This window comes from Notolepis coatsorum, assembly GCF_963971535.1.
Source record: "Notolepis coatsorum genome assembly, chromosome: 2".
Lineage (NCBI taxonomy): Eukaryota > Metazoa > Chordata > Actinopteri > Aulopiformes > Paralepididae > Notolepis > Notolepis coatsorum.
In genome coordinates, this window is record NC_140166.1 from 107,371,947 (window position 1) to 107,516,125 (window position 144,179).

The 144,179-nt window shown below is 43.2% G+C and overlaps 1 protein-coding gene and 1 pseudogene across 2 annotated transcripts; one reads left to right on the forward strand and one right to left on the reverse strand.

The window, feature by feature from the left end:
- Window positions 1-1,339: 1,339 nt before the first annotated feature.
- On the forward strand, window positions 1,340-94,116 carry LOC311248942 (electron transfer flavoprotein subunit alpha, mitochondrial-like). Its single transcript, XM_084338187.1, has 12 exons — window positions 1,340-1,465; window positions 3,947-4,096; window positions 10,267-10,348; window positions 12,735-12,817; window positions 27,305-27,404; window positions 28,891-29,001; window positions 30,880-30,981; window positions 31,261-31,329; window positions 35,455-35,537; window positions 51,458-51,523; window positions 59,855-59,935; window positions 93,462-94,116. The coding sequence occupies exons 1-12, from the start codon at window positions 1,427-1,429 to the stop codon at window positions 93,495-93,497; spliced, it is 1,002 nt and encodes a 333-aa protein (XP_084194313.1). The 5' UTR covers window positions 1,340-1,426; the 3' UTR covers window positions 93,498-94,116.
- A 2,716-nt stretch (window positions 94,117-96,832) lies between these two features.
- Window positions 96,833-115,348, reverse strand: LOC311223482 (annotated as a pseudogene). Its single transcript has 7 exons — window positions 115,322-115,348; window positions 104,627-104,796; window positions 102,657-102,834; window positions 99,652-99,997; window positions 99,387-99,449; window positions 97,231-97,755; window positions 96,833-97,151 (listed from the first exon to the last, which is right to left on the reverse strand). The product of its transcript is annotated as an uncharacterized misc_RNA (transcript).
- Between the last annotated feature and the right edge of the window lie 28,831 nt (window positions 115,349-144,179).

Sequence of the window (144,179 nt, forward strand, 5' to 3'; positions counted from 1 at the left end):
TAGGCTGGACAGACCTGGATGATAGCCTGCTCCAGATACGGTTTAGTCTGCCAAGGCTGCACCTCAGCTGGGCCACAGCTTTGTTTTGGATCAAGGTCCTCTTGGTTCTGGGGCTTCTCTGGCTACTGTGTACAACTCAACTTGCCCAATGGCAGGGAAGATTCAGCCAATACAACTTAGAAAGAGAGAGAGAGAGAGAGAGAGAGAGAGAGAGTTACGCTATATTTATGCAATAGGCATTATACCCATGCTGCAACTGAGAATTTCAAAATGTTTAAATTATGAATTGAAAATAGGGGACCCTGATGTAAACAAGACAAAGTCTTTCTCTGGTCTGCATCCCCTTAACAATTGTGTGTATTGAGTTGTACTGTACCCATTCTGCAATCTGTTAATAAAAGTTTTCAATCAATCAATCAATCAATCAATCAATCAATCAATCAATCAATCAATAAAGTGTTTTTTCCCAATACGGACTATTATTTTATTACATTTATCTATGTAATAAACATCTATTATTACATCGTCATCATTTATTTATTCATACATGGAATCACCACAGTCCAACAGTACATATTAATATAATTCACCAAATTCCATGGCTGAAAGGAACAGGAAGAAGAAAACATCTTATATATACCTGCCCCTACACACATACAACACACCGATAGACTTATTGCGTAAAACCAAACAGAATATACCCATTTAGCAAAAATGGAAACATCAACACACAACTAAATTAAATCAACATAAATAAACCCATTTTGTGTATCTATCAGTCAAACTACATATAGGTTCATTCATTTATACACACACACACACACACACACACACACACACACACACACACACACACACACACACACACACACACACACACACACACACACACACACACACACACACACACACACACACACACACACACACACACACACACACACATGTATCTATACATTTATATGATGTATTATCCTATATTATACTTCTATATACTATATCATTTTTATTTTATTATAATATAACTAAATCATACTATTTGTACTACACCATATTGGTACAGTATTATACAATATTTTAATATATTATTATTCTATGTTACGCTGCTATATATTTATACTATATTACTATACTCATACTGGCCTATACTGCAATTCTATGCTATGTTATCCTGTTATGCTAAACTGCAATATTATACTAAACTGTGCTATACTGTCTATTTATATTTTCTTTGTACAACCTTTTGAAGTGAAATAGTAGAACTCTTTTCATCATTCTGCAAATGTAATACAGACTCTTATATTGAAAAACTGACCGGATGTCCTCTCGTTAATGCTGGCGGCTTGACAGGTGGTTCACAGCATAGTTCACCCGAGGTCCTGCAACTACTTCAGCAGTACTATTATTATTATTATCATCGCTAGCCATGTACACGGCACTACATAGGAGAAGTGTGGCTCAGTTGGTAAGTAAGACCGTTGTAGCTTTTATTAACGTTAAAACATGGACATGGACGTTGAGACGGAACATAACAAAGTTACTGTAACTGCCCTACTGCTTTTTATTATGGGGTCAGGTAAGGACATAGACACCGCTAGTAGCGAGCTAACGTTAGTTAGTTGGTACTTGGTAGCCAACCTGTTGTTGCTAAAACCACTAACCAGGCTAGATAACGTTATGTAATAAACTAAAGGAAGTGCGTTTAATTATCTTTACTCATGAACAATCTACTTGCCTACTAGGTATATCTACTATAATGTATGTAAAGTGCAGCGTGTGACGTCACACGCATATAGTTTGATTGATTGATTGATTGATTGATTACTTTATTAACAGATTGCAGATGGGTACAGAGTACGGCTCAATACATACAATTGTTAAGGGGATGCAGACCAGAGAAAGACTTCTCGTCTTGTTTACATCAGGGTCCCCCATTTTCAATTCATCATAGTAGGGCCTTTTAGTCACCTGATATGGATTAAACTAGTTTGCTGTGTAAACTATAATCACTCACTGTATTAGCCAGCTAGCTACTAGTAGTTATTGTTAAGTCAGTGCCCAATACTGCAGTGGTCACATATAAGAAATACAGCCTCTTAAGACAATGGTTCTCAATGTGGAGTCCGGGGACCCCCAAGGGTCCTTGAGGAGGAGGGTCCCCAGAAAAATTGGTGACTTGACTACATGCACAAGAAGAGGGAGAGTATACAAGAGTGACTACAACTATTTCCCTCTCTCTCCACTGTAATCTCCTCAATAACAGTACAGCTATAGCTCTTCTCATATTTTAGTCTCATCAAATGGGGGTTTGCATACTAATGTCTATCAATGGTATGTTGACACACGTTGACACAAAAAAGCTTGAGAACCAGTTAGGAGGACAATGGTTTTACATATTATTATGTTATATATATATTATATATGCTGCTGTATATATATAGTGTAGCTTTTATTAGCTATGAAACAAGTAAACAACTAGGCTGTGTCTATTTATATGTTTATCTTGACTCAACCAGTTGGCACTATTTTGATTGTCAAATGCCAACCTGTGGCCGTGCTGAAGGTTAGCCTACATGATGAGGTCACAGCACTGAGGCGGATGGTGATGCTATAACAACAAACTCTACATTTGGGTGTATTGCTGAGAACCCAAAGGAGTGCACTGTTGAGTGACTGTGAAGTCAATTGGATGAGTGGTTCTCCACAACGCTGCAAGTAGCCATACTGCGGGTCTCCACAACGCTGCAAGCAGCACTTGCAAGCCATCAGCCTGCTCTGAAGGGGAACGCGCTCCGAACAGCCATGCCCTGAATGGCCACTGCACTAGTATTTGTTAGGGATGGGTACCGAATTCGGTACTTTTAAAGGTACTTACCGAAACACGTCGGTACTACCGAGTATCGTTTCACGTGAGATACCGCTTGAATTTTTTTTTACACTTTCTTTTATTTTAATTTTTAAAAATTTTCTTTTCATGTCAACGTTCAATATACGCACAATATACGCTTACCTAGGATTTGACTTGATTCAACAACAAAGCAGTCGGGGCAATGGCAAGCTGAAAACGGTCGAAAGTGTGGTTATTTGAAGTTTAGATATTTTTTTCCACAACTGAGGTAGGTAGATTACGTTTTTAGAGACTAAAGTACCGAAAAAAGGTACCGTTGGGTACCGGTATCGATTCACAGGTACCGGTACCGCTATTCCTAGCACTATTTGGGCAACTTTACACAATTCCTGTGAGTCTATGGAAGACATCTGTAAGGTTTATTTAAAAAAAAAAAAAAATCATTGTTTTATATTTCTAATGGAGTACTCAAAAGCATCATTTTCCAGCCTCAATATTTTAGCCTGTTATTGGCCTGGCTCTGCCCATAAGCACTTTCAGTGACCTGCGCGCGGAGTGTTTGCACGGTGGTCTCTCTCTCTCTCTCTCTCTCTCTCTCTCTCGATTCGGGAGCAGCTGTAGCGCGCGGCACAGTGTGTATGTGTGCTCTGTCGCGAGGGTCTATCTGATTCTCTCTCTCTCTCTCTCTCGCTCGCTCGCTCTGTCAAACCCCGTTTGGTGCGCTACAATCACAGAGCCAATCGGATCACTATCCGCTCCATCCTCGCCTCATTACGTCACGATGCGAGTCAAATCAGAATGACCTAATTAAAGCAGGAAATGGTCTGAGCTGAATGAGAGCAATCCGCCAATATGGTATTTAGACACAAAAACACATTGATACTAACTCCTATTACTATAATACAATGCTAGAGACTCAAAAAAGACATTTATAATGCATGTCACCTTTAAAGCCCCAATCTGGGTTTGACTATGTGATATAGGCTATATTATGGGCTACATTCATGAAGAGTTTGATCTGTCCTGATTGCATTCCCACCAAAACCCACCCTGCTTATGACGTTACCACCTGCACCTGTTTCAAACCCTCCTTCACAGCCAGGTCTCCTGCATAGGTTTCTGAGCACCTTGGTTGTGGCAGAACATAGCAATGGCAAGCTGACCCCCATCACTTTGAATGCCATCACAGCCGCCAGCAAGGTGGGAGGAGAGATCTCCTGTCTGGTTGCTGGGACCGACTGTACTCAGGTAGGCCTGCTTTGCCGTGTCCAAAATAGGGCCTGAATTAGCAATAGGAGTGATTTACTAATTGAAGGTATTAAATGGAGTTTTTGAACACTAACTGATCAAATTTGCGCTATAGCGCACAGCAGAAGAAAATGGTTCACCCGAAAACGATATCACATGTTCTTCCAGCACACATACAGTACAAGGATGCCCCAGCACGCCACAAGCATGGGATGGTCCAGAACTCTGCTGCTCACCTGCTCACAAACACCCGGTCCCGTGACCACATAGGTCAAATGACTACTCCTCACCTTTAAAGCCCTCCATAGCCTGGCCCCCCCTACCTGACTGACCTCCTTCTCCCTTACCGCCCCACCCGATTCCTCCGGTCCTCTTCCACTGCTTCCCTGATCGTCCCGTCATCCAAATTTAAAAGTTTTGGTGATCGGGCCTTCTCACGTGCTGCACCCCGACTCTGGAACACCCTCCCTCAGATCACCAGAGACTCTCCCTCACTCTCCACCTTCAAATCCCGACTCAAAACCTAGCTGTTCTCCCTAGCATTCAACCTTCCCTACCCATAACCACCCTCCTACAACCTAACCACCCCCCTTTCCCCTCCCCTACCTTCTCTCCTCTTCTGCCCCTCCCACCCCCCCCCCCCCCCCCCCCCCCCCTCGGTTTCCCTTACTTACTTCCCGACTGTCTCCCCTACTGGCTCCTGTCTGTTACTCGTGGTTTTATGTTCTTGTGTAATCATATTGTTCCATGTTTCCCTGTGGTTCTGTTTCTTTCTCAATGAGGGCAAAGGTGTAGGGATGCTGCTAAGCCAGCACTTTATTGACTTTTTTGGTGAAAAAAACCATACCAAACTAATTGTTATTCAAATATACAAAATGTTTTAAGAGAGCAAAGGAAACAGCGAAAATGTACTTTACAAAGGTTATGTCGTAGGAAATTTATTCAGCTTGTACTATATAATATGTTTGTGTAGCTGGTTTAAGGCCTACTCTTCAATGTCGGTCGTGCATAGGAAGTGAAGACGGGCCGTGATTCCATTTTACCATTTATTTCACCTGTTAAAACAGATACAAGACTGTGTTATGTCTTGTCTTGTTTTATCTTGGCCACAAGATGGCGCCCTCAGCTCACAGGCTCTCTCCTCGACACCCAGTGGAGACTGCCATTTTGAATCAACATTGAAATAACACATGGAATAAAACAGTACAATAAACCAATACAAAATAAACAATATGGGTCACTCATTTACCTGTTAACACTTTCAGCGCCACGCCTGGTTTTCCGTTTTACCGCTTGAATGCCACCATCGGCGCCAATGTTAACGTTAATATCGCCTAATCTATGTTTTAAATTATGGCTATGTGTCTAATCTGCCCATCGCATTATCAAAGACTATTTTCCAGTCAGTGCTGTGAAGGCAGATTGTTTTTTTATCGCGTCGTTGCCGTTTCAGAGCAGTTAGAAAAGCCCCCGTTTTGATATAAAAAACAGCTCATTCTGGAGCATTCTATGAAAATCGTCTTTTAGTGGAATATTCCACAACGTTGATATTCGTCGGCCTTTTTATGAATCGTTTTCAAATAAACGCTAGATGATCAATATTATACGTGCACGCACGCACATTACGGCCGCGCACTGATAATCGCTCCGTTGATTTCCTCACGGACTTTTACAGTGAAACCGAAAGAAGACATTTCACAAAACAGCTTATAACTTCATCAAACTTACTCTGATTATCCTACCACTGATAACATAGAGTCCTTACCTGACATCAGATGGTATCCAACTGGTATATTCCAATTCCTGATCACCATTCGAAAAAATCGATACGTGTATGGATCCAACGCGATACAGTAGAACTCCATGATCCGCGGGGATCTGAGGCTCCAGAATGAACTCTAGTAACCCCGGCTGGATCAGTGAACTGGAAAATGTGGAGTACCGGATTTTTTTCCCCATTAATTTTCATTGAGTCCATTCCAAAATCACTTATGTCATCTGGGAGACGACAGGGGGCGCTTTTTTCCACAGTGATCGCCGGCGCCCCTCGGCTAAATACTCGGGTAGGCTCGGGTGATGCAATAATTTTTCAGATCGCAAAAAAAAAAAAAATAAAAAAATTCCGAGAAATCTCGTGAGTGGCATGCAACCACCTATAAAAAAACCCGAGAAATCTCGTGAGTGGCACTGAAAGTGTTAAAACAGATACAAGACTGTGTTATGTCTTGTCTTGTCTTGTTTTATCTTGGCCACAAGATGGCGCCCTCAGCTCACAGGCTCTTCAATGGGAAAATGTCACAGTCAGGTCGAGGCCTACACCACATACTTATATACAACTGGGTCATTGCCCGGCAACTTATTTACACATTTAAACCATCATAACGTTCTTTTAGACCAAAGATATGTTTAGAGATGATGAGCGACCATCTTACCTCTTCAAGCACCCAGTATAGACTGGCGTGAAGAGGGACACGCAAGGGGAAATACGTCACTTCGGCAGGAAGTGACGATTTCAAAATAAAATACTTTGAGAATAAAAATAACAATAAACAAATTAACACTATGGTCGCCGAAAACGAGTTTTCACGTCATTCCGAGCCATGCTCATTCTGCCGAAGACGCCGTAACTCGTCTTTGATGTCAATATTTCAAAAATCTGTCATCGAAATCATATTTCCTTTCTGGAGCCCTGAGACACAGTGCTGATCTCCTCTCAACTCTCTAGCGGTTCAAGAGCGCCATCTGGTGGCCGATCGGCAGATCGGCAACCGGATATTAACCTTTGAACCGGTAGTACTCATCCAAATGTGGTCCGGCCACTCGCTATAGCTCCCGCGACTCCATCTTGAAACACTGGATAATAGATCGCTCGCCCTAACTCAATAAACAACGTTATTTGGACGTATATACTATTATACAACCTGGAAATGGATCGGGCATTTCTACATCCCATAATAGAAAAAAATCTGTTCCACGCTCATCTGCCAGCGGCGCGAGGAAGCCACGGTAAGATTCAGTGTTATTTTCTAACGTATTCTATACTAACTGATCTGATGAACATATGACCCACTCTGGATGAATCATCTAACGCTGCCCACGGAATTATAAACGATCCCCCGCCCATCCGGTCAACATCAGATGATGCGTAGAAACTTCTAGAAGTACGTCCAGTTGAAACTTTTTATCTCTCACAGATTCCTACCAAACTGTATTTGATCATCAATATAATGCATTTAGGGCTATAAATCACGTTCTGAAGAAAGCTGCAGAAAACGATAAAAACATACTTATACTTTAGACCATATTTTAGTATGAATATGTGAATGAAAAAGTTTAACGTTGCTACACCCTGAACAATACATATAGGACATTGAATGGGCCATAATAATGGCAATGTAGCAATAGAATTTAAAAAGTTATAGCCCTGCAAAGAAGGGGAACTTCTCCATAGACAAATAGAGCTGGCGGAGGATGGTATATTAAGAATTTAACCCATGGCGATTAAAGTGTTAAAATAAAACGTGAGGGAGGGATTATTCGTGAAATACATAACTATATTATATATATACCTGCTACAGTTGGGCGGTATTTAATTTTTGACACCGTTAAACCTTCTGCAAATATTCCCATGATAGTACTTGTTGTAAATTGTAGTACTTGTGTGTTTGGCGCCATTAACTCATTCAGTGCCAGAGGGCGCTGTGTGGTTGAAAGGCCAATGCTTTAAAGTATAGGAATACGTGGCAGTGTTTGCAAGGCTATAATAACTATATCATATATCATAGCTATGGATACAATACTATTGCCCATTTGACGTTGAGTATCTATCGTTCAATATGTGAAAAAGAAATAATTTCTTCATCCATACATTCCCGTTTTTATACCGTGGTGAATATAAGTATGGTTTTAGGGTAATTCATGGGAGGCTGGTAATAGCCCCCAATGTGTATTATACTAAATGCATTGGCGTTCCGTCCCTACACACGCTACAATAAAAAAATCAAATGCATATGATAGGTATTATGTTCCATCATGAATGCATGAGAGGGTGGGGGGGGGGCGGTCGTTTTTTTTTATGCTTTGATCGTCACCAACGGAATACGTTATGGACTAGCGTTACACATACGCTCTGATTGCAATGAAGGCATGCTTTGATCAACGCAAGATTGATATCATATAGCCCTTACCTTGACTAGGATCTGCCCCAAAAATAATATTCCAATTATCTGATCGCGAGTCCCAGTATTGGTGTCGATCGTGTCGCCAACATTATCCACCATACATCATCCGTCTGGAGCATTTAACACTCCTCAAGCCGATCAGGACAACCGTTCCCCTTGCCCGACATTGAAAAGTCCGCCCGGACCAAAAAATCGACGCCCAGCCCAAGACACAGAGTTTCAAAGGATGTGCAATATCGGCCGCATCTTACCAGGCGGCGGTATTGGACTTTTGCAATCTCAGACTCATTATAACACCAGGCTCCCTGGATGGATAATGAATGGAAATATCGAATAAAAGAAAAAAACGGCCAAACCCCGACTATACTCTGGTCTGGCGCTGAACGTACAGCGAGTTAACCCGACTATCATCGGGTCTGGCGCGGAAACTGTTAAAGAACACGCCAACATTTTTGGAAATTTTACCTCATCGTCTTTTCCAGAGAGATACAAGAAGATGGATACCAGTTTCCTCTCTGTGTGTTCAGTAGAAAGCTATCTGGCTGCACGTTAGCCTAGCTTAACACAATGAATGGAAGCAGACATGGCCGGTTAGCCTAGGCATTGTCCAACTAACACCTCTCCCGAAGGCTAACCGGCACTGTCCGCTTCCATTCATTGTGCTAAGCTAGGCTAACTATTTGCTGGACAAACACTCTTAACACTTTGAATGCCCATCACGAGATATCTCGGGTTATCAGCCCGCCCCCTGAATGCCCATCACGAGAATTCTCGTGAATTCTTTTTTTATTAGCGATCTGAATTTATATTTCATCAACCGAGTCTACCGTTGGTAAACCAGCTCCACCAGGCGCTCAGATGTGAAAAAAGCGCCCCCTATCGTCTCCCAGATGGTAATGTACCCTTTTGGATTGGACTCAATGAAAATGGATGAGAAAAAAAAACTCCAGAATCCATATTTTACTTCTCACGCATGTAACTCACGCATGTAACCGGAGCCGATCAGATTCATTGTGGACCCTCAGCACAGCGTGTAATATGTGTTTTACAGTATACGCGTTGGATCAATAAAATTATCGATTTTTGGAATGGCGATCAGGAATTGGAATAATCCATTTGGATCCCATCTGATCTCAGGTAAGGAATCTATTTTACCAGTCTTAGGATAATCAGACCTGTTTTCACGGAGATATAAGCTTTTCCCCTATATGTGATATGGCTGTTTGACTGTGCGACCGATCAGGAACTAAGAGAATCGATTTTCAGCTTGCGGCACCAGCGTGCATACGTACACATATACTATCGATAATCTAGCGTTTATTTGAAAACGATTCATAAATAGGCCGAAAAATTACAACGTTCTAGAATATTACAGTACCTACAGGGATTATTTTTTTCTTCTTCTTGAAAACGAGGGCTTTTCAAAATGCTATAAAACGGAAATGAACCGATAAAAAAACAATCCGCTTCGACAATGTTGACTGGAAAATGAGTCATTGATAAGCGACGGGCAGATTAGACACATTTAAAACATAGATTAGGCGATATTAATGCTAACATTGAAGTGGATGGTGGGCATTCAAGCACTAAATGTGCGCCCCCTGCTGGGCACTGAAAGTGTTAATTTAGTGTTTTTATTAAAACTCAACCACACAGACAGTGGTAATAATACATCGGATTTATATAGCGCTTTTCCAAATGCTCAAAGACGCAGTTGTGCTCGACAAACACTTTTAATTTAGACGTTTATTATATATACTGTATGCACAGCAGAATGTTTTTATGATGGTAATGACGGACATGTTGCTATTTTCAAATTCCACAGGATACCTTATTACTGTATTACTGCCCAAGCCTGCTATAGTCTAACAAACAATAGAAAACTCTATTTGGGTGGAACTCTGTTGGATACTTTTAACTAGTTGATTAATTGAATGTCTTCTGTCTTTGTGTTTGTACTGATCCTTGATCTGATGTATCCTGGACTAGGTTGTAGAAGAGATCAGTAAGGTCAAAGGAGTCAAGAAGATTCTTGTGGCTCAGCATGACTCATACAAAGGACTGCTACCAGGTAACGGTAGACATTTATTTAATTTTGGTATTTAGGTTTTTTCTATTGCCATTATTGGTCCTCATTCTCGAACATGTTCGTAAGTACCTTTGTAAATATCTTGGTAAAAATGATGTACTAACAAATTTACAAAAACCCTCTTCCGGATTCCTGAAGCGGTCTCCGTAAGTGGCCAAAATCTTCGCAGCTGGGTTCCCATGAATGAAAAACGTCACTCATTCTTAAACTGCAAATCGCGTTCTCGTACACCTGAGACTTGTGCAAAACGGCAAGGGCTGTGTGCAAAACAGCGAAAGGGTCGGCATTGCATCTGCACCATGCTGACCCATTCAACAGGTAGCGATTTGCGACTGATCCCAAAATGAGATTAGATTAAAATGTATTGTCATTATACAGCACAAGTACAATACACCATCCAACCAGAGTGCAAATGTAACATACAATGAATGCACAGGTGATGAAACCCAGACATCTAATTTAGTAATGTCAATACTGAACGACTGCATGCTTGTCAAGAGCCAATCTCACAGTCGTCCAGTATTGACATTGCTAATATGTAATGTTCTACAGTAGGACTTACTACTATAATACCTAATAAAACAAGTCATTATAATAATAGAAGCCTACTTTGCTGAAACGATTCATTTCGCACGTATATACAGTACAGTACGTGTGTGCTTGTGCGCTGAGGCTGCCTCACTAAGCCGTTTCTCCACACATTTATTTAGTTCTAGCAATAGGAATAAATCAAAGCAACAATAAATTATATCATAGAGAAGAAGACCGTATATGGCATATTAATACAGTATATTCCACTATACAGTAGCTATATCAGTGGCGATCGGTTTAATTCTTATTTATTTTGTTTGCAGTGTGTGTGTGTGTAATGCTCACGATGCCTCATTGAGTCAGGACTATAAATGCAAAACGTAATTGTTAACACTTTGAGTGCCGTGCTGATTTCGGGGGCCCCATCTATTCAATGCCACGCTTTAAAAGATAGGAGTCCGTCACCTTGTTTGTAGAGCTATAACTATATTCTATATTATAGCTATGGATACAATACTATGGTCATTTGACAGTGACTTTCTTCCGGTCAAGATGCAAAAAAGATAAATTTTTTCCATGCATACATTCGCGCGTTATACCGTGGTGAATATAAGTATGTTTTTAGATCGGTCCGGGGTAATTCCTGAAATGCTGAGGAATAGCCTTATTCCTGTATTATACTATAACCATTGCCGTTTCTTGCCTGGACCCGCTATTATTCTCAAATCAAATCTATATCATAGGTATTATGTTTCATCATGAATGCATGAAAGGGGGGGGGGGGGTCGTTTTATGATGCTTTGATCGCCACCAACGGCATACATTGTGGACTAATGTTACACACACACGTTCGGATCGAGGTGAAGATATGCTTGGATCAATGCAAAATTGATATCATATAGCCCTTACCTTGACTAGGATGTACCCCAAAAAGAATATTCCAATTATCTGATCGCGATTCCAAGTATTGATGTCCATCGTGTCGCCAATATAATCCACCACGCATCATGCGTCGGGAGCATTTGATTCTTCTCAATCCGACCATTATAACCGCTCTGCTTGAGCAAAAAAAATAAATGACCCGGAAAGATTAGATCGACGCATAGGCCAAGATACAAGGTTTCAAAGGGTGCTCGATACCGCCGTCTAGCTGGATGCGGCCGGTATTGCACTTTGGCGACCTCATTCCCTATGGTAACAACAGGGTGGATAATGAATAAAAATATCGGAAAAAAGGAAAAACAACCCAGAAACAACTTAAGTAATTTTTGGCACTCAACGGTCCTACATAAATCCTACAATGAATTTACAATACGAAGCCGTTCGAGAATGCCGAATAAGTACGTAAATCGAGTTACGAAGGAATTCCTTGGTAACTTTCACTTATGTCCGTTCGAGAATCAGGACCATTGTGTCTTGGTAGAAGACCAGCTAGGACTGTATAATATAAAATTATGTATTCAATCATTAAGTAATTCAAATATTATACTATAGGGGTGACAGTGGCTCAGGAGGTAGAGTAGTCGTCGGAAGGTTCCTGGTTCGATTCCCGCTCCTCCCGGGCAGAGTGTCGAAGTGTCCTTGCTCAAAAAAGAAATTAATTTGACAAGCAGGTGGTAGTCAAATTCATTTATGTTTTTGAATTTGGAAATTTCTTCCGACAGCCCTAGTAGCCAATCACTATCGTCACCCAGTTTTTGGGGCGAAAATTCAATCCATGTATAACTGTCTTTACCAGAGTAGTCTGCCGACATCCTGTTCCTTGCTGACATGCAAGTTGGCTACAGATAGGCGACCTCTAAGTCTCACCTAATCGAACCCATGTTTCTTCCAACAGAGGAACTAACTCCGCTGATTGTGGCCACTCAGAATCAGTTTAACTACACTCACATCTGCGCTGGAGCCTCCGCCTTTGGAAAGGTGAGTCAGACCAGTAGACAACTATATTAGATGGGTACATGTTGGGCCACAGACCCCCCCCCCCCCCCCCAATTTGATAGAATTTTGTCCCAGTGAGTCCTATATGAAAAATATAGTTTATAACGATTTAGTACATAATTCAATAGCTGTCTATACTGTGGGTCGGGGTCTAATAGTGGAGAGAGTAAAACATATTAACAAAATATTAGAATAAGAGAGGAAATATCACAGTTTCACGATTATTATACTTTTTCTAATATATAAATAAAATAATAATAAATAACAAAATATATATAGATATATAGTTGTACGAGGGCGGAGCCAGGCGTTCATGGGGTGAGACGTGTTTCACGGGAGCTCCCTATTATCGTGCGGAAAACACTGTCACCCCACTAGTCTTTATTTTATTTTGATTTGTTATTGGTCTTTTTGTTGAGTGGTCGTGCATCTACTACTTTCATCAACCTTTTTTCAACTTTTCACGATGTCGAAGGGAACCAGAGCCATGAACGCTACAGCCGACAAAATGGCACCGAGCCCGTCCTCGCTTTCGCCTGAGATAAGTGAAATTCTCTCGGTCGTGACCAAACTCCATGCGGACTTTGAGGTACGCTTCGCTGATGCACAAATGAAAGCGCAGGCGGAACTTTTTGATACCTTCCATCGGGCAATGTCGGAGGAAATCAGGCTGGCGGTAGGTCCGTTGAGAGAAAAGATGGAGTCGCTACACGCTAACGAACTAGCTTCGCTAACGGTTGAGGCCTCTCGACAGGGCGAGAGGGTGGAGGGTCTGGAGTGTTCCCTGCTGGCTAGGCAGGCTGACGTCGCCAAATTACAGTCGGTAATTATGGAAATGCAGTCCAGGGAGAGACGATACAACATCAGGATTGTCGGTGTACCGGAGGGCAGTGAGGGAGGACGTCTCTCGGAGAACATGCCGGAGCTGCTGCAGAAAATACTGGGGAAAGATGTTCTTTCCGACCCGCCCTTATGTGAATCGGCCTACAGAGCGGGCAAGACCAGTCCTGATGTGAGCAAGGAGCCGAGGCCCATCATTGTCAAGCTAAACGGGCTACAGCAGAGAGAACTCATCATGCGGTTGGCCCGGGCCAGAAGGGGGGATCTGGGTCTCGACAATCAAAGTGGCCATTTTCGAGGACTTCACACCGGAGGTTCAGGCACAGAGGGTCGAATACAAACTGGTCATGGCCAAGCTATGGAAACTGGGCTTGAGGCCTACGCTATTCGCCCCCGCAAGATTGTCTGTGCTATGTAAGGGCGATGACCGTCGCTCATTTTGGTCGTTGGCCAAAGCGGAGGAATATCTCGGGGGGTTGGTCGAGACGGTGGCTTGATAGCTTTGTCGGGTGAGTGGCTTGGCGTTGTGGACCTAAATACATTGTTAGGGCGGACTACTCACAATTGCTTGTTATCAGGCCCAGACAGGCTAACTACCAGCTGCCCATCCGAGCTCTATGGAGGCTAACGAGCTAACTGAACAATGTACATGGCAGATTCTAGCGTGCTAGCCGGATTCATCACTAGCTTACGCGCTGGCCTCGGGCTGGCTAGCGGGCTGCGTCTATCGTCTGTGCTGTGACATTCGAGACCCTTTAATGTTTACGTATTTTGGTTGCTGTTGCTGTTCAAAGTGACATTGGTTTGCACAATTCAATGGTGATCGGGTCCTTAACTAACTTCTTGTATGCTTTTATTTTTATATCCAGGATGTTTTTCTTTTCCTTTTCTTCTTATTGTCGCTGTTTTTATGTCATCTGTATGCGCGATTTAAATGTGATCCGATTCTGCCTTAGACTATCTGCTGGTATGCTTTAATTTAATTTTGTTTTGAATTTTCCTTTATCCATTTATGCTATGACGTTGCGACATTGATACGCAGACTCTGAGGTAGATGGTTACAGGGTTGATGTTGAGTTATTATATAATAATGGCTATTTTTTCCATTATAGTTGTCTCATGTTAGGGCCAAGGCTCACGGTGGTTCTCGACCGAATATACATACAAAATATATGATAACAGGTTGGGTCAGGTTTAGCTTTGCTTGCACTTTAGCCATAACCCTCTTTCCTTTTCTTCTTATTGTCGCTGTTTTAATGACATCTGTATGCTCAATTTAACTGAGATCCGATCCTGCCTTAGACTATCTGCTGGTATGCTTTAATTTGATTTTGTTTTGAATTTTCCTTTATCCATTTATGCTATAACGTTGCGCCATTGATACGCAGACTCGGTAGTAGATGATCACAGGGTTGATGTTGAGTTATTATATAATAATGGCTATTTTTTCCATTATAGTTGTATCGTGTTAGAGCCAAGGCTCACGGTGGTTTTCGACCGATATCTTTATTGAGATTAATTAAAATTTGTATTTGTGTTTATTGGACTAGTGGGGGTTTAATCAGGGGTTTATCTAGAGGGGGGTCGGAGTGGAGAGCGTCTTATTGGATCCATGACTCCAGAGGGTGATGAGAGGAAGATGACCATCCTCAGTGGATGGGGCATAGGGAGGGGATTGGAGAGTGGGTATAGGAGGGTTAATAATAGGACGGGTGGGTTAGGGTTTAGAGTAGAAGGAGGGTGGGTTGTAACTGGTGTGGTATTATTCTGTGTTTTATGTACTGTTGTCTTATATGTGTGTGATTGTTCCTCCTCTGAACTCCTGAGATTGACCGTCTGGGCCCGCCTGGATCAGCGCCTCGAGCCTCAGCCTAGCTGCACTGGTATGTTCTCTACGCATTTAGACAAATTCGACCATGGCTAAATTGAATATTTTATTTTGGAACGCTGGGGGTCTTAACGCCCCTCACAAGCGTGCCAGTGTCCTTTGGTTATTGAAGAGAAGAAATATTGACATTGCTCTCCTTAGTGAGATGCATTTATTGGTTGGTGATGTGTCAAGGCTGGCAAATCGACAATATCATGTTATCTCCTCATCCTCAGCCGATGATAAGACGAAAGGAGTCGTCATAGTTACAAGACGTAACCTTGATATCAAAGTCCTGGACGTGTGGTCGGACACGGAGGGAATGATTACTATAGCAAAAGTTGAGTTCTCTCATAGGAAGATGGCAATAATAGCATTGTATGCCCCTAACACATTTGATTCAGCGTTCTATAATACAATCACGAAGAATTTGTTGGAACTTACTGGATACGCTCTCATTGTGGGTGGCGATTTTAATGCGTGCTGGGATGCGGAGATGGATAGGTCCGGGTCCTCTGAAACAAGCGACCAACAACGGTCCTCTAAGGCCCTCAGGATGTGGGCCCAGGACACTGGGCTCACAGACCTATGGCGCATATCCAATCCCACCCTCAAGGATTACTCTCACCTGTCAGCCAGACACAAAACCTTCTCTCGAATAGACTATGCATTCGCGTCCCCTAATATGTTTGATGTCTCATTGGTTCCCCTGGCTCTCTCGGACCACAAGGGGATTTTCCTTACGGCAACCTTTGGCAGGCTCTCCACGAGAGCTCCCAGATGGCGTTTTAACTCAACCTTGTTAAAGAACGATGATTTCTGTTCTGAGTTCAGGAGTAAACTAGCTGAATTCTTGCAGATCAACGTTGGCATGGTCGAAGACCCTAGGGTCCTGTGGAACGCATTGAAAGGATTTATCAGGGGTCATGTCACACTTTTCGCCTCCAATTTGCGAAAATCCCGGTCAAAAAAACTAGAAGGACTGGAAACATTATATGCGGACCTATACGCATCCTTGCAAACTAACTATAGTGAACGACTAAACACACAACGTAAGATAGTCAAGAAAGAAATAAACTCCATACTTAAACAACAGTGAGTTCTTGATACATAGGACAAGACAAAATTACTACTTTCACGGCTCCAGGCCTGGCCATCTATTGGCAATGAAAATACGCTCGAATGATAATTTCTCGGATATCCCCTCGATCAAGACGAGACAGGGTACAGTCACTACTGATTCGAAAAAGATCGACACTTTTAAAGAGTTTTACTCAGTTATATAGCTCAGAGGTTAATCTCGACGACTCTAAATTTGAATCGTTCATTGGCGGGCTTGAGATACCCCACATTTCTGAGGAAGAGGCCAAGGAACTGGGGAAACCGATCACTCTTATGGAATTGAGGGAGACGATTGCTGAAATGCAGAGGGGTAAGGCACCAGGCTGGGATGGTATTCCACCCGAGGTGTATTTAGCTTTCTGGGACCAACTGGGTCCATTGATGCTCGATATGATCAATTATGCTATCGAACAAGGGGAGTTCTCAAGAGATGTCAACATGGCGTTGATTTCCTTACTTCTCAAGAAGGACAAAGATCCCAATGATTGCGGTAGCTATAGGCCCTTGAGTCTTCTCGGGGCCGATTTAAAAGTGTTTGCCAAGGTGCTGGCCCGCCGCCTGCAGAGATTTATGACGGTATTGGTACACTGCGATCAGACTGGTTTTATCCCGGGGCGCCTCGCTGCAGATAACTTTAGGAGGCTGTTGCATGTAATCGATAACAGTAAAGACAATACAGCTCCGTCCACAGTTCTGTCTTTGGATGCCATGAAGGCGTTTGACAGACTTGAGTGGTCATACCTGTGGAAGGTACTTGAGGTTATGGGTCTTGGAAAGAGTTTTATTCATATGATTAAAGTCCTGTATGCCTCGCCGTCTGCGATGATACTGACAGGCAAAAACTGTTCCACACTCTTTCCAGTCTCCAGATCTTCTAGACAGGGTTGTCCTCTGAGCCCAGGACTGTTTGCGCTTTCCCTCTAACCATTGGCCCAATTTATTAGGCAATCGGAGGACATCGTCCCCATAATGGTCAATAATACTCCACACAAAATTGCTCTCTATGCGGATGACCTGTTGATTTTTATGGACGACCCCTCCCGGTCAGCCACAAAATTATTGGGAATAATCGACGACTTTGGTAAAATGTCAGGCTTTAAGATTAACTGGAACAAATCAGCCTGCCTACCTCTTAATGAGCTGGCCAAGGCGGTACGACTACCAGCTGATATCCCCATAGTAGAACATTTTAAATACTTGGGCATAGAGATATTCCCCACGCTGAATCAAACTACTAAGTACAACTTCACAGGTACTTATGATAAAATACGCCAGGATCTAGACAGGTGGTCGTCCCTTCCTAACTCCTTACAAGCCCGGGCTTCCATAATCAAAATGAATGTCCTGCCTAGGATACATTTTGTTAGCTCAATGCTCCCCCTGCCCCCCCCAATAGACCACTGGCGCAAGGTACAATCGGTGGTATCTAAGTTTATCTGGAATAACAAACGCCCGAGAATCAAAAGGGCTACTACTCAACGTAGAAAACAAGATGGGGGCCTCGCAATCCCTGATTTTAAGCTTTATTTCTGGTCCTTTTCACTGAGACCTCTGATGTGCTGGCTAGACCCTGTTGAGGCTGTATCTTGGCGCACCTTAGAAGCGGCGGCGGTTTCACCGCTAAGATTGCAGGATGTAGTGTACTCCACTGTCCCTATTTCGAAATGCCGACTGAGGTATGGACCGATCATAACTCACGTGATCCAAACGTGGCGTAATGTACAGAAGTCGTGTGGGGTTAAATGCCCATGGCACCTGGACTCTCCAATTTTTAATAATCAGCAACTACTTGTTGGGCATAAGCCGGTTAGTATTCCTCATTGGCAAAGGAGGGGAGTTCATACTCTCGAGGATATTTATGATAAGAACGGCCTTCGGGCGTTTCAGGACTTAAGAGAATTTTATGATCTTCCCGGCGAGTCTCTTTCTTTACCTTCAACTAAGGTCAGCGCTGAGGGAGCATGGCGTGCCGTGGGCTCAAGCTTTGCAACCACACCCCTTCCTCAGGCTCATAGTGGACAGGACGACCTCCAGAGGGCTTGTCTCATACTTTTATACACTCTTAATTCAATCCACGTATAAAGATCTATCTTTGGATACAATCTGGCGTGTGGATATCCCGGAGTTGGACCCCGAGTTTGACTGGGATGATGTTTGGGCAAATGTGGCTTTGTCTTCCTGCAACCCCAACCACCAGCAAATTAATTTTAATTATATTCATAGGACCTATCTTACACCTAGGAAGCTATTTGCTATGGGACTGGTATCCGACTCTCGGTGCACTTTGTGCTCTCAAAGGGCCGCTGGCACTTATATGCATATGTATTGGGATTGCCCACCAGTGGCCCGCTTCTGGAGGTCAATAACGGACAAACTTTCAGATTTGTGTGGCTTAACTATCCCATTCACAGCTGTTACGCTACTCCTGAACGATATAACGACACTACCCGCGTCCGTACAACTGAAAACGGTTGTCCTAGCGGGCGTCACAGCAGCGAAGAAGCTACTAGCAATGAGATGGAAGGAGCCTGAGAAGCTCACAGTGATTAACTGGTCCCTAACACTGTTGGATGTGATTTATCTTGAGATATCCACGGCGCGGGTGATTGGGGTGGGGCAGGCTGGGATTGACCTATGGTTCGCAACAGCCGAGAAGGTCAGGACCGCCGTGTGCGGCTGAGCGGGGTTGGGGTGCTTGTTCGGGGGAGTCCGCCGGTCTCGTGGGAGGGGGAGGAGGAAATATCTTGTCTGTCTTGTCTTTTGTGATGTCTTGAATTTAACTAGGGATTTTATGGGGGGGCAGCTATTTAGCTATTTCTTCACTATTTGGACACTTTTAAACGGTTCCTGTGAGTCTATGGAACACCTCTGTAGGTTTTGTTTTTCAAGAAGGCTCATTGTTTTGTTTTCTGATCGTGTGATCAAAAGCAGCGTTTTTCTTCCTCAGGACCTTAGGCCGTTTTGAGGCTGGGCTCCAACCACTGTGTGACCCGGTGGCATCTGTCACATAGGGTGATTGTTGTGAGGTGGGTTGGGAGAGTGGCCTTTTGAAAATTAGAGATATAGTTTTATTAATATAGGGCCACACGGCCGGTAAACGGTGCTGAATACTGGGAAAGGCCATTTATTTATTTATTAGATAGTACCCCTTGAAATTTAATAGGTTGAACTCTGTTTTCCCTTCTTTTTGTCTTTATAATTTGTTATTTCTGTATTATTATTGTTTCTGTTATTTTCTGTGAAGTTCTGAGTATTGTGATTGTGGTTATTGTGTTGTCTTGTTTCATGTGAATAATAATACAAAAAATTTGATAAAAAAAAAAAAAGATATATACCGGTAATTTTACCTGGTCCAGAGGATCGTTTTTGAGGACTGCATACTTTTTTTGCAAACCAAAATACTATACTTTATACTTATACCACATGCATGTGCCTGGTCTCTTTTGAAAGATGACATTCTGAAGTTTCTGATACAAAAACTCACCTATAGTGGTAATTAAATAGAGTAACATAGGTCTGAACTTGAGTTGTAGAAAAACCTTTCACTCAAGTTTTTCAGTAGTAGTTAGTAGTCCAGAAGTAGTATTTCCCCCGAAATGTGTATGGCTTAAAAAACTCCCTATGTAGTACATAAACATTTCATAAAGATCCGTTCAGAAATGAGTGATTAGGAGTGATTTTGGTCAACTGTGTACAAAAGAAAAGCTCTGTTTTCTCATAGACTTCAATTCAATTCGGTTTTTCTCTTCCTGTTTTTCGCTCGTAACTTTTCACCTAGATCCCTGATTTGTACATCCCCAGGTGGGGTATCATTGGAAAGCCACACTCATTGGCTACAACCCTGTCCAATCATTTTCGAGATCGCCAAATGATTGACGGAACTAGAGCCCCAAGAGTCAGGAGTAGTATTTGCGCAATACCGTGTACTTTGCGCAAGCCTCGAATATCAGCATGTAACTCGAGAACCGCTGAACGGATTTCGTCACCTGAAAGGGCTATCGACAGGCAACAAATGGGGCTTTAATTCGACATATATTGTATTACAAAATATGCACACCCGAGCCACTAGTGGTTGACAAAGTGCCGGTGGGCAAATCGTCCTCAAGAGGGCCCACATGTGGGCCCTTGTAAGGTAAGAGGTACTGGTCCAGAGGTCTGCTCCACTGTGAGCGGCTCCAGGGTTAGTTTAACTGTTTTAACTGGTCCAGAGGACTCAGCACTGTGAGCGGCTCCAGGGTCAGTTTAACTGATTTGGGGTTTTTACAGTGACTTGGGCCAACAGGAATGGTGAGGATGCAAAGCATGTTAAACTCTGGAACCATTGACATTGGATATCCGTCCTTCTTCAACAACCTTCTGGTCATATCCAAAATGGTCCCAGACTACTCATTTAACTCGCTTTCTTGGTGGATATAAGGCCAGTTAGTTCCTTCTGCCATTCACAGCATGTCTCCTCTGTGAACTCATGCTCGTGTGGCTGTTGGTGGCACTGGCTCACACACAAACAGAATTTTCACTGCACACAGAAAACAGCATAGCTCCCAAGAGGAGTTGACACAGGGCTGTCGAACGCAGGGCTGAATAAGTAGATGTCATAGCTTCTAAAATGGAAGGTCCGTGCTGTTCTGTGTGCATTATGAAATGCCAATTTCTTTTTTTGGGGCGCCCAAGTAGATTCTATGTATGGGAAACACTGGGGCCATATTTACATACATTCTTGAAGTTTTATGTAGATGGGAAATATCCTTTTTGGAACTTTGTTAACCCATCATAAAGCAGAATATGGGTCTATTTTACTCCCAATCTTTCTTTAAATTACCAATGTACGCAAACCTTTTACAGACACAAAATACAGCAAATATATTCTAATTTAGTTTTATTTATCTGTCTAGTGTTAGTCCTTGTATCAAAAGCCCATTCAATCAACTAGAAGACTGAAATGAAAATGGCTACCGATTGGTTTACATTTGGATCACAGATCGGGCTTTTAAGTGTTTGTGAAGTTTCTCAGAGATACCTTGCAACCACTGCCCTATATTACTGGTAGTAGCAATGAGCAACCATTGTACAGTTATATTTCATGCTGGCTTCGCATTTCGCTTCACCTATTGGACCACTCCATGGCTATGCCTATGGGTGCTTGCTAGGGCTGTGCAAAAAAAACAAAAATTCACGTAAGAATTGCGATGCTATCTCTACCGATTTAATTCACAGATTCAAAAACTCAATAAAAGTTTCAGTCTTGTACAGTAATTGATGAAAAAGTCAGACTGGAAGTTTGTTGTCATGGCTAACGGAACACAGACTGCACTTTGGATTGTATAATGTCCCGGCGAAGAAGGAGCTTGAAAACCATCAGGTGAAATGTTTTAGGAACAGATGAGCACTGATGTATGCATAACGGCATCATCATGGCTATCGTCAGACAAACCTATACCCTGTAACGTTACCACTTTTCTGGACTTCCAAGCCAACTTTGAACGGGTGAAGAAAAGTCCATAATAATAATAATAATAATAATAAACTATATTTATATAGCCCTTTTCATACACTAATTGCAGCCCAAAGTGCTTCACAGCAGTGATGTAGACACAAAATAGACATTGGCATAAAATTGTAAAAGATTATACTTTTTAATTAATAAAGTTGGCACAATTATAGACTGGCACAAAATGAGCAGATAATTCAATTTAAATAGAACATTTGTAATAGATTTATGTCATTAGAATCTATGGAAACATAACAAAAAAAATTATTAAGAAAAGATTGTAATAGATTTCTGTCAAATCTATCAAAAGGATTGTGATATATTTCTGTCATTAGAATCTATAAAAAGGATTGTGATATGTTTCTGTCATTAGAATCTATAAAAAGGATTGTGATATATTTCTGTCATTATAATCTATAAAAAGGATTGTGATATATTTCTGTCATTAGAATCTATAAAAAGGATTGTGATGTATTTCTGTCATCAGAATCTATAAAAAGGATTGTGATATATTTCTGTCATTAGAATCTATAAAAAGGATTGTGATATATTTCTGTCATTAGAATCTATCGAAAGGATTGTGATGTATTTCTGTCATCAGAATCTATAAAAAGGATTGTGATATATTTCTGTCATTAGAATCTATAAAAAGGATTGTGATATATTTCTGTCATTAGAATCTATACAAAGGATTGTGATATATTTCTGTCATTAGAATCTATAAAAAGGATTGTGATATATTTCTGTCATTAGAATCTATAAAAAGGATTGTGATATATTTCTGCCATTAGAATCTATAAAAAGGATTGTGATATATTTCTGTCATTAGAATCTATAAAAAGGATTGTGATATATTTCTGTCATTAGAATCTATAAAAAGGATTGTGATATATTTCTGTCATTAGAATCTATAAAAAGGATTGTGATATATTTCTGTCATTAAAATCTAGAAAAAGGATTGTGATATATTTCTGTCATTAGAATCTATAAAAAGGATTGTGATGTGTCTGTGTTAAAATGTCCAACCCCAAGAGGGGTTCCTGCACAGGTTCCACCCACTTCAGGGTCTCAGGCCCCACTTGTATTGGGAATCGTGCAATATAAAAGCAATGCAAGTGCAGAGAATGAGTATAAAAATAGACAGAATAAGAGCAGTGCAATAGTCATAGCCTATTTCATTTAAAAAGATCTGCACCTCTACATCGTCGTTGATAATGAATGCTTTCAATACCACATTGAGCCACATTGTCAAAGAAGCCAAATGCCACTCTATGTGCCTCTATCAATGTCCGATCCCTTCACAGTAGATATACAAAGGTGAATGTAAACTATACCTCTGGCTATACCCCTGGCTATACCCCTCGCTCTCGTTTTACTATTTAGTACCAATTTGAGAAGAGAGTCGCAGGTTCTCAGTCACTAGTGGGTGTATCTGTTATGTCCTATCCATGCTCTCTCTATCTACAGTATGTGACCTCAGATCCACTCAACAGCTGCTCATGTGCCATGGTGAGTCATCCAGAGACCAGACACCGCCTGTCTCATTGGCTGTGAGTGGGCATTACCCTCTGTTACACCTACTGTAGGCAGGAGAGACTCCTGCTCTCGGGGTCAGGGCCCGCACTCCACACATGAGTCTTTCCTCTGGTTGGGTTCTTTGGGCCAACGGCGGGTATACTGATCAGGGCTATTGTCCAATAGGTGAAGCAAGACACTGATGCTGAAAGGAAGATTGCCGACCACTCCACCTCCTTATATACAGGCAGGGGGCTGTGGCCCTGATCAGTGATAGGTCCAGTGAATGGGCCCTCCACAAACCTGCTTAACACATATCATATATTAAACATACGTTTGTTGCTGGCCTCCAGCTGTGCCCCAGAAAGATTCCCCCTTTCCCTGGGTGGGCCTGTATCGGGGGTGGGGGGGTCTAAATAGAAATACCAATTTGGAAGAAGCTGGACTTCTTGAAATGTTGGTCATATAGGTCTCTATCCCTTATATCTACACTGTACTGTTAGGTGTCGGTCTACAAAGCTGCAACTGTAGCTACTGTACCGTTTTGCTCACATACTACTAGTGCTCTTGTCATGTGGGGACCCACCAGAAACCGGCCTGTGCCTCATTTTCAGTTCTCAGCCTTTGAAGTAGTCAGTATGGGTGGAAATGTAGGAAGAAAACCGGAGATTCTTTCTTGTCACAATAACTTGATTGGGCACCAAGGCATGCACGGAGAATGGAATATTATATCGACAAAGCCATGTGCAGTTTATCTGATCTTGCAGTTTCAAAGATTGTCTTAATGCATCTGAAAGTATTGTACCCTTCCTATGTTATCAAGAGAATATCTTCAGTAAGCATAATACTACCCTCAATTATCCCCTCCTTGTAATCTGTCATTCTGCTATACCACTGTCAAGTTACACATCTAATGGTATTTAAATTGAATTAGAATGCATTAAACAATATCTTATTGGTGATCTCGATTTCCCAGAGTAGCTGAAGGCCTTTCAGATAATGCCCTTATTTGCCCAGATTTGATTGCATTTTTGCTAAATAAAAAACATCAGTAGTCTGAATACTCATACTTAATTTCTAACTTTAAATAGTTGTGTTTGAGTACCATATCTGGTTCTGTGGTTAACCATTCATTCAACTTGAAGTTCAGCTGAATCAAAGCAGGAAAAATATTCATATTCAAAAGGCAATGAACAATTATGTTTATATAGGCTGCTCACAGAAGTGGAAGTCCTGTGCTCCATTAATGTATAGGGGTGGGAATCACCATAGGTCCCACAATATGATATTATCACGATACTCGAGTCATGTGGAATGTTTACCTCACCAATAATTTATATTGCAGTAAAATGGGATTTCAAGCAAAAAAAATATTATGAATGAAGAAAAAAATAAATATGTTTTATATCGATACTTGGTGTCACTGTATCGATATAATATCTGCATACAAAATTATTTGTTTGGTTATTACCACTAAAGGTTTGGGGAAACAAGGTGCACCCCTGTTTTTCCTGTGGTACTGCAGGAACGTGCACCCAGTGATGTCACTGGATGTGGCATTGTTTGCATTTAGCCAACCGTCACCAGTGTCTGTCTAGCTTTGGCTTTTAATGATTTTTCAATGAAGGACATCCGTTTGTTGGATATGGCACAATTTGTTGAGTTTATTTTATCTCGAACAATCAACCATATAAAAAACACAATAAAAAGGATGAACTAAAGAAAAAAAATGTAATCTTACATTCTTCATTAAATGCTAAACAAATGAGTTTGAGAAGGAGCAGAAGGAAGCAAATGCTTATCTAGTCTTGCCCCTTGCTCACAATATCATACATAAAACAAAATCTCTTACAAACTTAAAATAACAAACAAAATAAACATCAATATATAAAAAGTAAAAGTTTTTAGAGCTCCTCGTTTTTGTACTCAATGAGAGTTTTCCTGTATCTATTTTTGAACTGTATAATGTTCTTGCTCATTTTTATTTCTTCATCTAAGCCATTCCACAGGATTACACCACAAAATGAAATACACAAACCTTTTAAGAGCAATCTGGATTTGTATCCTGAAAGGTTTGGACAGAAAAGTTCTGCGAGGATGCACATTTGGAACTGACCGATACGTCACCATCCGTTGTTTCTGCAAACGTGCGACTATGCTAAATAAAAACAAACCAACGGACAGCAATACCTTCCCTCTGTTTTATCTCCTTTTTGTCTCTGTGTTTGATCAATCTGGCCACTTCCTTAATGGCAAATCAGATCATTGTTAAATCAAAGGGGACGCTCCCTTTCAAACTTACTCAGCCGCCTGGGGTTTAATTTCAAAAGAGCCATTTGCAAAGCTGTGCAGATTTGCACATTGATATACATTTTTTCTCAGCAGACCCAGGGGGGCTCCATACAAATTAAGGTACTTTTCATGTCCCAAAAAAAGCAGAGACTAAACAAATACTTTGCTATAATATTTCCCCAAAAACAAGCACGCACAAATTCACAATAGATGCAACCTTTTTGCAATAGGCCAACCCCCATTTTCACACCCCCTTTTAGCCAGTTGGCATGAACACACACACACACACACACACACACACACTTGACCTCCATGCCAAATGTCAGCCCCATCAGGCGAAACCTGTGCAGGCCGCTAGAGGGTAGGGCTGCTAAATCTTGCCAAAAATCATAATCACGATTATTTTTTATTGATATTGAAATCACGATTATTAAACACGATTACTCATTATATGACAACGACTGAATTCGTTTTACCTTTCTTCGCGACCAAAGGCTGCCTTTCTGTCATCTTCTACAAGTCACCAAAGACGTTTCAGAATAACTGGAGGAACGCGCTGTGGCTTCCTCCTTCCTCTCAACACGAGCTGAAACCGTTTGGGCTTGATGGGAGGGGCGGAGGGCACGGCTGCAGATTCAGATTCAGAGTTTTATTTGCCACATGGAAGTAATATAAATCATACAGTTTTCATACAAAAACATAAATCCAGTTCTACCATGGGCAAAAGGAGCAGGAAGAGGAATACATCTTATAATTACCTGCCCCCTATTATGCATTTGAACCATCTTTGAGCATTTAGAAAAGTGCTATATAAATCCAATGTATTATTATTAAAACACAAGAGAAAATGAGAGCAACACGGCATGCGGCACAATAATCATTTTATCTTGATTATCTTGTTTTCATGATCGTAGAAAAAGCCAAAATCGTAATTGAAACTCAGATTAATCGCCCAAGGTGGGGAATTCTTTTTGGAATAACCAAACGACCAGAGTGACCTATAGAGCTGCTGGTTGCAGCTACTGTACAAATAATAAAATCCATTTGTTTGCAATTAGTGTGTAGGACTGAAATGTAGGTCCTGCGTGTTTCAATGGAAGTGGATTTATTTCAAACCATTACAGTATAAAAGTTGTACTGTTTGTGCAAATGTTTCCATGACTCAGTCTAAACAGAGAAAATCCCCAGTGTCCCCTCTCTTAAAAACACCTCCTCGTAGAGCTCATTATGACCCACTACCCTTTCATGGCTTCGCTCTCTGTTCCCTGGAGATCAGCGGCTTACATAAACCTGGGAACATTAACTGAATACATGCCCCTTACACCCCGTTTTCCTTTTGAGACAGAATCTCCTTCCCAGAGTGGCTGCCAAGCTGGATGTGGCTACTATTTCAGACATCATTGAGGTCAAGTCCCAGGACACCTTTGTCAGGACCATTTATGCCGGTGAGTGTTTTTCTTCTACTTTGGACACAATTCACCAGGAAGCAACTGCCGCCTTAGCTCAGACTGGAAAGTATACTGTCATGGATCCATGCAAAGGTATGGATTTTTGCTATACCATCATCCATGATATACTGTATATTGTAAACAATTATACATACTATACATTTTTAAGTTGATCAAAAAGATTCCTTGCAGAAGTATAAAATATGTAAAAACAAAATAGACCATTTTCAATTAAACACTGACAATTGTATTTTAAGATAATGTAAAAGTGGCATATCACATTGTAATTATACTGGAAAGCGAAATACTGTCAAATACTCTTACACCGTAAAAACTAAGACATTTTGGTCATATCGCCCAGCCCTAGTCTCTTGAAATAATGAAAATATAATTACGCTTTTCCTTCTTTAAAAAAAAAAAGGGTATTTTGAATCTTGATTTCACCAGACAAATGATCAACCTTCTTATTTACAACCACCAGTTGTGTGTGGGTGTGTGTGGGGGTGGGGGTGGGGGTGTGGGGAGGGTAGTTTCAGGGGGAGGGAAGGTTACACATACACAAGACCACACATACTGTACATACACAAGACCACTACTGCAATCAGGGGTTAAGTGCCTTGTTCCAGAGCCTTTCGACAGTAGTCACTGGGGAAGTCCTACACTTTCCCTCCAGTCAAGGATTCCATCTTGCTGGTGTTCCAGTCACACGCCAGCTCCTCTAACCTTCAGCCACTGCCACAGAAATTAAAAAAGAAAAAATATGAATCAACAATTAATACAAAAAAAATACTAAGACTTTAATTTTCAAAGTGTGTTTCAACTATCTTATGCATATTTAAAGGACCGTACGTCTTTTTGACATGGGTTCCAAGTCATTCTTGCCTCGATACAAAAATCAAGGAGCCCTTCTTTTTTATTTATATATTTGGTAGTTACTTTCTGCCGATTCACCACTGCCATTGGCTTCCAGTGCATCTGGAAATGTGTCTTAACCACATTTGACAAAAAATGCTAATATCTTATGTGTCGCCTTTTTTCCAAAAGGTTTTGCCATTGTGATGTAATAAATAAAAGATATTACCATGGCATTTTAATCAGAAGTGGTGACGTTCACAGGTTTTTGTGGTGTTTAAGACACATTTTCAGATACAATGGAAGCATACAGTATGGCAGTGGTGAAATCAACAGAAAATTACTTTATCAAATGTTTCAGTAATAGTAAAATATTATGAAAAAAGAAGAATGACTTGGAACCCACATGTCATAAAGAGCGGTACAGTCCTTTAAATTAGGACATAAATTAATAATCTATTAAAGCTTAGGTCTCGTTCCACTTTACTACAGTCACTTTCATGTTGATACCATGACTGCGCCAGTATAGTCTACTGAATACCTCCCGGTCATAAAGGTGGTGTGACGTTTCACCGTAATTAAAAACCAGAGGAAATCAGTTGTTGTGTGGTCTCTCTGCTCCCTGCTACAGGGAACGCTGTGTGCACGGTGAGGTGCAATGAGAAGGTCAAGGTTTTCACAGTGAGGGGCACGGCCTTTGAAGCTGCGCCGCTGGAGGGAGGGAGCGCCACCACAGAACAGGGTAACAACATCACAAGCCGTCTGCACCGCACTGAGCTAGACGTCTGATGTGTTGCATTTGAGCCACTTGGTGAATTAACATAGTAGCCAACGGGAGGAGGACTCGGCAGCATATCATTTACATTTATTACATTATGAACAGGTTTTGTAATTCTGGGTTTACATATAATTATTTAGCAAACATACTGTATGTATACATTTGCTATTTGCACGAGTAACAGGATGCATGTTGTTATTGTTTCGGTTTTACTCCTATACTGTATCAACATGCTCTACAAGAGTCTACATTAAAAAAAGCTACATCCTGACTCTCGTGTTGCTTATTGAGGGAGTTTGGCTCGCTGTTTACTTTCGGTTAGAAAACACCATTGGGAGGACAGTACATCATTGAGGTCAAGTTCCAGTATTTGTGGAATTTCTTTTTCCAAATAAAAGCAGCCTATAAGGAATTGGATTAAAATGTATTGTCATCATACAGTACTACGAAAAGTTTGGCATCCAACCAGAGTGCAAACGTAGCTGTAAAGTGCAATAGTAATAATAATACAGTCTACAGGTGATTGAACTGGGTATAAAATATATAAATGAGTACTACTGGGTGTAGTGCTAATCAGATGTACAGTACAGTATGTACAGAGTTGTAATATTAATATGAAAAGTGATAAAGGTATAAAGACGGTTATACTGGCCAGCAGTGTAACTAGTAAGGGATATGTACAGATATAGATATACTATCTACAGATATGTAAAATGATTATGTGCAGGTAAGTACAGACAGGTGGACTATACAAACGAATAACCAAGCAAAGGTTTTTTCCACTCCCCCCTAAATCTTGTATTCAGACCTTTTGTGATTTGTCAAATTGTTACATTTAGTTTGTGTCTAATTGTGCAGGCGTTCCAGAGAAAGTGTATCTATTAAAACCCTTTGAGTGCCACAGACGTGTTATGTCGTTATTTCATGCCCCCCGTTGAGTGCCGACGACGCTAATTGTAGTTTTTTTTTTTTATTAGCGATCTGAATTCATATTTCATCAACCGAGTCTCCCGTTGGTACAGCAGCCCCTCTAGGAGCTCCGATGGGAAAATAACGCCCCCTATCGTCTATCCCTGTGTAACTGCAGGCCATTCGATTAGACTGGTGGATGTGTGGGGGGGAGCGTACTGGCTCCACTATGCTGGAGAGCCGAGGGAAGTGATCGCGAGATGGAAAGCAGCCTGGAATATATATTTACAGCAGCCAATAATCAATCAATAAACACGATCAATATTTGGAATGGTGATCAGGAATTGGAATAATCTTTTTGGAGAACATCTGATCTAAGGTAAGGAGTCTATGTTACCAGTTTTAGGATAATCAGAGCTGTTTTCACTGAGATAACAGCGTGTCCCGTATGTGTATGTGTGTGTGTGTGTGCTGTGCAGGAAATAAGATAATCGATTTCTCAGCTCGCTTCTATAGCGTGCATAAGTACACATATACTATCGATAATCTAGCGTTTATTTGAAAACGATTCATAAATAGGCCGACAAATGACAACGTGTCTAGTGTATTCGAGAATATTCCAATAAATGCCGTTTATGAAATTTTTCCTGAAATTTTCGAGAAAACGATAGCTTTTCGAAATGCTATAAAAAGGATATGAACCGATTATATATATAAAAAAAAATTAAAAAAAAAACGTTTAGACAATGTTGACTGCAAACAAGTCATTGATAAGCGACGGGCAGATTAGACACATAGCCATAATTTAAAACATAGATTATGCGTTTTTAACGCTATCATTGAAGTGGGTGCTGGCAGTCAACGGGGTGTCCAATGTTAAATGGCCGGCACTGAAAGTGTTGTTAAGGAAGCTTGTTATTATTTCCCTCCTAGTTTCTCCACCTGCTCCTGCTGGAGTGTCCCAGTGGCTGGAGCAGTCCCTGAGCACGAGTGAACGACCTGAGCTCACCGGCGCCAAAGTGGTGGTGTCTGGAGGTACCGTACGGTCGGACGCTGTCGGAGTCGAACTGCGGTGTTCGTTGTTTCTTTCTTTTCTTCTTCTTCTTCAGATGTCATGCCAAATAGGAAATTACGCTTGCAAACCTTTCAGGTATCTTTCTAGCTTCAAACGGTGTCTCAGGGATCCGATTTTACTCTGAGGACAGTTTGTTGATTCAGTTATGGAAATATACCTTTAGAATGTTTTCGCTACATAGTCTACCTTTAAGACCAACCCCAATTATTTTCTTTCTTTCTTTTATTTGATCCAATCAGGACGAGGGCTGAAGAGTGGTGAGAACTTCAAGCTGCTGTATGACCTGGCTGAGCAAATGAATGCAGCAGGTATCCTGTTATCCCTGTGGCTATAGACTATTTATTGTGTGTGTGTGCGTGCGTGCACACGCTAGGGATGGGTCATATGATGATCTTAGATCGTCACCTGGTAATATGTTGTTATTATGCCTTCATAGGCAATTTCTTCAATTTCTGTTGATAACTTTCACCACAGCCGCTCTGACACTTCAACTACGTTAGTTTCAAGTTTCTTTAATAGTTGTCATACAGAAGTACAGAATACTTTCATACAAAATGCTTCTTACTGTTACGCTCCAGAGACTGTGCTAGACAAGATAGTATCAAATAACATAGTATAGCATGTAATTTAGAAGTAGAAAATGAGGTCACAGTGTTCAGTATAGACATATGTACAATGTTCGATGCAGAATAGACGTAACTGAGTTACCATATAATATACAATACTATGCAGTGTACTAATGTACAGTACTATATAGTGCAAAGCAGAAATGGGATGAGGTACAATTTAGGTACAATTTACAGTAAGGTGTACGAGTTGTAGTGCAATCCTTCATCAATAAATATAAAGTGTGGGGAGTGGGTGCTACAGTGTGTTTGTTTAAGGTGGGTGTGTGCTATAAAGTGTGTGGAGTGGGTGCTACAGTGTGTTTGTTTAAAGTGAGTGTGTGCGTGTGGATGTGTGTGCTATGTGCGTTTGGTGGTTGTTGTTGTGTAGTGTTCATTGTTCGTTTAGCAGCCTGATGGCCTGGGGATAGAAGCTTCTTCTGAGTCTTTCTGTGCTCGCCTTGAGACTCCGGTATCGCTTGCCTGACCGCAGCAGTTCAAAGAGGCAGTTGTTCGGGTGACTGGAGTCTTTAATGATTCTCTTAGCCTTGCCCTTGCAACGCTTGTTGTAAATGTTCTGGAGGGTGGGGAGCCCCCCTCCAATTGTGCGTTCGGCTGAACGTGTCACTCTTTGTAGTCTGCTTCGGTCTTGTGCAGTGCTATTCCCAAACCAGGAGGTGATGTTGCCAGTCAGGATGCTCTCTATTGTACATGAGTAGAAGTTCTTAAGGATCTTCTGACTGACTTGGAACTTCCTTAGGCGCCTGAGGAAGTAGAGGCGTTGTCGTGCCTTCTTCACAACACTGTCAATGTGTGTGGTCCATGTCAAGTCCTCGGATATGTAGGCTCCGAGGTACTTAAAGCTGTTGACTCTCTCAACCGGTGCCCCGTCGATGCTGAGGGGGCTGTAGTCCTTGACCCCCGACCTCCTGAAGTCCACAATCATCTCCTTTGTTTTGCTGACGTTCAGGGAGAGGCTGTTTTCCTGGCACCATCCCGCCAGGACCTTGACCTCTTCCAGGTAGGCCCTCTCGTCGTTGGCAGAGATCAGGCCCACCACCACTGTGTCGTCAGCAAATTTGACGATTGTATTGCTACTCCGCTGAGCCACACAGTCGTGTGTGTACAGGGAGTAGAGGAGGGGACTCAGAACACAGCCCTGGGGGGCCCCTATGTTGAGGGTGATGGATGAGGAGGTGCAGTTGCCTGCTCTCACCACCTGGGGTCTGCCAGTCAGGAAGTCCAAGATTATTAACATGCAGAGAGCGGGCCGGAATACCTTATGTGCATTGTGCACAGTGGATATTCTCCTAGCATAGCAACCAGTAGCTACTAGCTGCTAAGGCTAACCACATCTCTGTCTCCACACAGCGCTGTGAATAGATGTAAATGATTAAACACTTAACTAGGCCAACAGTTGTGCCAAAATAAATATTCACAGTGAGAGAAGTTTATTCCTGTGTTCTGTTTCAAATGAGTGAAGCAATAACCTTATCTCTGGTGTTGTACAGAGATGTAAACAGAAATTATCTTCATGAAATCCTGACATGGATCAAATATATCACTGGAATAGTTGTACAGGTTGCATCTAAATGTAAAATCTTCAAGAAATCCTGGCATGGATCAATTTCTGGAATTTCATGGAATAGGCCTAGTTCTATTCTATTGTATTCTATGTATCAACTGTAGGCCAATACATTTTGAATGGCCCTGAATGTCTGCATACAAGACATTATCTTTATAATAATAGTGATAATAATAATAAATAAAAAGATATGTGGTTTAAAGTAAACACATAGGCTAGTATATTAGAATAATTAATACAAATTATTATTGATTTGAGTAAGTTTTATTTATTTCTCATATTTCCTAATGATGAGAGACTGGGGAGGGAGGTGGGTGGAGGGTTTTGTTTTGAGGTAGAGTTGGGTGTCATCAGCACATCAGTGAAAGCTAAGGGCGTGACAGCAGATGATCTGACAGAGGGAATGCATAATGATACTAAATAGCAGGGGGCCAAGCACAGAGCCTTTTTTGCCACTGAAACAGAAATCTCTGTGCATTTCCAAACAACATGTCACCCACTTTGCGTATCGCTCATAGACAATATATGCAGACATGCCGTTCCATGAGCGGAGAGATCTGCCGAAGACTGAGTGGTGATTATGTAAATATTACAAATGGTTACTGACTGTTTTGACTGACAATAAGCATTAAGCATCGGGGGTATATTTCTGTGCATTATTATGTTCGCGGAGTGATACATAATACAATTGGTAGTGTGTGTGTGTGTGTGACTCTGTGCAAAATATCTCATTATCACTGCTGCCACACTCTTTAAGATGTGTTCTAAAAATGTATTTCCATAAACGATTACTCGAGCACTACTCAAGTAATTCATGCAAGTACTCAATCTGGGAAAACATTACTTGTGCCAATCCCTAGTATTTTCTAACCTATCGCTTTTTTATATACTCAATGATAGAAACAAGTGCATCCATCAAAGAACGTCCCTCAAAATAACTAGATTTTGGCAGTGTTAGGAGAGGAGTTGAATAATAATTATAATGTAATAATAATAAACTTTATTTGTATAGCACCTTTCATAGAAGAATTGCAGCTCAAAGTGCTTCACAGTATAGCGAAAAAAGACAAATGAGCATAAAATTGGCAGATCAAGAGCAATGCATAAAGTGCAGACATAAAATAAGTATAAAACAAGCATCAAAATAGAACATTCAATTACATAGTTCTTCACATTAGGATCTAACATCCCAATAGGCCCCTTTGTTTACGGTTTGATCGATTTTTAAATAGACAGTAATAAAAGAGCAAAATTTAGTAGACTGAGTAAAATAGTGCAATAAAATAGTTCATCAAATAGAATAGACCCACCTGTTTGATACCCACACAGTTTAAAACCTGTAATAAAAGAGTAAAATAGTGTGTAATAGAATAGACAGAATGATAAAAGAGTAAAATAGAATAGACAGAGTAAAATATTGCAATAGTGCAGTGCAATAAAATAGAATAACTCAACAATTATTTTTTTCTTATCCATGATATCATTCCACTTCTAACCCCAACCAGAAGTCTTGCTCTGTAATCCCTACAAGGACAATGGAGTTGGACAAAAGTGTCATGAAAATGTTGTGGTTTTAGAATATAGCTTAATGTTATCATCGGGTCTACAGTGATCATTTTTACCAGTTTCAACAGGGATGACTTTGAAGAGAAGACATTCTGTAGTTTCCTAAACGTCTGTAGTCTGACGTTCCAAGAATGGATAGACCTGCTGTATGCAGAGTGGAGGTAAGGTTATTAACTAACCTTATGTTGTTCTGCCTTGCTTTCATGTTGACTAATGCATGTCAACAACATACTCTGTCTGCAGCAGGTCTATCCAATCTCAGAATGGCAGAGAGACATAAGTGTGTCTTTATCTCTCACATTTTATTGGTACAACTAGACATATGCTTCACAGATGTCCTTGATAATGTAAGACAAACATAATGTCAAGTGTGGTGCAAATCGGTGATCTATGTGCAGGGCATAACTGAAAAGATTAAAATAAAAGCTCTCTAACACCACAAACCTTTCCCGACTGATTTGGTCCCCATCGCTGCTATGACTCAAGTTATCCTTTAAGGTTATGGTTAGGCATGTATTAAGGTTGGGGTCAGGGTGAGGGAATACAGGTAATATCAGTGCAATGACCCCAAATGTTGTCCCAAGTAAACGTGTGTATATATATAAGTAATATGTAATATATAAGTATATAAGTATAAAGTGTTTCTGAACAACATCCCTCCTGTGCTGTGAATGCAGTGGGTGCTTCCAGAGCTGCTGTGGATGCCGGCTACGTCCCCAACGACATGCAGGTTGGCCAGACCGGCAAGATCGTCGCGCCCGTAAGTCATATACACCAGACACGGAATTTCCCATTGGCCATGGAATTTCTGGAACATCGTGGAATTTCGAGAGGTGTATTCCTGGCAGGGAAGGTCAGGGGACTTTATGATTTCTCTGGGGAAGTATAATAGTAATAATAATAGTAATCTGGTAAATAAGTTTAACTCATTGACTGCAACCAGCTTTCGTCATCTTTACTAAATTGCGTCAGCGTTATTGACCATTTTAGCTATGTTTGCAGACCCATCGTGTGTTCTGTATTATAAGTGTAGCTTATGGAGACAATAGTATGGCTCATTTTACAGGCATTGTTCATAGTCCACTACTGACTAATCAGTTCATTTCGACACACTGTAGTTTGTTACACGCTACACACTAAACATCGCCCCATTTCCAAAATAATCCAGTCTTTTTTCATAGATCACGAGATATGACGTGTTTTATGCAATAAGCCCAAATCGTTCTGGTTGATCGCCTGAAACCCCAAATACTCCCAAATCAAAGGTATATACCATGTACACATGTGCCAGAAGCTACCCAAAAAGAATAATTCCAATGATCCCATCGGCGATCACTATTACTCGTTTACTCGTATACGGGAAACTATAGGTTTTGAGGCGAGGAAATCTCCTAGCGATTGCTCTGAAAGAGCTCCTCCCCCTCAGAGCGAGCCAGGAAAGAAAGGGAGCAGGACAGAGACAGTTTAGTTCAGCATTCAAAAGATAGGCGATACTGCCACCTGGTGAGATTCAATCGTCATTGCAATTCCATCGTAGGCAGATGAATCAAAGACACCTAGATGGCTCCGGCTGACCGTATAGAACGGGGATCAAAGGAAATCTCGGGTTTTGGCGTTCAACGCATGGCGAGATAACTCAACTTTTCTCTGGTTTGGCGGGCAAAGAGTTCATGGTGGAATTCTCCTTGCACGACTTAGTGCATGAATGCCACCATCGGCGCTAATGTTAACGTTAATATCGCCTAATCTATGTTTTAAATTATGGCTATGTGTCTAATCTGGCCGTCGCTTATCAAAGAATCATTTTCCAGTCAGTGCTGTCAAGGCAGATTGGTTTTTTATCGCTTCATTTCAGTTTGAGAGCATTTTGAAAAGCACCCGTTTTGAGGTAAAAAAACAGCCCATTCTGGGCCATTCTGTGATAATCGTCTTTTACTGGAATATTCCAGAACGTTGATATTTGTTGGCCTATTTATGAATCGTTTTCAAATAAACGCTAGATGATCAATATTATACGTACACGCACGCACATTCGAGGCGCGCGCTGATAATAGCTGTTTTCATTTCCTCATGGATTTTACAGTGAAACCGCTGGAGCACATATCAGAAAAAAGCTTTTATCTTCATCAAAACGAGTCTGATTATCCTAACACTGATAACATAGATTCCTTACCTGACATCAGATGGTATCCAACTGGTATATTCCAATTCCTAATCACCATTCGAAAAAATCGATAAGTGTATAGATCTAACGTGTATACAGTAGATCTCATGCTTGCCGCGGCTCAGAGTCTCCAGAATGAACTCTGGTAACCCCGACTGCATCAGTGGACTGGAAAATGTGGACTGGAATAATTTTTTTCCCCCATCTATTTTCATTGAGTCCATTCCAAAATCGCTGATGTCATCTGGGAGACGATAGGGGGCGCTTTTTTCACATCTGATCGCCGGCGGCCTTTGGGTAGGCTAGGGTAGGCTCACGTGATGCAATATGATTTCAGATCGCTAAAAAAGAAAAAAAAAATCTGAGAAATCTTGCGAGTGGCTTTCAGCGTAACTATTGTAAATCCGAGAAAAGCCGTGAGTGGCAGTCAAAGTGTTAAGGGTGGCTTGCACCAACAAGTATTACATTTTTAAACTGGATTAAATCATGCTTTATCATTTAATTCTGTTGCACCAAACTCTAAAACTTAACACAGGGTCACAGAGCGGAACAATGTTATAGTGTTGCTTATGGCTAGTTAGCTCTGTCAACTCAACTGTAACAAAGTGGCATTTCTTTGTTTGTTTTTATATTAACTTTAGGTTAGGTTAGCACAATAGGTATGTTTGGTTTAATATTGGTTTAAATCATTAAATTAATACTTACTGAAGTAGAATTACATTTTATTTGTCCAACATAGCTCCAATTAATTTTAAATCTGCAACATAATCAGGGAAATTTATAACATTTGTGGAATTTTTATATTAGGGCCATGGTGGAAACATTGAACATATACAACATCACTCCTCACCTCAACAGTCTCTTGCCGCGCAATCTATTGTATTTTAATAGATTCAAAATCAAGCAAAAAAATATATCGGTGAACATCAGCACACATTTCTCTTTACCTTTCATAAAAACGTTTCAAAACGCCTAGTTGTAAAGATATTCATGCTACAATCCAGTATTCTCAACCTGTCTATGTTTTTGTGTGTTTTCCTTACATACAATATAGTCATTAGGGTCTGAGTCCACTAAGACTTGCTCAGTTGTTTTCATGTTGTTTAGGTTATTATTAAAAAATGGTGCACGTTTCTGTGGCATCATAACAGTATTGACAGATATGTGTTGGTCTAATAACCCTAGATGGAGAGAGATAATGTTTTACATGATTCAGTTCATTCACATGGCAACAATTAAATAGACTAAATCAATTAGTGACAAAATACTTTTGACTATTAGTTGACTCAAAGACACACTGTCATTATCCACAACAATACAAACAAAACGACAGATTGTGTGACACCGTCTGTATTATACGGCAGAGACTGAATGTGACATTACTTCATTATTTCAATCTGACCGAGTTTAAATGTGTTGATTAGGCTGTTGTGGCAACAGGAATATCCAGGCTGCCACAGCTCACACATCAGCCACGTTATAAACCTGCTGAAATGGAGTAAATGGCCTCTTGAAATTCTTAAATGATTTGTCAGACGCATTAGAGAGTAGACTTTAAGTGCTTGGAGTCCTCTGTGCTCCACAAAATCGACAATTCTGCCAAAATAAGCGTAAACAATACAAACACTCTTGGCAGCGTTAGACCAATGTACCGTATTCGTTTGCCAGTATATAACATACGGTCGATATTGGCCTACTTTACTATTCTGATGCTATGGAAACAGAACATCTCACGAAGCGGGTTATTTTAGCTACCGCAGCTATTGTTTGGTGATGGATTACAACACAAGACTTGGATAATGATGTTTATCAATTGATTTTACAATCGCTACAACTGAAGAAAGTTGTTGATAATTAGCAATGGTAATCTCTAAACTCTTCAGGTTTACCCTCCTCTCACGTGGCAGCAGGAATAAGCCTTCTGTTTACATTGTAAGGTAGAGGTGAGATAGGACAGTTGGCCTTTTATTAAAATCAGATATATTGGCCCGTCAGGTCTGGTCATAGATTTCAGTGCACTTTCATTTTGCATTTGCGATATTATGTTATTTACCGGTATACATTATTTTTGTTCACTAATGTTTATTTTTTTCCCTCCCCAATATTTTTCATATAAAAGCAGTAATGCATCCTCGTAATTTGTGGGATTTTTATGGCATAAAAATGTTCTAATTAAAATATACTGAATTTCTATTGGCAGCTTCAATCTATCTGACTTTTAAAACACATATCAGTGAAACTAATCATATAAAATGCTACACTAAACTAGTGAATGTATATCCGAACGTTTTAATGAATTCAATAAAGAACGGTGCAGTGATGGTATGCCTATAATAGGTCCAGCCTGGCCCACTTCTTCATTCTGTGACGAGCCTTAAAAAAACGCCTTGGTAAAAAAAATAAAAATCACATCCTCAAGCACGCCACGCCACTGTGAGAGGGGAACCATGTTGCAGATTTATAATTCATAATTCTCTCAAGAGTTAATGCAGCATTCACATGATAATTAGTATTAATTTTTTATCGCTGCCTTGGGGCATTTCTGCATTGTTGGGCTGAAGGAACCGTGTGCCATTATTACCTTATTAGTGTAACTGTCAGTCGCCTCTTTTATTTTACAAATGCACCTCTTTGTATTTTACTCTCAGCCCGGCTCGCCTGCGCAGCGCGGTGTTCCTGTTGCTTTATTAGCGGGTGCAGCAAGACGCTGTGTCACTTTAATCAGGAGAGCGGCAGCTCCAGCTCCTCACCCAGGTCCACAGAACACCGGTGCAGCACTCTGTGACGTAATGATGAGTTTACATTAATACTAGAATAATACATATTACATTTTTTGTTACACAATACACATTGCCGTTTCTGAGTTGTACTGATTTAGATAGATTTAGCTCATTTGTTTTGTTTAGTTTTGTCATGGAGGCCTGATAGACTAGTGATTTATTTTTAATGTGGAGAACAAAATATGGAGAACCACATGAACATCTAACCTCTTATAGTGTCCACTAGGGGGGGTAATGACTTCAATACAGAATCAATACATTTGAGTGACATTTAAAACTATCCATTTTCATTCTCTTCCTTAGGTCTCTCCCTTTTTTTTTTTTTGTATTTTATTTTTTTATTATTTTTTAAACAAACACATAAACAAACATGACAACACACGATAAGATATACAAGCATTAATTGTCAGAGCACATCCAATGAAATCACATTTTAGTTAATTGTCTTATATAAGATATACCCCTAATACCTGTTATCTAAAAACCTACACACATATGCTCCAGCTCGAACCCCCCCCTCCCGGACCCCACCCTGGGAAGTACCTCCATTATCCCTCGCACCTAACCAGACACTACCATTATAAGCTAGCTTTTATTCTCTCCACCACTTCTAACCACATTGACATTTTGGATTCATTGAGACCCAGAATTCTTGCTGTAGATATTTCTTGATAAATCACATCGAGATATGTAAGAAACCAAACTTTCCGGCACATTTTTTCCGGTTGAAACCAGCGTGATGCGATCAGCTTTTTAGCTACTGTGATACCCGATAAAACCAATCTCTTTAGCTGTGGATTTACTGCAAACTCAAAAACATCATTCAATAGTAATACCGAGGGGTGTACAGGTATATTCCAAGATACGAGTTTTGATAATTGTTGGGTCACATCTTTCCAGAATGCCTTAACTGGTGGGCAGTCCCAATACATGTGCATAAATGTCCCTTCGTCCCCATTTGTACATTGGGAGCATTTGGAGTCTTGTTTAAGACCCATTCTGCACAGTCTTATAGGAGTCAAGTATGTCCTGTGAATATAGTTAAGATTGATTTGTTGATGATCCGGGTTCCTTGATGTAAGTCGGACATTTGCCCAGGCTCCTTGCCAATCAAAGTCATTTTCCAGGTCTGGTATATCCCTCCTCCAGACAGAGTCTAGTTGGAGGGTTTCATACGAGGACGTTAGTAATTGATGATAACAATCTGAAACAAAACCTCTCGATGTCTCTCTTTCATAGAAGAATTTGTGGTATCTGTGGTGTTCAATTGGTATGTCTAATGGAACACCGTGAGACTTCAAACATAGCTGTAACTGTATGTAAAAAAGCCATGTGGACTTGGTGAGATACAATTTTTTGCGTATTTCTTTATCACTACAAAAACCCTGTTTGTTAAAAACATCCCCTAATGAGTGTATGCCTTGCTCTTCCCATATAGGGAATCTTATAGGTCGTTTTTCAATTAAGAGTGCATTGTTATTGAATAAGGGAGTATGATTGTGCCATTTATGTGGGTCTCTCCCTTTTCACCTGTTTGCCTATCATATCAGTATAGGTTGGGAGGGGAGGGTACGCTATGCACACACACACACACACACCCACACACACACACTTAAAATGTGTATTTTTCTCAGCCGAACCAAGGCCCTGTAGTATGACCTCAAAATCTAAATTCGTATTGAATCTGAAATGTTGTGTATCGTAAGTTTCTCTAAAGAGAAGTCGGTTCACGATAACGAGGAGCAACAAGACTAACATGGCTTTGACTGCATTATATAGACCAGGGCCCTCCTTCATCAATGTGTGCGTAGAACATGTTCTATTTCCACACGTAAGCACGGAATGTAGAACCAGTGTACGCACAGGGAAGTCGGGATTCATCACACGTGCGTACGCAGGCTCTATGCTCCTCCGTGTTGATGAATACCACTTTGTTCTACCGTCAATGCTTGTGCATGATTATCCATATATGGTAGGGATGCTCGATATTGGCTTTTTTACCGATACCGATATTCCGATATTGTCCAACTCTTAATTTCGATACCGATACCGATACCGATATCAACCGATACCGATATATGCAGGGTTTCCCCCCAAAAAAACAGAATAATTTCAGGTAACTAATAATTTCACTGGATGCATTCAAAAGGCTTTCTAAATGTAAGCATTATCTGTGCAAAATATGATAATTAAAAAAGTAAAGATTAACATTACATATCTCTTGTTGTTGAATTAAACCAACATGCATACTTTTGACAATAAATAAAATAAGAATTGGTTCTTACTTGCTTGCCTGGGTAAATAAAGGTTAAAAAAAAAAAAAAAATTTTGTTACTTTTATTTCCAAGCAGATAGATTTTTTTTTGGATATCAATAAGACGCCTGGGATCTCAGCTTCCTTACTATGGGAGACACTGAAGGCATACTTAAGGGGGGAAATTATTTCTTACTGCACTTATGAGACTAGAGCCAGAAAGAAGAAATTAGATAATTTAACCAAACAGATCACTCAGATTGACAACGTTTACTCTATCGCTCCATCACCTGATTTATATAAGGAACGCCTATTGTTACAAGCAGAATTCGATACTCTGACTACCACCCATACCGAAAAATTACTATTCAAATCCAGATACAATTACTATGAACACGGAGATAAGGCGAATAAACTATTAGCTCATCAATTAAGACAGGCATCAGCTTCGCATCAAATACCACAAATCCAAACTTCAACAGGCAGAACTACAGATCCCAAAGAAATTAATGAACAATTTAAAAACTTCTACTCATCTCTCTATGCTGCAGAACAACCCACTGACCCGTCTGCCTTTAGCAACTTTTTTGACTCTCTTGATATTCCTAAAGTTGACTCCGACTCAGCGGTGAAACTGGAGGAGCCTATCACAATAGAGGAGATTGAAGAGGCTGCTCACAACATGCAGGCAGGTAAATGCCCAGGCCCCGATGGTTACCCAATTGAATTCTATAGGAAGTTTTTTGGCAAATTGGCGCCACTTCTTATTGATATGTACAATGAATCCTTCTGCTGTTTTAAATTGCCCCATACACTCACTCAGGCCACAATTTCCTTAATCTTGAAGAAGAACAGAGACCCTCTCCTATGTGGGAGCTACCGTCCTATAAGTTTGCTATCCGTGGATTTAAAGCTTCTTTCCAAACTACTATCTATGCGCTTAGAATCGGTACTACCCTCTATTATTTCCCCAGATCAGACTGGATTCATAAAAAAACGGTACTCTTCTTTTAACACTAGACGGCTTCTTAATATCATGTATAATCCCTCTTCTTCCTCAATATCAGAAGCTGTGATCTCACTAGATGCCGAGAAGGCTTTTGACCGGGTGGAGTGGAGCTACCTATTCTACACCATGGAGAGATTTGGCTTGGGTAAAACATTTATCACTTGGGTGAAACTGCTTTATACCTCCCCTATAGCCTCAGTCAGAACCAACAACACACATTCTGAATATTTCCCTCTCTTTCGCTCTACTCGGCAAGGCTGCAATTTGAGTCCCTTATTATTTAATATCGCAATAGAACCATTGGCCATTGCTCTCAGATCAAATCCTAACATAACTGGTATTCATAGGTTTGGCATCGAACAGAAGACTTCACTTTATGCGGATGACTTGCTTTTATATGTATCGAATCTCTCTGTCTCTATTCCAGCTGCCCTTGATGTTTTCAGTTCATTCGGTGCAATATCAGGATATAAACTAAACTTAGATAAAAGTGAGCTATTCCCTCTGAATGCTGAAGGTCGAAATTACCCCTTACATACTTTACCCTTTAAAATTTCCCCACTTGGCTTCACATATCTTGGCATTCGTTTCACAGACAAATTTAAGGATTTATTTAAATCTAACTTCTCCCCTTTGTTAAGCAAACTACATAAAGACTTTGAACGATGGTCGCTATTACCCCTGTCCTTAACGGCACGAGTCAACTCAGTTAAAATGAATTCCCTGCCAAAATTCTCATACCTTTTTCAATGTTTACCCATCTTTCTCACACAAGCATTCTTCCAGAAAATTGACAGTTTGGTGTCGCAGTTCATCTGGAATAGGAGAGTCCCTAGGCTCGGTAAAGCCCTCCTACAAAGACCAAAGCCTCTGGGAGGGATGGCTTTGCCCAATTTTAAATTCTATTATTGGGCAGCCAACTTTAGAGCACTACAACATTGGGCAAGGTTTGAAGACACACCTTCATCCCCTGTATGGTTGCTTTTGGAATCCTCTTCTTCCAGCCCTGCCTCACTGGCTGCTCTGGCTCACGCACCTCTACCTTTTCCCACCTCTCCCTACTCTAAAAATATCATTGTCAAATCAACACTCAGGATATGGAACCAGTTCAGACGACATTTTGGTTTACAATCTTTTTCTTTACTAGCTCCAATTACAGCTAACCCTGTTTTCCCCCCCTCTGTGATGGATAGAGCTTTTCTCTCCTGGTCCCCTCTTGGTATTAGAACGTTCAGTGATTTATATATAGAAAATATTTTTGCATCATTTGAACAACTGTCTGACAAGTTCTCTCTTTCGAGGTCACATTTCTTCAGATACTTGCAAGTCCGCAGTTTTGTACGTAATATCAACCCACAGTTCCCCAAACTCCCAGAAGCCACTCCTATTGACACTTTACTAAAGCCTACACTGGTCACAAAGGGTATTATATCTGTCCTGTATGGCTTGATTTCCTCACTGCGTCCTACCTCATTAGAAAAGATCAGGAGGAGATGGGAGGAGGACCTGGGTGAGGACATCACAGAAAACCTGTGGGAGGATATTCTACACCGGGTCCACTCCTCTTCAATTTGTGCCAGGCACGGACTGATCCAATGTAAAATTGTTCACCGTTCACACTTTACTAAAGTCAGGCTAGCCAAGATCTATGGCAACATTGATCCCACCTGTGACAGATGCCACCGTGCCCCTGCTACACATAGTCACATGTTTTGGTCCTGCCCTTCCCTACATAACTTTTGGTCTGAAATATTTGAAACTATCTCAAATAGTATTGAGATCCCAATCAGCCCGACAGCCATAACTGCTTGCTTTGGTGTCTCTATCTCCCCTACTACTCTGTCTCTGCCACGATATAAAGCTGACCTGGTGGCATTTGTTACTCTCCTGGCTAGACGTCTCATTTTACTGCATTGGAAGTCACCCACTCCTCCATCTCACTCTATGTGGCTCAGGGATATTTTGCACTTCCTTAAGATGGAGAAAATAAGGTGTGTCATAAGGGGTTCTACAGCTAGATTTTATAAAACATGGGGCCGTTTCTTTACCTATGTTGGGGAACAAGGCTCAATCGACCCCCCATAAATAATGCTCACTCCTAACCTAGCACAGTCCAGTCGAGTGACCTATCTACTTGTGCAAATGTAACCGATGTCTACCTTCTCATTTAAAAAAAAATTTGTTCCATTCCTCTATTCCTGCTGTACAGTGCTTGTCCTGAGTGTACATATCTGTTTAATTGACTATGTCCGAAACAATATCTATATTTATTTTGTGGTGTACTATTTTTTAGTCTATATATTCAACAGACCTATACTTTGACTACTTATACGTAGCCATGTGCAACATGTATATTATTTACATTCAACAGACCTATATTTTGTTTATTTATACATAGTTTTGTGCAATAGGTATATTGTTTATCCAACAGACCTATATTTTGACTAACTATATGTACCTTTGTGCAATATGTATATTGTCTACATTCAACAGACCTATATTTTGACTACTTATATGTAGATATGTGCAATACGTCTGGCATATATGTGTACAATTTGACCTTGTGATGATCTCATATTGCAATGAAAAAACTTCAATAAACAAAGTTTTGAAAAAAAAAAAAAAAAAAAAAAATTTTTTTTTTTTTTTTTTTTTTTTTTACCGATACCGATATTTTCCGATATCACATTTTACTGCCGATATCGGCCGATAATATCGGTCGGCCGATAATATCGGACATCCCTAATATATGGTCATGAAAATGAGGAAACACCCCCCATGGGATGTGAAATAATGGACTGACCCGAGCGGAACTCTGAGAAACTCCACGAAGATTGTTCACTGCTGTCGAACCAAGAAGACACTATCGCGTATTATGGGATAAATAAAAGGCGGACTTGTAAACGGTGATGTCAGATATCAACGGCTCCCTAAGACCATTGCTGCAATTCTGCCTGGACAGCTCAAAATACTAATAAAGACCGTTCGTTGACCACTGTTTGGCGTTGGTTGTGTGTCATTATAACCGTGCTGTAATATGAATGCCTTTATTAGTTGTGTTCGATTGGCTATATGATTTTTAGAGGCATCTATTTTGTTGTCGGCTAATAAAGACCGCGCTGGAATATGACTGCCTTTTCCCGTGTTGTTTGATTAATACCCAGGGATTAAAGTTCTCCTCAATTTTATTCCAAATCGCGATGGATCTCCCGTCAATTTTCTACCTGCTGCATATGATTTCTAGAGGCATACTACAATCTATTTTGATGTCAGTATTGGGTAGCCTATATAAACAATAATACGAGAGCATATACAAGAACAATGAATCTCACTGCATGTATGATGTAGCCTGCCTTTCAATACATGAACTTGAATTCCATCATATACATAGTCTGTCCACTATCTGGTGTCATTGCAATGCGTTTTCTATTCTTTCTTATACAGTAAAAAGGGGGAAGAACACTATATTCATATGACTTGTATTCTGCTTACAGCTTCGAAATTCCACTTGTTTCGTTTAACGTAAAGCCTTTTAAATATAATCAAAACGTTCCCGTGTTTCGGCGGTCTGTGCGCAAAATAATAACGAGTTGAGCTTTATGATTTATGATGAATTGAAAATGGGGGACCCTGATGTAAACAAGACGAAAGTCTTTCTCTGGTCTGCATCCCCTTAACAATTGTATGTACTGAGCTGTACTGTACTGTACCCATTCTGCAATCTGTTAATAAACTTTTCAATCAATCAATCAATCAAGCTACGCGGAGCGCAGTCAGTCAGTAGCCTACACCCCGTATATTCCGATAACGCTATATAAACCATGCTGCATTCATTCTGAGAGAAAGATCTATTATTCCAAATGCTATTTATAGGGTTTTGACCATAATTACACTACTGTTGCTATTTTACAATGAACTATAATGAATTACGGTTCATACAGAACATCCAGTGTTATTATGCACAGAAGCTCATTTCCTTGTTGTAATAATATATTCTACCACTGGGCGCCAGGTACGCATGGTCCGAGCTGTGCGTAAATATAAGCACGAAGTCAAGTTCAAGTTGAAATTGATGAATCCCACTCTTTGCTTAGAAATGATCGTATGCACAGGGTAAGCACAAATCTGTGCGTAGAACACGTTGATGAATGAGGGCCCAGGGGTTCGCCAGATGATTTCCAAAAAAAATTCAATAAATCCAAAAAATAAAAATAAAGCTGGCCACTGAACTTAGAAGCAGGCCAGGCCAGTGTTTCTAGTTGCAGCAGCGCAATAGTTAGATAACCTAGGTGGGGAACAACCAGGAGATCACTGCAACTCACACAAGTTGGAGAACTATCTCTCTCTCTCTCTTGCTCTCACACACACAAAGGGAGCCGCATGTGATTGGTGGAGCAACAAAAAACTGTTGTTGCTAATCATTGACACATGCTAGCCTGTAATAATCCCCCCCAGAAAAATCTACTTTGCATTTGATATATTGCAAATATATGCCATCACACACACTGGCATTTAAAGGGTTAGAATTATAAAATTAATATGTGGTGTTATGATCAGGGCTGAAGTTGAATAAAAGATTGTATTATTTTCAATCTGACATTACAAAAAACAGAAAATCCATCACAATCAGTGTTGTTGCTAATCATACATAGCTGCCTGTTTTTTAACAATAATTTGTGATGCCATCACAAACACTGGCATTTAAAGGGTACAAATAAAAAAAATCCTGCACCAGAATGCAGGAAATGAAGTCTTTGTAACAAAAGTTTTCCTGGTGGGGGACCCCCAGACCCCCTGCTTAAAAAGTGGCCTGACTGGGGCTATATTTTGCACTACCGGTATATTTCCTGGCCTGAATGATTTCCCCAGTCCGGCCCTGGTTAAAAGCCTCCAATGCTTATTAGTGTGTGTGCGTTTGAACGTGTGCATGTTTCAACCATACATTTCCATTTATAAAAAAATTTATCTTTAATTAAATCTTTTTTTACCTCCTATAATAGTGGGGGTCGCGCCTCTCTGACACCGTTATTTGGGGGTCGCGGCCTGAAAAGTTTGGGAACCCCTGATATAGACTGTCTCTGTCGTCAAGTCCCTAGTGTCCACCACATAGACTGCATTATATAGACTGTCTCTGTTCTTATGTCCCTAGTGTCCACCACATAGACTGCATTATATAGACTGTCTCTGTTCTTATGTCCCTAGTGTCCACCACATAGACTGCATTATATAGACTGTCTCTGTTCTTATGTCCCTAGTGTCCACCACATAGACTGCATTATATAGACTGTCTCTGTTCTTATGTCCCTAGTGTCCACCACATAGACTGCATTATATAGACTGTCTCTGTTCTTATGTCCCTAGTGTCCACCACATAGACTGCATTATATAGACTGTCTCTGTTCTTATGTCCCTAGTGTCCACCACATAGACTGCATTATATAGACTGTCTCTGTTCTTATGTCCCTAGTGTCCACCACATAGACTGCATTATATAGACTGTCTCTGTTCTTATGTCCCTAGTGTCCACCACATAGACTGCATTAGACTGTCTCTGTTCTTATGTCCCTAGTGTCCACCACATAGACTGCATTATATAGACTGTCTCTGTTATGTCCCTAGTGTCCACCACATAGACTGCATTATATAGACTGTCTCTGTTATGTCCCTAGTGTCCACCACATAGACTGCATTATATAGACTGTCTCTGTTCTTATGTCCCTAGTGTCCACCACATAGACTGCATTATATAGACTGTCTCTGTTATGTCCCTAGTGTCCACCACATAGACTGCATTATATAGACTGTCTCTGTTATGTCCCTAGTGTCCACCACATAGACTGCATTATATAGACTGTCTCTGTTATGTCCCTAGTGTCCACCACATAGACTGCATTATATAGACTGTCTCTGTTCTTATGTCCCTAGTGTCCACCACATAGACTGCATTATATAGACTGTCTCTGTTATGTCCCTAGTGTCCACCACATAGACTGCATTATATAGACTGTCTCTGTTCTTATGTCCCTAGTGTCCACCACATAGACTGCATTATATAGACTGTCTCTGTTCTTATGTCCCTAGTGTCCACCACATAGACTGCATTATATAGACTGTCTCTGTTATGTCCCTAGTGTCCACCACATAGACTGCATTATATAGACTGTCTCTGTTATGTCCCTAGTGTCCACCACATAGACTGCATTATATAGACTGTCTCTGTTCTTATGTCCCTAGTGTCCACCACATAGACTGCATTATATAGACTCTCTGTTTTGTTTTTTGTTTTTTACTTTTTCTCCTTATTTTCTTCCCATCCCAATTTCGTGTTTCCAATTCTCCCCTCCCCTGTCTTGAATGTTGCTCGCATATGCCCCCCACTGGTTGGTTGTAGGGAGGATAGAAGCCTTGCATCACGTGTTCCCTCCGGTACACGAGGAGGCAGCCTGTCGCATCTTTTCACCTGCCAGCGCGGACTCTCATTGGCGAGGTGTAACGTGTGGGAGGCTCACACTACCCCCGCTCTTTCCTGTCTCTGCTGTGCAGCCATCCCCCAACCGACCTGTAGGAGTCGCTGTCCACAACGTCCAGATTACCACCCATCAACTTCCACCCGCTGACTCTGCCAATTGAGCCAGTATGACGGCCGGCCCAAGCCGGAGGCAACGTCGACAGCCGGATTCGAACCCGGTGTCTCTTGCGTTGGTGACGAGCGCAATGTCCACTGCGCCACCCAGCCGCTACAGACTGTCTCTTGTTATGTCCCTAGTGTCCACCACATGGACTGCATTATATAGACTGTCTCTGTCGTCAAGTCCCTATTGACCACCACATGGGTAATTTTCTCTCTTTTGCTACACGCTCCGGCATCCGGCTAGTGAGCCGGTTGATTAACCCAACGGTGTCACAGAGCCAGTGTTGTCGAGTGCTTGTGTTCTCACACCTGAGCCAGGCTGGTCTGTGTGAAGGAAGCACTTTTAACCATCACTTTGGGGTATTTTATTAACAGGCCAGCAGGTGCACGACTCCCCCGGCCGGCCTGCTCTCCCAAGTGGCTGTGCGTGTGTGCGTGTGCGCATGTGCGTGTGCGCATGTGTGTGTGCCTGTGCGTGTGTGCGTGTACAAATGCCAGACGACCAGAGAAAACTGACCAAGCTTGGCAAATCAACGGATCATTCTGCTCCCTCTTCTCCCAGTGTCTTTTCAAAATAAAAACACAGTTAGGAGAGGGTTTGTATGCAGAGGGACTGGAGGTTAAGGGGAGGGGAGGGATCTATTTATTTTTTTTTATTTTTTTGTCTCAAGTGAAAAAAGGGCCCCTGGCCTCCAGATTGACAGGCCTTTCATGCTGTATTATCCGGCCTGGCTCTTAACTCAGGGAGAACTGTGTTCACAAAGTGATGCTCTGCTCCTCCGGGGCCAGAGCTGAAACATTAAATTGTCCTGAAATATTCATATGTGAGTGCATTTAGCTGAAAGCAATTGATGTGTGACTCCCCAGAGGCCTGATGGAAATGTTGCAGGGCCGGGGAGGGGGGCGACCAGCACATGCTGGCAGACACCCCGACCCGCGCTCCCCGCCTTCACTCCCCGGCCGCGCTCCCCAGTGGCTATTATGCCAGGAACCTCAGGTTCTGGCTTGTGGAGCTGGACTCAGGAGGGGCCCACCTGGATCTGACTGAGCTCCTCTGGTGGTCATACTGGCTGACGCACCTTGTGGGTTTTGTTGTGGTTAGAGCCAATTGGCAATTTGGAAAAAAGGATTCAAAAGAAAAAAAGGAATCCATCCAACTTTGTTTACTATAGATTTTAGGGAAAGGTTGAATTATTTTTATATATACTAACTAATACATTTAAATGTTTGTGCTTTACGGTATGTTATTTGGAAAAATTAAATATGAAAAGAGAACATTTTAATCTGAAATGGTTTCCCATAAAATGGTTGAGTGGAAATGGATATTATAGTATAGATTCTAATACATCATTTCCATGGTTACACTTGAACAAAAGCATGGATGGCAATGCTTATCTTCAGTCGTCAACTAGTGACAAGGATACATTGTTTACTTATTCATAGATGTTTATTGTTATTATTAAACTTTATATTTAGTTTGTTTTAATTAATTTCTAATGCCACTGATATATGGGGCTGGGTACTTTATTTCGTTTTTTGTTATGACAGATTTTAGATGGATGTTCTAAATCTATAGACTTGGTTAACTATCAATGTGTATTCTGTGCAAATCAAACATTTTGAGTGTCTCCCAGAATTAATTACAAAATCTGACTGCACGTTCATTGCATCAGTTTTGCCAAAAGAAACAATTGAAAACATTTTTGTTTAGTTCATTTAAGATATCTTAGGTCTTTAGAAGTTCTACCCATGTTTAAGATACTGGACTCATTGTCTTTCATTATGATTTCAACATATGTTATTAGTTTTTGTTATTTATGTCCTGGTGTATTCTGTCTTTAGGAGCTGTACATTGCGGTTGGCATCTCAGGAGCCATTCAGCATCTGGCTGGCATGAAGGACAGTAAGGTAAGATCAGTTAACAAGAGAGAGACATTGGGTACAATGCTGTGTGCTTACATCTCTATAAAGAGCAAAAGAGCAAACAAATCAGCAACAATATGCTTTAGTAAACTGAATGTCAAATAATTACAGTCTTGTTGTCAATTCAGGCTGACTAGGGATGAGCCCGAATTCCAATAAGGAAAGCACCGATAATGAGATGCTTGTTGTTATGCGGGAAAAAAGAAGTACGTTTTAATGTTGTGCGCACCATTGACGCAGCAATACGCTCTGCCGACGCCCTTACCTCTCAGTCATCTTGATCTAAGTACGGGCCACCCGCTGCATCGTCAGTCACATTCATGAAAGACAAACGTGTGTGGCTGTGGCAGCTGCATTTCTTTCTACCCCCTGTAATGTATACATCAAAATGAAGCACCTGTAGTTTTTAGTTTATACACCAGCATCTCTCGCCAGTGCCTCGTCTCGCTGGGGGAGAGAGAGAGACACACTGCTGGCTATGCGAGGTGTGTAACACCGGTGCACGAACGAAATTGATATAGTGTGTGGAGCTTGTGAAGAGCGAGATTCAAGTCGAAGCATTTCTGTCTGACATGCCAAGAGTTTTCATCAGAAGGCTCTAGGCAGGGCGATCCAGCAAGATATATGAATGAATCAAAGGGCCCAGGTGGGGTACTGCACTGCATTCTCCATGCTGCTGAAACCTTGGATTTACCAAATTATGTTTTGGGAGAGGTAGGCTAAAGTTAAGATGCCCAGTGACAACTATGAAGATATAACTACAATTTACGTTCTGCTCTACAGTGTTTCTGCTGCTCAGCCATTGACCTATTTATCATAATTATCATAGTTAATTAAATGTCGTGAGACATATCTGGCAAAACCTAAAGGTCCAAACAAAGTTGGTTTGCAGCACAATCGCAAGGCGTTTTTCATCACACCGTCACCAAAATGACCAATAGACAAACACATCTATTACCTCACACCTTGCAACAAATTAGGCGTAGAGAGTAAAAGATAAATACAAATAATAACAGTAGTTAGGATGGGGGCAACTCCTGGACATCCTATGTAACCTAGAAGGAGTTGGTCAAAGTGCACGTGGGATAGAGTTCATATTACCCATTTAAGAATGTAATGGCAAATGTAACCGTGGATCTATTTTTAGTAAATGCAGGGCGGTGATATCGTCGCCCAGATGGCAACGATTCAAACGAGGAGGCGGTGCCTCTAGTCACTCACTATGTTGTTTAAGTCTTCTTCAGTTTTCGGTGTCTGTAGATGCATTGCAGACTTGGAAATGTAATCCCCAACAGTTTACTGGCTGTTGCTTCATTCTTTTTCTGTGCCTCAGTAGCACTTTGCCAAACCAGCCGATGATGCAGAACCTTAAGACATGTTTAACAAGAGAACAGTCAAACATTTGGAGCAAATCTTTGTTGTGGACATTGAAGGTCAGCAGTTTCTTTAGAAAATACCTTCTTTGTTGTGTCTTAGTGCTCATGTGGTCAGCCCACAGGTCTTAAGCTTATGGTGGAGCACAACGCCAATGTATTTGTAATCTGTTACAGATTGTATTGGCTCCCCATTGATGAAAGTAGGGTGAAAGGATTGCAGCTTTTTTAAATCAATGTGACATTTTCTTTTGTTTTTGAGGTGTTTAGGAGAAGCTTTGACTTCTCACGCCAATTTAGGAAGTAGTCTAAGACTGGCCCCTGCTCCTCCTCCCCATCAGATAGGAAGCTCACCAAGGCAGTATCATCTGCATATTTAATAAAGTGCCTATTAGGGAAAGTGCCTGTGCATGAGTTAGTGTATAAAATAAACACAGATAAAACACATCCCTGTGGGGGAACCTGTGCAAGTGGTCATTTTCTCAGAGAGTGACGTACCTACTCTAATTGTATGTTTCTACAGATAAGAAAATCTTCAAGTGAAAGTTATCTAGTCAGTGTGTCTGATAAAATACTGGCTTAAATAGTGTTGAAAGTTATCTAGCCAGTGTGTCTCATACGATTTGATTTGATTTTGATTTGATATTTTTTATTTTCGTGTCTTACATACAGATGTATGCCCAGCCCATATGGGCTTACAAGACACATAACAATAAGTATATAATAATATACTTTACCAATTACTTAACAAATGACATAGACCAAGATGGCCATAAAAAAAATACAAGAAAATACAATAAAACGTAATATAACACAAGCTGTACTCAATGTAAATAAACAGAAAAACAAGGTGAATTCAAATACAATTATATAGGATACAGTGTGTTTTGTCTCAGGTGCCATGCCTTCTCCAAAAATCCTGCAAAACCGAAGATGTCCTCCACAAAAAAACAACTCAGCATACAGCTCTCAGACTGCCAAAACAAATCTGGCATACAATGCATCTTCCACCTCTGTGAGGTGCTGTGTTTGTGATACAATGTACCTCTTCACTAACTGCTCAACGCACTTCATGACCAGTGACGTTAGAGCTATTGGCTGAAAGTCATGGGGACATAGAATAATTAAATCGCTATAGCCTAATGTAACATTGCTATTGGGGAAATGTATACTGTCTAAGCAATTTACAGCCCTGTTGACGGAGCAGAGAAGAATGGTTTGGATCTCGCCTGTCAGGCACTTCCAGTGTGCACTGAGAGTGCCAAAGCTACTGAGCTCTGTCGGTCGCTGGCATTTCTATTGCAGTCTGCGGCTGCCTTTAGGCTACTATGCTTTAATAAATTAGCTAATCTAAATGGTTATATTTATATAAAATACTTTATAATGGTTCATAAACGTTAGTTCAGTTAAAAACTAAAATAAAGAGAGAGTTCTTAACGATTCTCGATAAAAAATGTTTTAATTTGACTTATCTTTATTTATTTTTTACAATCATATTCACAGTTGTATCACATCTGAGATGGATGAAAAGGCTCTGAATGGATTTGAAGAGCCTGTGAAATGTATGAGAGATTGATATGAAGTCCGCCCTGGAAAAATTAACAGGTCGCTTCCAATTATGTCACAGCCAAAAATAGATTTGATTCTCTTCTCAGAAGGTTTAAAAAATAACTAGACTCTGTATGATAAGTAGAATGAGATTATTCAAGATTGCTTGAAACAAGAGCAGCTGATTGGCGCAGTGGGCAAGGTGCTCGCCTCTAACGCAGGAGATGCTGGGTTCGAGCCCAGCTCTCGCCGTTGCTACCGGCTGGCCGGTCGTTCATACTAACACAATTGGCAAGTGTTAGAGGGTGGGAAAAGCCGGTGGGTGGGGATTTGACGTTGTGGACAGCGACTCCTACAGGTCGGTTTGGTGACGCCGGTGCGACGGAAGCAGGAAGTGACGGGGGCAGCGTGAGCCTCCCACGCGTTACTCCTCGCCACTGAGAGTTCGAGCTGCTGCGGCGAAAAGATGCGACAGGCTGCCTCCTCGTGTACCGGAGGGGACACGTGATGCAAGGCTTCTGTTCTCACTACAACCGACCTATGGGAGGCATAGTCTAACAACGATCAAGACAGGGGAGGGAAGAATTGGATACACGAAATTGGGATGGGAAAAAAATAGAAAATGGGGAGAAAAAGTAGATACAAAAAAAACAGGGGATAGTAGAGCCAGTAGAGAATGATGAGTCAAAGGGCCCTGTTTACTATTTACCTCATCTTGCAGTACTTGAAGAAGAGAGGACCACAACTAAATTAGTACCAAGCTACAAAAGGAATAGTCTAAGGAGAACTGAAGGTTTTAGGTCTAGTCTGGAGGAATGAAATGGACAATTTCATCTTTGTAATGACAAATGTGACGGAACACTTGAAGGACAAAAGACTCACCAAAAGTGCTCCAAACTGACTCAAGAATGGAAACCATTTGTGGCCAACAGAGTAATTGAAATCCAAACACTGGAAACATTGCAATGGGAAGGACAATCAGAATGGCCTTGTGGTGGAATGATCCAAGCTGGCTAAGATGTTCAAATGCACAGCCAGTCGATGAAAAGGAGAGCTCACAGCCAGGTTGTGCCAGGTGCCAGGTGAATGGTGAAACTCACATTTGTTTCAGCACCTCGGACAGCACCTCATGTGCTTTAATTAGGAGTGATTGGGAGCACTGGTCGGCCTAGCAGGGAAGGACCTCTGCTTTAAAAGACATGCACAGTTCCACCTCCCCTTTCCCCTGAACATTGAGAATTGTAAAGATTATAGGGAATTAACCCCTTTCTTAATTGCAACAAACCTTATGTCTGACTACTGGTATTCACACCACACCTGTGTCACATACTGCCATGCCGAGTAAAACACGTCATACGGTTCAAAATGAAATACAAAAGAGTGATTCTAGAAAGGTTCAGTAAGGAGGAGGGAGGTTAGATGTTGAAATTATTGACTTGTCTTGTATTTTTTGGTTTCAGTTTTTGTTCTGATCTAGTCAGCATATACCTTTTGCTTTCTAAAGATACTGGATGGACAGTAGCATATTGACTTTACAAGAACGTATTACTATTTCTTTTTGGACAAGAGACTTTATTTTTCTTCTTTCACAGCACATTATCTTTGCATTTTATATTTTCTAATCTTTCTTTTCTGATTATTTTATATTGTTTGAAATAAACAATGCATTCATTGTGTCACATACTGCCAAACCTTGTGCCTTGTGTCGCATACTGCCAAACCCTGTGCCTTGTGTCACATACTGCCAAACCCTGTGCCCTGTGTCACATACTGCCAAACCCTGTGCCCTGTGTCACATACTGCCAAACCTTGTGCCTTGTGTCGCATACTGCCAAACCCTGTGCCTTGTGTCACATACTGCCAAACCCTGTGCCTTGTGTCACATACTGCCAAACCCTGTGTCCTGTGTCACATACTGCCAAACCCTGTGCCTTGTGTCACATACTGCCAAACCCTGTGCCTTGTGTCACATACTGCCAAACCCTGTGCCTTGTGTCACATACTGCCAAACCCTGTGCCTTGTGTCACATACTGCCAAACCCTGTGCCTTGTGTCACATACTGCAAAACCCTGTGTCCTGTGTCACATACTGCCAAACCCTGTGCCTTGTGTCACATACTGCCAAACCCTGTGCCTTGTGTCACATACTGCCAAACCCTGTGCCTTGTGTCACATACTGCCAAACCCTGTGCATTGTGTCACATACTGCCAAACCCTGTGCATTGTGTCACATACTGCAAAACCCTGTGCCTTGTGTCACATACTGCAAAACCCTGTGTCCTGTGTCACATACTGCCAAGTTCTGTGTCCTGTGTGAAACCTGTGTCGTTCGATGTGAGACTGTGGAGATATCTAAGCCTGTGACCAGCCTCCCTTTTAGTTGTCATCCAGAACGAGTTAGTCTTTAAATACATCACATAATAAGTAAGTAAATAAACAAGTCTGTAAGCACTTCAATCACTTCAACGTACGTTTGTAGTATGAGATAGAATAGATAGATGGGGGGATGAGATGAACAGGGATGCCTGGTGACTGTTTGTTTGCAATAGAGTCATTTGAGAGAGATGTCATTATGAATATGTTAGTTTCAGTGTTGAATATGTAGCAATTATGTCCCCTGGAGAGTTGTTATTTTTACATTTTTTTTTTGCTAATTTGCTCCCCATAGCAAGTCATGCATAACTACGCCGAGTTTAGGGCTTTGGAGTCGGATCGCTAACTTAATTTTGGTGTTGGTTATTTTATTCCATTCTTTGGAGCTTGGGTAATGTAGTGGCTCTCTCTCTCCCCCCAGAGGACAGTCTCACAGGGTTATCCTCAGGTTTATAGTTCTTCATGCCGTTCTACCATAATATTCATACTATGTCGAATATTTAAAATGGCAAGTAATCACATGAATGCAAACATCTATATCGGAATGAAACGTACAAAAAAATGCTATATTTGAAAAACCAAGGCTATTAACAAATCACTTTATTATATGAGATAAGTCAGAACTATTAGCATACATAGTTTCTGTCAGTGGTATAGACTGGCATTTGCACCAAACAGATTAGAAAATACTAAAATATTCTGTTACAGCACCTTAATTCAATAATTGAGTACACACACACACACACACACACACACACACACCACACACACGCACACACAAAAACACACTTGCTGGAGTTGACCCACTTTTACATCAAGTAATAGAAGGAAACAATTTTATGTAAATGCAAATGTAAAAAAAAAAACATCTTCTGTAGCCATGACAACAGTCTCCTGAGTGGATTTTCTTCCCAACCGAGTGAGCTATTCCACCCCCTGGATCCTGTGCACTTAAGAAGTATGTTTCAAGAAAGAAAACCTGAGAAGCTTTTTAAAGAACAATGTATAATTTATTTGGAATTTTTTTCCTTTTCTTTTTTTTTTCTCTCTTTGAAGCCACTGCTGCCCGGGATGCATTCTGAATCTGTCAGACGTACCGTCCATCCCCTGTAAACGCGGTCATATACTCCCTGATCTATTTGTTTTCATACGAGATTTACCCACTTTTACATATATCCAGCTGCTCGCTGCCATAGAGCTTCTTTTCCAAATCACTTTCATCCACTCAGGTTGAGGTCCACATTCATAAATGCAACCATCTCAGTGGAGTTAATTTGAAACTGTGCTGTAAATGCATTCTGTCATAAAATTTTGAGTATCATGAAAAACACATTGTTTACATAATACCAGGACTGTGGTAACGAGGTGCTCTGTACCGGAGTTTGCAGGAGAACCAGCTTCCCTCACTGTGACTTTTTCTTTGGTCTTCATTTGAATACTGACTCAAATATTTGCCAGATCTATAGAGGGGCCAGACCGATATATACAATCTTTGGCTCCAATACCCGTTTCAAGATTTGGAGTTAAATGATCCTATTATACATTATATACAGCAGAACTAACGAGCCTCGACCCTGAAAATGATTTGATCTCAATAAAAAATCGCTTTCATGCCTAAAATAAGAACAATGTCAGATATAATCAACATGTTGAGGCATGTTCTATTAGAATGAAAACATGGAATACCAATATTTCCCCCCTCTTGTTTAATGAGCTTTAAGTCGTGAGCTGCCAAACCGAGGGAAATATAATGTAACATCATCATCAGCGGTTGTCTGAGCCTCCCCCTCCACTCTAATCTCTGGCCCCCAACATGCTATAGATTCCTCATAGTGCTCCACCTGCAAATCAATCTAGTTGAGTATTCTTGATTTATGGTGTTATTACATTACCCATACCGTCTGTGTTTTAAAGGCCAAATCTGTGATCCAAACAAATAAACGCATGTGTAGCTCCACCACCAAAAATAAGAAATGGCAACTGAGACATGTTTTCCGCCTTGAGTCAACTGAGCTCTTGATACCATGGGAATATGTTTAGAATTGTACTTGCTTCATGTTGTTTGGCCTTAAAAGGTAAAACAGACATATATTTTACAGTAGGTTAAAACGCATATACCCGATATATATATATATATATATTAGAGGTGGGCATAGATTAATTTTTTTAATCTAGATTAATCTATCTGCAATCCTTAATCTAGATTAATCTAGATTAAAATGGCTCAAAAAAAAAAAAAAAACCTACCGAAGGCATTCAAAATATGTGTGTTCTACCCAAATAATGACCAGAAGTAAGTCCTTACTTTTTCTTTCCTCCTTATGTTTCTCAGGCCAGGTGGCCCATTACACCATGAGCCCATCTCCCGTTTCCAAAATGCATTACAGACTGTTTGAAAAAGCTGTTTTGCTATGATAATTGGTAATGAAATATCAAAATAATGTTCAATAAGATGTACTTGTGTTTAATAAGTTGTTTTATTCAGAAGTTAACACAAATACATAATATTACCAGTACAGTACAGTATCTAGCACACTCTCAGGAGCAAAACAGAAAGAATCATTTCAAACTTGAACTATGTGACATGGCTTGAATCAACTGCTCCAGTGGAGTTGCTCAGTGGCCAATGGTGTCAACTGTGGTTGTACTGGGCAGCTCCCAGGTGTGAATGGAAAAGAACATCTGTGCTCAGCGAACCTACCCTGGGTAAATAAAGGTAGAAAAAATAATGTAAAAAAAAAAAAAAAAAAAAAAATTATATTAATGCGTTAATTATATTATCGCGCGATACTAGTATAGCGTTAACGCAGCACGTTAACGCCGTTAACGGCCCAGCTCTAATATATATACACATATGTGAATATATCCCACATTAATATGGTAAAGAGAATTACAGATGTATTATTCTCTTTGTGTAACCTTGTATTAAATTGGCTGATAAAGATTTGTTCAGAAGGCATTGGGGCTTTAATGTAGATAAGTCTGGTTGTGATCTGAGAGGTGTGATTTATTTTTTCCGCAGACTATTGTTGCCATTAACAAGGACCCAGAGGCCCCCATCTTCCAAGTGGCTGACTACGGCCTGGTGGCTGATCTTTTCAAGGTGAGCGTGTCAATAGCAAGCATTGAAAGTGAAATGCAAAATGTTTGGATAATTATAAATCTAAAATGATATGGTGTATTTGGTATTTAGAGCACCATATTCAACTCAGCATACCCCTCTTGTCAGCCATTTGCCTGGAGCAGGTAAGGGTGCAGAGCCTTGCTCAATGACACTTCAAACCGGTACAGAAACATTGGTTGTTGAGGGGGATCAAACTGGTGACCTTCCAGTTATGGAACAGTGACTTACTGTACCATCTATGGCCACTATGCAGAGGAGGAAAGTGAAATGCAGAATTAAATTGGTCGGGGTTATTTGTGAAGTGTGGGATGAATGTGAAGTCTTCAAGTAAATTATTAGATTCAACATCTAGTTTTTCAGGGTGAATTAGTATTGGACAGATAACAATGGGGCAAATTCACAAAGGGATTGTCCAGCTTTTTCTGATGCAATGCCTGTGCAAATAGCTCCAAAACACACCTTGCTATTCATAAAGCCCTCGCAAAGTGAAATACCGTGCTAACTGCGTTGCCATCAGCATTGCATTTCTGTGCGTCGGTGCTATTTGCGGGTATTTAAATTAGGTAATATGGGCAGAACATGTGCCTTTTTCTATGCCAGTGGTTCTCAACCTGTGGTACACGTACCACTAGTGGTACTGCTGGTGGTACTTTAATTAAAATATTATTATTTATTATTATTTAAATAAAATAAAAGATATTATATTATATATATTTTTTGCAGTCAGGCCACTGAACTTAGAAGCATGCCAGTGTTTCTAGTTGCGGCGGCGCGATAGTTAGATAACGTAAGTGGGGAACAACCAGGAGATCACTGTGACAGAGATTAATGCAGTCTAAACAGTCATACATCTTTTATTCAACTTCAGCCCTGATCATAACTATTTTATTTTTAGATTTTTTTGTAATGTCAGATAAAAAATTAAATACTCCCACTTTTCTGAAAAGAGTTGTTGTTAAATCTGACATTACAAAAAACAAAATCCATCAAAATCTGTGTTGTTGCTAATCATTGACACATGCCTAGCCTGTAATAATCCCCCCCAGAATTGAAAATATTTAACTTTTTGTGTTTTGGTAACTGGAGAAAGGTATTCCCGTAACCGAGAATACCTTGAGGTACCAGGAATACCATGCCTAGGTATTCCTGGTTACCTAAATAGGTATTCCCGTTACCTGATAGGTATTCACGGTAACTTTAGATATTGATATGTATTCCGGTGACTTGTGAAAAGGAGAGGTTACCAGGAATACCATTACCATATAGGTATTCACGGTAACTTATATGTATTCCGGTAATTAATTAATAAATTTTTTATTTTTTTATTTTTTTTTAAACACACATATAAACAAACATGACAACACACGATAAGACACCACTTCTAACCACATTGACATTTTGGATTCATTGAGACCCAGAATTCTTGCTGTAGATATTTCTTGATAAATCACATCGAGATATGTAAGAAACCAAACTTTCCGGCAAATTTTTTCCGGTTGAAACCAGCGTGATGCGATCAGCTTTTTAGCTACTGTGATACCCGATAAAACCAATCTCTTTAGCTGTGGATTTACTGCAAACTCAAAAACATCATTCAATAGTAATACAGAGGGGTGTACAGGTATATTCCAAGATACGAGTTTTGATAATTGTTGGGTCACATCTTTCCAGAATGTCTTAACTGGTGGGCAGTCCCAATACATGTGCATAAATGTCCCTTCGTCCCCGTTTGTACATTGGGAGCATTTGGAGTCTTGTTTAAGACCCATTCTGTTCAGTCTTATAGGAGTCAAGTATGTCCTGTGAATATAGTTAAGATTGATTTGTTGATGGTCCGGGTTCCTTGATGTAAGTCGGACATTTGCCCAGGCTCCTTGCCAATCAAAGTCACTTTCCAGGTCTGGTATATCCCTCCTCCAGACAGAGTCTAGTTGGAGGGTTTCATACGAGGACCTTAGTAATTGATGATAAAAATCTGAAACAAAACCTCTCGATGTCTCTCTTTCATAGAAGAATTTGTGGTATCTGTGGTGTTCAATTGGTATGTCTAATGGAACACCGTGAGACTTCAAACATAGCCGTAACTGTATGTAAAAAAGCCATGTGGACATGGTGAGATTACATTTTTTGCATATTTCTCCATAACTACAAAAACCCTGTTTGTTAAAAACATCCCCTAATGAGTGTATGCCTTGCTCTTCCCATATAGGGAATCTTATAGGTCGTTTTTCAATTAAGAGTGCATTGTTATTGAATAAGGGAGTATGATTGTGCCATTTTTGTGGGTTAGGATATTTTTTTTGTGTTTCACGCCATATCTGGATCGCATGGGTAATTATCGGGCCACATTTCCGTTCACAGTGCTTGATTGGTAGTTTAGTGTATGCTATGTCCTTCAGTCTATGTGGGGCTACTATGTTTTCTTCTAATTTTCTCCAGGATACTAATGCTTGGGGGTCAAACCATGTTGTCAATGGTCTTAATGTGTACGCCTTAAAATAGTGGAAAAAATCTGGAAATGCCATGCCACCGTCTGCTTTATTTCTCTGTGCGGTGGATCTTTTTATACGTGGTGGTTTGTTATTCCAAATAAATTTGTATGTGGAGGAGTGTAATCTTTTCCAGTAACCCTCTGGAGGGGGTAACGGTAGCATTGAACTGAAGAAGTTGATTCTAGGTAGTACTGTACATCCATCTTAACTATTGATATCCGTGCCTGTACTGAGTTTTTAAGTTTTGCCCACCTATCAAGGTCGTCTTTGATTTTGTTTTGGATTTTTGTGTAATTGTGCTTCACCGTTTGTCTTATGGTGGGGAATATTTCCACTCCCAAGCATCTAAAATGTTTTACCATAGGTATCTCTTCTGGGAGGGTTATATTTTTTTTGCAGGGGTGTTAAGTGGAAGGAAAGCCGACTTCGGCCAATTTATCTTAAATCCCGATAAATCACCAAAGTTCTCAATCAACTTGAGCAGATGAGGCAATGTGGTGTTGGGGTTTTGCATGAACAATATTACGTCGTCCGCATATAAACTAATTTTATGTTGTGTGCCCTTGATTACGATTGGTTCTATGGATTGGGATTGTCTTATATATTGTGCTAAAGGCTCTAATGATAGATCGAATAGTCCGGGACTAAGAGGGCAACCCTGTCTGGCTGAGCGTGATACCGGAAATATTTTGGAGATGATTGTACCTGTAATCATGGCCGATGGGTCTTTGTATAATACTTTAATCATATCAATGAATCCTTTTCCTAACCCCATCCTTTCTAATACTGCCCGGTAATTAATTAATTGAAGCTAACACATCATGGAGGCCCAGGCCGTAAGCTACAAGCTAACAACACATCATGGAGGCCCAGGCCGTTAGCTACAAGCTACACACACACACCCCCCTACATGTGACCCCCCCCCCCCCCCCCCCTACATGTGACCCCCCCCCCCTACATGTGACCCCCCCCCCCCCCCCCCAGCTCCTGTATCTTGTCTCATCAGGGCAGAGAAAGTGCTGACGAGACAAAACAGAGCAGAGCTAATTGAGATCAATGAAGATACACTGTTATCTCACACACACACATTCTGTACACGCACACATACTGTACACACATACTGTACACACACATACTGTACACACACATACTATACACACACATACTGTACACACATACTGTACACACACATATACTGTACACACACATACTGTACACACACATACTGTACACACACTGTACACACATGCTGTACACACATACTGTACACACACATACTGTACACACGCATACTGTACACACACATACTGTACACGTACATACTGTACACACATACTGTACACACATACTGTACACACACATACTGTACACACACACTGTACACACACACATACTGTACACAAATACAGTACACACACATACATACAGTACACACAAATATTGTACAAACACATACAGTGTACACCCACCCACCCACACACACATACAGTACACACACACTAGGGGCATGGTGAACCCTAACTCAGGTTACCAGGAATACCTGTTTTTTCCAAAATTCTGTTCAAATGCCATCTTGGAATAACAAAACAACGATTGTGTGCAGACAATTGAAAATGTTGGGTTCCTTTCCACTTTCTTGAAGATAGAAAAAATTTAAATACTTGTTCTAGAACTGTATTTTTTGCAAGTTACAAGTTTGTTAAGTTACTGGGAATACCCTTTCCTTGTTTTTGCTCATTTTAACAGACAAAACACAACACATTCTAGTCATTCTGGTTTACACCTAACCCTTATTATTGCTGTTATGATTTCCAAAAATAAAATCTCACCAATCTTTAGTAAAATAGGAGATTTAAGTGTTTATCTGGAATTGTGAGGATAGGTATTTAGGTATATAATGAGACAAAACTCATTTTGGTTGTTCATTGGGGTGCCAATATCATGCCCAAAACATATCATGCATCTGCCATGCAAATTAAGCCCTTTTTGTTTGTCATCAATTGAAGGCCATGAACTATGTTGACTCATAACTATGTTGAGAGAGAGAGAGAGATGCCCCTTGCATTGTATGAGTTGTGTGGAAGAGTTTGCTAGTTCTAGTGCTAACCCTTTGTACATTGTGTCTGACAAAAGTTAACAATAAATAACGGTATTAGGAATTAATTTGCCTCCTGCGTGAACTGTGCATAGCTGAATAGACTGTATTTTAATGTCGGTCATATGGTGGTACTTGGAGAGCCAGCTACGTTCTCAGGTGGTACTTGGTGTAAAAAGGTTGAGAACCACTGTTCTATGCAAATGAGCCTCATTGCAAAAACACTCCAATTCACAAAGATCGGCACTAATTGCCACGCACAGTTAAAGTGACGCTATTTACATCTTCAGATAATTGGTGGTAACTAAGCGCATTAGTGGCCAGCGTCTCCACTGATCCGTTGGGTTAGGTAATAATCACAATAAAGAGAATAGAACCTGCACACTGATATGCTCCAGAATAAACTTAATTTATAAGGTTTCGTCAGGTCCATGAGGAGCTGGAAAAACTGTCAATTAAAAGTTTATTCTGGAGTATATGAGAATGCGGGTTCTATTCTCTTAACTAAACATTAAATACAACTTAATTTCTCACTCTAAAAATCCTAATTCTTAAATCTGAAATTATATTCACTGGCACACAGTGCCTAACTTTGGCCGAAAGATTCCGCACCATGGACAGGTCTGCTCAAACTAATTTATTTTGGGATGACATGACAAAAACGATTTGGTACCATCTGGGTGGGAAAATTCTAGATGTGATTTTTTTAAATTCCTATTTCCTATAGATCCTTAGATTGTGTTTTGATATGATGGACAGTTCGACCTTCCTACCCTGAGCTATATGGTAACTTTTGTGCACCTACCACATAATACCTCCGCAACAATGAGGCATTCACCTGTAGGGGGTAGGTGCGTGAAAGTTACCATATAGCTCAGCTTAGGTCCGATCAACTCTGGGTTTATCTCTACGTGTTCAGGAAACTTGGGTGCAAAAAAACATGATCATGGTCATTAGGGGTGTAACGATGCATGTGTTAGAATCGTTGCATCGATTTGAATATGTTAGAATCGATTATAATCGAAATAAAACAGTCTTTTTTTTTTTAATGTTCTTTTGTGTGTATTGTTTTTATTAACCTATAGTCCATTCATGCTGAGTGAATCAGTTCCCCCAGCCACATTTGTGTATACATTTTCTTTGTGGAATTAACTGATAGAAAATTACCGTAATTTTCGGACTATAAGGCGCACCTGTAGAAATCGTCGGAAAGGAGAAACGCACAATTTCTATCTTGCGACAACACCAAGCTGTGTGTCATTTATTATATTTTTAGCACCAGTGACAGCTGTCAGATCTATGCCGTGCTAGTATCCGACAGCCCGTAGTAAACAAACATTTTATCAATGACATTCCACCAGCGCGTCCTCTCTAAGCCCAACCCCAACCAACCTCCTTAAAGTGACAGTGCCCCATTAATACATCAAAACAAAATGGTGAATTATGTCCATAGCACCCACTACATACGTCCCCCCAGAATTCATCATAACAAAAGAAGTCAATCAACAGGAGGGCGGAGAACTCTGCCATAACGGCTCCGCCTGACCCCTGTAGCGGCCGGCGCCTCTGCAGGGAAAACCTTAAGGGCCCTACGGCCACTCGGGCACAGGATAGGTGGCGAGGGGGTCTCGTGGGCCTTACTCAGAAGACGGGCCAAGGTAGGGGGTCGTCCCCGCCGTGGGGGCTGGGCCAGTCCAACAGGTTTGCCCAAGTCCACATGAGCCGGTTTAAGGCGGTCTATGGAAATGTGTTCCAGTTTCCCGCCCATGTCCACGACAAAGTACTTGTCTCCAGCCTCCTGGACACGGAACGGACCGTCGTATGGAGGTTTCAAGGGGTCCCGATGGGCATTGTGACGGATGAAAACATATTCCGCTGACTGCAGACTTGTAGGGACGTGCGACCGGGGGAGGCCGTGCTGTGAGGTGGGGACCGGTGTGAATACCTTAGCCTTCTCCAGAAGCGCTGTCCGCTGCTGGGCTGCAGACCAGGGGGCAGTAATGTTAGGGATGAAATCCCCTGGTACCCGCAGAGGCTGACCGTAAACCAGCTTGGCCGAGGAGGTCTGAAGGTCTTCCTTGGGGGCCGTCCTGAGACCAAGCATGACCCACGGGAGCCGGTCGACCCAGCCGCTGTCAGTAAGGCTGGCCCGAAGTGCTGCTTTCATTGAGCGGTGAAAGCGCTCGCATAACCCATTGGCCTGCGGGTGGTATGACGTAGTCCGGTGTAGCTTCACGCCCAGGCTCTTGGCGACCGTGTTCCAGAGCTTGGACGTGAACTGTGGGCCCCGGTCTGAAGAGAGGTCGGCTGGAGTGCCAAACCGGGCGACCCAGGTTCCAATAAAGGCCCTGGCCACCTCGGCGGACGTCGTGGCTGACAGTGGAACTGCCTCTGGCCAATGGGTAGTCCTGTCTACCATAGTAAAGAGGTAACCGAAGCCGTGTGAGGGGGGCAGGGGGCCCACTAGGTCAACGTTCACGTGGTCGAACCTCCTTTCAGGTACAGGGAAGTGCTGCAGGGGGGCCTTGGTGTGACGGTACACTTTAGCGCGCTGGCACTCCAAACAGGAGTCAGCCCAGTCTCTCACATCTTTCCTAAGCCCAGGCCAGACAAACTTGGCTGACACTAGTCTCTGCGTAGGTTTCTTTCCCGGGTGGTAGAGGCCGCGAACAGCGTCATAAACACGCCGCCTCCATCCTGTGGGAACGATGGGGCGGGGCTGTCACATAGAGACATCACACAGGAGTGTGGTGCCAGCGCTGTCAAAAACCACATCCTCTAACCACAGGCTTGAGGTGGCTGACCTGAAATCTCGCACTTCAGGGTCGGTAGCCTGGTCTGCCGCCATACCGGTGTAATCCAGCCCCAAGTGGATGGCGCCCGCTACAGCCCGGGAGAGGCAGTCTGCAACAAGGTTTGCTTTACCTGCCACATGTTGAATGTCAGTAGTGAACTCTGAGACATATGAGAGCTGTCGCTGTTGACGGGCGGACCATGGCTCAGACACCTTGGCCATGGCGAACGTCAGCGGCTTGTGATCCACGAAGGCCGTGAACTGGCGGGCCTCCAGCAGGAAACGAAAATGGCGGATGACAAGGTAGAGGCCGAGGAGCTCCCGATCGAAGGTGCTATACCTCCGCTCGCTGCGGCTTAACTGGCGGCTGAAAAAAGCGAGCGGCTGCCAAGCCCCGCCTACCCACTGTTCAAACACTGCGCCCACGGCAAAATCTGAGGCGTCGGAGGTGATGGAGATCGGGGCCTTAAAGGAAGGATGTGCCAGCATGGAAGGAAGGATCGCTAGGGCAGCCTTGGCATCCAGAAAAGCTTTGTCTCTCTCTGCAGACCAGTCGACAGCATGTTTTGGCGCTTTACCCCTAAGGGCCTCGTACAAAGGCCACATAATCCGAGCCGCCTGGGGAATAAAGCGGTGATAAAAGTTGATAATTCCGAGAAACTCCTGCAGTGACCTAACCGTGGGCGGCCGGGGAAAATTCATCACAGCTTCCACCTTCATGGGAAGATGGACCGCTCCCTCTTTAGTGACTCTGTGCCCCAGGAAGTCAATGGTCGACCGCCCAAACTGGCATTTGGCCGGGTTGATTATCAGTCCATGCTCATTTAGCCGCTCAAAAAGCATCCGGAGGTGGGACATGTGCTCAGCCTTAGAGGCGCTGGCTATGAGGATATCATCCAAGTATACAAAAAGAAAATCCAAGTCTCGTAGCACAGAGTCCATAAGGCGCTGGAACGTCTGTGCAGCGTTTTTGAGGCCGAATGGCATGCGCAGAAACTCAAATAGCCCAAATGGAGTTATGACTGCTGTTTTGGGGACGTCCAGCGGTTGGACGGGCACCTGATGATACCCACGCACAAGGTCCACCTTGGAAAACAGTAATTTCCCTGAAAGGCGGGCAGAAAAGTCCTGAATGTGCGGGACTGGGTACCGGTCCGGCGTCGTAGCATCGTTAAGCCGGCGGTAATCCCCACACGGGTGCCACCCCCCTCCCGGCTTGGGGACAATGTGGAGGGGGGAGGCCCATGGGCTGTCGGAGCGACGGACAATGCCGAGGCGTTCCATGTTCTCGAACTCTGCCTTGGCAATGCTGAGCTTGACCGGGTCGAGGCGCCGAGCCCGGGCATAGACCGGAGGGCCGGTCGTGGCGATATGATGCTCCACTCCATGCTTGGCTGTAGATGATGAGAACGTGGGCCGTGTGAGGCCCGGGAACTCTGCGAGAAGGTGTTGAAACTCATCTGCGGCGGAGAGCATGCTAGAGAGTCTGATGGAGTCTGCACCCCCAAGCGCACCAGCATAAGAGCAGAACGTAATGGCATCAATTAAGCTGCAATTTTTAACATCCACTAACAGTCCATAATCACACAAAAAATCAGCGCCTAGAAGAGGGACGGCTACATTAGCTGTGATAAAGTCCCAGCCAAACCGTTGGCCACTAAAACACATTTCGGCATACCTGGTGCCGTATGTGCGGATGGGGGTGCCGTTGGCGGCCTCCATGGGTGGTCCGTGTCCGCCGGATAGGATGTCCACTCTAGAAGCCGGCAGGACGCTCCTCTGCGCGCCCGTGTCGCACATGAAACGCCGCCCGGAGATGGTGTCCTGTACAAACAGTAGCCTGCCAGACCGACCGACGCTCATGGCCACTAACGAGCGCCGGCCCGGGCATTTCCCGGCCCACTGAAGCTGCACGGCGGGCGGCACTGCTTGGCTTTAGGTCCAAACCGTGCATGATAAAAACACAGCCCCGCGTCACGCTGCTGGCGAGGGGCTGTCGCTGCGGCGGTGATATTCCAGTCTCCCGGCGGTGAAACAAAGGCTTGGGTTGGGAAAACTGCCGCTGCACAGTGCTGTTGACCAGCCATAAAAAACGTATCAGCCTCCTCGGCCAGAGCGCGGCAATCGTCTATAGTGGTGTTGGCCAGAGCGGCCCGAACCGGAGAAGGCAGCTGATGCAGGAAAAGTTGCATGAAAAGGAAATCAGGCTTGTGCTCTCCCAATAAATCCAGCATCCTATCCATGAGCTCCGATGGCTTGCTATCACCAAGCCCTTGCAAAGAAAACAACCGGCTGGCCCGCTCGGTATCGGAAAGTTCGAATGTCTTTAATAGATGAGACTTGATCGTGTGATATTTATCTCGAGCCGGAGGGCTCTTGAGGAGGCTGACCACTCTGCTGGCTGTCGAACTTCCCAGGGCTGACGCCACATAATAATATCTTGTGGTATCTGAGGTAATCTCATGCAGCTCGAACTGTGCCTCCGAGGCTGACGACTCCCAGAACTCAGGTAATTTCAGCGAAACTGCGTTCGTAGACATGTTGCCGCGGAAGCGTCTTCAAAACTTATAACAGGGTCACCAATGTAGAAATCGTCGGAAAGGAGAAACGCACAATTTCTATCTTGCGACAACACCAAGCCGTGTGTAATTTATTATATTTTTAGCACCAGTGACAGCTGTCAGATCTATGCCGTGCTAGTATCCGACAGCCATTAGTAAACAAACATTTAATCAATGACATTCCACCAGCGCGTCTTCTCTAAGCCCAACCCCAACCAACCTCCTTAAAGTGACAGTGCCCCATTAATACATCAAAACAATACAATGGTGAATTATGTCCATAGCACCCACTACACACCTGAATATAAGCCGCAGCAGCTAAATTGAATGATGTGTACATATATAAGCCGCACTGGACTATAAGCTGCAGGTGTTTTAATGTTTAATTACCATATGTAGGGGGCGGAGCTGAGCGATCATGGAGTAGACGTGTTTCACATGAGCTCCCTTCTACCGTGCTGAATATACGTTTCTCCCCATTAGTCTTTATTTTATTTTTATTTGTTTTTTATCTGTTTGCTAGGTCGTCGTGTTTAGTATACATTCATCGACTTTTTTCAACTTTCTACGATGGCGGGGGTGGAAACCAGAGCCATGAAACCAGGCGCCACAACCAGCAAGCCGGCACCGCCGAGCCTGGCCGCACCGTCTCCCGCTGTCGGGGAGTTAAGCGAAGCTGTGCTCTTGGTCATGACCAAGCTACACGCAGACTCTGAGACACGCATCGCTGAAGCACAGAAGAAAGTGTTGGCGGATTTCTGTATCAGCCTCCGTCGTGAGATATCAGAAGAAATACGGCTGGCGGTAGTCCCGCTGACAGACAAGATGGAGACGATTCACGCTGCCTCATCGGCTAATGCTAACGAACTAGCCATGCTAACGACGGAGGTATCATCACAGTGTGAGAAGATGGCGGGTCTTGAATCCGCCCTGCTGGCTAGGCAGGCTGAAGTCAACAAACTGCAGTCGGCAATGGAGGAGATGCAGTCCCGGGATAGACGCCACAACGTCAGGATTGTTGGAGTACCGGAGACCAGCGGTGAAGGCCGTCTCTCTGAGACCGTGCCCGAACTGCTGCAGAAGATACTAGGGACGGACGTCCTCCCTATGCCTCCTATCTGTGAATCGGCCTACAGAGCGGGCAGGTTTTCTCCCGGCGTGAACAAAGAGCTGAGGCCCATCATAGTCAAGCTGAACAGACTCCAGCAGAGAGAACTCATCATGCGGTCGGCTCGTACCAGAAGGGGTAATCTGAGGCTTGGCGATCACAAAGTGGCCATTTTCGAAGACTTTACACCGGAGGTTCAAGCACAGAGAGCCGAATACAAGGTGGTCCTGACTAAGCTATGGAAACTAGGCCTGAGGCCCACGTTATTCGCTTCCGCGAAATTATCTGTGTTGGAGAAGGTCGGTGGTCGGCGTTTGTTTTGGTCGTTGGCTAAAGCGAAGGAATATCTCGCGGAGATACCCGAGTCTGTTGCTTGATATCTATGGCGGGTGAGTGACTGGGCGGTTTGGGCCTATATACATTGATTAGGTCGACTATTCACAAACACTTGCTGTCATGCCCAGACATGCTAACTGTCCTCTGCCCATCCAACTAGCGGGGCTTCCCAATGACTTCTGTTACTTGCTAAAGCTGACCTCATGGTCGTACTTGTGTATCGCCTCTTTGGAAGCTAACGAGCTAGCTGAACAATGTACATAATAGGCTAACGTGCTATCCGGATTCATCACTAGCTTACGCGCTAGCCTCGGGCTAGCCAGCCAGCGGGCTTCGTCTATAGTCTGCGCTGAGACATTTGAGACCCGTTAATGGTTACGTATTTTGGTTGCTGTTGCTGTTCAAAGGGACATTGGTTTGCACAATTCAAGAGTGACCGAATCCCTAACTAACTTCTGGTATGCTTTTATTTTTATATCCAGGTTGTTTTGAGCTTTGGGATCCAAAGTAGATGCCAAGGTCGGTTGAATATGCATATACAATATATGATAACAGGTTGGGTCGGGTATGGCTTGCACTTCATGGCTATATGGTTATATGGCTTGCACTCTAGCCATTACCCTCTTTTCCTTTCTATTTTCTTTCCTATTGTCGCTGTTTTTATGTCATCTGTATGCGCGATTTAAATGTGATCCGATTCTACCTTGGACTAACTGCTGATTCGCCTTAATTTTGTTTTGAATTTTCCGTGAGCCACTTATGCTAACGTTGCGACATTAATATGCAGACTCCAAGGTAGATGGTTACAGGGTTGATGCTGAGTAATTATATAATAATTATTGTCGCTGTTTTAATGGCATTTGAATGAGCAATTTAACTGATTCGATCCTACCTTGGACTAACTGCTCCGACCGATATCTTTATTGAAACAATGTATGATAACAGGTGGTGTCAGGTGTTGCCTATTACCATCCCCGGATTAATTAATGAATGTGTTTAATTCTATTCTTACATAGGTTATGTCATTTCAGCCGTTGTGCCTGTTCAGAGGGACAGCTAAAGGGGTGCACTTTGACCATAACCCTTTTTTTCCCTTCCTTTTTTTGTCATGGTTTAATTGACACTGTTCACACAATTTTGCACAATTAACCTGTGACCCGATCCTGCCTTAGACTATCGGCTGGGATGCTTTAATTTAATTTCGTTTTGAATTTTCCTATACCCTTTTGGGCCATAACAATGCGACGTTGAAGCGCAGATTCGGAAATAGATGGCTGCAGGTTGATGTGGAGTTATTATTTAATAATGGCTATTTTTACCATTATGGTTATCTCATGTTGGGGCCAGTGCTCAGGTGGGTTTCGACCGATATCTTCATTGAATTTTATTTTTATTATTATGTGTTTATTGGACTAGTGGGGGTTTACTCAGGGGTTTATCTAGAGGGGGGTTGGAGTGGGGAGCGTCTTATTGATCCATGTCTCTAGTGGGAAGTGATAAGGAGATGACCATCCTCAGGGGATGGGGCATAGGGTGGGGATTGGAGAGTGGGTATAGGGGGCCTTATAATAGGACGGGTGGGATAGGGTTTAGAGTAGAAGGAGGGGGGGTTGTAACTGGGGTGGTATTTTTATGTGTTTTATGTACTGTTGTCTTATATGTGTGTAATCGTTCCTCCTCTGAACTCCTGGGATTGACCGTCCGGGCCCGCCGGGATCAGCACCACTGTACTCAGCCTGGCTGCACTGGTATGTTCTCTACGCATTTATACAAGCTCGACCATGGCTAAATTGAATATTTTAATTTGGAACGCAGGAGGGCTTAACGCCCCACACAAGCGTGCCAGTGTCCTTTGGCTATTGAAGAGGAGAAATATTGACCTTGCTCTCCTTAGTGAAACGCATTTATTGGTAGGTGACGTGTCAAGACTGGCAAATCGGCAATATCACGTTATCTCCTCATCCTCAGCCGATGATGAGACGAAAGGAGTAGTCATAGTTACAAGACGTAACCTTGATATCAAAATCTTGGATGTATGGTCGGACACGGAGGGAAGGATTACTATAGCAAAAGTTGAATTCTTGCATAGGAAGATGGCTATAATAGCATTGTATGCTCCTAACACATTTGATTCAGCGTTCTATAATACAATCACGAAGAATATGTTGGAACTTAATGGATACGCTCTCATTGTGGGTGGCGATTTTAATGCGTGCTGGGATGCGGAGATGGATAGGTCCGGGCCCTCTGAAACGAGCGACCAAAAACGGGCCTCTAAGGCCCTTAGGATGTGGGCCAAAGACACAGGGCTCACAGACCTTTGGCGCTTATGCAACCCCACCCTCAAATATTACTCTCACCTGTCAGCCAGACACAAAAGCTTCTCTCGAATTGACTATGCATTCGCGTCCCCTAATATGTTTGATAGTTTCGATGTCTCATTGGTTCCCTTGGCTCTCTCAGACCACAAGGGGATTTTCCTTACGGCAACCTTTGGCAGGCTCTCCGCAAGAGCTCCCAGATGGCGTTTTAATTCGACCTTGCTAAAGAACGATGACTTCTGTTCTGAGTTCAGGAGTAAACTAGCTGAATTTTTGCAGATCAACGTTGGCACAGTAGAAGACCCTAGGGTCCTGTGGAACGCATTGAAAGGATTCATCAGGGGTCATGTCACACTGTTTGCCTCCAATTTGCGAAAATCCCGGTCAAAAAAGCTAGAAGGACTGGAATCATTATATGCGGACCTATACGCATCCTTGCAAACTGACTATAATGAACGACTAAACACACAACGTAAGATAGTCAAAAAAGAAATAAACTCCATACTTAAACAACAGTCTGAGTTCTTGATACATAGGACAAGACAAAATTACTATTTTCACGGCTCCAGACCTAGCCATCTATTGGCAATGAAAATACGCTCAAATGATCATTTCTCGGATATCCCCTCGATTAGGACGAGCCAGGGTGCAGTCACTACTGATTCGAAAAAGATCAATGACACTTTTAAAGAGTTTTACTCACAGTTATATAGCTCAGAGGGTAATCTGGATGACTCTAAATTTGAATCGTTCATTGGCGGGCTTGAGATACCCCACATTTCTGAGGAAGAGGCCAAGGAACTGGGGAGACCGATTACTCTCGTAGAATTGAGGGAGACGATTGTTGAAATGCAGAGGGGTAAGGCACCAGGCTGGGATGGTATTCCACCCGAAGTGTATTTAGCTTTCTGGGACCAACTGGGTCCATTGATGCTCGATATGATCAATTACGCTATCGAACAAGGGGAGTTCTCAAGAGATGTCAATATGGCGTTGATTTCTTTACTTCTCAAGAAGGACAAAGATCCCAATGATTGTGGTAGCTATAGACCCTTGAGTCTTCTCGGGGCCGATTTAAAGGTGTTTGCCAAGGTGCTGGCCCGTCGCCTGCAGAGATTTATGTCTGTATTGGTACACTGCGATCAAACTGGTTTTATCCCAGGGCGTCTGGCTGCAGATAATCTTAGGAGGCTGTTGCATGTAATCGATAACAGTAAAGACAATACAACTCCATCCACAGTTCTGTCTTTGGATGCCATGAAGGCGTTTGACAGACTTGAGTGGTCATACCTGTGGAAGGTACTTGAGGTCATGGGTCTTGGAAAGAGTTTTATTCATATGATTAAAGTCCTGTATGCCTCGCCGTCTGCGATGATACTGACAGGCAAAAACTGTTCCACACTCTTTCCAGTCTCCAGATCTTCTAGACAGGGTTGCCCTCTGAGCCCGGGACTGTTCGCGCTTTCCCTCGAACCTTTGGCCCAATTTATTAGGCAATCGGAGGACATCGTCCCCATAATGGTCAACAATACTCCACACAAAATTGCTCTCTATGCGGATGACCTGCTGATTTTCATGGACGACCCCTCCCGGTCGGCCACAAAATTATTGAGGATAATCGACGACTTTGGTAAATTGTCAGGTTTTAAGATTAACTGGAACAAATCAGCCTGCCTACCTCTTAATGAACTGGCCAAGGCGGTACGACTACCAGCTGATATCCCCATAGTAGAACATTTTAAATACTTGGGCATAGAGATATTCCCCACGCTGAACCAAACTACTAAGTACAACTTCACGGGTACTTATGATAAAATACGCCAGGATCTAGACAGGTGGTCGTCCCTTCCTAACTCCTTACAAGCCCGGGCTTCCATAATCAAAATGAACATCCTGCCTAGGATAAATTTTATTAGCTCAATGCTCCCCCTGCCCCCTCCAATAGACCACTGGTGCAAGGTACAATCGATGGTATCTATGTTTGTCTGGAATAACAAACGCCCGAGAATCAAAAGAGCTACTACTCAACGTAGAAAACAAGATGGGGGCCTCGCAATCCCTGATTTTAAACTTTATTTCTGGTCCTTTTCACTGAGACCTCTGATGTGCTGGCTAGACCCTGTAGAGGCTGTATCGTGGCGCTCCTTAGAAGCGGCGGCGGTATCTCCGCTAAGATTGCAGGATGTAGTGTACTCCACTGTCTCTATTTCGAAATGCCGGCTGAGGTATGGACCGATCATAACTCACGTGATCCAAACGTGGCGTAATGTACAGAGGTCGTGTGGGGTTAAATGCCCTTGGCACCTGGACTCTCCAATTTTTAATAACCAGCAATTACTTGTTGGACACAAGCCGGTTAATATTCCTCAATGGCAAAGGAGGGGAGTGCATACTCTGGAGGATATTTATGATAAGAACGGCCTCCGTGCGTTTCAGGACTTAAGAGAATTTTATGATCTTCCCGGCGAGTCCTTCTTTCTTTACCTTCAACTAAGGTCAGCACTGAGGGCGCATGGCGTACCGTGGGCTCAAGCCTTGCACCCACACCCCTTCCTCAGGCTCATAGTGGACAGGACGACATCCAGAGGGTTTGTCTCCGACTTTTATACGCTCTTAATTCAATCCACGTATAAAAATGTATCATTGGATACAATCTGGCGTGTGGATATCCCGGAGTTGGACCCCGAGTTTGACTGGGATGATGTTTGGGCAAATGTGGCATTATCTTCCCGCAACCCCAATCACCAGCAAATACATTTTAATTATATTCATAGGACCTATCTTACACCTAGGAAGCTATATGCTATGGGACTGATAACCGACTCTCGGTGCACTTTGTGCTCTCAAAAGGCCACTGGCACTTATATGCATATGTATTGGGATTGCCCACCAGTGGCCCGCTTCTGGAGGTCAATAACGGACAAACTTTCAGATCTGTGTGGCTTAACTATCCCATTCACAGCTGTTACGCTACTCCTGAACGATATAACGACACTACCCGCGTCCGTACAACTGAAAAGGGTTGTCCTAGCGGGCGTCACAGCAGCGAAGAAGCTAATAGCAATGAGATGGAAGGAGCCTGAGAAGCTTACAATGATTAACTGGTCCCTAACTCTATTGGATGTGATTTATCTTGAGATATCCACAGCCCGGGTGATTGGGGTGGGGCAGGCTGGAATTGACCTGTGGTTCGCAGCAGCTGAGAAGGTAAAGACCGCAGTGTGCGGCTGAGCGGGGTTGGGGTGCGTGTTCGGGTGAGTCCGGCGGTCTCTTGGGAGGGGGAGGAGGAAATGTTTTTGTCTGTCTTGTCTTTTGTCTTGTCATCTTGAGTTAAGCTGGGGATATTATGGGGGGGCAGCTATTTAACTATTTCTTCACTGTTTGGCCACTTTTACACGGTCTCTGTGAGTCTATGGAACACCTCTACAGGTTTTTGTTTTTTCATGAAGGTTCATTGCTCTGTTTTCGGGTCGTGTTCTCAAAAAATGGTCCTTGTGGTGGATTGGAGAGGTACGTTTTATTAATATAGGGTCACACGGCCGGGAATCGGGGCTGAACACTGGGAAAGACCATTTATTAGATAGTACCCCTTGGAATTAAAATTTAGAAGGTTGAACTCTGTTTTCTTTTCTCTTGTCTGTATAATTGTTAGTCTGTATTATTATTATTGTTTTTGTTATTTTCTTGTGAAGTTCTATGTATTGTGATTGTGGTTAATGTGTTGTCTTGTTTCGTGTGAATAATAATAAAAAATTTGATCAAAAAAAAAATTACCATATGTAAGGGTTCGTGCAGAGGGGATTGTCGGGAAAGAGATGGCTGTTTGAGGAAGCTCCCATTTATTAAAATTAGTTTAAACAGTAACAGTAGCTAGGTACTAATGTTAGCTCACAGAACGATAGCCACGTTAGTTAGCCAGCGCCAGCCAGGTACTAATGTTAGCTCACAGAACGATAGCCACGTTAGTTAGCCAGCGCCAGCCAGGTACTAATGTTAGCTCACAGAACGATAGCCACGTTAGTTAGCCAGCGCCAGCCAGGCACTAATGTTAGCTCACAGAACGATAGCCAGTTAGCCAGCACCAGCCAGGCACTAACGTTAGCTCACAGAACGATAGCCAGTTAGCCAGCACCAGCCAGGCACTAACGTTAGCTCACAGAACGATAGCCACGTTAGTTAGCCAGCGCCAGCCAGGCACTAACGTTAGCTCACAGAACGATAGGGTCGTTAGTTAGCCAGCGCCAGCCAGGCACTAACGTTAGCTCACAGAACGATAGCCACGTTAGTTAGCCAGCGCCAGCCAGGCACTGACGTTAGCTCACAGAACGATAGCCACATTAGTTAGCCAGCACCAGCCAGGCACTAACGTTAGCTCACAGAACGATAGCCAGTTAGCCAGCGCCAGCCAGGCACTAACGTTAGCTCACAGAACGATAGCCAGTTAGCCAGCGCCAGCCAGGTACTAACGTAAGCTCACAGAACGATAGCCAGTTAGCCAGCACCTGCAAAATCGAATGCCAAACGGATGATATCAGGAGCTATCAGTAGCTAGATAACATTAGACAATGCCTCATGCATTAATAAACTAAAGTGAATAGTTAGTTGACTGGGTCATTTTGTTTAATGCTTCAGTTATGTTGAAAGAGGAGCTCTGAGCTGCTCATACACTAGACCAGGGGTAGGCAACCCTAGGCACGCTGCCTGCATAGGCACGCAGGGGCATTTTCATAGGCACAGGGGGCAGCATTAAAAAAATAAAATAAAAAAAATTATATATATATATATATATATTATTATTTTTTTGCTTTGAAATATTAGTGAAATATTTTGCACTGTTGTCGCATTTATCTTGTTGAAATACTCCCACAGGTTCTTTTTACTACCACATATTTAATTGAGACCCTTTATTTGTTTATTTCAATTTAGCTGGAAATACATTGCTACATCATTCAGTAACATTTGCAGAGCCTTATAACAAAAACATTATTACGGTCACCATTGTGACCAGTGGGATTAATCAACACATTTTATTATTTATTTTTCTATTTCATTGAACATTGCACATGTTAAAAGCCATTTTTTGTACTCAAAATGTGAGTATTACCAAGTCAACTTGTGTTCTTAAAACAATGACAATAAACATAGTTTTATTAGGTTGAAATAATGTGGTTGTGTACTTATTTTTCTGTTAACTTATTATGGATTGAAAACTGAAAACCATAATGCACAGTAACTGAACTCAATATTTTTAAGTTCTGGTAACTTATTATATATTTTTTTACAGTGTAGTCTTGCGATCAATCAAAACGTATTTACAATATACCTCACATTCACCCTCCATTCACATCCTGGTGTTCTCCTGGTGTTCTCCATTAGTCCTGTAGGTGGAGCTATGACAGCACACGTACAGTACACACACCGATGGTGTGTGATGTGTCCAAAAATGAATGGGCACATGTGAGTGAAATGGTCGCACTGTATGCAGCTATTTGTCTGCATTGCATCCCCCCCCCCCAACTCAAATTTAGGGTTGATACAACCATCATAATAATATTGCTAATAATAACTAACAATAATGATGTAATAATGTAAAAATTATCATTAAAAATACCTGATTATGAGGGAAAAAAAATTATGATGCATGGAATATTGTTGAGGCACACTAGTTACAACTATATTTCAAACAGGCACTCCATGTCAAAAAGGTTGCTGACCCCTGCACTAGACTCTTGCCGTAATGGTTTGTTGACGTGGGTCTGTGCGGGGGAGGATGAGGGGCAAGGCGTGCACTGCTGCAGCAGATTTAGGAGCCTGATCTGACGGTCACAGAGCTGAGGGAGCGTGCCCAGTTAGCTGTAAAAATCCATAGATTAGCCGCACCGTTATATAAGCCGCAGGGTCGAAAAATGGGCGGAAAAGCCGCGGCTTATAGTCCGAAAATTACGGTAATTGAAAATGTATCGAGAAACGTGGTCAAATGAAGAGATTTCATGATGATGCATCGAATCGTTGCCTGAATAATCGTAATCGAAATTAATCGTTGTGAGGTTGAATCGTTACACCCCTAATGGTCATGTCTCTAGTACCCCACAACCCGACGTATGAGTGAATCTATGAAGGGGAGCAAGATATGGCAGGATACTTATTTTGAGAAAACTCCGTATTCATTAACCACTAATAAGCTACAAAACCAAACTGTATCATATTAAAACACAATCTAGGGATGTACAGTATAGGAATACAAGAAATCACATCCATCTAGAATTTGCCCACCCAATTGGTAACAAAAAAGTGTTTGGCCCAAGGACTAGAAGAGGTACAGTATTGATTCGTCAGGACTTCCAATTCGTGATCAGAGAATTGAAGCTTCTGTTTTCTGTCTGCCATTGTCCTAGGACAGGGGTGGCCAACCCGCGGCTCGCGAGCCGCATGCGGCTCTTTGCCCGTCAATGTGCGGCTCTTCCATCAAAAAAAAATAAAATCTTTTTAACTTTTTTTTTAACTTTTTTTTTATGTCACTCATTCCATAGGGACGTAGAATAAATGTTTTTTTTTTTTTTTAATGGTCCATTTGCATGTTCTTGGTATCTGAATCTAGGGACATATATGGATCAGTGTCAGAAATAGTGTCTGTTACTAGGCTTGAGTAAATTGTAATGAACCAAAGGAGAATATCAATTCTATTTAAAAAAATTTTTATCTTTGACTGTGAATAACACCATGCTAAAATTGACCAGACCTGAAAAATCTAAGCAAATGAATAAAGGGAAGATGATTAAACGGAAGGTTTTGTAGATACAGTACTGAATTCTGCCATCTTTTTTATAATGTAAATTTCTCCAAAATGTTTCATCATATTGCAACACTGTTTTTTGCAAGACGTTCACAGAAAGGTAGAGAAACTAACTGCGTTCTGTTTTATGGCAATAACGTTCAGGTTTGTGGGAGATAATCCCAAAAAATAAGAGAAATAAAAAAGTAAATCCAGAAGTCAGATGATTGACAGGGGCTGGTGTGAGCTGGGTAGGGTAGTTTTTCAAAATTTGAAAGCCCTGAGTCTCTTCCTTCAAAAGACTATACTCACTTTTGGATGTGCCACTTCCTCCTGTCAATATGCGCCGGTTTCCGACTCAATGCCCTGAGATTTCTATAATCTTATATTTCACTAATAACAGTTAAAAATAATTGGTAAACAAACGTAATGCTGAAAATATACACTTTTACTGTATATCTCGGGCTTAAGAGGTTAACCCTGTGAGGCCCAAATTAAAAAGACATTAGCAACTTCAGAGGCCAGAGGGTGGGACATATAAACACATTTACTATCAAATAGCATTGTGAGGCTGAACAACAGGACCAATTGACTATACATGTGCTTAAAGGGGAACTATCTTATAAATGGCCTTTTTCAGTGTTTACCATTGTTTCTTAGCTATGTGGACTTATATTAATAGGATCTATGTCTCTAATTCTCATATTGGCGCATTCTTCCAATTCTCCTCTCACAATATTCACCCTCACTGAACTGAGTCATCTGAAATGTGCATATCTGTGATGTCAGACATTTCTCAGCTGCATAATAATGTGGCAGTTGATGTGGCAGTTGGCACCAGGCCACACAAGATATTGAGGTAGAAAAATGCGGTTTTTGAGTACTTGATTAGAAATACAAAACAATGCATTTTATTTTTTGGAAAAAAACCTATGTGTTCCATAGACTCACAGGAATTGTGTAAAAGTGCCCAAATAGTGAAAGAAATAGTAAAATAGTTCCCCTTTAACATTTTTTAAATAAACATTATTTTTTTAAATGGCTAAAAGTGATTTTGTAATTTTGCAACCGTGGGTCTCACAGGGTACTTTTAACCCTGTGATGCCCAAATAAAAAAGACATTAGCAACTTCAGAGGCCAGAGGGTGAGACCTATAAACACATGAAGGGTGCCGTGACTGAAAAAAAAGGTTGAGAAACGCTGGTATATGGTGTGGCTCTTTGTGGTACCACAGTAATTTTTGTGGCTCTTAGTCTCTGACTGGTTGGCCATCCCTGTCCTAGGACATGCATACTGTTGCATGGGCAGTATTTATAAAATGTTACCATATCAGGGGCAAATTGCACTCAGCTGCTTTGTGAACCAACAGCGCTGCCAGATATCAGGAGCAAATGGCACACTGTATGGGCGTGTTTGCGCTAGTATATCATCCGCGCAATATCTTTAGTGAATAGGTCCTTAAACTCATTCACTGCCAGCTATTAGCCTCATCCTGTAGTAGCTACCGCCACCGCTGTAAACGATGGGAGTCGCTCACCTTGTTTGCAGGGCTATAACTATTTAAATATTATGCTATGGATGCAATACATCGAGTATCTATCGTTCAAGATGTGAAAAAGGAATATTTTTTACATACATTCCTCGTTTTATACTGTGGTGAATATAAGTATGGTTTTAGAGCGGTTTAGGGTCATTCCTGGGAGGCTAGTAATAGGCCGCGACGCATATTATACTTAATCCATTGGCATTTCGTCCCTATACACGCTACAATAAAAAATTCAAATGCATATGATCGGTATATTATGTTCCATCATGCATGCTGAAAGGGGGGGGGGGGGGGGGTCGTCTCTGATTAATTGATTGTCAATAACGGCATTAGTTAGTACAACAGCATACGCTGATCAGGGCGATGGCTATGAAAACAAGGCACAACCAAGCTGAAATTGACGTTAAATTGCTCTTACCTGTGGCCGATGAGATTCCAAAAAGAATATTCCAATTATTTGATTGCCATCTGCTAGATCGTATGTCCATTTGGGCCACAACATAACCCCCCACAGCATAATGAATCGGGCATCCCGAAAGCGATTCAATGCGATCGGGTAGACCCCTCGGTCCAGGCTACTCGAAAACTCCGCCCAGATGAATTTCAATGATGCACAGCCACATACACAGTCACAAAGGGAGTGCAACATCGGCTGCATACCACCAGGCGGTGGTATTGTACCGTACTTTTCGGACTATAAGCCGCGGCTTTTTCCCACATTTTTCGACCCTGCGGCTTATATAACGGTGCGGCTTATATGTGGACAAAATCGAAATATTGCTTTTTTTACTGCATTGAAATGTTATTTATCTGTTCCCTTATTTACTTAATACAACTTGTAAATGAGTTAATTCTTGTTATTTGTCCGACAGTATTGTGTCTCAATGAGTCATTCTCTGTAGAGGTGGGAGTCATTCTCTGTAGAGGTGGGAACTTAAAGCTCAATATAAGAACGGCCACGCACCACCACCCACAGAATCGAGAAAGAGCAATCAATCTGTCAAACCTTTCCGTGTCCGGGCCGGGTGAGGTTTCCCGTGTTGAGTCAAATTAAGCCGCAGGCTCCACTCCTTACATATGGTAATTAAACATTAAAACACATGCGGCTTATAGTCCAGTGCGGCTTATATATGTACACATCATTCAATTTAGCTGCTGCGGCTTATAGTCAGGTGCGGCTTATAGTGCAAAAAGTACGGTACTTTTGCGATCTCAGAGTCATTCCATATGGTTACACAGCCTTCCTGGATGATTTATGAATGGAAATAGCGAATAAAAGAAATAACGATCAAATAACGTATATATACGTGGTTGGCGTTATTCGATTGGCGGACACACGCATATTAAATCGTTGTTGGCAGGGAATGAGTTAAGACGGAGCAAATAGCGGGAGCAAATCACGCGCAGTTAAGGGTGCTATTGGCGGGCGCAATCCATTCTTTGTGAATTTGCCCCAATGATTTGCACATAGCCTTGAGGCCATATGATTTGCTTACCTTTGTAATACTGGAGTAAAATAGGATTTTGAAAATAAACAAAGTTATAAAAAAGCTTATAAACAAGATAAGTATATATAAAATAATGCTTCAGTTAACAGGTGGCGGCACGTATACGTCCCGTTTTGCACTTGCGCGCACATCATGGCACTTTGCGAGCGTCTACCGGCTCGGGGCTGCATTTTCCGCCAAACATATAATATACAGTTCAAAACATCTATTTGCCGCCATTCGAACACCACCTCACTCGACCAATTCCGTGCCTCGGTTCTCGAGTTACATGACGATATGACAGGCGAGCGTCTTTTTATGCGCCGTGCGTCAGATGACCACGCCGGACTGTATACGCTCAAGAACTGACCAATCACGGCCCATGGCAAAAATTATTGGTCAGCGTTGTAGCCAACAAGTGTCCGCTTACAACGATACCCCACGTGGGGGAGTGCGAATATACAGTAGGAACTAAGTGAAAGTTGACGAGCGAACATGAGTTGTTACTCAGACTTCACAACGCACGGAGGTGGATGGCAGAAATGGATTCTCTTTTTTTGGGTGTCGGTTTACTAAAACGTTTCTCAAAGACCCATTTCTGAACGGATTTTTATAAAAAAACAGCAGTGTTTTCCAGCTCATACCTCTATGCTGGAATAATGGAATATGGAATCTTGCCACCACTAAAGAAAAATTTAATTACATAAGTTCAACTCAAGTTCAAATTTCTGTTACTCTATTTCATTAGCACTAAAAGTGATTCTCCTTTTTTGCATTAAGTGTAAACAATGATAATGAATACTGTGCTCATGTCTAAAAATACCTATAATACTTTTTAAGTGATAAAAGTTGACATAACTGAATTATGGATTATGCGATGGATCCCTTCATCTATCCAGATATCTTAAAAGGTACATATTATGTATGTTTTCTTTTTTTGATCATGGTTTTTTTATTTGAAATTGTTTTTACAGGCGGTCCCACATGGGCCAAAAGAAAATAAAAATTAAATAAGGCCCTCCCTCCCTCCCTCCCCCCATTCTACAATATCTTAGATTGTTTATTAATCATTGTTTTTCCTTTTAGCTTTTAAATCACCCGACAGCAGTCACATATCTCTTGTATTCTGCAGATAGAGAAGAAGAAAAGTAAGAACATAATAGGAAAAATAAACGGTAACAAGCTGAGAGACCAGGGAAGCCAGTCAGATTGCCTCCGTCACATTATCCGCTTCCATACCCTCAAAGAAAGTCAGGAAAGGATCCCAAATATTGTGGAATTTTTCGGTACAACCTCTGATAGTATACCTGATCTTCTCCAGTTTAATATGATACATGACCTCTCTCATCCAGTGGCCGTAGACAGGTGAACCCGGGTCCTTCCATTTGAATAGTATCAGCCTTCTGGCCAAAAGTGAGCAGAAGGCCAGCATTCTAGATTCCCACCATCTAAAGTGGATGTCCGCTGGGGCCACTCCGAATAATGCAATATATGGTGATGGTTCCACTTCCTTTCCAAATATCTTAGAGAAGGTGTCAAAGATGGTCTGCCAGTAGGTGTGCAACTTTGGGCACGTCCAGAACATGTGGAGCAGAGTGGCCGGAGCCTGTCTACAGCGGTCGCATAGAGGGTCTATGTCGGGATATATCTTAGAGAGCCTGTCTTTAGACCAATGCAGTCGGTGTACAATTTTAAATTGGATAACCGCATGTTTAAGGCAAATGGAAGAGGAGAAAATCCCCTGTATTATCTTGTCCCATGTGACCTCTGTGATTGGTTCACCTAAGTCAGTCTCCCATCTGCCCCTGAGGAGGTCTAAAGGTGTCGAGTTGCTTCTATTAAGTAGTTCATAAATTCTGCTTATAGCCTGTTTCTGGATCAGTTTACAGTTCAAGATTGAGTCTAAAAGGGAGGCCGGAGGACACTCTGGGTAGCAGTCCGAGTTCGAAGTTACGAAGCTCCGGAGTTGCAAGTATCTATAGAAGTGTGACCTAGGGATCTTGTATTTCTGTACTAGCTGTTCAAAGGAGGCAAAGTTGCCGTCTATATAGAGGTCAGACAGCGTAATCACTCCACTCCCAGCCCAACTGTCGAAGGCCTTATCCATCATTGATGGGACAAACATGTGATTTCTTGTGATCGGAGCAGCCAGTGATGGTTCCCTGAGGGAGAAGGTTCTTCTAAATTGGTTCCACCCTTTTATCCAATGGATGACAACTGGGTTCGAGGTAAAGCTAGATATGGGCTGTGTGAACGGGAGCTTAGCACATAACAAAGCAGATAGGGAGGTGGATTTAACCGACGCACTCTCCAGTACTGTCCACCAGGGGGCTGTATCCTCCCCCCTTACCCAGTATAATAACGATCTTATGTTTGCTGCCCAGTAGTAGTAAATAAAGTTTGAAAGCGCCATCCCACCCATTACGCGGGGTCTCTGCAGCATAGATCTTTTGATCCGGGGCAGTTTTTTGTTCCAGATAAAGGAAGATATCTGGTTGTTTATCTTGGAGAAGAATGTTTTGGTCAGAAAGACTGGAAGACTCTGAAATACATATAGAAATTTCAGCAATACATTCATTTTTATTGTGTTGATTCTCCCACCCAGGGATAGCGACAGGGGGTCCCAACGTTCAACACATCAGGTGTTCCGCGTGGAGAGGGGCTATACAGGATATTTAGGAGGCGTCTGATATTAAAGAAAGAGTACCGATTCTTGATGAAGCCTGTTTGGTCCGGCGAGATAATTGAAGGGAGAACCCCCTCCAGACGACGGGCCAGAACCTTAGCGAGAACCTTGACATCGCCGTTAAGGAGGGAAATTGGACGGAACGAGCCGCATTCCAGGGGGTTCTTGTCTTTTTTTTTTCTTTTTTTTTACTTTATTTTTTAGCGTTTATCGCTTTTCTGGTCAAGCATGACCGACAGATACAGGGTGAAACAGGATATAGAGCAGGGGAAGACATTCTGGCAAATGACGGCGGGTCCGGGAATCGAACTCGGAGTCCACCAGATCCGTGACGCAGCACGGTTTTCCCCGACGCAGAAATAGCGCCGAGATATGCGGTGAGCTACTGGAGCCCCCCGGTTCTTGTCTTTCTTAAGGATTAAGGAGATAACCGCCTGGCGCATGGTCGGAGGAAGAGAATTTGTTGAGAATGATTCGTCGAATACGGCTAGCAGCAGTGGGGACAGTTGGGTTGAGAATTTTTTGTAGAAGTCTGTAGGGTAACCGCCTGGCCCCGGGGACTTGCCACACTGCATAGATCTAATCGCTGACGTAATCTCCGCAACCGTAAGTTCCTCCTCCAGATCTGCGGCCCTCTCTGGGTCGAATGTCGGGACGTGGAGGGTCCTATAGAAATCGTCTAGCGTGGAGGGCCCCACTTGCGAGTCCGAGGTGTATAACGATTGGTAGAAAGTTTTAAAGCTTTTATTAATTTTAAGGTTGTCAGTGGCTTTTGAGCCCCGCTTGTCGTTGATAGTGGGGATGGACTGGTTTGCAGTTCTTTGTCGCAGCTGATGGGCAAGTATCCGTCCGGCCTTCTCCCCATGTTCATAGTACCCCTGTCGCATTTTAGTAATGAGGTACTCAGCCTGTCGCGTTGACAGGAGGTCAAACTCAGTTTGCAGCGTTATATGTTTTTTCAACGTGTCGGTTGATGGCGAGTGGCTATGTAGTCTATCTAGCTCCAAAATGTCGTCCGTCAGTTGCTTAAGGCGTGCCGTGTTTATCTTCTTTTGGTTGGCGCAATATGAAATCACCTGTCCCCTTAAGTACGCCTTCAGTGATTCCCAAATGGTTAAAGAAGACATTCCCGGAGTCTTATTAATGTCGAGAAATAATGTAATTTCCGAGGTGATGAAGCTTGTGAAGGCTTCCTCCGACAGGAGCAACGGGTTGAGTCTCCACTGGCGGTGACCGAGCCGTGTATTCGGGATACTCATTTTCATAACTAAAGGACCATGGTCTGAGATAACTATCGCTCCGTATTCGCATTTGGTTACGAGGGGAAGGAGTCTCTTATCCAGGAGAAACCTGTCTATGCGCGAGAAGGTATTATGGACCGGGGAAAAAAAGGAGTATCCTCTGGATGTAGGATTACGAAACCGCCACACGTCAGCTACCCCATATGATTTAAGAAAGCGCCGGATTGCACGGGACGAGCTAGACTGGGGGGCCTTCCTGGACGAGCTACGGTCCAGCACCGGGGAGAGTGCACAATTCATGTCGCCGCCAAGGATGAGTTGGTGCGAGGTCATATCTGGTAGGCGAGAAAAAAGGCTGGTGAAGAACGTAGGGTTGTCTCAGTTTGGTGCGTAGATATTAGCCAAAATGACCGGAAATGAATGCAGTTTCCCCACCACTATAATATAGCGCCCTGCAGGGTCACTTGACATAGTAAATGGCGTGTTTTTATCTATCAAAATGGCTGCTCCTCTGGCCTTTGTGTGGAAGTTGGAGTGATGCATCTGTCCCACCCACCCTCCCCCAGTCGAGCATGGTCCGCAGTTTTTAAATGCGTCTCCTGTAAAAACGCTACGTCTGCATTGAGTTGTTTTAAATGTGTAAGTACCTTCTTACGCTTTACTGGGTGGTTGAGTGATTTAACATTCCAACTCACGAAATTGACAGAGCACCCTTCCAGCCCCATGGTATCACCCGTGTCGATCATAGTAGATGAGAGAGGCCATGCATCTGGAACCTAGAGAGAGCTCAGCACAACTGCAGGTGAAAAGCAAAACAGACGTCTGATCAGTTAAGCATGTTGAATGTACAAGTCCGGTAACCCCCCCCCCCCCCCCCCCCCCCCCCCCTGACACCTATAAAAAACAAGGTGCCCAAAATACCCTTCAGAAACTAATCCACACATAATGTGCTTATGTTGGAGGTGTTCTACCTATGGAGCCAGCCGCTCAGGCCCCCGTCGAGCCCCTTAGGTAAAAGAAAATAATAAAGCGAAAGAAAAGAAAAGTAAGAGTAAAAAGTCCTTTCTCAGATCTTGGTATTATATAAGGTCTTCAGCTGTCCAGTGGGATACACCCAACCAGGTAGGGTAATATAGGTGGCAGCGGTGAACGGTAAGCATAACAATAATATATTAACATTAACAACCTCACATCAAGCAGGCCCTGAAATAAGGCAGAACATCTTACTCCCGAGCAAGGGCAACCAACATGCCCCGTTAAACACAAAAAAGGGTGCCTGATTGGGTGATATAGAATACAATTAATTGGAAGAGGTGTGGGAGTGTGCATGTGTCCATGCGTCTACAAATGGGTGTGTACCTGGGCATATGCCCTTCAGTGTTCATGCATTTGCGTGCACGTGAACCTATGTGTGTGTGTGTATGGATGTATCGGACACAGCCAAGGTGTAAACGTATGGGTGTGTTTGTTTAACCTTTATTTACCCAGGGTAGGTTCGCTGAGCACAGATGCTCTTTTTCAGCTACGCCCTGCTTCACATTCACACAGTTCCATTCATACCTGGGAGCTGCCCAGTACAACCACATTCTGACACCATTGGCCACTGAGCAACTCCACTGGAGCAGTTGGGGGTTAAGTGCCTTGCTCAAGGGCACTTCAGCGGCAGATTTTTCCTGCCAGTCCCGGGGATCGAACCGGCGACCTTCCGGTCACAAACCCGCTTCTTTTTTTTCTTTTTTTATCTTTTTCCCCCTCCATTTTCCTCCTATTTTCTCCCATCCCAATGTTAGTCGTATGCCAATTCCCAATCCCTTCCTGGTCGCTGCGCACTTACCCCCCACAGTCAGATCATCTGGGAGAGTGGAGGCTATCACGTGCTTCCTCCGACACACGTCCAGCCAATCAACCGCTTCTTTTCACCTGGCAGCGCGGATCCTCCCTGAGAGGGCGTAGCGTGTGGAAGGATCACACTATCCCACTCAGGTCCTATCCGCGCTTAGCAGGCGCCCCGACCGAACTGTAGGAGTCGCTGTTTACAACGACCCGGACCCACCCCGCCAGCTTCTCCCACCCTCTAATACAGCCAATTGTATTAGTGTGAACGGCCAGCCAAGCTGGTGACAACCCCGGAGCTGTGAGCTGGATTCGAACAGGCGAATCCAGCTCACAGCTTCGGGGTTGGTGACGAACGCAATCTCCGCTACGCCACCTAACCGCCACAAACCCGCTTCTCTAACCATTAGGCCACCGCTGCCCCCTGCGTCATCCTAGGTGTGAGCATGTGTGTACATATTTATATGTCTGTATGTGTATACGCACATTGTCCTATTGGGGCCAAAATTATACACTGTTCACATCGTCTGTACATCATAAGTATAGGGCAACGAATTTGCTGGAGATTGGTGAGTCACTTAGCTTGGTAAATGGTGTCCAGTGGCGTCCTCTCAATGCTAGGCAGATGATGCTACACATAGATGATAACACAGTAGACATTACAGTAGCCTCTATATATATATTGTCCTGTTGGAGTTAATATGATACATTGTTCACATCACCTGCATATCATAAGCAGCACGTACACATCGATACATCTCTCTTTCTATGTGGTCTCACCCGCTGCTGCGTGCACAATGTTCTTTCTGACGTATCTCATTGCTTCACCTGCATCAATGAACTCTTTTTCTTTTTCCCTGTGCGTGATGCGAAGTCGGGCTGGAAAAAGAATGCCGTATCGGATGCCTTCATGGCCGCGTAATATCCACGCCGGCCATCTTTGACGGTGTGGACGGTGGTGGCCCAGAAGTGGAATTCGAGGCTTTTTCAGGCCTACTTGTAATCGGGACGAATCCGTGTTTGCGTAGGCTTGATGCCATCTGTCCGTGTAAAAAATGACCAACGGTTTGAACAAATGTACCCTGAGTAAGATTCACTAAGTTTTGTAAATCCGTAAGCTTATTAAATTAAGATAAAATAACAAAAAGTAGAGGTTCGATGGGAGCGAGAACAAAAAGCGTATTACTCCATTGCTCGCCTAGCCACGCCCCCTTATTATGTATGTTTTCTACAGGTTTATATGACTTCCTTGAATCTATAGAACATGTTTGAATTCTGAACAGCTTGTTCATCTGAAGACTTCAAACTCTGGCCAAACAGCAAGGAGTACATATGTAATATTTCTGTAACAGACTTGCAAATGCATACAAAGACTGCATGTTCCCCAGTATGTCTAATTCACGATAGCATTTGAAATGTTAATTTGTCTTTTAATCTGGCCAGCCCTGACAGATAGATGGGACTGAGGGGAATGGTAATAGGTAAGGGATGTGTTCTGACGTGACCCATCAAATGAGAGAGATAATTTCTTTAGTTTTCGGTATTATCATGAGGTTTTGTGAGGTCAAAGTGACGTTTAGGTCCAAGTAACTTGTGTGAATAACTACTTTTAAAATAATTACATTTAAATGTATTTTTAGAGTGTTTTCTTTCCCTATTAAGGTTTTGTGGGAGTTGTTCCTATTATCGGGGTATGGTCATAGGGTGTCGTAATATGGGCTTGTGAAGCCTGTTGAGACATGCAATTGTGATAATTGAGCTGTACTGTACGAATAAACTTGACTTGATTTGACTTGACTTAAAGATAAAACATTTAACTCTGTCTTTGACCTTTAAGGTTTTATTGATATATTATTGATTGGTATAGGGAAATTCATATAAATAACTGATGTTAATGGCAATAAATGTCTTTTAGACAATGACCAGATCAGAATTGATGATATTGGTGATAACAGTACTACAGTCTGATGCATTCAGTCATTTTCATTTGGAAGTTGCGATGCATACTGTATAATTGATGTTTTCTGTCACAATGTGTGGATCTTTGTCTGTTTTAACGTTTTTGGCACATTTTATTAAAACGATTTGTAGCCACTATAATTGGTGCCTAATTGATGAATTCAGAATATGAATGTAGTTGGTAACACTTCAGATGGCTGTATTAACCAAAGACATGAACATTAACATCAAACAAATATGTAAGAAAGCTGTAAGTCTCCTCTTTTCAGCACTGTATAAATCTTCAAAATGTGTCTGGAGGGAGGTTTGTGTGACTGAAAATGATATGGCGCCACTCTAAATGTCTGACAAGCCACTCTTTACTGGATAGAATTCATCCTGTCGGAGTTCTAAGAGCAGATGGAAGTTGTCTGATCGCTCTCTGTCTCAGGCTTTGAGGAGGAACCTCAGCGGTAACCTAGTCTCTAATCGCTCTCAGGCTTTGAGGAGGTTCCATCGCGGTTATCCAGAATGAAAACAACGGTCATGTAATCTTAATGCAGTCAAAGTGACTCCCTCTGAGCCGTTATTAAAACATTTCAATTATTAAGATAAGTGTCTAATGGTCACTGTGAACTCACCCTGCCTTAAGCGTGACAGTGACTTACCTCCTGGTTCGCCAGAGAGGTCCCAAAAGCAATTTAGCCCCTTAGCCTGTCTCCTAAAAGAACCAGCGGCCCAGACTGTCAAAAGTTGAACGCTCATTCAAACTATTGCTGGAGAATATATATTGACAAATTGGGTCCATATGAATCATTTAAGCCTACCTTTTCATTAGGCATAAGCCAAGGGGATTTGGCTTTGCACACATTACTTACTGTTAATGATTAATAGTAAATGTCTCAACTCATGCTACTTATTGTATTCAGTGTGGTCTCTGCAATACTAAACACAGTACAATTCCTTCCACAGCCGCAACCATACTGTATGCCACATATTGCTAACACTGATGTGCATATGAATGAATGAATTTCATTATTATTCATTATGAATTGAAAATGGGGGACCCTGATGTAAACGAGACGAAAGTCTTTCTCTGGTCTGCATCCCCTTAACAATTGTGTGTATTGAGCCGTACTGTATTGTACGCGTTCTGCAATCTGTTAATACAGTTTTCAATCAATCAATGAACAGTTTTACTGTATGTGTCATCTAGTGTCTATTGTTTGTGGTGCTGTCCCTGTGTACTGTATGTGAGATCCTGTTGTCGTCATATCATTATGTATTTGTTGAATCTTGGAACTTGCTGGTATGCACAATTGTCACCAAGACAAGTACTTGTACATTAACTGTATTTGCCGTATAGTTCTCATTAGTATACAGTCCAGTATACTGTTTTTGCACACACAAAATGTCTTTATTCTTATGTACTTAATTATTGAGTGAAGTTAATCATGAGTGCAGTTTGGCACCATGCCACCCCTGCATGCCTACAACATGCAACCTCCACTGCAGTGAAGACAAGTGGCCAGTGTTGGCTTTCCCCTGGGTTATATATTCACTCTCATCACACCGGCTCAGTGGCCTCGTGGGTAGAGTGTCCGCCCTGAGTTCGGGAGGCTGGGAGTTCAAGGCCCGGCTGAGTCATACCAAAGTCTATTTAAAAAAAAATGTACCCATAGCCTCCCTGCTTGACACTCAGCATCAAGGGTTGGTTTGGGGGGAAGTCCTTGCGACCTACTAGTGTCATGTCCAAGGGGTGTACTTGTACATCAAGCTGCCTCACGCTACGGAAACAGGAGATAGGCTCCTGCCCCATGTGCCGTTACAGCTTGAGAACCATTGGTTCTCAAAGGCAACTTCTCATCACTTACATGCTTTGTTTACCTGGTGTCTCTGAGCCATGGCTCCTCCACACTTGAGTTCAGCCATAGATTCAGGAGGTGGCAGCAACAGTGCCAAGCTTTGTCTCTCCCAATGAAAAGCGTCTCCATTTGGCAGAGTAAAAGGCCAGTGGCTTCATCTATTTGTTTTACCACGCAGTTCACTTATTTACCTGTTCCATGGCATGTGAAGGTGTTTAGTCAACTCCATTGAATTGATAATAGTAACAGCTTGCCCGTTCCAGATCTGTGACTTGCTGGCGGATCACTTTATCTATTGGCTATGCTCAGGTCTCACATTGCTGCTGCAGATGCAATTGGACAAGCCTGTTGTTGCCAATTACATTTTAAAAAGCTTGTATAAACAAAACAATTATTTAAGCTATTAATATTCCTCTCTTTTTTCCACCAGGCTGTTCCTGAGATGACGGAAGCATTGAAAAAGTGATCACCATCTGGTCAAGGTCATACCATATTTACAAATAAAATAAAACCACTGCTAATTTGATGCACGTTAACTATATACCCAAATGATAATCCTGCCTTGTACGCGCTTCATTATTCTGGTGCATTTGTAATAGGTGCTTTGTCTTTAGATGTAATACATCTTTGATTGTGTATTTTGTAATTATGAACAAAGCTATCATATACAGTATACACTCAAATGTTGCCACTTGTATTGTGACGATAATACTTTTTGTTAATTTTACATTATATTCTGGTCCATTGTGATTGTGGTTATTTCTTCTATGAGTATTTGTACTCTCTGTATATTGATAATTTAATCATTATGTTGGAGAGAGAAATTAATGACTATTAAATGAGTGACTACTAAATGTGAATTTTGTAGCTGGTCTGTGTTTGTAATTTTTCTATGAATCAACTGCTGTCTCCTTTATCAAGAACAGCAGCAAAACATTATCAGTTGTTCAAATGCTCAAGGAAAATATCCTCAATGTAACATTCAGACAATTGATTGATTGAAAACGTTATTAACAGATTGCAGAATGGGTACAATACAGTACGGCTCAATACAACAACTGCTAAGAGGATGCAGACCAGAAAAATACTTTTGTCTTGTTTTCAATTCATCAAGACATTTATGACATATATAAGACATACAAATATAGAGTACTGTACTGTTTAAGAAAAAGAGATCATAAAAAAATATACATCCAAATGGGAAGAAACTGTACATTGGAGGATTTTGACGTTTACCGGGGCCAGTTTCATAGACTCGTCATAGACTCCTATGACGTGCAGAAACATAAATTGCATGGTACTCCCTTTTAAGCTGATTGAAGCAATCCTAGTATAAATATGTCTAGAATGATCTTTTACAAAGACATCTGGTTCACAGCCTAGGTATGATTTCTTCAAAATAAAAGCTTAAAAAAATTAAGAAATTGCTCAATTGAAAACGTAATTGTTATTAACAATTAAACGTCCTCCAGATACTTGTAAACACTTGACAAGCAACAAAATGGTACAATAGTTTATCTTGTAAATTAATGATAAGAGAGAAGCTAATTAGGGGGTTCAATTCAATTCTCATTAGTAGACATTTATAATGACTGGACCAATTAGTCTTTGTTGTGACAGGTCTTCCAATGTTAATAACCTTAAATAATTTACATGCTTCAGTGTGACATGCAATGCAAATAAGGAAGTCAGTCACTAATGCAATAGTGTTGTACTATGTGTACGGTGATGTTGATTATGTGATTCTTAAGCCAATGGGAACATACGGTCCCTGTCCACAAACTTGACTGTCTTCCAGTCTTGTTTTGTAGTGCATCCCATTGTGTGACCTCTACGTTTGTATTAAAGATTTATTGTTACAATGTCTTTAACTCAGACTAATTTAAAATGACTGTTTGTATTTACCAGAAAACATTAAAAAAAAACATTTTAAATATTTTTTTATTCAAATTATATGACACCTGCAGTTGGCAATGTGTTCCTCCGTATTAAAGGCCCATACAATTACTTCTCACCATTACCGAGATTGCTCCTGTCTTTAACTAATTGTGTTAGTAGGTGTATACAGTGTATATTTTAGCTGATCTCTACTAAACCTTACTAAATACCATTCAGTGTGAGGAGTGTTTATGGGGGTGAACACTAGGAAAGCTGCAGGCCCAGATGGGATAACAGGATGAATACTTAGGTCCTGTGCTAACCAGCTAGCCCCAGTGTCCACCACTATATTCAACCTATCCCTGCCCGAGTCCGTGGTCCCTGCCTGCTTCAAGGTGTCCACTATAATCCCTGTACCAAAAACTCCTCCCCAGCAGGCCTAAATTACTACAGACCGGTGGCACTCACCTCTGTGGTCATGAAATGCTTTGAGAGGCTGGTCAAGGATTACATCTGTGCCTCCCTCCCCAGTAACATGGACCCATTGCAGTTTGCATCCAGGACAAACAGGTCCACTGACGATGCGGTCTCCCAGGTACTGCACAACACCCTTTCTCACTTTGACAGTCAGAAGGGGGGCTATGTGAGATTGCTGTTCATTGACTATAGTTCAGCTTTCAATACCATAGTCCCCACCAGACTGGCTGACAAGTTGATCGATCTGGGTCTGAACCCCACCCTGAGCGCCTGGATCCTGGACTTTCTGACCGACAGGCCCCAGGCGGTCAGGGTGGGTGGACATACCTCCAACTCAATCACCCTGAGCATCGGGTCCCCCCAGGGCTATGTTCTCAGCCCATTGCTGTATTCGCTGTACACACATGACTGTGTGGCCAGGTTCAGCTCCAACTCCATAGTGAAGTTTGCGGACGACACGTGGTGGTGAGTCTGAGCTCTGACAACGACGAGAAGGCCTACCAGGAAGAGATTGATGTCCTGGCACGCTAGTGCCGGGATAACAGCCTACTCCTGAACATTGGTAAGACCAAGGAGCTGATCGTGGATTTTAGAAGAATACAGCAGGGGACACACGCCACTGTGGATAAATGGGGCTGTCGTGGACAGGGTGAGCAGTTTCAAGTACCTGGGAGTCCGCATCACAGAGGACCTGACATGGACAACACATAGACACTGTGGTTAAAAAGGCAAAGCAGCGCCTATCACCTGAGACAATTAACTCATTCAGCGCCAGTCACGATGATAGTCGGGTTAACTCGCAATCGCTTGAGCGCCAGACCCGAGTATAGTCTGGTTTTAATCGTTATTTCTTTTATTAGCGATATCCATTCATTTTCATCCATCCAGCCTGATGTTATCGTTGGGAATGGGTCTGAGCTTGCAAAAGGGCAAATACCGCCGCCTACGCCTTCCAGTTGGTATTGCACCCCATTGGGAATGGTCTACTTTCTCTTCTGGGACAATCCAAGCCGTGCAGGCGTGGTTTAAATACTCAGGCGAGGTAGGCAGATACACCGGTACATCTGCGAGTCTCCCCCCCCCCCCCCCCCCTCAATATGCAATGCTGTTGAACATGGCACAGACCTCCACGCCCAGTACTTCAAATGGCAATGAGATAATTGGATTATTTATTTTGCATTACATCAGATACAGGGTAAGAAAACTATATATAAATTTGATCGTTGATCTGATATGTCTTTCTTTCTACCGCAATCGCGGCTGTGTGTGTGTGTGTTGAAGAGGCCGCGGTGGAGCCCCGCGATCCAATGCTCTTTTCATTATTGCACGAGGAAGGATAATACTGATAATCTAGTGTTGATTTCAAGAAGATACGATAATCAGGCGAAAAATTACAATGTGTTTAGTGTATTCCACTAAAACGCTATTATCCGTCTTTCTCTGGAATTACTCAGAGGCACCTTAAGTTATACTCATATTCAAAAGGCTATAAAACAGAAATGTACCGATGGAAAAAACAAAAGGGTCAGATTGTAGAGTCGGTCCTTTGCTGATCTGATCTGAACCAAATAGGGGATACAGTAACAGCCAGACGGTCCCTGTGTAAACTGAGCCTATGTATCAGGCATGATGTGTCCCAGAGGTGCGTCTCTCGGCCTCAGGAGCCGGTAGTTCACCTCCAGGGAGGGAGGGCTTGGTGGCGCCGCCCTGCAGGTGGATGAGGGGTTTGGTCTGCAGCAGCAACACAGCCCTTCCCCGGCCCCGGCTCTCCTCCTGGTTCCTGCGGTTGTAGAGGACGACCCGGTGCTCCGGCTCTCCTCCTGGTTCCTGCGGTTGTAGAGTACGACCCGGTGCTCCGGCTCTCCTCCTGGTTCCTGCGGTTGTAGAGGACGACCCGGTGCTCCGGCTCAGGGCTGGCCTTGGCTGAGCCTGCGGGCCTGGGCAGCTTCAGGTTGACGGGGTCCACCGGCAGACCTTTCTGGCCCAGGCAGGAGTCCTCGGACAGGGAGAAGAAGAGCAGCTCCCCCGCACCACCACCACGCTGGGGTCCCTGCAGAGGGGGCCTGCAGGCCTGAGTAAGTGGGGCGCTGGTGGGAACTGTATAGTCCGTGCTGAGGTGCCGGGCCACGCTGCTGCTGCCGCCATCGCTGCAGTCGTGGTGTACGAGTTCAGTGTGTGACTGCTCAGGCGAGTCGTCAGGCTGCCACTCGAACCCGAGCCGCTGGTGGAGGCGTCACTCGCAGGGCTGCCTTCCCGCTCCATAACCAGCAGGGGGTTGTTGCACTGAGCAGGGTTTGGGTTGGTGGGGAGGTGGATGTCGATGGCTGCCGTGGTGATGACCCGAGCACCTGCGACGCAGGTCCCAGTGTCTGAAATGCAGTGATGGGAATAACGACGTTATAAGTAACGGCATTACTAACGGCGTTCGTTTTTTCAGTAACGAGTAATCTAACGGATTACTCTTCCAATCTTAATAACGCCGTTACCGTTACTGCCAAAAAATGCGGTGCGTTACTATGATTGAACAATCATTGAAGCTGTTTTTTTCATCAGACAGATCTCTGCGCCGAGAAGCAATACTTTTTTCCCTTGGTTAGTGGGCAGTGCGCGATTGGCTGAGGTTGAGTAAAATGTCATGGTAAGCCAATCAGAGGTAGAGGTGGGCGGGTGTTTCGAAAGCATCCAGGGTCTGACACACAGCCACAACACAAGCGACTCAGTCAATGACAGACCGCGGGTCCATGAGCGTTATTTGTTCGCTCTTGTTATAGTTGTGTTGCAGGGCACTATACAGTAGTGGAGGCTACAGCCTTATCAACAGTGCTGCACTTCCTGGTTTAATAGCACAGTCTTCAGGTGCTCAGATATATATATATATCTATGTCATGCATGTCTTAAATGTCATGATTAGATTAGTTTAGATGATTAGATTAGATTCTTATATCTGTATGTTGTGTATGTCATAAATGTCATGAATTGAAAATGGGGCGACCCTGATGTAAACAAGACTAAAGTCTTTCTCTGGTCTGCATCCCCTTAACAATTGTGTGTATTGAGCTGTACTGTACTGTACCCATTCTGCAATCTGTTAATTAAAATGTTCAATCAATCAGTATATATGTTATTTATTTTTGTTATAGTGCTTAACAAGCATAATTTAATGTTGCCCAGTTGTGGCCTGTTTAGGGGCAATACATATAAAAAGTTCCAAAACATCTATTGTGTTTGTATTTGTATGATCCACTATATAAAAATAGTAATTATAATATCTACATACATGGCATTTGATTGGAGGCTAGTCTCACTTTGTCCCACAGCAACATTAAAATAGTTTAGATTTGTGTATGTTGTTTATGTAAAAAAGTTACTTGAAAGTAACGCAATATAATATATATATATAATATAATTTGTAACTGAGTAAGTAATTTTGTTACTTTTTGGAAGAAGTAACTAGTAACTGTAACTAGTTACTTTTTAAAAGTAACTTGCCCAACACTGCTGAAATGACAGACGCAAATCACGGCTATGATATAGGGGTTGCTTTTTGAGGCTATGATGATTGGTTTTACCTACAATTACAACAAGGTTTTATTTAACATACATTTATTTCTTACATTGATTTTGTCTCGATCACCAATTATCACCTCCTTTGATGGCAATATGGGCCACCTGAGATCTATGCACGGACATCATGGTTGAGTAGTACGTGCATTTGACCATCACACCTACATGATGACATCTTTCCCTCCGTCTTCCATGCCTATCACCTTAACCACCACTTTAACCACTGTTCCCATGGAAACACCAGCAAGCTCTGCTGCCTTCATCACCGAAGAGCCCATCTTGTTAGCCAACCTGCAACTCGTCCCTCTCACACTCTCACACTCTCTCATCCTCTCTCATACTCTCTCATTCACTACATGTACAGTATTTACCATTATTTACCTACTTATCTATTTATACCAGAGTCTCTGTGTTTTTCTTCATGCAGTCTACTTACCACTGCTTGCTTTAGTGTAGTACTGGCAGATGTAGTTGTTCATGTCATTGCGTACGACTGGATCTGGGAGGGACACGAACAGGTATGATTTCTAGGAAAATTATGGGAAATAATTGTATTATTATTATTTATATATATATTTTTTTTTTGCTTTTTGTCTTTCCCATTCAATGTAGACATATTAGACTGTAATTCCAAATGTATTTCTTGGTGTGCCTCTAGCAGACATTCACTAGACTAGAGGACTCGGAGTGCAGGGGCGGACATTGTAAGCATCCCTGGGGCAGGTAGAGGCAGGGTAAACACAGCAGCAGGTCGAGGCAGGGTAAACACAGCAGCAGGTCGAGGCAGGGTAAACACAGCAGCAGGTCGAGGCAGGGTAAACACAGCAGCAGGTCGAGGCAGGGTAAACACAGCAGCAGGTCGAGGCAGGGTAAACACAGCAGCAGGTCGAGGCAGGGTAAACACAGCAGCAGGTCGAGGCAGGGTAAACACAGCAGCAGGTCGAGGCAGGGTAAACACAGCAGCAGGTCGAGGCAGGGTAAACACAGCAGCAGGTCGAGGCAGGGTAAACACAGCAGCAGGTCGAGGCAGGGTAAACACAGGAGTAACTAACAACATGAATTATGCCTCTGCTTCATTTGGGGTGCGAGTGTCAGAGCCCTTCCAGTTAGCCAGTCAGTATGCACAATACCAAAGCCATGGCAGTGGCACATGGAACGGAACCTTACTTTATATTATTACTTTAGATTAGATTAGATTAGATTGGGGCGCCCAAGTGGCGAACCATGTAACGCGCTGCGTCGCGAAGCGGCCAACCCGGGTTTGATTCCCGGACCCGCCGTCCTTTGCCGAATGTCTTCCCCCCCGTTCTGTCTCCTGTTCTTCCTCTCTCTCTCTATCTCTCTACCGGACTGCCCGGTAGTAAAAACAATAAAAATCTACCAAAAACATAATAAATTATAAAAAAAAAAAATTAGATTAGATTACACCTATGTTTACCCTGCTATGATGTGTCACAATGGCTGCTGTGAAAAGGGTATTGTGCATCGCATTTCATCAAGTACACTGACGTGACAGTGACAAACTATACAGTATGGACTTTTACAATGTACAAATAAAGCGATATTGTGGTGTCACATTGAGGGAGTCTCATACTCCAGAGAGGGTCACAGGGGAGGAGATATAGGAGAGTGACAGGTGTGTGTACAGCAGTGATTTTGTCAATGAATAAAGTAGGAAGTAACCTGAAGGACCTGTCACGCTCGTTATTGCATCGCCTCTTCCTTCGACTTCTACAATATATTGATTCATATTGAGGTCGATTACCTAGAAATGTGTCAGGAACATAATCCTAACACATCTACCAGGTGCTTTATGGCCTCAGAATATCACCAAGTCACACCGTGTAGTAGCTGTAGCCTTAGACTCTAGTGCACGAGGGAAGAAAAATGGGACAGGCCTTACATTCTAGTGTACGATGGAAGAGAAATGGGACAGGCCTTACATTCTAGTGCACAAGGGAAGAGACATGGGACAGGCTTTACATTCTAGTGCACAAGGGAAGAGAAATGGGACAGGCCTTACATTCTAGTGCACGAGGGAAGATAAATGGGACAGGATCTGGACAAAAGATGTAAGGGATAAGAGAGAGGGAGAGGTTGGGATGGAGTAAAAAACAGAAGGAGAAATCTCTTTGTTCCAGCAGCCCTCCTCTCTCTCTCCAGCTTCTGAGTGCATTCTGAATGGTTCTGATGATCCGCTCTTGCTTTCCTGCTCTCGCTTGATTGGCCCTGAGCTTGCCGTCCACTGCTCTGCGTGGGGAGTCCAAAGTACCCTGAGTGCTATAGCCCCACTCCCCGGGGACGCGCTGCACTGGGTAGACTCTTGACGGGTAATTTCTTTTTTCAGTCCTAAAATATTAATATTAATCCCAGTCAGAGCCATCCCCCTCTGGAGAGGGAGCATCGCACTCGCTAGAACAAGGGCGAGACAATCACTCCGCAATTAATAACACATGAGGCTAGGAGGAGAGAATGGGGTTGACCGGCCCCCCGACCCCACCCCACCCTCTCTCTCTCTGATAGTCTGGCTATGAGCCTGGGGTTGTTTTAGTTCATATCTAAAATCAATGTGTGTATAGGTTTTATATGATCAGTTCGAGACCACAAGCAAGAGAGTATGAAATAACTAGGCTTTTTTAAAAGGGACAGTTGGGGTCCTTTCTCAAATTTCCCAATTTCAGATTTCAGTTGTCTTCAGTCAGTTTGTACAGACAGGAGCTTGGCCCCATTGACTTTGCACTGGTTTGTGGCTAACCGTAGCTAGTATGAGGAACAGCATGGTTTGTGCTGAGAAAGGACTCTCCTGATCAACACCAGCATTGGTAAGAAGCATATAGGGCTAGGGTTCCAAAGATCTGAACTATGCCTTTAAACCGACTCCAAATGAAATACAGATTTAAAATGATAAATTATTTCACTTTCATTTTTGGGGACATTCACATGTGTGACATATTGCCCTTGTTTACTGCCAGACGGTTGCATGCCAATTAAAGACCTCTGAACAGGTCCTGCATTATTATTATTATTATTATTAGACATCTGGAGGATTTTCATGTGACTGCAGGTCTTTGCAGTAGGCCTAAATCAAGCTGACAGGAAGGGGGCGTGGAGACGGCAGCTTGTGAAACATGCCTTTCGACCGCGCTAAACTGTTGTATCACAACAGACCTCAGTATATCGCTTCTCTGTCCTCTTTGCTCTGTTTAAAAGGTAACTATGCGTCCCTACGTTGACCTGAGAGAACCGGGACAGACTCATTGATCCACACTCAACGTGACACTGTTTTAAAGATATCTACAATTCCCTATACTTGCAACTGCAAGTGACAAAACCTGAGGATGTCTTGAGACGTTTACCGTACTTACTCACACTCTTTTATTTTCCCCTCTAACATCCCTTCCCCCACCAAACAAAAACACCAGACAAAACAATGCTTCGGTTCCCATTCGTTTCTCCCCCTCCTGCCCTTTCTCAACAAGGAAAGAGACTTAGCAGCCAAGTGCCTTCACAAGAATGATGACACTTTGATGACACCCTTTCAGGCACGAGAGAGAGAGAGAGAGAGAGAGAGAGAGAGAGAGAGAGAAAGAAAGAGAGAAAAGCCCCCTTCCTCCACACAGGCCACAGGCTGCCCATCAGCAAGCGCCCTGCGGCCTAAGTGCTACTGTTCCCCTGCCGATCGTGTTTGGATAAAAAGCCCCCCCACACCCGCTTGCTGCTGAGAGCCAGATTTCTCACTAAACCCCCAGGGGGTTTGGCGTGTGGTGTGGTGTGGCGTGGCGTGGCGGCGGTGCCCTATTGTGGTCTGCAGGTGAAGGGAACAGATGTTCGCAGAGGCCCACTCTCTCCTCACGACAAGGCCCAATGCACAGGGCACTCTGTACCTGAAATAGCCCAAGTGGTCTGGGGCGAGCCTGGGGGCGGGGGTGTGTGGAGAGAGAGAGAGAGAGAGAGAGAGAGACATAAGAGATAGCCGGGGCAGAGATGGACGCTGCCCATGCGTGTTGACGTGGTGTGGGAGAACATGCTTGTTTTGTCCCCAAGATTCACCGCATCCTAAAAGCCTTTTTGCTCACGTATTGATTGTGCACCGCCTGCGGTCAGAGGCGTGTTGTGTGCTGAGGGTGGATGGGCTTAAGAGGTAGGCCTTAGGAGGTGCTTGGGGGGGGGGGGGCTTTGGCATCCAATTCACCTGATGTTGCATCTTTTCTGACTTTTTTTGTCCCCTGCAATTATGTACATACAGTACAGTTGTCGTCCCAATTTATATGAATTTATCATCTTTAGTGGTTTTTCTACCATCTAACTGCTTGTGGGTTTATGGGAATTGCAGAGCAACCTGTTGCACAAGTAATTAACTATTTTGTCATTGTGTGTATATTGACAGTAATGGCTGTACTATTAATGAAACTATCAAACAGTTATAGTTATAAACTGGCCCCGGTAAATGTCCAATCCAATTTACAGTTTCTTCCCCTTCGAATGTATATATATTTTTGTTATGATCTCTTTCTCAGTACTGTACTGTATATTTGTATGTCTTGTATGTCATAAATGTCTTGATGAAACAGTACTGTATATCTGTCATAAATGTCTTGATGAATTGAAAATGGGGGACCCTGATGTAAACAAGACGAAAGTATTTTTCTGATCTGCATCCCCTTAACAATTGTTTGTATTGAGCCGTACTGTATTGTACCCATTCTGCAATCTGTTAATAAAGTTTTCAATCAATCAATCAATCAAACCAATCCCAATTCCCTTCCCTTGGCCGGGCCCTACCCCTTGTTTTGGAGTGCCCTCGACTGGGTAGTGGCCCTTAATAAGAACGGAGCTACAAGGGGAAGGGGTTGAAATCTTTGACTAAGAAATGGGACACATCTCATTACGTCATCAGCAGTAAAATTATGTGTAATGTAAAGGGCTTACATATTTCTGCAGTGATACGTATATTTTGTATGCTTATTTGTTTACCATAGAATAATGATAGGCCTATGTATTCATTCTATGTACCAAACACAGTACTTTATTTACAGCGTATTGTGAGAATATTTGATATGCCGTGTTCCAAATCAGTAACCATTGTCCAACAATGTCAGATAGCACCATCAGGTAACTAGTCTGGGTTAGCTAAAGCAGTCGATAAAAGTGTGGGTCGTGAATCTTGGAGCAGCGCTAGCGGAGCCTTGACAGAGTGAGAGTCTTGAGTCATACAGAGTCTTGTATGAGTGAGTGTCCTCAATTTGGCACATGTAGTCCACAGTGGCACTCCTACAGTTCTATATAATAAAATAAGTGGTATTCCCCTTTAATCTATTTTGCTTCTTATATACTCGTTGAGTTTCCTACTGGAAATATGAAATTTGAACCCAATTGGAACCAGTAGGATTTTGCAACAGGCCTTCAAAATAATTGTTCAGTAATAGTAAAAGAAAATATGAAAAAAGAGGGGTGTCTTGATTTTTTTTTATCAAGGCAAGAATGGCTTGGAACCAACATGTCAAAAAGACTGGTATGGTCCTTTAACTTTAGATTTTGTCTTTGAGGCTCCAATCATATATTTAGTTGTAATAGGACAATTAATCATCACCATTCACCTTAGATAGTATTGGATAGCAAAATCACCACCTCATTATAATTTTTAACTGGCCAGTTGATTCATGTCAAATGACTCACTGGACCCCCTCGTCACCGGACTCCCCACCGGGGACCAGGCTCTCCAACACCTGGAAGCTGCTGTCGCCCTGCGTGCCCCACGCGTGGTGGATCTGCATGGCGGCCTCGTGCTCCGCAGCCAGGTCCAAGTCCTGCTGGGCCAGGTGAGCCCTCAACTGTCTGATCTCAAACTAGAGGGAGAGGAGAGGGAGAGGAGAGACAGAGAGGTGTAGGAGGTAGAGGGGGAGGGTGGTGTTGGGTGAGAGGAGAGACAGAGAGGTGTAGGGAGGTAGAGGGGAGGGTGGTGTTGGGTGAGAGGAGAGACAGAGAGGTGTAGGGAGGTAGAGGGAGAGGGTGGTGTTGGGTGAGAGGAGAGACAGAGAGGTGTAGGAGGTAGAGGGGGAGGGTGGTGTTGGGTGAGAGGAGAGACAGAGAGGTGTAGGGTGTAGAGGGGGGGGTGGTGTTGGGTGAGAGGGGAGAGGAGAGACGGAGAGGTGTAGGAGGTAGAGGGGAGGGTGGTGTTGGGTGAGAGGAGAGACAGAGAGGTGTAGGGAGGTAGAGGGAGAGGGTGGTGTTGGGTGAGAGGAGAGACAGAGAGGTGTAGGAGGTAGAGGGTAGGGTGGTGTTGGGTGAGAGGAGAGACAGAGATGTGTAGGAGGTAGAGGGGGAGGGTGGTGTTGGGTGAGAGGGGAGAGGAGAGACAGAGAGGTGTAGGAGGTAGAGAGGGAGGGTGGTGTTGGGTGAGAGGAGAGACAGAGAGGTGTAGGAGGTAGAGGGGAGGGTGGTGTTGGGTGAGAGGGGAGAGTAGAGATGGAGAGGTGTAGGAGGTAGAGGGGGAGGGTGGTGTTGGGTGAGAGGGGAGAGGAGAGACAGAGAGGTGTAGGAGGTAGAGGGGGAGGGTGGTGTTGGGTGAGAGGAGAGACAGAGAGGTGTAGGAGGTAGAGGGGAGGGTGGTGTTGGGTGAGAGGAGAGACAGAGAGGTGTAGGAGGTAGAGGGGAGGGTGGTGTTGGGTGAGAGGAGAGACAGAGAGGTGTAGGAGGTAGAGGGGGAGGGTGGTGTTGGGTGAGAGGAGAGACAGAGAGGTGTAGGAGGTAGAGGGGGGGGGGTGGTGTTGGGTGAGAGGGGAGAGGAGAGACGAAGAGGTGTAGGAGGTAGAGGGGGAGGGTGGTGTTGGGTGAGAGGAGAGACAGAGAGGTGTAGGAGGTAGAGGGGGGGGGGTGGTGTTGGGTGAGAGGGGAGAGTAGAGATGGAGAGGTGTAGGAGGTAGAGGGGGAGGGTGGTGTTGGGTGAGAGGGGAGAGTAGAGATGGAGAGGTGTAGGAGGTAGAGGGGGAGGGTGGTGTTGGGTGAGAGGAGAGACAGAGAGGTGTAGGAGGTAGAGGGGGAGGGTGGTGTTGGGTGAGAGGAGAGACAGAGAGGTGTAGGAGGTAGAGGGGAGGGTGGTGTTGGGTGAGAGGAGAGACAGAGAGGTGTAGGAGGTAGAGGGGAGGGTGGTGTTGGGTGAGAGGAGAGACAGAGAGGTGTAGGAGGTAGAGGGGAGGGTGGTGTTGGGTGAGAGGAGAGACAGAGAGGTGTAGGAGGTAGAGGGGAGGGTGGTGTTGGGTGAGAGGAGAGACAGAGAGGTGTAGGAGGTAGAGGGGGAGGGTGGTGTTGGGTGAGAGGAGAGACAGAGAGGTGTAGGAGGTAGAGGGGGGGGGTGGTGTTGGGTGAGAGGGGAGAGGAGAGACGAAGAGGTGTAGGAGGTAGAGGGGGAGGGTGGTGTTGGGTGAGAGGAGAGACAGAGAGGTGTAGGGAGGTAGAGGGGGAGGGTGGTGTTGGGTGAGAGGAGAGACAGAGAGGTGTAGGAGGTAGAGGGGGGGGGTGGTGTTGGGTGAGAGGGGAGAGTAGAGATGGAGAGGTGTAGGAGGTAGAGGGGGAGGGTGGTGTTGGGTGAGAGGAGAGACAGAGAGGTGTAGGAGGTAGAGGGGGGGGGTGGTGTTGGGTGAGAGGGGAGAGTAGAGATGGAGAGGTGTAGGAGGTAGAGGGGGAGGGTGGTGTTGGGTGAGAGGGGAGAGTAGAGATGGAGAGGTGTAGGAGGTAGAGGGGGAGGGTGGTGTTGGGTGAGAGGAGAGACAGAGAGGTGTAGGAGGTAGAGGGGGAGGGTGGTGTTGGGTGAGAGGAGAGACAGAGAGGTGTAGGAGGTAGAGGGGAGGGTGGTGTTGGGTGAGAGGAGAGACAGAGAGGTGTAGGAGGTAGAGGGGGAGGGTGGTGTTGGGTGAGAGGAGAGACAGAGAGGTGTAGGGGGTAGAGGGGGAGGGTGGTGTTGGGTGAGAGGAGAGACAGAGAGGTGTAGGAGGTAGAGGGGAGGGTGGTGTTGGGTGAGAGGAGAGACAGAGAGGTGTAGGAGGTAGAGGGGGAGGGTGGTGTTGGGTGAGAGGAGAGACAGAGAGGTGTAGGGGGTCGAGGGGGAGGGTGGTGTTGGGTGAGAGGAGAGACAGAGAGGTGTAGGGGGTAGAGGGGGGGGTGGTGTTGGGTGAGAGGGGAGAGGAGAGACGAAGAGGTGTAGGAGGTAGAGGGGGAGGGTGGTGTTGGGTGAGAGGGGAGAGTAGAGATGGAGAGGTGTAGGAGGTAGAGGGGAGGGTGGTGTTGGGTGAGAGGAGAGACAGAGAGGTGTAGGAGGTAGAGGGGGAGGGTGGTGTTGGGTGAGAGGAGAGACAGAGAGGTGTAGGAGGTAGAGGGGGAGGGTGGTGTTGGGTGAGAGGAGAGACAGAGAGGTGTAGGGCAGGGCTATTCAACTAAATTGTTCAGGGGGCCACATTGTCAGAAACCCAAGGGGCCAGGGGCCGGACTGCCACGGCGCCTCCCCGTGCTATGAATATATGTACACTTGACACAACACGCAACCACATTTTCACAACTTTTATTTAACTACATTGCAAAAGTAGTATACTTTTCAAAAAAAGTGCTTCATTTATGTGCCACATCTGCAACATCTCCTGCAAAAAGTGCTTCATTTATGACTGTGCAACAACTGCAACATCTCCTCTTCAACATTTCAATATAAAAATAAAATAAAAAACAAACAAGTGCATGATGTGCATCTGAACATTCTAACATCAACACTTGAACAAAAAAACACATTTATAGTGCAGCTGAGCTTATGAAAAAGTGCTTCATGTCTGTGCAACAACAGCAAATCACAGCATCTTATTAGCACTTATTGTCGACTCTTAACTCTCAAACATCAGGGGGGTGGGGGGCAGACAGGCCTAGCCTACATACACACATCTAATGAGAGCGATTGCACTTCTTTGACTGGGCAATGGCAGAGAAAGAGGGTTCATAGGAAGTGAGGGCTACCCGCAAACAGTGATGCAAATGCTCATTTGTCAAGGAGGCATGGTTGCTTGTTTTAATGGCATTCATGTGAGAGAAACTGGATTCACAGGTGTATGTTGAGCCAAACATTGTTAGCACAGATATTGCCAGCGTTTTTATTTTGGGGAATGTAGATGGAGAGAAAGAGGGGGGTGGGGCGTGGGGGGGGAGAAGAGGAAAGGAGGGCAGGGAGGAGGAAGGGACAAGGAGATGGAGAGAGAAAGTGAGGGTGGGGGAGTAAGAGAGGGTGTAGAGGATGATGGAGAGATAGGAAAAATAGGGATAGAGGAGGAAGGAGAGAAAGGGGAGGGATGAACGCGATGTACAATGATGAACATTTACATATTATATTTATAACCATAGGCCCACGTTACTTACAACACACACCGCAGTCACAGACACTTAGCCTGTGTGTGGTGTTGGGGTCTGTCTGTGGGATCCATTTTCAATGTTTATTAAGAGAAATTATACAATGAATTATTATTTTTTGACCTGAGTTTTATTGGCCTCAACTCATTTTATGTGAAGAACAAGTAAAATATTGTTTTCTCAATGAGTGCACACTGTGCCCCCCCCCCTAGTAAATACAGTAAATATGGTAAAAATTCAATAAATAGGTTCACTGTGTACCTTCACTGTCTGCCTCCACCTTGTTTAATTTTCAAGATAAACATGATTTATTCCATTCATGTCTTGATTATAGTGGATTCTTTTTGGATGGATCAAATTCTATAAAAAAAAACTTGTATCGATAAATGTGATCTAGCAGAGGTAAATGGCAAATATTAACCATACGCTGTCTATTGCTTGTAATTGAGATAAAGTTAACATCTTTATTGTTTTTAAATCCCAATAATATTGTGGGTCCACCAAACTAGTGAGTACAAGTTCCCGTCTGTACAAGCTGACTGAATACAACTGAAAACTACTTTGTGTGCTCTGTTTTGTAGATTTCAGTCAGCTTCAGTCAGCTTGTACAGACAGGAGCTCGGCCCCATTGACCTTTAATTTGTTTGTGGCTAACAAGCCACAACTCTCAGAACTATCAATTTAAAGCATTTACATAAGCACACAAAATATTTTCATTTGGAGCACATCAATAAACATATTAAATGTAAAATTAGAAATGTATTTCCTGGCATCTCTCTCTGAGACACACATACATGTCACGCAGGCATTTCACCAGAGGGCTCAGAGCTTACGGCACCCCTGGAGTATAGGTAAGGGTTCAGTGCCTTGCTCAAGGACACTTCAATATGGATAATATTGACTGTTGCAGGGATCGAACCTGTAACTTTATTTATTTAAAATGTTCAAAATAATTACCTTTATTTAACCAGGCAAATCAATTAAGAACAAATTATTAAAAAAATTATTAACTTTAATTAACCCAACTAATTTAAAAAAGTTAAAGGACATAGGGACACGTCCAAATATACCAGTAAAGCAATAGTTATTAGGAACGATAGGACCAGCCTACTGAAATACTTAGCTTTTAAACTGAAACAGAGGGTAAGCTTGTCTAAATCTGTTATTTAATCGGTGTGTGGCGTGCCCCTGTGGCAGCCCATGGCTTATCGCTAACAGCCAGGAGAGGTTCGCTAACAGCCAGGAGAGGTTCGCTAACAGCCAGGTGAGGTTCGCTAACAGCCAGGAGAGGTTCGCTAACAGCCAGGAGAGGTTCGCTAACAGCCAGGTGAGGTTCGCTAACAGCCAGGAGAGGTTCGCTAATAGCCATGTGAGGTTCGCTAACAGCCAGGTGAGGTTCGCTAACAGCCAGGAGAGGTTCGCTAACAGTCAGGAAAGGTTTGCTAACAGCCAGGAGAGGTTCGCTAACAGCCAGGAGAGGTTCGCTAACAGCCAGGTGAGGTTCGCTAACAGCCAGGAGAGGTTCGCTAACAGCCAGGAGAGGTTCGCTAACAGCCAGGTGAGGTTCGCTAACAGCCAGGAGAGGTTCGCTAATAGCCATGTGAGGTTCGCTAACAGCCAGGTGAGGTTCGCTAACAGCCAGGAGAGGTTCGCTAACAGTCAGGAAAGGTTTGCTAACAGCCAGGAGAGGTTCGCTAACAGCCAGGAGAGGTTCGCTAACAGCCAGGTGAGGTTCGCTAACAGCCAGGTGAGGTTCGCTAACAGCCAGGAGAGGTTCGCTAACAGCCAGGAGAGGTTCGCTAACAGCCAGGAGAGGTTCGCTAACAGCCAGGAGAGGTTCGCTAACAGCCAGGAGAGGTTCGTTAACAGCCAGGAGAGGTTCGCTAACAGCCAGGAGAGGTTCGCTAACAGCCAGTAGAGGTTCGCTAACAGCCAGAAGTCACTCCCTGCTGTTTTGAATAGGATATCATTCCCTTCTCTGAGTTCTTCTTTGTCCAGGACCTCATTTAGACACACTTGTGGGTCACGACCTAACCGTTGGCAACCGTTGTCTGAATGCCTTCAGAAATCAGGTCATTTCAGAGGCCGATTGTCTCCATCGACTGGGATCAATGTTCTCCTTGGCTTTTTTTCCTCAAGTCTGACAGCTGATATTGATGAACACCATGGCAAATTACATATGCACCGTTTTCCACGTCCAGTATTACTTCAAGTATCGAAATCCTGTCCCGAGTATTTTGTGTGACAACATGCTTGCATCGATGTACAGATATTTCCTCTTCTGCCTATTGATTTAGGAGGCCTTGAAATAAATGCAAGCCTACGGTCTGTTGACAAGACTAGTGACGGTCTAGTCTTACATATCATATTGATGGTTGAGAAAAAGAGCCAGGAGAGGTTCGCTAACAGCCAGGAGAGGTTCGCTAACAGCCAGGTGAGGTTCGCTAACAGCCAGGAGAGGTTCGCTAACAGCCATGTGAGGTTCGCTAACAGCCAGGTGAGGTTCGCTAACAGCCAGGAGAGGTTCGCTAACAGCCAGGAAAGGTTTGCTAACAGCCAGGAGAGGTTCGCTAACAGCCAGGAGAGGTTCGCTAACAGCCAGGTGAGGTTCGCTAACAGCCAGGTGAGGTTCGCTAACAGCCAGGAGAGGTTCGCTAACAGCCAGGAGAGGTTCGCTAACAGCCAGGAGAGGTTCGCTAACAGCCAGAAGTCACTCCCTGCTGTTTTGAATAGGATATCATTCCCTTCTCTGAGTTCTTCTTTGTCCAGGACCTCATTTAGACACACTTGTGGGTCACGACCTAACCGTTGGCAACCGTTGTCTGAATGCCTTCAGAAATCAGGTCATTTCAGAGGCCGATTGTCTCCATCGACTGGTTTCAATGTTCTCCTTGGCTTTTTTTCCTCAAGTCTGACAGCTGATATTGATGAACACCAAGGCAAATTACATATGCACCGTTTTCCACGTCCAGTATTACTTCAAGTATCGAAATCCTGTCCCGAGTATTTTGTGTGACAACATGCTTGCATCGATGTACAGATATTTCCTCTTCTGCCTATTGATTTAGGAGGCCTTGAAATAAATGCAAGCCTACGGTCTGTTGACAAGACTAGTGACGGTCTAGTCTTACATATCATATTGATGGTTGAGAAAAAGAGCCAGGAGAGGTTCGCTAACAGCCAGGAGAGGTTCGCTAACAGCCAGGTGAGGTTCGCTAACAGCCAGGAGAGGTTCGCTAACAGCCATGTGAGGTTCGCTAACAGCCAGGTGAGGTTCGCTAACAGCCAGGAGAGGTTCGCTAACAGCCAGGAAAGGTTTGCTAACAGCCAGGAGAGGTTCGCTAACAGCCAGGAGAGGTTCGCTAACAGCCAGGTGAGGTTCGCTAACAGCCAGGTGAGGTTCGCTAACAGCCAGGAGAGGTTCGCTAACAGCCAGGAGAGGTTCGCTAACAGCCAGGAGAGGTTCGCTAACAGCCAGGAGAGGTTCGCTAACAGCCAGTAGAGGATCGCTAACAGCCAGAAGTCACTCCCTGCTGTTTTGAATAGGATATCATTCCCTTCTCTGAGTTCTTCTTTGTCCAGGACCTCATTTAGACACACTTGTGGGTCATGACCTAACCGTTGGCAACCGTTGTCTGAATGCCTTCAGAAATCAGGTCATTTCAGAGGCCGGTTGTCTCCATCGACTGGGATCAATGTTCTCCTTGGCTTTTTTTCCTCAAGTCTGACAGCTGATATTGATGAACACCAAGGCAAATTACATATGCACCGTTTTCCACGTCCAGTATTACTTCAAGTATCGAAATCCTGTCCAGAGTATTTTGTGTGACAACATGCTTGCATCGATGTACAGATATTTCCTCTTCTGCCTATTGATTTAGGAGGCCTTGAAATAAATGCAAGCCTACGGTCTGTTGACAAGACTAGTGACGGTCTAGTCTTACATATCATATTGATGATTGAGAAAAAGAGCCAGGAGAGGTTCGCTAACAGCCAGGAGAGGTTCGCTAACAGCCAGGTGAGGTTCGCTAACAGCCAGGAGAGGTTCGCTAACAGCCATGTGAGGTTCGCTAACAGCCAGGTGAGGTTCGCTAACAGCCAGGAGAGGTTCGCTAACAGCCAGGAAAGGTTTGCTAACAGCCAGGAGAGGTTCCCTAACAGCCAGGAGAGGTTCGCTAACAGCCAGGTGAGGTTCGCTAACAGCCAGGTGAGGTTCGCTAACAGCCAGGAGAGGTTCGCTAACAGCCAGGAGAGGTTCGCTAACAGCCAGGAGAGGTTCGCTAACAGCCAGGAGAGGTTCGCTAACAGCCAGGAGAGGTTCGCTAACAGCCAGTAGAGGATCGCTAACAGCCAGAAGTCACTCCCTGCTGTTTTGAATAGGATATCATTCCCTTCTCTGAGTTCTTCTTTGTCCAGGACCTCATTTAGACACACTTGTGGGTCACGACCTAACCGTTGGCAACCGTTGTCTGAATGCCTTCAGAAATCAGGTCATTTCAGAGGCCGGTTGTCTCCATCGACTGGGATCAATGTTCTCCTTGGCTTTTTTTCCTCAAGTCTGACAGCTGATATTGATGAACACCAAGGCAAATTACATATGCACCGTTTTCTACATCCAGTATTACTTTAAGTATCGAAATCCTGTCCCGAGTATTTTGTGTGACAACATGCTTGCATCGATGTACAGATATTTCCTTTTCTGCCTATTGATTTAGGAGGCCTTGAAATAAATGCAAGCCTACGGTCTGTTGACAAGACTAGTGACGGTCTAGTCTTACATATCATATTGATGATTGAGAAAAAGAAGGAAGTGGTATTTTAGCAACCAGAGACTCAATCAGAGGGTGTTTTGAAATATTTTAAACAGATTGATTTTGTGGTGTCAGACCTTGACTTTTTAGTAGGCTATCACCAAGTATATTCTTCATTTTGACATTTGGCATAGCCAGTCTTTGACATTGAACTTGTATGTGAGGTGCTACTGCCATCCTCTGGCTATTTCTGAAACTACAATCTCTAATAGCAGTTGTCAGTATCACAAGTATTCACAGTTTTCATTAAAGGATTATAGCCTTTCAAATGACGTGTAATTATAAGTGTTCAAAATAAAATCCTTAATTGTGAGATAATTATAATTATTAGCAATTATAAACGTTATAGCCTACTTATAATCTCTAGGTATACTGGTGTAGCAGGGTGGATTATCCCTGCTTTATGGGAGTGGATGTACACTGCCACCTGGTAGTGGGAATGCAGCAGATCTGGGTCCGGCTGAGTCCCCGACTGTAGGCCAGGAGTATTGGAGTGGAGGTTTAGCAGAGGGAGTGGATGGGGCCTAGGATTCACTAACCTAGGGGTGGTGCGCTGGTCCTTCTTGCCCTCCAGGGCGACTCGCAGTAGTTCCCCACACACCCACACTTCCCTCAATACTTCCTGCGCCCTCCCACACCCGATGACAGTAATGATGGATGATATACTTTCTCCCCAAAGCAGTACCCTTCCTGATTGGCAAGTAGAGACCTGTCCCAATGATGCATAGGCAGGGGGTGGGGAAAGGGTTAAACAATAATGAGCATTATCCAGAAAGGAAAGGGTTAGACAGAACAGTGGCATCGTGTGGGTAAAATAACAGGGGATGCCAAAGAAAATTATAATTTTTTTTTTATTAAATACATTTAAAAAGAAAAATAAATGATATGGTAAAAGCATACACGCGTCCAGTCCTTCTAGTGATGCTAGAATATAAACCTAATTTGGGTGTAAGAGCTGTAGAGCTCACACAAATATTTTGTGGCCTCATAAAGTCAGAACCCCATTCATTGTCTATGGAGCAGCAGCCTATTTTATATCCCAGTGACATCACCGATTGGAGGGTTCTCTCTCTCAGATTTCTAGACTGTATGAAAACAGACATTTCCTTGTAAACGTTCAAAAAAATTATAATTTTGAAAAGTCAGTAAAATGTTATTTAAAATATATATTTTTTATTTGACTGCTTATTGCTTTAAATAAAATATAATTATTGGTGAACCAGGTGTCTGCATATTTGTTGTCCAAAATACTCTGTTCTGTGCACACACAAAAACATTACATCTTGTATTCTAGGTAGGGGAGAACGGGGATGGTTGTCACACTTTTTACTCTAGTGTGAATTGCTCATCATCAAAACATCTTTCAATAGTCATTTCATTCCTACATTAAATTGAAGCTTAAGATGTTGGCTTGAAATGTGTATCCCTCTCATTTTCCAACATATTGTAACAAAGAGAAAATTACCTATCAAAGACACTCTGACACATTGTGACAACCAACCCCATCACAGGGATGGTTGTCACACACTATGGGGTTGGTTGTCACTATGTGTTTTAATGGGAAACATCTTAAAAAGAAGGCAAGAAGGAAGAACTACATTTTTAAGTTGAATTGCATTGACAAGTTGACAAATACATAACTTAATGCATCTTAACATGAACATAAACAGGAAAGACATCTTTAGGCCATCCTATATAACAAAATAAGAACAAAATAAATAGGCCTAACAATAATAGCCAACACAACTAGGCTACACTCATTCACTAACTGAGTTACAGTGATGGCAAATGTAGGGTCTGGGAACTCCAACTAAGCAGAGCTTGTGTGTCAACTGGTTGCACAACCAACACTTCTCCTATACCTCCCCTGAATGGCTGTTGGAGAACGTTTCCATACAAACCAAACAAAAACAATCATCTTCATCGGATGAAGACTCCTTCTGTCTCTTTCTTTTCTGTTTCTTCTTCTTGCTGGCTGCCTTTTCCAGCTGGGATGGAGTACACTGGGATGTACTAGGCTTGGCAGGTGGTCTAGGCTGGGAATGTACTAGGCTTGGCAGATGGTCTACGCTGGGATGTACTAGGCTTGGCAGATGGTCTAGGCTGGGATGTACTAGGCTTGGTAAGTGGGCTGGGGTGCATTGGGCTCTGCTCGGTCTGTCCTCAGCTCATCCATCACCTCCAAGTTGGTGAATAAACGGTCCATGTTGTGCTCATTAACCCTGTTTAGCCTACTTAAAGGTAGAATCTGTAATGGCGTCAAACAGTGACCCTCTTAGATAAAATAATCAGATAATTTGAGGCTGTAAAAAGAGATGACATATCTGTGCTGAGATTGGAGATAAATTAATTGCTTGTGCATTTTGTGATTATTTTACATTTTGGCCAATACATGCACTGTAAACTAGACCTGGACCTATCTACTGGATTCAAATGGAAAATATAGATACACACACTTTAGTAGACCGGCAAGATCCAATTTCAGAGGTCGTAACAGAACACACCAAAATATGTTACGAATGGCGTGTTTCGATAGCATGGTGGAGAGTGGAACCCAGTTTGCAGCAGACAACGGAGAGATGCTTAACAGGAAGCAGGAGATGGCGTAGTGACGATAATGCGGCTTTACTCAAAACAGAAAAAAAGGAACACGACTGACAACAACGGTAACATTAAACAATGAACCAGCAAGTGTATGCTGGCCCAGAACACTTAAATACAGACACCAATCAGAGACAGAGGGTAATTACTAACAGGACACAAGTGTGACCGACAGAACTAACAGAACACAGAGGAAAACAATAACAATGGTACAAACTGAGACATACGAGACTAAAACACATTTACAAAACACAGACAGTAGGGACACAAGACTAACAAAGTGGAACTAATAAAGACAACATAGACAACGAATAAATCAAACATAAATGACAGCAAATAATGTTAATCAGGTGAGTGAGCTGATGCCAGATCTGCCACATCTGGATCAGCCCACCGGTTGGAAATGTTGTAGTATGAAGGGGTGTATGGAAGGGGAGTTAAGAAGGTCCGACACCTGGACCAGCCGAACCGGGAGGAGGGTTGCCATCCGGTCCCGCAGGACCGGGGGAACCCTTACAGTACAGGAACAGGAAGGGTGGGAGGGAGGGATGCAGCACCGGCAGGGAGAGGCTGGGGAAAGGGGACTCTGGGAACAGGACCCGTGGGAATCGGGCCGGGGGGAGGGGGTCGACGAGGGAGGTGAGGAGGGCTGGAGCAGGGGGGGGGGGGGGGGGGGGTAGAGACGATGAGCCAGGAGTGGGACCTGGGGCTGGGGTCTCCTCAGTGGCGAGACCCGTCACAGAGCCCCGAACAGGAGGCTCCACGGCGACAGGACCCGGCGCAGGTCGGTGGTCCAGAGGCACCTCGGCGGTGAGACCCGCCGCCGAACCCCGAACCGGAGGCTCCCCGACGGCAGGACCCGGTACAGGACCCGGTACAGGACCCGGTGCAGGACCCCCGACTGGGGTCCCTCCGGCAGTAGGGTCCGGCGTCGCTCTCCGGGCAGACGACACTCTGATGACGTGGTCCCCGAAGATAGTCCCATAGTGATGGATCGTCTCCCGGAACCTCCCAAGGAGGAGGAGACCCTGATCAGGGCGGCGAGGGGGACCTGCAGTCCCGGGAACCCCGTCTCCCCCTGGGGCTGTGGCGCCGGGATCCGCGGCCCTTCCCGGACGTTCCCCTGCGGACCAGGCGACTCCCTACCCAGGGATCCGGACCCGGAGCGGCCGTGGCGATAGCACCCAATGTCCTCGGCTCCGCTGGGCCGGCAACTCCGTCCCACGGTGCCAGACCAAGAGCGGCCGCACTCCATGACTGTAGCCCCCAAAATGCAGAGCGTGAAGCTCGTCCCGTCTCCGTTCTTCTCTGCTGGTTTCCGAGGTGGCTGGTTCATTCTGTTACGAATGGCGTGTTTCGATAGCATGGTGGAGAGTGGAACCCAGTTTGCAGCAGACAACGAAGAGATACTTAACAGGAAGCAGGAGACGGCGTAGTGACGATAATAAGGCTTTACTCAAAACAGAAAACAAGGAACATGACTGACAACAACGGTAACATTAAACAATGAACCAGCAAGTGTATGCTGGCCCAAAACACTTAAATACAGACACCAATCAGAGACAGAGGGTAATTACTAACAGGACACAGGTGTGACAGACAGAACTAACAGAACACAGAGAACACAGGGGAAAACAATAACAATGGTACAAACTGAGACATAGGAGACTAAAACACATTTACAAAACACAGACAGTAAGGACACAAGACTAACAAAGTGGAACTAATAAAGACAACATAGACAACGAATAAATCAAACATAAATGACAGCAAATAATGTTAAACAGGTGAGTGAGCTGATGCCAGATCTGCCACATCTGGATCAGCCCACCGGTTGGCAATGTTGTAGTATGAAGGGGTGTATGGAAGGGGAGGGGGGGCGCTGAAAAATAATTAACTTTAATTAACCCAACTAAAAGCACAACAATTAAAAAAAATGAAAGGACAAAGGGACACGTCCAAATATACCAGTGAAGCAATATAGTTATTAGGAACGATAGGACCAGCCTACTGAAATACATAGCTTTTAAACTGAAACAGAGGGTAAGCTTGTCTAAATCTGTTATTTAATCTAAAGTTTGGTTTAATCAACCTGGTTTCAGGTCAAGCTGATAGTAGGGGGTGTGTTTAAAACCGCCCTCCCCTATCCCCACTCGGATCTCCTCACTGGTAAACAAGGATACCCTGAAGACTCTGGCAGGAGCAATCATTCAAGGGTACTACGACTATGCTTGCACCTCATGGTACCAAAGCACCTCAAAGGCGCTAAAAACAAAATTACAAACATCTCAAAACAAACTGGTCAGACTACTGCTTGACCTTACTCCTAGAACCCACCTCACCCCTGCCAACTTTGACAACCTAGGATGGCTTAGAGTAGACGGTAGAGTACAGCAACTTGCAATGGGCCTGGTCTACAAGATACACTACACGACCAAGGTACCCATGTACATGTCAAAATACTTCCCAAAGGTCAGTGAATACCACGATCACAACACCAGAGGGAGCTCCACAAATCATGTTAAACCCAGATTCGGCTCAAACAAGGGACTAAACACGTTTCGCAATTATGCCACATCAATGTGGAACGCCCTACCCAAAGCTGTAAAGAAATGTGAATCACTACCCACTTTCAAAAACACTCTCAAAAAACACCTACGGGAGACTGCAATTCGAAACTGGCCCCTGTAAATGTCCTAACACAACCCCCTCCAATGTACAGTAAATTACCAAGTATGGTCTTGTCAATATTCCAATGTACAGTTTTGCTTGTACAGTTGTACAGTGTCCCCCACCCACCCCTCCTACCCAACCCCCGCCAATGTACAGTTTTTACGTCAAATGTATATACTCTCTTTTCTGGACTCTTTTCGTATCACAAACAGTACTGTATTTGCAAATCTGGTATGTCATAAATGAATAGATGTAGCAGTACTGTCTATCTGTATGTCATGTCCCAGATAGCAAAAAATGAGTGAATCAACGTTGAAATAGGGTTCGGCAGAAATATTGAATCTATGTTGAAGCCTGACATTGAAATTATACAGATCGTTGTCTATGACTTACACGTTGAATCAACGTTAGGTGTCAACCATAACTGATACTATATCAATGTTGATTCAACCATCATCTAAATCAGGGGTAGGCAACCCTAGGCACGCGTGCCTGCATAGGCACCCGGGGGCATTTGCATAGGCACAGGGGGCAGCATAAAAAAATAAAAAATTAAAAAAATAAAAATTATACTTTTTTTTTTTTTTTTGCTTTGAAATATTATAGTGAAATATTTTGCACTGTTGTCGCATTTATCTTGTTGAAATCCTCCCACAGGTTCTTTTTACTACCACATATTTAATTGAGACCCTTTATTTGTTTATTATTTCAATTTAGCTGGAAATACATTGCTACATCATTCAGTAAGTAGTAACATTTGCAGAGCCTTATAACAAACATTATTACGGTCACCATTGTGACCAGTGGGATTAATCAACAAATTGTATTATTTATTTGTCTATTTCATTGAACATTGCACATGTTAAAAGCCATTTTTTTACTCAAAATGTGAGTATTACCAAGTCAACTTGTGTTCTTAAAACAATGACAATAAACATAGTTTTATTAGGTTGAAATAATGTGGTTGTGTACTTATTTTTCTGTTAACTTATTATGGATTAAAAACTGAAAACCTTAATGCACAGTAACTGAACTCAATATTTTTAAGTTCTGGTAACTTATTATTATTATTTTTTTTACAGTGTAGTCTTGCGATCAATCAAAACTTATTTACACGATATACCTCACATTCACCCTCCATTCACATCCTGGTGTTCTCCATTAGGCCTGTAGGTGGAGCTATGACAGCACACGTACAGTACACACACCAATGGTGTGTGATGTGTCCAAAAATGAATGGGCAAATGTGAGTGAAATGGTCGCACTGTATGCAGCTGTTTGTCTGCATTGCATTCCCCCCCCCCCCCCCCGACTCAGATTTAGGGTTGATACAACCATCATAATAATATTGTTAATAATAACAATAACAATAATGATGTAATAATGTAAAAATTATCATTAAAAATACCTGATTATGAGAGAAAAAAAATGATGATGCATGGAATATTGTTGAGGCACACTAGTTACAACTATATTTCAAACAGGCACTCCATGTCAAAAAGGTTGCTGACCCCTGATCTAAATGGTAATCTACATGCACATTTTAGTTGATTTTATATTGAATCAATGTTAGACATCAATGTTTATTCAACCATAATCTAAATGGTAATCTACATGCACATTTTAGTTGATTTTATATTGAATCAATGTTAGACATCAATGTTTATTCAACCATAATCTAAATGGTACTCTACTTGTACATTTGTAACTTGTACATCTACTTGTAACTTGTAAAGTTAAGGAATCAATACTGATTAATGTACATTTTACATTAAAATATTGCTGCTGATATGTATACATCATAACATTACATGTTTTTTTCCTGCTGTTAAACACACTATTGTTAAATAAATAATAATAAAATTCTTATATGACCATATTTCCAAAAATGTGTGAACAAAAATGACAACATGGCTTTAATATGAAAATTAATTTTTTTCTAGGGTATCATACTTCCAGTGACCATACCTTTTACACAAAAAAAAATAACAGACCTTATAACAGGCTTTCATTAACAATACATATATAGCCACTGCCAGAATAGTGACACACATATTGTGTGTGGTGAGCACACGCATTCATGCACAACGAAGACAAGATTGCGTTGTCTCAATCATTTTAACTATAAATTTATGAGCTCAAAGTATGAGCTCACTACTGACTGAAATGTCCAACAAAAAGCATCAATTGTCAAATAATATTGATCACATTAACTAGACTAGATGTTTGAGGAAATTAGAAAGGGAACAACAACTTAACCCTTGTGTCTGATCAGATTCGTATTTGTTTGATAACTTTGCAGTGATTATGTTTGTAGCCAACATAATATGTGGCATAATCTTTTAATTATCTTGTATTTATTTTTTTACTCTTCATAAATTGTTTATTCCACTTCAGCCCGATCATAACCACCACATATTCTTTTTTTTGTCATATTTAACAACTCTTTTCAGAAAAGTGGGAGTATTTCATTACAAAAATAATATAAAAAATGGTTATGATCAGGGCTGAAGTTGAATAAAATATTTATGGAAAAGAAAGTGGGAAATTATTTCAACATAATCTTTTTATGGAGATTTTCAATTTAGTCCCCTAATAAGAGTATAATACTTTAGTTTTCAGACACAAGGGTTAAATAACAATGGCATAGGATTTGAATTTAAACACAGTGGAGCTTAGATGATCTACAGTTGTCCACGACTTATCCTCCAAGGCATCTGCTATATAATAATCTTCAGATTTACTTAAGTGTTATTAGTAGGTTACAGCAGTAAGCATTAGTTTGCTCAGTCAATTATGGCCAATTCGGTTTATATTATTTAATACAGTTAAATAAATAGATAAATGAAAAGCAATTTTTTTTTGATTCCCCCCCCCCCCCCCCCCCCCCCCCACTGTACCGAAAATAATACCGAACCGTGTCTTCAAAACCGAGGTACGTACCGAACCGTGGATTTTGTGTACCGTTACACCCCTAATGTTTCTATAACTCTCTCCCATATAACTCTCTCCCATACCCTTAACACCAACCGCTGAAGTGCCCTTGAGCAAGGCACTAAACCCCCAACTGCTCCAGTGGAGTTGCTCAGTGGCCAACAGTGTCAGACTGTGGGGGCAGCTCCCAGGTGTGAATGGAACTCTGTGAATGTGAAGCAGGGCGTAGCTGAAAAAGAGCATCCGTGCTCAGCGAACCTACCCTGGGTAAATAAAGGTTAAAATTAAAAATTAAAAAAATAAACACTGCAAGAACAGGCTGAAGCAGCATAAGTCATTCAAGTAGATGCCGTCCATGGAAGAACAGTGTCCATGAGGGTAATTCCTTGTACTGTATGAACCAGGGAAACAGTGTGTTTTGTGCTGGGGTACCCTAAGTTTGACTCTGGTTCGCTTGACTTAAGTTTGGGTCACTTCGGTTCCTTGAGATGCCTCCCTCCCGGTCTGGCGCATAACGAAGCCACTTCTTGACAGTTTCGCTGTAGTCCTGGTCGGTCAGCTTGGGGTCAAACTGTCGAGCAGCAGCTGATAGACACAAAAATAAAAAAGTGAGGAAGAGAGGTGGGTGAGATGATGTACGATGATAAGAGCACCCCTCACTTCACACGAGTGCGATTTTTTTTAATCACTCAATTACTCACTCTGTAGGTCTACAGTAACAAGCTACAGTCAGCATCCAGTTAGACTGGACAGGAAAGAGAATTAAGCAATCGCCTAGCCTGACACCATCTAGGCAATACAATGTGTATCCATGCACCTCTAAAGCTCACCAATTACGTTGTCCATTTCTTATAGGTTGCACTTTCATCACTTTATTCCAACATAACACTTTTTTTTTAAGTTTTTGCAACAGCATAATTATATTCTGAATCACCAGCATCACCAGCATCACCACCTCACTACCTAAACTTAACCTATGAAGTAGTTTGCAGGGGAGGAAGCTCACCAAACATGCAGGCTTGTAGTGTGGTGTGCTTGAATGGCTTCTTGCTTTCTGAACAACGCTTGTCTTTCTTTCCAGCCCAGTTGAACCCACTGGCCAGGGCGTTGGTCATAGCAGTTTTCAACATCAGTCTGATCAGGTTCTCTGAATTGGTGCCTCCTACCAAAGCCAGGCGAGAAATCTAAATCAAAGAGAAGAAAATGAAGGCCCTGCGTTAGAAACAGCATAACGTTTATTTTATGAACACAGAGCAACCAACTTGTTTATACACACACTTTATGCATGCACTGATATTCCAGCCCATGCCAGTCATTAGGTTTAACCACATTAACCCTCCTGTCCATATGTAAACGGTATATTTGAACAATTTCAAAACGTTTCATAAATAGCAGATATACAAGCTCTAACACGTTTTGAACTAGAAAGTGCTAAACACATTTTTCCCCTGAACAAGACCACACTGAAACGATCTACATTTGATAAATGAATGCAGTTCAATAAATTACCATCTTTTGATGGACTGATTGCTCCATCAGTAATGATTCTGCCTCATTGAAGTCTTGTTCACTGGCGATTGGCAGCTGGAAGGGGAGCATAGTGGTTGTGGTGGCCACCCCGTGTCCCCTGGTCCCACCAGATATGTTGCCCTCAGCCAACTCGGTCTTGATGAACTGCACATCTCTGGATAGATCCTTCACCACGACAAGTAATTCAGCAAGCATTGCATTATTCTTCTGGATGGTAAGGTCTTCAGAAGAAGAGTTAAAATCATTAAGTGAGAAATAAAAATAAGCAGCAAATCACACGAGGAATTACACCATGTCCAATAGACTTGCCTTTCATAAGCTGCCCGTCATCGCCGGCCATCTGTCTACGCTGTGAAACACCAGATTGCCCTGAGCTGTGTCCTGACATCGCTGTAGAAACAAAATCATAGTTATATATTTCACTATAGTTTGACTGCATTGGATCAAACTGGTGGTAGTTCCCTCTAAAATGGCATACCATTTTGTGCATGTTGTGAGAGACCAGGGGGACTGTAGTATTGCCCCGAGCTGCATCCCGACATCCCTGTAGAAACAAATCATTATATTTAAAAATACAAAATCTGACTTGTCAGTCAAATTAACATACATGTCATAATCACTAACACCGGTTCCTGACAGGCAGCAAGCGAGCGAACTGGAGACGAAATCGCACACGACACTGTCCTGATATGACGCAGCGCGTGTCCGAGTGTGTGTTACCTGGATTCTCGACCAATAAAAAGTGTTTAGGGGCGGGACTCGGCCGCGTAATCGCTCAACTAGAGACACAGCGAGCGAATATTTGAGGGGTGAACGACATCGCTGCTCAGTTCACTGTCGCTCGCGGCAGGTCAGGATAGTCTGATTGAAACGAATACATTTTAATCACTTTTTCTCGCTCGCTCGCGTCGCTCTATGTCAGGAAGGGGTGTAAGGAGTTGTATCCCCGTCTCTCAAAACACTGTTACTGAAAGAGTACAGTATCATACCACTACTTGCACTTTGTCGATCTTGCAGCTGCTGGACTTGTGAGGCCTGCTGCTGCTGGTGATACTGTACAATATCAAATCCTGGCATCTCGGCTGAAACACAGTAGGAAATACACAAAGTTATTAGCAAATGACACTATTGTAATCCCCCATGTGAGAAAATGTTTGATTTCCATTCAGCTGATTTCACGTGCACTGCCAAATACTACTTTAATAAAAATATCAAAGACAATGCGAGACAATACAGATATTTTAAACATGCCAGAATATTATGTTATGAGATTGCTTGATAACTCACCATTATGTTGAGTTAGCGATTGCCGGTAGTTGCTAGTAACCAGATCTACAAAGGGGAAATGTAAAATAAGTTGCGACTCAAACATGGTGGAAATTGTGCTCAATATAAAAGCATTATGTACAACTACACATTTTTATTGTGACATTGCTTGCAAGTTGTGAAGGCTTTGAATTTTTGTAGTGGGCTGGCATGCACATTGTAAACATGTATTCTGTTGCATGCATGATGCCAGCGACCTGCCAGCAAGCTCCTCACAAGAACACAGATATGGGTTCACTTACTGTTATTTGGATCAGGAGTCTGCAACGAATCTAAATAGCTGTAGATCATGCCACCATCCAAAGAATCTAAAAAAGGTAAGCCAGGGTGAGAATTGAAGATGCTACAAATCATGTCACTGCAAGAACAGGCTGAAGCAGCAAGTCATTCAAGTAGATGCCGTCCATGGAAGAACAGTGTCCATGAGGGTAATTCCTTGTACTGTATGAACCAGGGAAACAGTGTGCTGGGGTACCCCAAGTTTGACTCTGGTTCGCTTGACAATTAAGTTTGGGTCACTTCGGTTCCAAGAACAGGCTGAAGCAGCATAAGTCATTCAAGTAGATGCCGTCCATGGAAGAACAGTGTCCATGAGGGTAATTCCTTTTACTGTATGAACCAGGGAAACAGTGTGTGCTGTGCTGGGGTACCCTAAGTTTGACTCTGGTTCGCTTGACTTAAGTTCGGTTCCTTGAGATGCCTCCCTCCCGGTCTGGCGCATAACGAAGCCACTTCTTGACAGTTTCGCTGTAGTCCTGGTCGGTCAGCTTGGGGTCAAACTGTCGAGCAGCAGCTGATAGACACAAAAATAAAAAAGTGAGGAAGAGAGGTGAGATGATGTACGATGATAAGAGCACCCCTCACTTCACACGAGTTCGATTTTTTTTAATCACTCAATTACTCACTCTGTAGGTCTACAGTAACAAGCTACAGTCAGCATCCAGTTAGACTGGACAGGAAAGAGAATTAAGCAATCGCCTAGCCTGACACCATCTAGGCAATACAATGTGTATCCATGCACCTCTAAAGCTCACCAATTACGTTGTCCATTTCTTATAGGTTGCACTTTCATCACTTTATTCCAACATAACACTTTTTTATAATAATAATAATTATTAATAATTATATTCTGAATCACCAGCAGACAGTCATGCCTCACTACCTAAACTTAACCTATGAAGTAGTTTGCAGGGAGTTTGGAGTTGCTATAGTCGCGAAACGGAAGTTGAATATTGAATTGCAGGAAGTATGGTGTTTGTAGGGTTTGTAATCACTCGTTTAGCATTTCAAATATTTTAATATTTAAATAAATAAAACGTACATCAACTCCGAGCAGCAGTTTCTCCGTAGGCTCCTTGAAGTACACCATAAGGAAACACTGTGATAGACCCTCTAAACACTGTGATATACCCTCTAAACACTGATAGACCCTCTAAACACTGTGATAGACCCTCTAAACACTGATAGACCCTCTAAACACTATGATAGACCCTCTAAACACTGTGATAGACCCTCTAAACACTGTGATAGACCCTCTAAACACTGTGATAGATCTGTCACAGTGTTTAGAGGGTCTATCAGTATTTAGAGGGTCTATCACAGTGTTTGTCGGGTCTATCACAGTGTTTAGAGGGTCTATCACAGTGTTTGTCGGGTCTATCACAGTGTTTAGAGGGTCTATCACAGTGTTTGTCGGGTCTATCACAGTGTTTAGAGGGTCTGTCACAGTGTTTAGAGGGTCTATCACAGTGTTTAGAGGGTCTATCACAGTGTTTAGAGGGTCTGTCAGTGTTTAGAGGGTCTGTCACAGTGTTTAGAGGGTCTATCAGTGTTTAGAGGGTGTGATAGACCCTCTAAACACTGTGATAGACCCTCCAAACACTGTGATAGACCCTCTAAACACTGTGATAGATCTATCACAGTGTTTAGAGGGTCTATCACAGTGTTTAGAGGGTCCATCACAGTGTTTAGAGGGTCTATCACAGTGTTTAGAGGGTCTATCACAGTGTTTGTCGGGTCTATCACAGTGTTTAGAGGGTCTGTCACAGTGTTTAGAGGGTCTATCACAGTGTTTAGAGGGTCTATCACAGTGTTTAGAGGGTTTATCACAGTGTTTAGAGGGTCTGTCAGTGTTTAGAGGGTCTGTCAGTGTTTAGAGGGTCTGTCACAGTGTATAGAGGGTCTATCAGTGTTTAGAGGGTGTGATAGACCCTCTAAACACTGTAATAGACCCTCTAAACACTGTGATAGACCCTCTAAACACTGTGATAGACCCTCTAAACACTGTTATAGACACTCTAAACACTGCGATAGACCCTCTAAACACTGATAGACCCTCTAAACACTGTGATAGACCCTCTAAACACTGTGATAGACCCTCTAAACACTGTGACAGACCCTCTAAACACTGTGATAGACCCTCTAAACACTGTGATAGATCTATCACAGTGTTTAGAGGGTCTATCACAGTGTTTGTCGGGTCTATCACAGTGTTTAGAGGGTCTGTCAGTGTTTAGAGCAGGGGTGCCCAACCATTTTTGAACCAAGATCTACCTTTTAATTTACCACCTAGCCGAGAGCTACCAGCCAAAATTGTATATTGTAAGCCGTCATTTAAGGCTTTATAAAAGCAGCATAATGAATACAAATCTGTCAGTGCCGAGTCCGACCTCATCTTAAATAACAAACAGCATTGCTTGTTGTAGTTAACAAGGAGAGGCAGAGTTGATTTAGCAAAAAAATAAAAAAAAAAAAATAAAAATTATAATCTAATTTTATTAATCAAGATCTACTTGAAATCAGCCCGCGATCTACCCGTCGATCGCGATCGACTGGTTGGGCACCACTGGTTTAGAGGGTCTATCACAGTGTTTGTAGGGTTTGTAATCACTCGTTTAGCATTTCAAATATTTTAATATTTAAATAAATAAAACTTACATCAGCAGTTTCTCCGTAGGCTCCTTGAAGTACACCATAAGGAGTCTTCTCCGAAGCCTCTGGATCATATCTGGCCAGAACTTCCCTGATCTCCGGGTTGTCCAGTTTCTGGCAGAACTGCAGGATGGTCCGTCCTCTCTGACCCAGGGCATCTTGGATCTTTTGAAGGGCATCGGTGTCTGTCAGGAGGCCAAAGTGGGAGAAAAGCCCCGTCTGAGCGAAGAGAAAAGGCCATTCCTCTTTGAGCTCCACCATCGTTGGTGCAGGCATTTTGTTCAAGTACCGCTGCAGGATGACGTAGGTCCTCTCCATCAGAAGTTCTGCTCTCTGCCCCACCCATCCCTTCCTCTGTGTACAGACATACAAATACATGTAATGAGTACCCAAGTAACAACAATTAAATTTGATGTTGCCACCTCTGGGAAATTGAGTGGCAAACCTGTAATTTCATGCTATCTCATCATTACTCATTCTGAATATTAAGGTGGCCTTTTTGCTTAATGTGGGATGTTTATTCATGTGTCAATTGACCAAAAGTAAAGTAGATTGCATGCCTGAGTAGATGTTCCGCAGATCCCTTTTCAAAGCCCCCAAGGCTTCCTGTCTCCCCGTCCGGTATGTCTGCTGGGCCCCACCTCACACACCTAGGGATAGGAAGGAATCATAGGTTAACTCAATACTATTGGGGGAAATTATTATTAAATAATATTTTACAAATCGGATACATAATTTAAACATTCAATCCAAATAACCTAAGTTAGTCTAGCATGGCAGTGCCCCTGTAACCCCTAATTGCTCCCAATGGAGTGTGAATGGAGAGGACACTGGCGCTGTTTTGCCACCCGTACACATACCCGTATTGGTTGACAGGACTTCTCATCAGCCTGGACTCTCCTGCCACTCCAGTGTGTCGTCTTCCCTCTCTGCGGCGTCTAGCCTTCTTTAAATACAAGGAGACTAACACTAAACAGCAAAAAAAATGTATGATGCTGTTAAATGATAAGTTCACAATTTGACTGTAGACCCCTCTACCATGAACCTGAAACACAGAACCAATAATTTCACTCATCACTGCAGTGTTGAGCTTACTTCTGTTCATCACATATGGGACATAAGATCTCTCCCTGTGCAAGCTGTGTAAGGATGATGAACCTTCAACCTATTAAAGAAAAGAAAAGAAAATTATAATCAGTGAAGCAAATGTGACCACTGTGTTTCTGTCCTGTGTGAATAACGGACACGGGAGTCGAGATGGATGGAGCACTTCTCTTTTACTGAGCTGTGAATGGGACACACAACCAGCAGGTTAACCTGTTCCACCCGAGTGTTGCATAAAATTTGCGTTTTTAATATCAAACGTATTCAAGTATTAACATCACTAACATGTCACAAAAGCATGTAGAATGTATATTATCATCAATACGTTAGTTTAGCAATAGGTTAAAAGTGCCATTAGATAGATTTAACTTTTCGATTGGCTGAAGTATATTCCGAGAGGGCGACCATTTTGGAACTTTTGAACCGTGGGAATTTTTCTGAACTACACTTCCTGGAAGATTATAATGGGATTCAAGGTTCAGAGTTCTGTATGAATTATTTCAATAACTGTTATTATTCGGGATAATAAGCCACAAAAGGTAACGTTTGACAAATTTTTAAACGCAGTATAGTTTCTCTTCCCTATACTATTGTTAACATGTAGGAACAATTAGATCTGAAATTAGTTTCAAAACGGTTGCACTGTGGGGAAAATTTAAAAGTACAGTAGATTACAGTAGATTATTATCTGTTATTATGCATGCCTGGTGATACTAAATCCAAATTGAACTCAGGCATTTGAAAGATTTTGAAAGATTTGAAATATGAAATATGAAATATTTGAAATATTATTATAGAATATGATGCTTATAAATTAGCTATAATAAGGTAATTTATAAGCATCATATTCTATAATAATATTTCAAATTGCATTGGTACGGATGGGAGAATTCAGTACTGTATCTACAGAACCTTCGGTTTAATCATCTTCCTTCGATTTTTTTTACACATGATCTCAAGAGGGGACTGAACGAGATCAGTGGCAGTTTTTAATGTTTGGTCATTATTAGCATGGTGTTATTCACTGTCAAAGATGCAAAGAAAAATCATAATTCATATTCTCCTTTGTTTCATCACAATTTAAGCAAGCCTAGTAATAGACACAATATTTCTGACACTGTGAATACATTCCCTGAGGTCCATAGATGTCCCTAGATACCAAGAATATGCAAATTAACCTTTTGATTTTGATTACAGTATTTTATTGTGAAATAATAATTAAATTATGTGAAATATTGCTATGTTATTGTGAGATTACAAAATCTGATGTGATATTACAGGGGATTTTGATTGCAGTATTTTATTGTGAAATAATAATAAAATTATGTGAAATCAAAGGATACTGTATGAATGTCACTGTATAACAGAATTAGTTATCAATAACCTACCTGTATAAAGGTTGTTGCAAATATTTTTTCCCCTCATAAATATACCACTATATACATTCATTTCTTATATTAGTTTTAAAATGACCATTTAACAGTGCTCTGAAAATGCTCTGACAAGATCATTCACTGTTTTAAGCACGAACACATAAGGAAGGGAGGGAGAGAGACAGGCCCTGCATTAGGGCTGGGCGATATGACCAAAAACGTTATTGCGATAAAATTATAAAATTATTTTCATATAATTCGATATCGATAATTATCGTCGATATAATGTATGTCAAGTTTAATTAACTTATTATGCTGCTGCGAATGTCTCGAGTCGAGTTGATGTCGTCATCAGTCCGCGCACGTTAGAAGTTAGCCGACAAGCGGAATATCTCATGGCAATGTAATAAATATGACACTAAAATACTCTCTTCCGCCACAATATATTGAAACGACGTCCACTGTATACCACACACTACTATGAACGTGGCCTCAGAATTCACCCCGCACACATACTCTGCACGTAAATATATAAAACATCGCCGTGCAAGCTAGTTAGCCTAGCCAGCCTGTTGTCTTATTATGCTGCTGCGAATGTCTCGAGTCGAGTTGATGTCGTCATCAGTCCGCGCACGTTAGAAGTTAGCCGACAAGCGGAATATCTCATGGCAATGTAATAAATATGACACTAAAATACTCTCTTCCGCCACAATATATTGAAACAACGTCCACTGTATACCACACACTACTATGAACGTGGCCTCAGAATTCACCCCGCACACATACTCTGCACGTAAATATATAAAACATCGCCGTGCAAGCTAGTTAGCCTAGCCAGCCTGTTGTTCCTAAGCGGTGTATTCCATGACAATGTGCTCAATATGATACTAAAATACTCTCTTCCGCCACAATATATTGAAACGACGTCCACTGTATACCACACACTACTATGAACGTGGCCTCAGAATTCACGCCGGACACATACTCGGCACGTAAATATATAAAACATCAGTAGGGAGCAGCTAGCTTAGCACAAGGACTGGAAGCAGTAGGAAGCAGCTAGCCTAGCTTAGCACAAGGGCTGGAAGCAGTAGGGACCAGCTAGCCTACTAGCCTAGCTATTAGCTTCAGCTAGGAGGCACGCATAGCGGTTAATATAACATTCTCTACCATGAAAAAACAAACACACCACTACTCCGCTGGCGTTTGCAATCGAAAGCATACATACAACATACAACATAATCGACATTATTGCCATGCAGTACTCACCAGTCTTAACGATGCAGAGAGAGACATGAGGTAGGTAGCTGCCAGGAAGCTGCCGCACAGGTGCATTCTGGGAGGCGGGGCACAAGCGCAGTGCAGTCTGGGTGATGAGACAATGACGACAAACAGCATACGTTGAACAGCATTCGTTGATTCAACATTTATTAGATATTGGCATTTCAATCATTAAAATGCAACCACAAAACAATATTGATTCAATGACATGTTTTCAACATTAGTCAATTGCTTCAGCGGTTAATGGGTGATTCACCATCAATCGTCGACCTTAACCAAAAATCAAGCATTTTGACCATAAATCAACATTGAATTAACACCTTTTGCTATCTGGGGTATGTCATATATGTTATGATGAATTGAAAATGGGGGACCCTGATGTAAACAAGACGAAAGTCTTTCTCTGGTCTGCATCCCCTTAACAATTGTATGTATTGAGCTGTACTGTACTGTACCCATTCTGCAATCTGTTAATAAAGTTTTCAATCAATCAATCAAAACTCAACTCCAAACAATGGTCCTCATTCTCGAACTGACATACGTGAAAGTTACCAAGGAATTCCTTCGTAACTCGATTTTATTCTGCATTCTCTAACGGCTTTGTATTGTAAATTCGTTGTAGGATTTATGTAGGATTTACGAACTTGAAAAGTCGTAAGTCGTACGTAAGTCAGACAGACCGGTGTGTGGCGTGCCCCTGTGGCAGCCCATGGCTTATCGCTAACAGCCAGGAGAGGTTCACTAACAGCCAGGAGAGGTTCGCTAACAGCCAGGAGAGGTTCGGTAACAGCCAGGAGAGGTTCCCTAACAGCCAGGTGAGGTTCGCTAACAGCCAGGTGAGGTTCGCTAACAGCCAGGTGAGGTTCGCTAACAGCCAGGAGAGGTTCGCTAACAGCCAGAAGTCACTCCCTGCTGTTTTGAATAGGATATCATTCCCTTCTTTGAGTTCTTCTTTGTCCAGGACCTCATTTAGACACACTTGTGGGTCACGACCTAACCGTTGGCAACCGTTGTCTGAATGCCTTCAGAAATCAGGTCATTTCAGAGGCCGGCTGTCTCCATCGACTGGGATCAATGTTCTCCTTGGCTTTTCTTCCTCAAGTCTGACAGCTGATATTGATGAACACCAAGGCAAATTACATATGCACCGTTTTCCACGTCCAGTATTACTTCAAGTACCAAAAATCCTGTCCAGAGTATTTTGTGTGACAACATGCTTGCATCGATGTACAGATATTTCCTCTTCTGCCTATTGATTTAGGAGGCCTTGAAAAAAATGCAGGCCTATGGTCTGTTGACAAGACTAGTGATGGTCTAGTCTTACATATCATATTGATGATTGAGAAAAAGAAGGAAGTGGTATTTTAGCAACCAGAGACTCAATCAGAGGGTGTTTTGAAATATTTTAAACAGATTGATTTTGTGGTGTCAGACCTTGACTTTTCAGTAGGCTATCACCAAGTATATTCTTCATTTTGACATTTGGCATGGCCAGTCTTTGACATTGAACTTGTATGTGAGGTGCTACTGCCCTCCTCTGGCTATTTCTGAAACTACAATCTCTAATAGCAGTTGTCAGTATCACAAGTATTCACAGTTTTCATTAAAGGATTATAGCCTTTCAAATGACGTGTAATTATAAGTGTTCAAAATAAAATCCTTAATTGTGAGATAATTATAATTATTAGCAATTATAAACGTTATAGCCTACTTATAATCACAACTCTAGGTATACTGGCAACATTTGACATGAATCGACTGGCCAGTTCAAAATATAATGAGGTGGTGATTTACTATCCAATACTATCTAAGGTGAATGGTGATGATTAATTGTCCTATTACAACTAAATATAATATGATTGGAGCCTCAAAGACAAAATCTAAAGTTAAAGGACCATACCAGTCTTTTTGACATGTTGGTTCCAAGCCATTCTTGCCTTGATAAAAAAAATCAAGACACCCCTCTTTTTTCATATTTTCTTTTACTATTACTGAACTATTATTTTGAAGGCCTGTTGCAAAATCCTACTGGTTCCAATTGGGTTCCAATTTCATATTTCCAGTAGGAAACTCAACGAGTATATGAATGAATGACTTTTATTTATATAGCACCCTTCACAGCACGAATGCACAGGGTGCTTTACACTACAGCTTAATATAAAAACACAATAAAACAAAATCAGAAATAAATGACAACAACAACAACAACAACAACAACAACAACAACAACAACAACAACAACAACAACAACAACAACAACAACAACAACAACAACAACAACAACAACAACAACAACAACAACAACAACAGACAGTAGTTAAAAAAAGACAGTGAAACCAGATAGAAAAAGTAGAATAAAAGAATTTGGATAAAATCATGAGTCACTAATTAAAACAAAACTATAGGAACAGTGAGGACAAGAAAAAGAAAAAGTGCCTACAGTATGTATGACCAAAGGCCTGTCTGAACAAATGTGTTTTTAGTTGTTTTTTTAAAAGAGTTTTCAGAGGGGGCAGTTCGCAGGTCCAGGGGGAGAGCATTCCAGAGCCTTGTTGCGTCACCTCGAAGGCTCGATCACCCCTTGTTTTCAGCCTGGACCTGGGGACCACCAGGAGGTGCTGATCGGCAGATCTGAGTGAGCGTGTGTTGGTGTAGGGATGGATGAGTTCAGTGATGTAGATGGAGTGCTCTGAAAGTGAAAGTGAGGACTTTGAAGTGAATTCTATAGTGTACCGGGATATAAGAAGCAAAATAGATTAAAGGGGAATACCAGCTATTTTATTATATAGACTTATAACTATGTTCTTCCTGTGCCCCAGGACAGTTCAGTCAGTATTTGTGAACATGCACCACTCTCTCCTGCATGTTGTCACTGGTATGTAAAAGCTGGGGCTGCTCCATAGACAATGAATGGGACTCTGACTTTGTGAGGCCATGTTTGTGTGAGCTCTTACACCCAAATGTGGTTTAAATTCGGGTCCAGTCCTTCTAGTGATGCTAGAATATAAACCTAAGGGGCGTGGCTAGGCGAGCAATGGAGTAACACGCTGTTTGTTCTAGCTCCCGTCGAGCCTCTACTTATTTTTATTTTATCTTAATTAAATAAGCTTACGGATTTACAAAACATAGTGAATCTTACTCAGGGTACATTTGTTCAAACCAATGGTCATTGTTTACACACGGACAGATGGCATCAAACCTACGCAAATACGGATACGTCCCGACTTCAAGTAGGCCTGAAAAAGCCTCGACTTCCATTTCTGGGCCACCACCGTCCACACCGTCAAAGATGTCCGGCGTGGATACCACAGCCTTAAAGGCGGAGATTCTCCTCGCGCTGAAATCGGAACTCGCAGAGATAATACAATCGGAATTGAAAGGTGCACTTTCCAAAGAGTTCGACCTTATCAGAAATGATTTGAAAGTGATGAATGAGGAAATGCGAAGCTGTGTAGCGACACTGCGTGTGGACATGAACAAAATGGAGGCTACAGTTAAAGACGTGGAGGGTGGTCTCTCGAGGTGGTCGGACGAGGTGGTAACGCTACAAACTACAGTCGAAGACTTAAAATCAGAGATGGTGGGTCTCAGAGGGAAGTGTGAGGACATGGAAGGAAGAATGCGGAGGTGCAACGTGAGGATAATTGGGGTGGCTGAGACGGAAGGCTCGAGTTCCACTGCGTCGGTCTCAAAACTACTGAGAGACGTGCTACATCTGGATAATGAAGTGCTGGTAGACCGCTCGCACAGAACACTGGGGCCGAAGAGGACGGACGGGAAGCCTTGTGCTATCGTGGCTAAACTCCACTACTACCAGGACTGTGTCGAGGTTTTGAGCTGGGCGCGCGCTCAGGCCCCAATACAGTTCAACGGAATGCCTATTGCGATCTTCCCCGACTATGCCACGGGCGTCGCGAAGGCCAGGGCTGCGTTTACGGAGGTGAGGAAGCTACTACGCGGTCGTGAGGGCACCCGGTACGGCATTCTTTTTCCAGCCCGACTTCGCATCCCGCACAGGGGAAAAGATAAAGAGTTCATCGATGCAGGTGAAGCAATGAGCTACGTCAGAAAGAACATTGTGCACGCAGCAGCGGGTGAGACCACATAGAAAGAGAGATGTATCGGTGTGTACGTGCTGCTTGTGATATGCATGTGATGTGAACAATGTATCATATTAACTCCAACAGGACAATATATGTATAGAGGCTACTGTAATGTCTACTGTGTGATCATCTATGTGTAGCATCATCTGCCTAGCATTGAGAGGACGCCACTGGACACCATATATCAAGCTAAGTGACTCACCAATCTCCAGCTAATTCATTGCCCTCTACTTATGATGTACAGGTGATGTGAACAGTGTATAATTTTGGCCCCAATAGGACAATGTGTGTATACACATACAGACATATAAATATGTACACACATGCTCACACCTAAGATGACGCACGTGCTCGCACACCTAATGGATGCACTATCTAGAGATTCTAGACGTACCACACGCACGTGGGCGCATATTATGTGCATGCACAGACACACATGTAGACACACATACACGTTTACACATTATACAGATACGGGGGCATGGACCAGACTCACGCCTACACACCCATATGCTTACACCCTGGCTGTGTCCGATACATCCACACACACACACACACATAGGTTCACGTGCACGCAACTGAACGAACACTGAAGGGCATATGCCCAGGTACACACCCATTTGTAGACGCATGGACACACGCACACTCCCACACCTCTTCCAATTTATTCTATATCACCCAATCAGGCACCCTTTTTTGTGTTTAACGGGGCATGTTGGTTGCCCTTGCTCGGGAGTAAGGTGTTCTGCCTTATTTCGGGGCCTGCTTGATGTGAGGTTGTTAATGTTAATGTTACTATATTATTGTTATGCTTACCGTTTACCATTGCCACCTATATTACCTTACCTGGTTGGGTGTATCCCACTGGGCAGCTGAAGACCTTATATAATACCAAGATCTGAGTAAAAACTTTTAAGTGGTCTGCACACGGCGGGCGACCGACGTCGCCTGGCGATGTGATCGCCTGTCGCTCAATGACAATCGCTTAGCCCCCCACACCAGAGGCGACCGTTCTCAGGTATAATATAAGCTATGTGTCGCTCTGTTTAGCTGGGGGTGTTTCCCCCCGGGAGATATAGGAGGGCAGACCGCCGGGACCGGAGGCTCCCGTGGAGGGGGAGGTACTGTGAGGATTCGCCTGTTCCCTGGACCTTTTTTCCCTGCCTCCTACTCTTCACCAGCCCCCACCCTTGGACATTCTGTTCCTCTACCCTCACGCACCTGTTGGGAGTTTGCAATCTGCTCGGGAGAGTACTTAAGTTGCAGGCTCCCCTCCAGTCCTTGTCGGGTCGTTCTGTGTTCTGGACTCTGTGTTCGTTCTGTATCTGTGTTCACTCTGTGTTCATGGAGTTCTGTACGTTACCATCCTGTACATTACCATCACTGGCCGCGTCTCCGGCGTGAGACGACGTGCCAGCCATCACCACCTGTCGCCGTTTGCCTGGAGTGGGACACCGTCTTCGCTCTCTAATTCTCTACGGGAGGTTTTCCAGTGTTCCCACTCCAGACATCAAGCCGGCGCGTCATCGCTCCCTATTTTCCACGGGAGGATGGCGTCTCTTCGCCCCGGTCCCCTGGGACCCCTGTGTTCTGCGCTGCCCGTCTGCAGCATCCGAGGAGGATCTCCGTGCCAAGCCTGGAGTGGTGTTCCCACTCCAGACGTCAAGACGGCGCGCATCGCTCCCTATTTCCACGGGAGGATGGCGTCTCTTCGCCCCGGTCCCCTGGGACCCCTTTTTTCTGCGCTGCCCGTCTGCAGCATCCGAGGAGGATCTCCGTGCCCAGGCCTCCGCCGTCGGGCCCCTGTCCCCGTGCCAGGCCCCCGCTGTCGGGCCCCTGTCCCCGTGCCAGGCCCCCGCCGTCGGGCCCCTGTCCCCGTGCCAGGCCTCCGCCGTCGGGCCCCTGTCCCCGTGCCAGGCCTCCGCCGTCGGGCCCCTGTTCCCGTGCCAGGCCTCCGCCGTCGGAACCCTGTCCTCATCCCTGTAAGCAGCTCTGGCCCTCGCCCTGTCCAAGGCCTTAACCCTGTTCTCTGTCCCTGTCTCCAGCCCGCCTCTCCGGGCCACTGTCCCTGTCCCCCTCTCCAGTGCCCCTGGTCCTGGCCCTGACACTTAGCCCTGGTCCTTAGCCCTGGCCCTTAGCCTTAGTCCCTTAGCCTGTTCGCCTCTTAAAGGCACAGTGCCGCATTTTCCATAATTCCTTGACTCTAGTGTTTTTGTGTTTTCCCTTAAAGGGACTGTGCCGCTTTTTGTTCTATAATAAATATTTGCCCTGTTTTGGCTTACTCTCATACCTGTCTTGTGTTGTGCGATTGGGGTCGGTTACAAACCATAACACTATCGCATGTCCCCTCCGATACATGTGGAGTCAGCCAGCCACTTCTTTTCACCTGCCAGCGCAGACTCTCATTGGTGAGGTGTAACATGTGGGAGGCTCACACTACTCTCACCATCTCCCTTCCTCGCTGTGCAGGCGCCCTGACCGACCTGTAGGAGTCGCTGTTTACAACGACCAGATTACCACCCACCGGCTTCCCTCCCGCTGACTCTGCCAATTGAGCCAGTATGACGGCCGGCCAAGCCGGAGGCAACGCTGACATCCGGATTCGATACCAGTGTCTCTCGCGTTGGTGACGAGCGCTTAGTCCGCTGCGCCACCCAGCCACCGTATTTGCAACATGTTGTATGAAATACATTCGCAGCTAGTAATAAAGGAACGTGGTTTGCATGCTCCTCCATTGACAATGATATGAAAAGTTCAGTGAGTGCAGTGCTATAGATATCATTCAGCCATTAGATGTCGCACTAGAACACCATGTCATTTATCTAATCAGGTGCATTCCACGTGGGGAAATGTGGAACTATGGATGGTATACATACACGCAACATGTAAACAACAACATTAATTTTGTACCCACAAACATTTTTTAAATGATAAATCAATCAATCAATACTTTGGGGGGGGGGGGGGGAGCAAAAATGTATTCCTCACCTTTCTAAATAAAAGCTCTGTGGATGTATTATTCTTCTTTAAATGATTACGCTACATAAAAAAAGTTCTGTATCGTATTAGCTCTCGCTCGGCGTCACTCTCTGCACTGTCCTCGCACACGTGCACGCGCACTGAATAAAGACCACAATGTACCTTTAATCCCAATATTTGTCTGACCACACCCCTATCAGCTTACCCATATAAGCAGGGGTGGGGCCACCCACTCGCCTCCTTCTCGCTTTCACCACAAGGAAGTGCCTCGGTAGATCCCCACACTTGAAGTGATGTGATGGTAGGAGAAGAGTTGGAAAGCAAGGATACGTTGACATCATATCTTTATTTTCTCTCTCACTATTTTTGAGAAAATACGGCGATATTGTCTTCATACTGGAGTGTCTGGAAGATGATGATCATTCTAAAAATCCTCCACCGGTTTTCGTATTGGGAGTTTGCGCCGCTACATGCTTTTCCAACTGCAGTCCTTGCTGTGTGCTGGTTGCGGTAAAGACACAGCTGGGCTGTAGGACGCGCCGCTGTTGTGAGAAGCGGTGGGTTCCAGGTTTTGGTGAGTTATGTTTTGCTGGCAGGCTCCACTTGTCTGTTAGTGCTATGGGGGCTAATTGACAATGTTTATGAAAACCGGCCCCAGGCTAGGGTCCTTTGTTCAGCCTCTTAGGCGACAGAAGACCTTGTTCTGAAGCCCATTATAGTTTTAACTAGTGGGCCGCGACCATTAACACTGGTGATCCCTGTGTTTTCTGGACGAGTGGATATCTCTCTGTCACCGTGTAGCCCCTTCTTTCATATCCAAATGAGAGTATTCCTTTACGAGGAGATATGGGCATAGATGTTCGATAGCGGAAGATCTGTGTTCAAGTCAGCTAAACAGGCCAGTTTAGTATTGTGCTGGCTCCGTCGGGTGTTGGTAAAATCACCGTTGTAAAACTGTGTTGACATCTTGTTTCTCTTTTCTCTTAAAAAGTGAGGAGGGTTTCAGAACGGCGGCCTGTCTGGGTGAGTGTTATATCATTGTGTACAAGTTCAGGTGATAGCTGCTTAGCTTACGGTTAGCCAGTCAGCTGTTAGCTGCAGCGTTAGCCTGCTATGATCACTGCGTGACCTACCTAGGTTGGGCCTACTGTTAGCCAGTCAGCTGTTAGCTGCGGCGCTAGCCTGCTGTGATCGCTAGGAAACGTTAGCTTGCTGCTATCGGCCAAGGCCCAGCGCGGGGTGGCTCCGGTTCCTCGCGCGCCGCCGCGAGCTCCCCTCTGGTCGCGTGCGCCGTTCGCTCGGCGTCTCGCGGGCAGGGGCAGTAGCGACCGACGGTTTGAGCGGCCGTTAGCTTAATGCTACTCTGTTGAACGTGCTTTGATTATAACATGTTTTAAACACTCTTGATTACGACGTCATCTTTGACAGAGGATGTTCGTCGAACCTGCCCTGGGCCAGGACGGCAAAGCCTGCGTCAACAAAGGGGACCGTAGCGACGGGTTGGAGCGGCGACGCTGCCCAGATCGAACAACACAGGACGGCTGTGTTTTCTACGGTGTCTTGAGACTGCACTTCGTTGATCTACGCTCCGGGTAGGCCAGGTCTGACCAGACCTTGTACACTTCGTCTGGCTTTCCCTTCTAAATGTTTTGTAAATAACGATGTTTTCCAAAACGAGTGTTACTGCACTACATTTAGGATACGACGCGAGTTGTGTGTGAATTGTCTTGTCACTAGGTATTTAGCTTCTCCGTGCAAATCGGGTTGTTGTTTCAGATGTGAAAATGATCTGGTTTGTTGTGTTGAGAAACATCATGTGTGTTTATATGTACCGTGTACTCACAACTAAGGGTAACTAACCTATAAAGCTATGCTTAGTGACAAATGAGTAAAGAATATTCTTTTCTCAGCCTGTAATGACAATAAACAGTGTGTTCACATATTAACAGGTTTTCCTGTTTTAACTGGCCGTATTAAGGGTAAAGTAGGAGGATTGTGTTTCCCCACGGTTCCCTGGGGACTTCTTCATCCTCCTATCAGAGTGGACATGTTGTTGCACTACATTGTGTCACTGTGTGGTAGGGATACGATGTAACCCTTAGCTTGATTGCTGAGGTTGTGCTAAATCTGCTGGAGTAACTTTATTTTCCTAAAAGAAAAGATTGTTGGTCGCTTTCGTGTGTGCTTAGCAAGGCCTGTGGCCGATACTAATCGAGAATTATGTATTCTCTCATTATGAAAAACGGCGTTCCTCTGTAGAGTGTTTTTGCCATTTTTTGTAGGTGATGATGGGTTGTGTGTGTCATGTGACCTACAACTGGGTTGGACTGGCCACAGAAGCACATGTGTAAGTTTGGACCGGGGCTCTTAGAGAGCTCTCTCTATTCTGTGTTTTTTCCTTAGTAAAAATCAGATAGCAGGTTAGCTCATGCGCTGTGTGAAGCTGTCAAACGCTTCATAGAGCTGACTATGACTGTGTCATACTCTCTTTTTGTCATTACATCGTATCATGGGTGTGGGGTCGTAAAGGGGTGAACTGGTAACCTTTCCTCTCCCCCTTTTTTCTGTTGGTCAGGGGTACACCCCCTGTCCTTCAAGGTTCCTGTCACGTTGCGGTTCGGCACGTTACGGGGTGAGGGGGGGGGGGGGGGGGGAGTTTCCTGGTCCCACGGCCTGGAATATTGGGCGTGTGCACCGCAGAAATTCCCCCGCCATAGAGTACTGTTCAGGTCCATGTGATGGATCTGTTTTCGGGGGGGTGGTCAGGGCTCCTCCTCACCAAGCGCCTATTCGGGCCTTCTGTGAGTTCGGACTCCTCCTTCCATGTGAGGGAGCCTCCTTCAGAGTACAGAGCCTCCTCCTCAGATTGTCAAGGTGAGTGGACCCTCTAGAAGGTGTCCTATTCTATTGTGTATGTATTCGATTCAATTCGATTATTGAGTGTGTATGGGTTCAGTGCCTCTTCCCCGGAGAGCCCTAAAACCAATTTTTTAGAAGGCTCAAGGTGCAATATATTCTTTTCAATCTGTACAGCTCGCGTGGGAAGTCTCTCTGGGGATTCCCGTCTCCTTCCTATGGGAGGGTGGTGGGATGTAAAAATGTGAATTTTTTTTACCCCCGGCTGTGTAGACTGGGATACATACTGTTGGTGCTTCCTTCTTTTCTATTAAAAAAGAGTTGGAGTTAGGAAGTGTCACACCCCTCTTGTCGTTCCCCTGGGTGCCTTGGGGATTCAATGACAGGTCTAAATAGCCTGTTCATTGATGTGGGTGTGTCCCGACGCACGCATAGTGCTAGCTCGCTGTAAACAGGCGACTGACTGGCACGCCTTGTTTGCTTGAGGTTAAAACGGCGTTTTTATAAAGCAACTGGGATGGAGGTTTTTCCTCTTCCGACGACCACATCCCACAACCTGGGTTGGTTATCGACTGATTCTCGTTCATGTCTGGGGGATGATGACGGAATGGATCTGAACATATGTAGAGGGGTCTCACGCCCTGGGGGTGGGCCACCGGGCGCAGTTCGCCCGAACGTCTGGGTGGCGCCTTCTTTTCATGTTAAGATCAACACGCATATCTGCCCTTTCTCCTGGAGTAGGCATGTCGGCGTGGTTAGGGCACGGGACTGGTTCTGGTCACGCTGGTCCGGATCAGTTGAACCCGTTGTCCGCCGGGGATGCAGATCTGCTGTTCTGGTACCCTGAGGGACTTGGGCTTTTTTCAGGGGGAAAAATGCCAGGTCGGTCCAGGTGTCACAGGGTTAAGCGCTATGGAGACCCTGGTTGGGTACATTTTTTACTCAGCACTGTTGTAATGGCTTACGGCCATGCCAACCTGTACACGCTCGATCTCGTCGGATCTCGGCCGCTACACAGGTTGGTCCTGGTTAGTACTTGGTTGGGAGACCGCCTGGGAATACCTAGTACGGTGTGCTTGGGGCTGGTTCTCCATTCTTTTTCGCTCTTCTCTCACGCATGGCGAAAAGGGGCCTGTTGGGGTGGTCTTTGACCTCCTCTGGTGACCCTGTGTTTTCCCGTATCGCCAGGCCCGGTCCGAAGTAATGTTTCGTCGACCCGTAGGCCTGGGTTAACCCTTTTTGAAGACTGAAACACTTGTACTGCGGTATAGCCGGTGTATACTCGCAGGTGTGTTTTGGAGTTTTTTCCTGAGGGGTTATAGGAACAACCGCCGCATTGGGTAACACCAAGGTGGTTGATTCCCTGGTGTGTTGGAGCAGTGTCAACTCCCGGGTTCACCGGTTGAGGGTGCCCCTGCACGTTCATGACGTCTGCCAATCGTGTCAGCCTTCTCTGCCTCAACCCCTCTGGGTGGGTTTTTTTTAAATGGAGGCTTGGTCATGCAATAACGCCAGCATACGCCCCTTCCGCCGGGGCGGCTGTGTTCAGCTGTCCCCTCTGGCGCCTGTCTCGTCCGCAGTCTCCAGGCTAGGATTAACAGCCTGTTGCCTGGTTTTTCCCCGGTGCGCTGCCTGCTTCCGTTGGTTAACCTTTTTTGTGTGCTTACGGCCATGCTGACTGCCTGTTCTGCAGGGTCAGTGTGCCAGGCGGTGTACTATTGGGGGGACAGGGCCCGCTCGGCTGAGGGGCCTTTGTCCGAATACGCTGGCGATGTGGGGGGCGGGGTCACTAAGTGCCCACCTGGTGGGGTCTTGATGCTGGCATCATGGACTTCTCCGGGCCCCCGTTCCAGGGGGTCCAGTCCCTTTGGTGGGTCTGGGTCTTCCTTCGCGCTCCGCTGCTACGGCCTTGCCACGGGGTTGGGTTTGCCCTTGACCCCGTGATTCTGGGGGCAGTAACGAGGTTGTTTCCTCCGTTCGTTCCCGGGTGGCATGCGGGTTGTGCGTGTGTGTAGTCGTGGGGTCAAGCCACGGTATGCTCACCCTGTGCGTTGAGTTGCTTGAGTGCCTCTTCGCACGGTCGGGTCCGTCGCCCTCCCGTGAAGCCCCCAATAGGGGGGGTGCCCTCCATTAGGGTGGGTCGGGGGTTATCGGCCCTCCCTGTTCTGAGGGTTGTGGGGGGCTTTCAGCGGGGTGTATTTGTCGGCCGATGGCTCTCGCTCGGCCTCCCTTGTGCAGAGAGTGACGCCGAGCGAGAGCTAATACGATACAGAACGTTAGGTTATGACTATAACCAAGTTCTGTTAGTATAGCGCCGCTCGGCGTCCGACGCCGCTGCAGCCCTTGATCTCGCCTTGTGGTGAAAGCTTGGGAAGGAGGCGAGTGGGTGGCCCCACCCCTGCTTATATGGGTAAGCTGATAGGGGTGTGGTCAGACAAATATTGGGATTAAAGGTACATTGTGGTCTTTATTCAGTGCGTGTGCACGTGTGCGAGGACAGTGCAGAGAGTGACGCCGAGCGTCGCTATACTAACAGAACTTGGTTATAGTCATAACCTAACGTTTTCTATAGCACCTTTAACCTATGGTTCTAAAATGTTCTAGAGTACAGGAAACCTGTGGTTCTAGAGTACAATTAACCTACAGGTTAACTAGACCCGACGTATGTCGGATTACATAGTTGTGGAGCCCTGCGAATTCACCCCCATTGTCACATTTGCATTCCCATCTGCAGTGATGGGCAAGCTACTTGGAAAATGTAGCAAGCTACACTACAAGTTACTCTCGATTAAATATAGCTCAACTACAATGGAAGCTATCCCCAGAGAAATGTAGCAAGCTACACTACAAGAACATGGCAAAAATAGCTAGCTACATCGGCACTACTTTTTTTTTTTTTTTTTTTTTTACTTCATGATCAAGTTTCCACCAAACAAATAGGCAGGCAAAAGAAATTCTCAGTTTGATTGTTTATTATAAAACTGAAACAAGCCCTCGGTCTGGCTTTTTGTGTCATCCTTTTAACATGAACTTGTATTATGTACAAAATCCAGGAAGGCAAGTTTAGCTGGGTGCAGCCTCTACAAAAGAAAAGAAAGAGACCATTTGGTTTTATCAGTTTTTATAGTATAGTTTGTTGATTACTTTTGATGCAGTAATGGTCTTTTTCTTTTCTATTCTATCTTTATGTATTATTTATCCCTAAACTCTGCATCTTCTGAAACCTGCCCACTTTATCAACCAAAAACACACTTCTTCAATATCTGAATTGTAACTGTTTTACTTCATTTTACTAGTATTATGCTACCATGTATATACTACTACCAACTATGCTAATATGTCTATA

Excerpts from the sequence above, each read along its gene's own strand:
- LOC311248942 (XM_084338187.1), top strand. The coding sequence starts at position 1,427 with ATGTACACGGCACTACATAGGAGAAGTGTGGCTCAGTTG. Across the intron at positions 1,466-3,946 it reads GGAGAAGTGTGGCTCAGTTG|CCAGGTCTCCTGCATAGGTT; the intron begins GTAAGTAAGACC and ends CCTCCTTCACAG. Across the intron at positions 29,002-30,879 it reads GAGCGCCACCACAGAACAGG|TTTCTCCACCTGCTCCTGCT; the intron begins GTAACAACATCA and ends TTTCCCTCCTAG.